This window comes from Sceloporus occidentalis, unplaced genomic scaffold (genome assembly GCF_023333645.1).
Source record: "Sceloporus occidentalis isolate IW3139 unplaced genomic scaffold, rSceOcc1.0.p SCAF_1, whole genome shotgun sequence".
In the NCBI taxonomy this organism is placed as follows: domain Eukaryota; kingdom Metazoa; phylum Chordata; class Lepidosauria; order Squamata; family Phrynosomatidae; genus Sceloporus; species Sceloporus occidentalis.
The window spans coordinates 137,266,688-137,399,763 of NW_028316981.1; the positions used below are offsets into that span (position 1 = coordinate 137,266,688).

Here is a 133,076-nt window from a genome sequence, read left to right on the forward strand (position 1 = left end):
ATGCAAACAATAACAATCCCAAACCAGCAGCCCTTGTGATGAGGTAGCTTAGTCACAGGCTGTAGGAAGGCTCCACTGCAGCCACATGTGGCTTGTCTCTTTGTGCACTAGTTTGATCTCTGTCAAGGGAAGCCACATGAGGCTTTGGGAATAATGCACTGAAATTTTAGGTAACTATTGCATCCCATCAAAATAGTGGTCTCTCTAGTTCTTGGGGATATGAAGAGGCCTTTTCCAACCCTACAGGCAGAAGCCAGGGATTCAGCCTGGGCCCTTTTGCCTACATTCTTTTCCTGAAAGTGGTCTGGCAAGCACAACATCAATTCTTTGCCATTGTTGTACATTGATTATGTGTAGCTAAGATGAAGTTGATGGCAGTTAGCATGGGGTGCAGTGGTAGTTTTGACAGGTGTTACTACAATGTCTTTAATTTCTACAAGTAATGAGGGTTGTGGATAAGCTACAGTATTCCTGACACAGCGCCACCATAGAATGAGTTTAACTTTGGGGCTGTACAGATGAGTCCATGCTGCTGCGAAGGCACCACTAGCACCCTGGAGTGGCGTGGTGACGTCTCTTGTGCACTGTCCCATTTGGATGCGGCACACAAGGTATGTCATTGGCGTGCACAGCGTCTGAATGCACACACGCCCAAAATGGTGCTGGGAGTGTGGAGCATGTGGATGCTCCACTCTCCTGAGCCCTAATTTCGACCCCAGGCCGCCGCAAAGTGGCAGTCTGTACTGGGCCTGCATGAGTTTATATTTAAATTTGAGTTTAAATTGTTATTTAGCAGGAAGAAGTATCTAAGTATACGCCTGGCTGTAATTATGTTATGCAAAATACCACCACAATAACTGAAGCAGAAACTGATGTAGCATCTAGCCTCCATAGTAGAATAAAAGCATGAAGCTACATTGGCAACGGCTTCAGCAGCAGAGAGAGCTTGGCTAGTTAAAAACCCTCTTGCACTTTTTACCATTACATCTAGGAAACAAGACTTTGTGTAACAGGATTGTCTCATCTGTCTAGTTACATGCCTTAGGTGCATCCCATGTGGAGTATGGTAACATGCTTTATGTGGGATGTCCTTTAAAAGATATTTGGAACTTTAGCTCTAACTGTAGATGGCTCCAGGGAAAATGACTCTCTTGTTACAACTTTCCAACTAAACATTAAGAACTGTTTGACGATGGAATATTGTCCTACAGGATGGTGGGCTTTCTCATATTTGGAAGCTGGATAGGCATCTCTCAGGAGTGCTTCAGTTGTGTATTCCTGCATGAAAGAGGTCTGGACTAGATAGCCCTTGTTCTTCCTCCCAACTCTATGATTCTATGAACTTTGTTGGCTGACTCTGGAAACAGTATTGGGTCAAGTTTCTTAAAACCTCATTGTCTTTGTATGAAAGACTGTTCTCCCATATCAGTCTGAATTTTAAGATCTTCAGGGATCTCACCACCCACGTGTTTGGCAGGGACATGAAAGATAACTCATCAGTGGCCATACCTAAGCTCTGGAATTATTTTAAACCAGAACTAGATTGGGGGTTCAGTTGCTTGGGTGCTGGTTCTGTCTTTAAAGCCAATCAGTTGTGCAAAGCAAAGGAAGTCCAGTTTTACTGACAAGTGGGATGTTGCAGGGTGACAGAACCAGTCCCCTCTCACTAGCAAGGAGAAGCAGGGAATCCCCAGGGAATCTGTTGCAACTTCACACTGCAGTACTACTTGCTGGCAGGAGAGGGTTGGCCACTGATCCCCATTGCTTGGGACAACTGACTGACTTTTAAGGTGGGTTTCAGGGATCAGCTGGGATGTTAAAGTGTAGTTATGATACTGGGGCTAACTGTTGGAAGCAGCATCTTGGCCTGTATTTTGTAATTGTTAGCAACCATGAGAACCTGTTGGAGTTAAAATGTACACTATATATTTAATTTTAAAAAACAGGGCATTGCAAATTTCTCACTTTCTCCCGAATTTTGTATGCTTTTGTTCCGTTTCAAACTATGGTATGTTGTTTTTAGAGCAAAGGCTAATTAAGGTCAATTACTAACAGGGTAAATGGATTAAAATGTTTTGTATAAACAAAATGTTGGATTGGCTTCTGCAACCAGGAAATATATTTTGCCTAAAACAATGTAAGGTTTGAGATACACTGGTCTTTCTACTCTAGAGGATCTGCAGCATTCAGTTGTTTAAAATGTCATCCACATACTTCTGCTTCTCCCACCACTTCCGGGAATACATTTGCAGCCCTTACAGAATCTATTAAAGCTTGCTATAAGCACATTTCTGTGACCACAGTATCTAGAGAACAGAAATTGCTTCCAGATTAAGGCTGTCTCCAAAAACCGAGACCTACAGCACCTGGTATTCATTGGTCATCTCCTATACAAGCACTAACAAGAGCTGACCAAGCTTGGCTTCCAAGACGAGACTGGTTCCTTTGAGATTTTTAAGCATAGTTAATCCATTATTTGTTGGGAATATCTGTCATTCTATAGTTGCACTAGCTGAAAATCCCCAATAAAGACTTTTCAAGGGAAAAGTGCTCTTTAAGTCTGTACAACTGATCATGGCCAGGACCAAGTGTTGGAGATCAATTAGTTTCTGTGGGGTTCCCTTTAAAAGTCCCAAAGGGGAATCCTGTCCCCAAAGCCTGTTCCAGAGATAGCCAAGCACAGGTAGTACATGCAGCTTTACTTGCACTCAGCCCAACCAATATGCTTCAAAAACTACCCTTAGGAAACTTCCTGACCACCACCTGCCAAATTTCCACCTTAATATGGCCTAATGTAAGATTGCAACAATGTGGACATTGGACTAAGAACCTAGTTTGTTCCATAGGGTTGTTTCTCTAAAACAAACTGGAAAGGACCATTCTGGTCTCATATCAGCCCTAGAACACGGAGCTACTCTTTGTAGAGATTCAGCTAGTCAACCCTCCACTCAATGATGTAGCAACCTGGCAAAAGTAGAGTTGGAGGCTGTCCTGCTGTAAATCACTGGAATTGAGAGGAAAAAGAGAGAAGGAAGGAATGTAACTGAACCACTTCTAGTGGAAGATTTTTTGGGAAGATGGCCAGAGACAAACTTTCCTATGTACTCAGTTCCTAGTTGTAAAACAGACTGAAATAGGCAAATTGGGAAGACTGAGGATCAGGGCAGGCAGAGTAATTTGTGCATAGCAGGAACCAGAGGAATTCATTACCCCTTCCTCAGTTTAACCTGTCGTAACAAATAATACCCTAGGGAAAAACAGGATCAGGCCTTTTTTTTAAGCTCCCAATCCTTCTTCTGAAGGGAAGAGCACTTTATGGGAGAGAAAGCTCCAAAGTCAGCAAGCCTCCAATACATGATAAGCTCCCGAGCCCCTGCCCACCTAGGTGAATAGTAATAAGACCACCCCTTCCCTCTCACCATCCATCTTCTAGTATAGGGCTGGGAATTATAAGGCCTGTCAGAATTTGTTGGGACTGCAATTTCCAGCACATCTGTCCTCATTGGCACTGATGGCTGGAGCTATTGGGAGTTGCAATATAAAAAATCTGGAGGGCCACACAACTCCCACCCTTTTTCTAGTAAGTGACATTAGAAATAACATCTTAGACCGTGCCCCTGAATCCTACAATGTGCCTCACTCTGCCAAGTGACTAAGAATAGCTACCACCAGACTCAGATGTGCACAAACAGCAACTTTTTGGGGTAGGAAGAGTAGCACAGATATGTAAGAAAATCTCCTCACACACCACTTGTTCCACAGATATTTTCCTTTGTGTATACTCTTTATATATTCAGTTCTTTGCAGTGTTGGTACAAATAACAGACCTCATGGTGCCGAAGACATTCATCAAGCATTGGGCATCCCAGTGGAAAATCCCATTGCAGAGAGAAAAAGGCAAGGGCGCATGGCTTCGTGGAACCACACAGCACCCCCACCACCCCCACCACCAGTCAGTAGGCAATAAAAGCCACAGGTGGGCCACACTGGTTAGGGGATGATCCCCTGCTCTGCTTTAGTCCTTTGGCGGTAAGACCAATGCATTTACTCCAGAACCACAGTCCCTCCTGCTGCCTCTAGAGCTGCTTTGATCTTTTCTGCTTCTTCTTTAGGGATATTCGCCTTGATCTCTTGAGGAAGAGATTCCACCAGTTTCTTTGCCTACAACAGAAGAACAGTAGCTCTATTTAATAACTGTAATGGGAAATGGTGAATTCAAGAGAAGCTTTCCTACTACACACCATCTCTTGAGCTGCAGATGATAATTCAGTTCTAAGAAGACTGGACAAAGACAAGCAAACTTGCAATTAAGCAGAGATTTTGGCAAGAGGCAATAAACTACTTTGTATCAGACTCAAAATGGTTACAAAAATCATCTTGGAAATATCAAGCTTCATTGTCACCCCACCTGCTACTATCTTCAAGGATGCCAAGTTCATTTACTAACTCCCATAGTACTGCTTCATTTTTGTCCCTCCACATGAATGTCCCTTTGAAGCTCCTCTGCTTGCTGCCTCCTAGTGGCAGGATCAAGTGCTGACACTAGGACTCACATAGTACATAGAAGAGCCTAAGACACCTTACTGAAATACTGTGCAGAGGATGTCTTTCACAGATTTATACTTTACCCCAAATTAAGATGGTTGAAACAGGCAGAGAAGTTTGGTAAAAGTGAAAATTTATTATTATTATTATTATTATTATTATTATTATCCAATGCTAGCATCTTGGGGTCACCAGAATGACTGGTCACACAGGCAAATTAACAGTTTTTATGTAAACTGACATTAAAAATAAATAATAATAATAATAATAATAATAATAATAATAATAATAATAATAGAGTACTTTTGGATTGGGGACCACCAATGAGGAATTAAACACGAATGTCCCCCAGGTAGTGAGCCACATACCCTCAGGATGTTCAGAAGACATTATTATTTATAAAGGGTCCCTGGATGTAGTACTGGCCTTAATTGTGGGGCCTGGAAATATCTGTGAATAATCAAATGCGCAAAAAGACACAAAGGTGAAGGGGCCAACTGTACTTACCTGGACAAGGTTTAAGCCCTGCATACAGTTCTTCACTTCCTTGATCAGTTTCACTTTTTCTGCAGCCTTAACCTCGGTCAACTTTACTGTGAAATTGAGTTTCTCCTGCTTCTTGGGGACATCTTCCTCTTCTACTACCTGGAAGAGAAGAAACAGCCCACTCACAATCTGTGGCTAAAATATTTCCCAATCACAAAGCCTCATAAAGACACAGAAGCCAAAGGTCAGCCCAAAGTTGTTAGACTTTGCTAGACTTGCACTAGTTAGTCCTTTCTTATTTCCTCTTACTTTCCTGTGTTGAAAAAAGCAACTGCATTTTGTTATTGGAAACTGGCAGAGCTAAACTTAAGCAACTGCCACAACAGGTTGATTGCTGCCTGCCTGCTTACTTGTGGGCTTTCAGAAGCTTCTAGTTGTCTACTAAATGAAACAAAATCTGGTTGTAGTGCTCACGTTCTTAATCAACATAATACTGCAAAGGGGAGTGTTAATCTGTTAAATGTAACCTCTTGCAAGACTAACTTCTTATAAAAAAAAGGAGAGAATCTGGTGGGACATTAGACAGCTTTGAAGTTACATAAGTGCTTACTTCTACTTTTGTTAATGTTTCCATGTGGTCTAGGCAGATCTTTGAAAGTTTTTAGTTGGGAAACTGATGTCAAGAAAATCTATACGGTACTATACAGAATGTCCCTTGTCTCAGATATGGTTCTTGGAGAAGCTCAATAAAAGGGATCGTTCACTGACAACTGTGGATTCGTTGTACTCTTCTCCAGCCTAGGCAATTCAAAGAAAATATGTTTTAAGGGATTGTTTCTTAATGTGAGCCAGGTGGCCAACAAGACTTCCAGGTCTGTTTGACATAGCTGATTTCAACTTAGACTTTTTAGTGTAGCATTAAGATTTGGGACGCTGGCTGCACTGAGAGTTATTACAAGTGTTTGAATAAGAGGGGGGGGGGGGGGGAAACGTTGAAATATTTAATCATCAAAGTAGAGACTTCCTTATCTGGTATGACATGGGTCTTTGTGACCTGTACAACACTGATGGGGCTATCCCACATTATTGCAGGCTTAACATCACATTCTGGATCTGACTTTGGTTATTAGCCTAGAAAAAAAAGCTGACCTGAAAACAGATGATGCAGTAGTACTCTCTTTGTCACAGAAAGGATATTAACAGGTAAAGTGCAAACATTTCAAAGGAAGATTTGTGGATTCATATTTCCAAAACTCTCCACAGAATGCGATTGCTGATTTCAAGGGCTATTCTATAAACAGGTTGGCGGAATTCTAATGAGAACATGACTTCTCTCACATCCTTGCAAATATTTTTTCCTTATTTATGGAAAAGCTAGAAGAGGAGAGTTGACTGACACCTGACTGAACTCAAGAAGATCTTATCTAATAGGATAGACCATGGCAATGAAGAAGCTTTCTTCTCTGTCATTTGCCACAGCTATACTGATGTAGCATCATCTAGTCTGGCACATGTGTTCTAGATGGCCAATCACTTTCTGCATACTTAGTCAAAATATTCAAAGACCTTGCTACTTACAACCCATTGTGCCATGTTTGCAAGGTACTCATCAGCCCAGAATGACCCAATTATTTTGTCAAACTTTTAATGGTTTGCTATAATAGTCACAATTGGCCTCATTGCTCTTTAGATACAAAAATTAATCTCCTGGATGTCATGCATTTGCTTCTAAGAATATTGTTGAACCATTCCGTGAAAAAACAAACAAGTAATAGTAACATGAAGATGGCAATCCCAAGCACTACAGCTAAAATCAATTTTTTCCTGTCAGCCAGGGAGTTTATTTGCCCCAACATCCCTATCTCTGCATGCTGGGCATCTGTTACACAACAATAACATACAGAGATATTTTCATTTATTATTTATTTAAGACACTGCAATATCTGCTTCCAACCTATAAGTGCTCCCAAAGTGATAAACAAATAACAACAATGAAAACAGTACACAGACAAAATGTTCTCAGAACAAATTGTTCTAAAACAGTCCTACAATACAACAGTTAAAACAGAGCAATTTAAAACATAAAAGGCTGTGCAGAACACCACTATTTTGGCTGTCCACCAGAAGCTCAAAAAAGATGGAGCCAGCCTAATTTCCTTTGGTAGGGAGTTCCACAATTGGGGTTTTGCTACAGAAAAAAACATGTTATATGTACATACCAATCTAACTTCACAAAGTGTTGGGACATGTAATAGGGCCTCCTTGGAGGATCTTAAATTACTGGCAGACTCATATAGGAGAAGGCAGTCTTTCAAATATCCTGGCCCCAAGCTGTTTAGGACTTTGTAGGTCAAAATCTTGAATTGAACTCAAAAGAAGCCAGTGCAGTTCTTGTAAGACCAGGGTTGTGTGACCTCTAAAATGCACACCCAACACCAGCATGGCTGCTGCATTTTGTGGTAGCTGTAGCTTCCAAACACTTCTGAGCAGCCCATTTAAAAGTACATTACAGTAATCTAATTGGGTGGTAATTTAGGCATGGATTATTGTAGCCAGATCTGCCTACCCCAAGAGAAGACACAACAGTTAAAGCTGGGCAAAAGCACTCCTGGCCAATGTAGCAACCTGGTGTTCCAAGAGTAGATCTGGATCCAAGAATATGCCCAAGCTACAAACCTGATCTTTCAGAGGGAGAGCAACCCCATTAAGAAATGTAATCAAACAACACAAAAAATTTGATGGTAAGGAGGTAATTTTCAGGAAAATACCTGCTTAAATCCACTACAGACAAAAAGGTTCCAGAAATACTGCTTAACTAAAAAATAGATCAAGGAAGCTACACCTAGTTCACGGACGTTACAGTTATATGAAGAGGGTTGAATATCTTATCCCACTGAGAGAGAAAAATTCCTAAGTAGATGTTTGTAGCCATTCAGATTAGTCATAAAAATTAGGAATCATCAGCTACTTAGTTACCATTTCTACAAGCTGTGCAGCAGTCTCCCTGTTCCTGGAAAGCCTCAACAAGTTATTATGATAAATGAAAGGCAACAATAGTTATATTTCAAGCACAGCCCTTCTTCCACAACTCTCCCAAAAATGTGCCCCATTGTTAGGCAGATACAGTTTGTCATTCACATGTTTACCCAGGAGAAATGGCTATTTAATTCAGGTGAACATTAAGCTATAAGGTGGGCTTCTTACCGGAGTTACTGGTTGTGCTGATGGCATCATCCCAGTCATTGGCATTAGTCCCATATCTTGGATTTTGAGGGTTTTCTAAAGATACAAGCAGCATTATTAGGTAATTACTAACTTACATCATAAAGAAGAGAATGCAAACCAAAGCAGCTCATTCCATTTCTAAAGAAAGGGCAAGAAACCACCAACACTATGAATTGCCCAAGAAACATTTCACCCTGGTTTTATCACCACCCAGTTCCCCCTGCAAAGATTAGCACCTTCAACAGCTCGTTGAGGTCAGAGATCTCCAACAGGGTCAGGCTAGCAATGTCCTGCACTAGCTGCTGAATCTTGGGCGAGTACTCTTTGGGGGCACTGTCCAGAGGAGGGGTTGCCAGGGCTTCACTTTGCTGTGAGCAGGTACCCTTCAGCATCCTGATAGGACAGACTCGTGGCTGATGTTGCCTGTAGAAAGTCAGAGAAGAGGTCATTACATTTATGGTGCCCCATGTAATGATGCATGTAAGCCTGCCATTTCAGGAGATCAAGGAGAAGAACTGCAGAGGAAATGTTGAGATAGCCCAAGTAAGGAAGAAGTTATATGGAATGGTTGCTGTCATTACTGCAAAGGAAGGGGGAAAATATAGTTTCCAAAGTAAACAACAGTACAACTTTAATTATTACTTTTTTGAGATTAAAAACTTGAAACCATTTTCAAAAGTCTGAGAAATTATCTTATTATGTAATCTTATGAAGTAATTAGCTCTCACAAAGATATGTGCTGAGTGCAAGTATTGTGTAATACAGGGATAGCCCAATTTCAAGCTTGCATAACCCCCCTTTTAAAAAAAAAACAGCCTCTGTTCTGCTAGTACATTTTAACATTACTAATTAAACGCACACAGAATCTCTTTGTAGTCAAGTATACCTAATCTATGCTAACTTATCCTAAACATTCACTCTTGCTAAATGCATTGGACCAGTTTAAGGGCAATCTGGATTATTATTACTATTATTTGCAAGAATTGCAATAATTCTCCAGAAATGAGGTAACGATTAGGACCTGAAGGTGAACCTATCACCTGGTTTTCTTGGTGAGATTTGTTCAGAGGAGGTTTGCCATTGCCTTCCCCTAAGGAGGCTGAGAGACTGTGACTTCCCCAAGGTCACCCACTGGGTTTCCATGGCTGAATGAAGAATCAAGCCCTGGTCTCCAGAGTCATAATCCAACACTCAAACCACTGCGGCACAGAGGATCTACATTTCTAGTGTAGAAGCCATTAAAAGAGCAGTGAACCAGGAAGTTTCTTGTTCAAATCTCATTTTAAACCATAAATCCTCCAGGATGCTTACAAATATCCACTGAACTCAAGGGTGCGAAGAACAGCAGCAGCAACCTTTCTGCTAGGAATGAAAGTGGGCAGACAAAAGCAACCCCACACTGTAAATTGACATAACCCAAAGGATAATGAGATGACCAGTTAGCATCCATACATGGATTCCTATTAAAGGCATGGGAGCCAGAACTTATGCTCCACTGACTCTAATAGAGCTCTCCAGGGGCTCCAGGCCAGCCCCCAGAAGCATCACCATGGCAATAATAATGGGGGCCTACCCCACAGGACTTATAAAGTCTACCCCTAAACAAATGCACAGGGCAGAACCCTTGGTTATGCTGGTCATGAAAATGGCAGCAAAATATCTGAAGGTAGGAAGTACTGGATGATATACACATGTCCCTCCATATCTCTCTAGGTCCTCCAGTGCAACTCTGTGGTCAACGTTTGACATGCACTGGCCATAGAACTGCATTGGAGGAGCTACAAAGGCCTAGTAGAGTATTCTCTCTAGGAATCTCTAGGTCTTTCCGTGCAACCTTTGGTTAAAGTTGACCACAGAGTTGCACTGGAGGACATAGATATTCCTAGAGAGAACATATTAATCAAATCCATGGATAATCAAATCCGTGAATAATCAAAGCTGCAAATATGGGGGGATGAGTATAGCAGTACCTTTGGAGAGCAATAGCCTGGTTTGTAAATGTTAATGATGATAAAGTTAATAAAGATACAATAATAAAAAATAAAGAAAACTGCATCAAATGGGAGCCATTAACCCTCACTCCCCCCCCCCCCATGGCTCCAGGGTACTTAAGGTGCACCTCCGCTGTAGAAACAATGTAGTTTGACACAACTTTAACTGCTATAGCTCCCTCCTATAGAATCCTGGGATGTGTAGTTCGCTGAGGCATTACACATGGGCAGAGAAGGCCCAGAGACCTTGCGAAACTACAGATCCCAATATTCTGTAGGAGGGAGCCCTGGTGGTTAAAGTGGTGTCAAACTGCATTATTTTGGGACGTACTAAAACAAAGGACAGTACTTGCCCATAATAAGGAATCATTGGGGAATACTTGCCTATAGAGAGTCACTGGGGAAAACTTGTCCATAGGAAAACATGGGGATTCCTTGCCCATAGAGCATCATGGGGATTCCCTGCCCATAGGGGAATACTTGGGAATACGATGGGCATTTAATCCCCACGAGTCACTATGGGTAAGCAATGCTCAATGTTTCCCTATCAGCAAGTATTCCCCAATGATTCCCTATGTGCAAGCATTCCCCAGTGTCTCCCTATGGGCAAGTGCTGCCCTTTAGTAGGCTCCCATTATTTCTAGTGCAGAGGCGCCCTGAGGGCCGTCGTGGCGACGACTCTGGAGACCAGGGAAGGGGTTCCATGGAAGCCCACTGGGTGACCTTGAGGGAGTCACACTCTCTCAGCCCCAGAGGAAGCCCATGGGAGGATCGCCCCGGGGTGGCCATCGATCGGAAAGGGCTTGAGGGGACGCAGAGCGGAGAGGAAGGAGGCGCCCCTCGGTCGGCACAAGTCCTGGGAAGGCTTTCTATTCCCCCCAGAGACCCCAGGGCCTGGGCCTGAGGGGAAGCCGGGTGACCGCTACCGCTCCCTTCTCCTCCTCCTCCTCCTCCGCTTGTCCCTGGCCCAGCCGCCCTCTCCGCCTCCCTCTCCTACCGCAGCAACAGGCGGAGTGCGGCGCCCAGCCGGGGAAGCGTGGCCATGGCGGCAGCTCCAGCGGGCGCCCTTTTTCTCCAGCGCGCCAGCCGCAGAGGGCGCACAGGGGACGCTCTAGCCGCGCCCTCTCGCTGGTGGACCGATGCTCCAATCACCGACCAGCTTGCTCTGCGACGCGCTGGCCGGCCGGGGTTGAGCCTCTATGGTTGGCGGAAGTGATGTTTCAGGACCTTCCGCAGCGCCGCGCTAGGGATGGAACCTCTATGGTGTTGGTGTTGTTCTAGGTGTGTGCCTTCAAGATTAGTGGGCCTCGAGGTTTTTGAGACTTCAACTCCCAGAATTCCTGAACAATGAGCATACTGACTGGGACTTCTGGGAATTGAAGTCCAAAACATCTGGAGGCCCAAAGGTTGAAAACCACTACCTTAGAGTCTCCATGAATTGGAAACGACTTGAAGCAGTGGTTCTCAACCTTTGGGCCTCCAGATGTTTTGGACTTCAATTCCCAGAAGTCCCAGTCAGTATGCTCATTGTTCAGGAATTCTGGGAGTTGAAGTCTAAAAATTTTTTAGAGGACCAAAGGTTGAAAACCACTGCCCTAAGGCCTCTTATTAGATCACTGCACTATACTCTTATAGTGCTGCTATTCCACTTTTACTGCTCTATCTGCCTTTTCTTGCATTCTGGGGTTTGTAGTTCAGTGAGGCCTAAGAGCTCTCTGGCTGAGGATTCTAAATGCCCCTCCCTAAACTGCAAATCCCAGAATGCAGCCAGAGCAGTTGAAGTGGAATAGCAGCACTATAAGACATAAATGCGCTCTTGGAATAGCAGCACTATAAGAGTGTATCCCTCTGTCATAGGGATTTCCTTGCCAAGTTTCTTCAGAAGGGTTTTTGCTATGGCCTTTCTCTGAGGCTGAGAGTGTGTGACTTGGACAAGGTAACTCAATGGGCAGATATGATCAAGACAGAATTCAAACTCTGGTCTCCAGAGTTATAGTCCAACGCCCAAATCACCACACCAGCTCCAAACATTATGGCAGTGAGGCCCAAATTTTAGTCCTCCAGATTTTTTAGGACTTCGGTTCCCAGAATTCCTGGCTGTTGACCAAGCTGGCTGGGGCTTCTGGGAGCTGAAGTCCAAAACATTTGGAGGACTATACTGTCGTTTGGGCATCGTTGCTCTATAAACAGTGGTCCCCAAACTCTACCCTTTAAGAGATTTTGGACTTCAGCTCCCAGAAGCCTCAGCAGTGTTGGAGCTGAAGTCCAAAATCCCTTAAAGAGCACAGTTTGGGGACCACTGCTCTATAGAGGTGAATTTAGGTGCAAACATGTATGCCTCTGTTAGTTGCCATTGCAGTGCATGGTAATGGTAGTTTTATTAGTAACAGAGAAGAATGCAACATTTGGATGTGGATTTTTCCACCCGTGTGGGAGTCCAGCAGAGGAGAAGCGATCTGGAAATGGGAGATCTGGGACTGAAAACCTCTCTAGTGGTGGTGGCTTCAGAAGCTAATTTAGGGACTAGTAGGGCGTTCACTAATAACGGAAAACATCACAGACTTGGAACAATTATTAAGGAAAGTCAAGGAAGAAAGTGCAAAGGCAGGCGTACTGCTGCAGATAAAGAAAACAAAAGCAATGACCACGGTCCCGGAGGATCTAAATTCAACCTAGACAATTAGGAAATAGAAATAGTTAAAGAGTTCCCCTGCCTTGGGTCAAACATTGATCAGAATGAGGAGTGCAGCCAAGAAATGTAGAAGAATGGGAATGGAAAGGGCAGCCCTTTATATCCTACAGTGTAAAGATATACAACTCAGCACTACAGTTAGAATCACATTCCGCTCTACCATGTACGAATGTAAGATCTAGACAGTGAAGAAAGCAGGTAAAGGAAAATCAATTCATTTGAGATGCGATTCTGGAGGAGAGTACTGAGAATACTGTGGACAGCCAAAAAGACAAATGGGTCCCTGAACAAATCAAGCCTGAACTCTCCCTGGAAGCCAGGATTATGAAACCAAGGCTGCTGTACTTTGGCTACATCATGAGAAGGCAAGACTCACTGGAAAACAAACAAACAGTAATGCTAGGAAAGGTAAAGGATAGTAGAAAGAGAGGAAGACTTAATGCCAATAGCTAGACCCAATTAGGGAGGTCATGGGCTTGAATCTACAGGATCTAAGCAGAACAGTGGAGGATAGGGGGTCTTGGAGATGTCTCATCCACAGGGTTACCACAAGTTGGGGCCAACTTGAGGACAGTTAATAACAACAGGAGGTGTTCACTGAACCAAGGATTTAAAAGCTGGGACCATGTTGATGATGCTGATGTTACAGGCGTACAATTCAGATAACCCCATGGTGATAGGAGGAGTATTTAAAATTGTGCGCAGCACAATGAATAAAAAAACCAGACTTGGTGGAAAATGCATCAATTCACAGGCTGTTTCCTGAGTTCAATAAGGGATGATTAAATCAAGGATACAGTCCATACATGCTTGGAAGCAAATCCCATTTAAACCAATAAATAATACATTTTTTAAAATATGTGGGCTGAACACCTGAGCCAAAGGTCTCTGGAAACTGGTGATATTTTCTAAATGAGTTTCAGCAGCAAATAATTAATGGTGACTGTTAGAACTAGTACTGTTTGATCTCCTTTAGCAGTTTTTTTGACAGTGTATAATAATTGGACTACAACTCTGGAGAACAGGCTTTGAATCCCTGCTTGTCCCTGGAAATCCACTGGAGGATCTTGGTCAAGTCACATGCTCTCAGCTTCACAGGAAGGCAATGGCAAACCTCCTCTGAACAAATCTTGCCAAGAAAACCCTGTGATAGGTTTGCATTGGGGGTCACCATAAATTGGAAATGACTTGAAGAGCTAATTACTCCAATCCCTACACAACAGCAATGGACCGAACTAGAAGATTGTTCATCAATAGTTTCTCTTCATTCTGGAGATAATTTACTAGGTTCTATTGGTGCTGTTCAGCATCTTTAAAAATGACCCAGATTATGGAACAGAGGGCATATTTATCAAACTTGCAGATTACACCAAATTAGGGGTAGCTAATACACAGAGGACAGGCTCAAGATTCAAGATTACTGCACACATATACTTTTCTTTATGTTGTTGCTGTGAGCCTTCAAGTTGTTTCTGACTTATGACAACCCTGTCACAGAGTTTTCTTGGCAAGATTTGTCCAGAAAAAGTTTGCCTTTGCTGGCCTCTGAGCCTGAGAGGGTTTGACATGTCCAAGGTCATCCAATGGATTTCCTTGGCCAAATGGAGATTTGAACCCTAATCTCCAGAGTCTTAGTCCAATGTTCAAACCACTACAGCATGGTCTCTCACATCTCTGTATACAAAACCAAAATAACTCTGCATATGTAAGAAGTTAGTTCTAGTTAACTGTAGAACCAACTAGAGAACAGATTTCTTCTTTGTAAAGATTTGCTTTTTTGTCCCTTATACCTGGAACTGCCTTCCACAACACTGCAATGATGCCATCTGATTTGTTCTTTCAAATTCTTATTTGAAACCACCTTTGCCATTAATTGTATTAGAAATAAACACATTCTTTATTTTTTTATTGTATTTATTTCTTTAGTCTCTTTATTTTCTGTGTAGAGATCTCTTGAAAGTACCAGTCTTGGGCAGTGGAGGTGGAAAATACCATCCTTTAGTTATGATAGGAGTATTTAATAGTTTTTACATGTCCCTGGTACTCATGCCACAATTAGGAGAAAGTCTTGCAGAAGCACTTTTAAAAGCTTATTTTGCAGTGTGTGGAAACATTTGGAGGGGCTGCTAATAAGAAATAAAAGAGTAGAGAGAGGCTTTCTCTTTATACACAAATTAAGCACATTGAGGACAAGAGATCCATAAGGTATCCAAGTAATGTTCTACAACCAGAGCACACAGCCATTGCATTGAAGCACTCACCTTATTCTCTAAACACTTCATCAAAAACATGGTGGTGAAGCATTGCTGCCCTGAGTGCCATCTCTGTGCCATTAATAAAAATTACTAACTTCCTCTCTGTCCTAGGACACAATATTTTTCAATTTAAATGAGGACATTAAAAATGCTGGCCAACTGAATTTTCATAATTAATTGACATTGCCCAATTTGCAAAGTGTCAGGAAAAAACCTTCTTCAGTATCTGTTATGATGCTTCAAAACAAAAAGTGATTTATCTTTTAAATTCACCAATTTACTTCTTTCTTAGTGGGAGATGTTTGCATCTAGAGATACACCCGGGACTGAAATAGTAAGAGTATTTCTATTTTGATACAGTCAAAGGTGGTAGAGATGGCTGTATTCTGCTTTCAAGTCAACATCAATTTATTACAACCCTGTGAAAGAGACATCTCCAATACTTGCTATTCTCAGCCTCTCTGCTCAGGTCTTGCAGGCTGAGGTTTATAACCTCCCTGATTGAATCTAGTTATCTGGCATGTGTTGTTGTTGTTGTTATATTTATTTATATCCCATGCTTCCCCCAAAACTGGGATGAAGGGCAGCTTACAATATTAAAAAACAGTACAATTAAAAGCATACAAAATGGTACATTACAAGTCTATTTAATTAAATGTGTTAAATTAAAACAAATTGCATGTTAAAATAATAAAATACAGTTAAAAAGGTGAAAATGTTTAAAACACTTTAAGACAATGCAACATCCCAGCCCATTATTTAAAAACTTTTTGTTTTAAATATCTCTCTGAAAAGAGGTCTTCCTCTCTTTCTACTGCCTTCTACCTTTCCTGGCATTATTGTATTTTCTAATGCCTTCTCATGATGTGGCCAAAGTATGACAGCTTTAATTTCGTCATCCTAACTTCCAGGGAATGTTCAGGCTTGATCTATTCTAGGACCCATTTGTTTTTCTTTTTGGCCATTCATGGTATCATCAGCACTTTTTTCCAGCACCTCATCTCAAATTAGTTTATTTTCTTTCTGTCTGCTTTTTTCACTTTCCAGCTTTCACATCCATAATGGAGAATAAAATGCTCTGGATGATTCTAACTTTAGTGTTCAGCCAAAGGTTTCCAAGGGGAAAATGTGACTGAATCAACTGAATACAGTTCTATCACATATTGAAGAGAAACAAATTAATGTGGCATAATTTCTATTAGATTGGCCTATTTTGTAACTTATCAGATCCATGAAGCTGGGACAACACATGCCTTTGCGTCACCAGACAAGTTCATCCTGGTATAATCTCCTTTCCTTTAATAAATCTAGCTTAGGGCATCTGAGTAGAGCAGGAGGCATCAGAAGGCAGGCAGTAGTCCTTGGAGAAGAGAACAAGGCAGCCCTTCACTGGCAGCAGCAAAGATGCTGGTCTCTCCCATGGCTGAGCGAAACAAGGAGAACATTCTGGAAGTGCTAGCTGACTATGTAGATGATACATGCTCTGCTTTTGGGCTGGAACTGGGCTCTGGGACAGGACAGCATGTGGTACACTTTGCCCAGGCCCTGCCCACTGTCATCTGGCAGCCATCAGAGATCAGTCCAGCTTCTCAACAAAGGTACATCAGGGTCTGTGATGTTGGCATAGCTTAGATACAGTAGGAATGCTGTGAAAATTGTGCAGTCTTCCAAATGTTATTGAGCTGCAGCTCCTAGCATTCATCACCATTGGTAATGCTGGCTATAACTGCTGTGTCATGCAGTTCAGCAATACTGAGAGTTGCACAATTCTTACACCAGGGATGATGGATTATGCTCTGCCTTCTTCCCTTTTGTCAGAAGACATAGGAGTGGTATGACAAAATATGCACTTAGAAGTGGCTGCATTGAATCTGTGGGTAGCAGAGCAGGAGAAACTGTTAATAAGTATATGGTATTGCTTTCCACGATGCTGCAGCCTTTTTTGAAAGCTCATGCCGAACGAGTCTCGAAGATAAATGACAATGCAGAAAGAACCACAACCCAGAAACATCACCCAAGGAGACTTTCTGCTGTGCTTTCTGCAACCGGACTTGTTTATCTCAGATTGGCCTTTTTAGGCATCAACGCGCTTCTAGAAAGCGCAGGATGAGTCCTTCCTGAATCTTCGTTTGCGAAGTAAAGCCAGACGGATTGCTTGTGCTTGGTAGCCAGGCAATATCATTCAAAAAATAGCTAGATCAATGATAGAGACTGTATGGTTCTCCAGACATCACTGAAATATTATGAAATATAGCCAATCATGTGCAAAGCTGGGTATTGCGGTCCAACTTTGGGGGACAAAACTGTCCCTTTCTTTGAGCTAGATCCTGGTTTACCCATTGTTCTCTGCTAGACCAACCTTCCATCTGTGTATATTCTTGGTGAGCAAAAGAATGAAATGATGTCTGACCTATGGTTGGCTAAAGATGGTGTATTACAAAATAATGTTGTAGTAAATTATGATTTGTCCAGTTATATGCAATGAGTCTCTGCTGGTTTTATCACTTGATTTGGCTAAGGCTGCTTAATGTGTTTGTGTGTGTAGATCTTATGTGCCAAAACACAATATGAGAAATAAGGAGTTTTGGAACTGTCATATGGACACTTAGAAACCGTGATTATATTGCATGAAAAAATGTGAAAAGAAGGGACCACTGCCAGCTTTGAGGGACAGGTCACAGGCTGTCTAAGGAGTTTTTTAAAGTGGCAAACAAATGTATGCTCCAGCTCTATTAACTTTTAGCACAATATTCATTACAATTTGCAAAAAAATCCAGAAGGAAAGGAAATAGAAATGCAGAGGGAATGAGTGAGATGGAAGAGAGGTCGATAGTTGCAGGGAAATAGCTATGCTACAATACAGCCTCAAGAAAAGGAAGCAGGGCTGGGGATTAACTATTTGTTGCAAATAAATTTAACAAGTGAAGTAGAAGTTGTTTTTTTTAATACAAGGCGATTCAAAAAGAATGGTGCAAAAATAAAGCTATTCTTATTCAGAATTGCACCATTATTTTTGAATTATCTTGTATAAGGGATAACGTATTGCTGTTTTCCAGTCAGAATGTACATAATAGGTGTCTGCCATCTCTCAGAAAATGTTAACACTCCCTTAAGTGAAAGTACTAAATGATATAAACAACTCAAAATTGGTTGGTTGGGTGTGACAGACTGAATTTCTTGTCACCAACAATGTCCCCTGTATTAGTCCCACTGGGTATTTATTGCTCGTTCCATGTCTGCTCCTTTAAGTTTAAGAATCAGAGTTGAAGATGTCTAGCTGTCCCATCACCGAAGCACAGCAAAGTTTACACCAGACTGATTCCTGCTTATCCTTAAAGTATGTGCTCATACAACTTCCACTGACAAATTGCCCTGTTGTCTGAACTCATCTTGTATCTGAGTTCTGAGTTAGGACTGTGAAATCTCATCTCCTCCCCATTTTTGTAAGTTATAGAAAGCTTACAATACCCATCTTTCTTCTCAGTATCTCAGCTTACATCCGTGCCACCAAGGTGAGCAATGTCCGAGAGCCCCTCTTCATAGATGTGTCACAGCCATGGGACCAGTGGGCTGGCCTGGGTCAAAGCTGTTGCGACTTCATTGTCATTATCAACGTGGTACACATGACTGATCAAGGCCTAGAGGTACTGTATATAATATAAGAACCAGGGAAAAGCTACACCAATGGTATTGGAGTTGACCCTTGCTTGGGGTTATTATTTGGGACTATTATTTAGTGGGTTATATAAAACAAGCTGGTTAGTTTCATCTGACTGCACATTTGCTGTTGTTGTTGTAGGGGATGTTTAAAGGCATAGGACAACTGCTGAAACCAGGAGGTATTTTCTTGGCCTATGGTGTAAGTATCAGAAGCCCATTCTAAGCATTCACAGTTAATGTCCAATATGAAAGTGATCCTTTCAAGAAAGCAAGGACTCAGGCATTTAAAGACCAAATGAACCTCATATTATCCAAATGTTACCTTCAAAAACAGTGTATGTCTTGTTCTGTAGGCAAGTGGAGAGCTGCCCACCTTCTAGCTCCTGCTATTTCAGCCCAAGCAGAGCCTCTCTTTCAGAACTACCACAGGGCAATTCAAAATCTCTTGCTCTAATAGCAAGGAAGTCATTTCACCTGAAGCTTATCTATTTTGATGTAGGTTTTAAAAAACTGATTATAACATTTGTACAGTACAGATGTGTCTATGAATGGGAGGTTTGTGGGAGGAGACACAGTTTGTATTTGTAACAAACTGTATCCATAAAGAACCGGTGGGGCTTATCAACTACCAGAATGATCCTATAGCTATCTAGATGACAGTAGATGAGAACTCCCATCAGCCCCAGCCAGCATGGCCAATGCTCAGGGATGATGGAAACTGTCACCCAACACATGGAGGGGCTATATTTTCTCCACTCATTAAAAAATATAAAGCCAGTGTTATCTATCCAGGCTCTACTTCATCCAACCATAGAGACTGGCTGGAAAATAGCTCTTTTTCCAGTGCTGTTCTAAGGCTTTTAGTCCCCACCTCCCCAAATCTATTATAGAGCACAACTCTGGGGTACTCCTGTCTCTTTGGTGACTAAGTAGTAATTCTCATGCTGTTTACACTCCACAGCCTTTTGCCATTAATGGAATCATCCTCCCAGAGTGCAATGTGAAACTAGATGAAATGCTCCAAGCCAAGTAAGTTAAAGTTAAGTCTTCAACAAGATTCTCTTTTGCATGCCCACCAATGCCTGAGGAGATGTTACATTATGGGACTAAGTAAAGCTATTACATGGAAAGTTTCATTCCATCTATTTCCATCACCATTATATTTAACACAGAACATGAGTTATGGATATAGTGCAACAGGAATCCCTATACTTCATCTTCCTTGCCCTGTAAGATTGTGTACTGCCTGTAGTTTACTGTTTTCCTTCCTTGGAATAGGTTCTAAGGCTGTTTCAAGGAAGCTGCATATTCCAACTCCTAATGCAATACTTTTATGTGGCAGGAATCCTGAATGGGGACTGCGAGATGTGGAGGAGCTCCGTCAATTGGCAAATGTCAATGCACTCTGGCTTGAGCGCATGGTAAGAGGCAGAGGCTACACCACCATAACGCTGGTAGTGATGAAACAGAACTGCTGCATAATTATGACTGTCCTTAGTCCTTTGTCTGCTATTTCCCTCCTCTGGCTTCCATTTTGCATGTGTCCATCCTACTATGTCCTGTTCAGTTCAGTGCCTTTTTTCTCCCCACAGCTGGAGATGCCCGAATACACCAAATGCCTGATCTTTCGGAGGAGGGAGTTTTGATCTCTGGCTACAGGCTGGATAGCTCAACTAGCACTGTAGTATTAAAGAATATTTAAACATTAAATTCTTAAATAACAATGGATGCAGCTGTAGTTTCTTTGAAAATTAGGTTTTAAGGCATGTCTTCTCTGTGCTCCAGGTAGCAGAGTGATTTCTGTATTTCTTCAAAGCCTACTCACATAACAGTGGCTACAACCAACACGAAGTACCGGAGAGTGCCTCCCCATGAACAGGCAAAAAGTTTAACACATGGAATAAAAGGAAACACAGACTGAAATAGTTTTAAATTACTTTAATTGTCACTGGTTCCATTCTGTCTACACCAGCCACTAAGTACGAGAGACGAGTCTTTATAAGCAGTGAAGATAAGTGGCATAGAAGAGGGGTGGAATGGGAAGATATGGGCCTGGGATATACTGTGTTGAAAGTAATGGATTCTCAAAAGGTATTGAGGGGGGCACGGGGGGACTTGATTTGGGGGTGGGCAAAATGAAGACCACTTGATTGGCAAGATACAACTGTAAGATGTGGGGGAGGACAGGAATGCAGGCCCAGGTCATGCTCTGGGTTAGACCCTGTTTGCTCTGGTAGTGGAGTATGCTTAAATGCTGCTTCCCACAAGGGAAAAGCTTCCTGCAATGGCACATGTTAACAGATCTGCTCTGCTCTCCATCTAATGTTGAGCTAAATGGGACAAGCCCTCTCCCCAGCCAAGGAATAATGTGGAGGAGAATTTGAACACAACAGTCCCAGGCTCCTACCCAGGGGTTCTCTTAGTAGCATTATAGATGGCAGGTGTGTGTTGTTGTTTCTGATAGCCAGTATGAGACAACCTGGGGCAGGGGCTCATTTCTCCTTTCCTCACTGTGGGGATGGTGCAAGGTGTAGCAAGTACAGCAGTGACGAATAGATGATAGTGTTAACAATGTCTTAGAAACCCATCCCTCCCTTGCATGATAAGACAAAGATTAATCAAAGGAAATTAGCTGAGCCTCTCCACTGCCCCCTTGCGCCTGCTGCACCTGGGCAGAAGCCTGCTGAGGGGGAGGCTGATGCTGTGGAGGCCCTCCAGGAGGTGCCATCTGCAAGGAGACAAACAGGGAGGTTAGGAAGTAGGTCACTTTGGCAAAATTCTCCCATTAGCAAGAGGCCAGTAGAGAGACCAACAGCCTATTAACATTGAGCTGAGGGTTGCCAGGGCATCAGCCCAGCCTGCTATTGAACCAGAACATAAAATTCATTCCCCTGAAGTTGGTCAAAGACTCACCTGCTGATACATTGGCTGTTGTCCTGACATGTAAGGCTGCTGGGGTGGCAAGCTACTCAAGCCTGGTTCCTGGCCAGGGAGTGTTGACATAAGGTTCTATGGGGGGAGGGGGGGAGGAGAATGTCAGTGTTTGCGAAATCTCACAAGTCCATGTCATCCCACACTGAACAAACCTATCACAGATTCTCCTGGCAGGATTTATCCATAGGGGATTTGCCATTGCCCTCCTGTTAGGGTGAGTTTGTGTGACCTGTCCAAGGTCATCCAGTCGGTTTCCACAGCTGACTTGAGATTTGAATACTGGTCTCCCCAAGTTTTAGTTCAATGCTTAAACCACTATAATACACTGGCTCTCTGGCACATATGCACATGCAACTCAGAGTTCCCTGCAAATCCTTTTTGCTGGCTAGCTACCTTTAAACATCCTTGAAGCACAGAAGAATGGTTCCTTACCTGCATGTTGTAGGGCTGGTAGCCCATAGAAACTGACTGATTGCCCATGTAGCCCATTGTGCCACCAGATTGTGGAGGAGCCTGCGTCATGGTAGGGATGGTCTGGTTTTGGGAAGGAGCCGCTGCATTCTGTGAAGCAAAGAGGGCAGGAATGGGCAAAGATGGAAAGGAGCACATGGCAGCAAACAGATTCTAACTTTTTGCATTTGAAGGGAAAGTATACACAACTTCAACACAATGGCAAAGGGTTATGCAAGGCCAGAAACCTTTGCTTCTCACAAGGTAGCAAAGTGCATTACACCCCAGGCTCTCATCCATGGAGCTCTAGGCAATGTACATAGTTTTTCCTATTTGATCCTCGCAGCCCTGTGAAGAAGGTTAGACTACGACTATGAGATTGACTCAAGTGAGCTTAATGATTGGATAGGAATTAGAAGCAAGGTTTACCCATTCCCAGTCCAACACTATTTAACTACATTGGCTAGTGCACACCCTTCTCTTCACAACAATCTAATCCCATGATTGTGAGGGAAAGGACTTGTGGGTATGAACTTGCCTGATAGCCCTGGGTGGGAGTAGGCTGGTAGGAGGAATAGGCAGGATTTGTAGTGGGCACTGCCTGCCCTTGTGGAGCTGTCTGTGCACTGTTAGTTCCAGCTGAGTACATGTAGGTGCTCACCATGTTGGGATCTGAAACACAGGGAAAGGAGCGTTCTAGGATCAGCTTATTAGTCCATATGCTAACTTAATATTTCAGAGTCTTTGTCTAAATACAGTAGCCACACATCCCAACTCCTCTGACTGTTTCCCTGTTGTCCTTACCTGTTCCTGCCACAGGCATGGCAGTGTAGGGCCCAGCGCTGCCCTGAGTGGGTTGGCTCATATAGACTGTATGCATAGGTGAGCCCTCCACTGAGCTTGCTGGGCTGAAGGTGCCTGGGAAGCTTGTGGGGCCTGATGGTTGGTAGATCACTCCACTGGCAGGAGGCATGGCCTGTAGCTAAGAAGACAAGAAGCAGGGTCAGGGAGCTGAGAGTCTGCCTTGACTACTGCCTGTGCCAAGTTAATAGAGCAGTGAAATAGGAGAGAAGTCCCTGGTCCCTCCATTTCTCCTACCTGAGCATAAGGCAGAGAGAAAGCAGGCATTTGCGCCCGCATCTGAATTGTTTGCTTCTGTTGCTCTAACCGCATCTGGCGCTCCTTTTCCTGTTCCTGAAGGCGCTGGATAGCTAACTGCCGCTGCATCTCCAGGTATTCCTACAAGTTAAAACACACACACACATGGAGGATTCGCCCATGGGGCCACTATACTTTAAGCTGTGCTGAACTCTGCCACTTGCCAACCATTTTCAAGAGGTAGTGAAGGGGATTCTTAGCTTATCCAGTCACACAAGCCAGTGGAAGACTTACCTGTTTCTTCTGCCGCATAATCTCCAGTTTCTGAGCCAGCTGGATCTGACGCTGTCGCTCTGCCTCCTCAGCAGCACGGCGCAGCTTCTCTCTGTGTTCTTCCCGCAGAGCATTCAGGGCTCCCCGGGCATCTCGGATCTGGGCAAGCTTATCTTGAAGTCCCTCATAATACACTGGGATGAGGTAAGAGAAAGGTACTATCAAGCTTTTCATCAATGGCCTGCTTCAGTCACATCTCTGAGATTGCCAGGATATGCAGCTCCCACCAGGATAAAAACAGGTGTGGAATTCTCAGCAACAGCCAAAGGCTGGAAGACGTTGGGGTGGCAAAGGGAATGTTTTGTACCAGCAGAAGTACTTAAGAATGTCACATAGCTGACTATGATTCAACAGGGAGAGAGGGGGATCCTAACATTGCCGCACACCCCTCCCCCCAGGTTTCAAACCATGTCAGGGTCCTGAGGTTCTGGGAACATACAGCGGCGCTCATCCAGCTGATTCAGAAGCTCCAAGAGTTGGGGATGCATGCTGTTGATGGACTGGAAGAGCGAGAGAACTGCTGAGTCATTGGTAATGCTCCGGCCCCGTAGGTGGTTGCTCTTCATGCGGTTGACGAAGGTGGTTACAGCATTCTGCAAAGCCTTCAGGAACTGCTCATGGCTCTCATCTGTCTCACCATTTTGGTACTGCTGCTGAGGAGGGATTGGAAAGCAAGTACTTGAAGGACCAATTCTTAGTTCAGCTAAACTCAGTTTTTAATTCTGGGACTGCTTCGTTATTATGGATTACCACTCTCAGCTCTTCTGCTTTATTTCTCAAAGAGATATACATCACTTTCAAATTTCCTCCTCCCCAAACATATGCAAGAAAATCCTGAGCTCGGCTTCTTTTTAACCTGGCTGCTCCCACGGAAGAAAAGAACAACAGTAGCTCACCAAGTGGCACTATTTCAATCCCGTCACTAAGTGAGACCTGTGGAAATTCATAAGTGTAAGGTCTTACCTCCACAACACTGAGTGGGGCAGGCTGGACCTCAGTAGACTGAGCTGCTGGCTCCCCCATGGACAGTGGGGCTGAAGGGGTAGGGCTCTTGCGCACCTCCTCTTGCTTCTTTTCCCAGTAGTTACGGTTCAGGTACCGAGCCAACTGTCAGAAGGTAGTGGGAAACAAAAAGCAACTCAAATGTCAGCAGCCAAGACCTCACAAAGACCTGTGACAATCTGGCCTGAGAAGGCTGAATGGGTGAAGGTGTTCTTACCTCAGGGTCAATGTCCTCAGCTAGAGGTGCAGACGAGTTCTGAAATGAAACACATACCAGACTCATCTCACGTTCAGCAAAGACTGGCTCCTCACCCACCCATCAATCATAAAGAGTATAAACTTGAAAATTCTGCCTGTTTTGAGTTTGTAGGCATAAGGACTAAGAGGCAAAAGGGGAGATGCTCAAGTAGGGATGCAAGTTCAAAAACCTATACTAATTCTATGGATCCAGGGAACTTTGATGAGCACTACAAACTTTTCATCAGTGATGTGAATCTAAATAGCAACTGGAAACTCTGATCTTGTGACTTCCACCAAGTTCTGGGTGTTTCCTGTGCTGAACACTTACCACAGGTGAGGAATAGAGGGTGGTAACTGGAGGGGCTGAAGAAGTAATTGGTGTTGGCTCCGCCTTGGGATATGTGGAAAATGTGCTTTTTTGTCTCTGCAGAGGAAAAGCAAGACAGGGTAATACAAAGATTTTTTTAATCTCCCAATTTGCACAATAGATGTTTGTAACATAAAAGAAACTGGTAGGAAATGGAGTATCAGTTATGCCCACTTAACAGTTAATACCTTCCAAGTTTAGACAAATCTCTATGATATAGGTATGTGTGTGATTAGCGATGTATCGGCATGGACTTTATAGCTCTCAACCAGATATAACTATATCTGAAAATTAGTAAGATGTCTTAGTTATACAAGTTAAATTTTATTTGTATGATATCTGGAATTGGTTTCTGGGTCAGTGACAAAAGGTTGGGTGACCATCAGGAATAGCTTTATCCAGTAATGAAGTCTTTTTTTTTTTTTTTTTTTTGCCTTAAAGCCATGGGAGACTGGACTTCAGTATGAGTTGTCTCACAGCAGGAAACTAATGCTATCACAGGGCATGGGGGAGTCTTTATTTACACAAAACACTGAGCTAGGAAAGCTCTTTGGATAGCACAAGGTGGCTAGCCATGGGAGGCCCACAGAGCTTATGTAATTGAAATCTCCCACCATGATAAAGCCACAAACCATCCTTTCCTTCTCCTCAGCCTCTGACTGGGACAATGCAATTGCCAGCTGCAACTCCTCCTCCTCCTGCAGGGCAGTTTCATCACGCTTTGGAGGCAACTATGGAAACAGCAAGGAATAGTCATGTAAGGAGGATGAAAAGTTGACTGCTATAGCAAGAGACCCATTTCTCCCCCTCTCAGGCAAGTGCTTACCTGGGACTGCTGGGAGAGGGGGCTGGTCAGGTACTCAGGAGGAAGCTCTGTGCTAGCAGTCCCTTTGCCTTCTGCTTTCCTGTGGGGACATTAAGGCCAGGGTCATAATTACTGCTGACTTACCTTCCTAATAAGGTGGAGCAGGGAAGGAGGGAAGGCTCAGCAGCTGCTGCTGCAAAACCATGGCAAAGTGATTTTTTATAAGCCAATTAAGCTCTTGCTCTGGAAACTGCACTCCACAGAACAGACAGATGGAGAAGCTATTTTAGGAATGACTCACACCAGATCTCACACCTGTAGAAAAGGCTGCCAAAACACCTTCCCCAGAGTTTTGGTACCAGTAACCCATCCTCTTTGATTAGCCACATTCCAATTCTTACTTGTTGAGATGTTCATAGCAAGGCTCACACACCCGCACTTCCTTCTCTATGCCAAACTTGGGGATGGTGGAATACTTAGAAGAGCACTTCCCACAGAAAATCTGCCCACACGCCCTACAGTGATGCTGTGAAAACAGAGGACAGGTCAAAGATGGCAGCTAGTCATGCCGAACAGACATCCACTAAGAGGAGAAAATACTCAAAATGAAGTTCCTGCATCCATATGCTCTCCACTTGATAGCTCTGTGTTATTACAACAGGAGAGCCCAGGACTGGAATAGGAAGGTGTAACACTCACCTTGCGAGTCACCACCCCAAACTGGACTCTGCACCGGTGGCACTCTTCTGCGTCCACCCAGTCAGGAGCCTGCCACATAGAAATAGAGTAGTTCTTAGGGAATAAAAAGGGTATGAGTAAGTTTTGGGATGATCCAAAAGGTGCAAAGAGTATTCCCAAGAGCACTGACATGTTGGTATGGATCAGATAGGAAAATGCAGGCACAAACATTCATGATAACAAATGGGTAGTGCAAATTTGCTTTGCTAATCAGGAATTTTTGACAGACATTGAATATACTAAGGAAGGACTAATGGATTCTTTTCTGAACTTATATGCCTTGTAACTAATGACTACCAGGACAGGAGTACAATTTAAAGATACAGGTGTCTTAGGCTGGATAGGTATGCAAACAGATCTTGAGGCACCTTTGACACTAACTGAGAGAAAGAAAGAAGTTGACAGCTTAAGTCTTCATAGACTAAGTCTACTTCATCAAATGCACATAAGACAAGAGGTGTGAAGTAATGGGAAGGGGGTTGGAGAGGGAAGGGAGTTATTAGAAAAGTTCTCGTATTCCTCATTTCTATGTCAAAAATTGTTGTTTGTAATAGAGAAGTGAGATATAAATAAAGTTTTATTATTATATTATTATTTATTATGTCCCTAAATGTACAGATAGAGTGTGGTATATGCTATTTTTGCTGTCTCTTGCCTACCTGGCTTTAGGTCATCAGAGACAGAATCAGCTATTATTCTGAACAGTAGAAGTAGTATCAAGGCAGATTACAATTACCATAGAAAAGTCAGAATCATTTCCCTGTTTAAGGTATGGCCCTTTCCTAACTGGGACACTTACCCTTTCTGCTGCAAACATGGCATCACTCTCTTTGAATTCTGGGAAAACATGACCTGCAGATAAGATTGATGTTGTTACTCTTCTGGACTCCAGTGCCTGTGTGAACTGTGTCAAACCTGTCAAGTGGTGTAAGCTCTATCTGAACACTGGTTCTTGGATACAATGCATTAAAGCTATTATTTGACCCCCTTTACAGCAAAAACCATATGCCAGATCATGGTACAGTATATGAGGCAATAATGTTTGATTCAGTCCACAGGACCCTCCAAAATACAGTCCAACTAGTCTCTTGGCCACAATGTAGCATGAACTGCCATAGTATCACAACTGACAGAAGCACATTCTCTTCAGCTTTGGCAGTCATTCAACTGTATCAGGTTGCAGTTCAAATTTTCAGCCCCTGGGACCACACAGGCTACCCAAGCATGCCAAAAAAGGAATAAAAAATAACCTAGAGAGGCTGGGGTTTTTTGGGTTTTTTTTTTTTTTGGTTTTTTTTTTGCAGGGAGATTTTTAAAATATGTTAAATGGTGCAAATTGCTCCTGAAACCTATTTTAAACATAACTTGCTGTTTCTGGGGACTTTTGAAAAAGCCATTTCATCCTATGTCTCCCCCTACATTAGAGCTTATTCCTATGGTGCTGATATAAACATCAGCCACCGCTCCTCCTTTAAACAAAAGGTGCGCAATATATGCCTGTTTAGATGACCCCCGATAGGTTTGCCTTAGGGTTACCATAAGTCAGAAATGACTTGAGGACACACAATAACAACAAAGATACTGTGGGGACTGCATTTCCCACCAGCCCTAGCCATCCTAGCCAAAGGTGAACCACAACTAGCCATAACTTCCCCACCTCTATCATAAAACAAACTGCATCAAAATAATCTCCCCACATATTCCTCCAACCACCATACCCATCATGCTTAAAACTATGGCGAATTGCAGACCGCCCCTTTGAGGCGGCCTGTAAGCACTCCTTTCCCCACTGGATCGGGGCCTCAGCTGCCAGAACGGCAGCCTCCGGGGGCCTGATCTGCCGCTTTCCAGGCTGTGGGGAAGGGTTGTCCTTGGGGCTTCAAGCCCCAAGGACACCCGACGGCGGCGGGGAGGAGGAGAAAGGGGCACTTGGCCCCTTTCTCCCTTGCGTCGCTGGCGCAGCCGTGTAAAGGCTGCGCCAGCGACACAAATCACAGAAGGAGCTCTGTTTCGGAGCTCCTTTTAGTGCTGCAGAAAGGGTGCTCTGTACAGACGGGCGTAAAGTACGTCCTGGGGACGTATTAGGGTTAGGTGCATGCATAAGGCACGCACTTTCCCTAATCCTAGTACGTCCCCAGGACGTACTTTACGCCCGTCTGTAACGGGCCTATGTTATGTTCTGATGTTCCAGTGCTCCTCAATATGATTTATAAGGGGCCTTTCCCCATTTTACAAGCTAAGCAGCAGGGCCAGTAAATCAGATTACACTATCTCTTCTGGAAAATGCAGCTATTAGAATTGTTACCAGCACCTGGACACCAATAACTTCATGCAGAGGTTCTCTGAGAGACAGAAGCCTCCTTGATTTTTCTTCCAAGTCCCTAGCCTAGACACCTACCCCATGGCCTCTTTCCTTACCTTCTACCTTCATGATCTGATACGTGTCCTGGACAACCTTGTACTTGGGCTCGTTGCGGAAGGCATGGGCCCATGCTTGGATTAGGTACAGGATCTTGTTGCGAACATTGGCTTCAACCTGCCTCTGTAGAGATAGATCTATCAGGATCAGACAGCGCTCCCAATGGGAGTAAAATCATAATCTTTTCAGAAACAGCATAAACAAATATAATTTGGTAAATTAATCTCAAATTAATTATCCAGATCATCGTATCCAGTTCCAGAAATCCAACCCCAGTTTGTCTCTTTTTCTTCTTAACTCAGTGTCTGTATATTAATACGGTACTGGGAGCTTTCTTCATAAATTTACTCCAGCTGGGAAAGTATGTCCATTTCTGACTTAATTAACAAAGTCTTATTATATTTTTATATGATATGAACGGAACTTAATAATTTAAAGAGCATAATATTTAGTTTGCATTTGCTCAATAATTGTAAGGCAAGTCTTCTGTAAGATCATGCTTTGTATTGTTCCTACTGTGATAAAACAATACAACAAGGGGGGAAAGCAGCAGCAAGGTTGATACACTATATTTTCACTCTTCTAATGACATTTTCACTTCTTAGCCATCTCAGTGCTTTGCCACATCAAAAGTTTCTCTGAGGTGCTCATAAACATTCTTTTTCCTAATGTATTCCTCTGAATTGCTCGACGTGAATATAAAAAGTCTACAGTGACTGCACAAATCTCTGAGAACAGATTCTGTATTTAAAAGCATATCAAAACTGCTTCATCTATTTTTAAGCACCTTTTGGTACCATAACAGAGCACACAGCGTTCAAATTACCTTCAGCAATTCCTTCAGCTCTTCCATGGTCTGTTTGTTAGCCACTTCATCATGGACTGTTTGTCCACAGTTCTTTACCACAGACTCCAAGACCTAAAAAAGAAATACACAAAAGCATGTACAATCTACTTCCAATTCTCAAGGACCTTCCATCCCATAAATTATGATAGTTTAAAATCTGGTCATTCTCTGGGGAAAATATGCTGGTGGCAAATCTTAGCGGCACAAGGGAAGACAACTGTGTCTTTATGACCAGGAAGATGTCAACGTGTTGAGGTATTTGCATTCACATCACATTACCTCCAGTGCATAGAGAGCCACATGTGGATTCTTATCATTCACTTTCTTCTTTATTGCACTCACAGCATATTTAGCCCTGGACAAAAAGGAAAAGCGAATACCAGCTGAGCTACTAACAGATCAGTAAAGGAAGCAACTGCTGTCATGTAAGATGCTAAAGTCAGTGGTTTAACTACTGTAATCTAAAATAACTGGCTAATTAACAAATCAAAATTATTTACTTCAAGTCAGGGCATATTCTGTATTTCTATGAGTTTTCTGTGAAAAATTGCAAAGTAGTGAAGAAATACGCTTCACTAAGCACCTTCATTTTCAGTAGTTGTAGAAAGCTCTTTGAAACATCTTAATTCCTTCTTAGCTTCACAATATTGTCTACAAATCCATTCTTGGTCAATGACAGAATCAGAACATCTGAGCTAAGACTTCTTCTCTTATGCTAGGACTGCAACTTGTTAATAACAGATCATTAATTTTTTATGACTGAAATCCATAGATGAATTTCTTCCCTAGTCCATCAACAGGGGACATAATTCTAGAATATCTGCCATCAACAGATTGGCCTGACAATGCTGTTTTTTTGAACAGGGAATTTTTTTAGTTTCTCAGGATATACCAGTATATTCTTCAGATACTAAGCTGCCTGATTTCTATAGCTGGTTCAGTATACAGATTGGTTATTTGACTCATCTGAAGATATTTCTGGATGAACAAGCTCCAGGCAGTATATGGCAGTGCACAGAATGTTGCCTTTGGATGCAGAAAAAGAGCCCTGGTGGCGCAGTGGTTAAATGCCTGTACTGCAGCCACTCACTCACAAATCATAAGGTTGTGAGTTCAATACCAGCTCACAAGGTCCCTAAAATGAGTACCCAGCTTGTTGGAGGCAATTAGCTTACACTTTCTAAACTGCTTAGGGAGTGCTTAAGTGCACAGATAAGTGGTATAGAAATATACTTGCTATTGCTAAAGATCCAGATTCAAATCCCTGCTCAGTCATAATGTTCAGTGGATAATCCTGAGAGAACCACATATGCCTATCTAATCACAAAGGAAATATTAATTGAGGAGAAATAGCGTGCCAACAAAGCGAAGAACACAAAGGTTGGCATAGGTAACAGGACTTACTGAGTGTCACCCTGGCGAATCATATCACAAATCTGTAGGATGGACTCCCAGTCTGTCTCCAAAAGAAGCTGACTGGTAGCTTTATCTGTAAAACATTGAAATAACCACTGATCTTTCAAGTCAACTGTTACAATGGTAAAAAATACACTACAGAAATAATACAGTTTGAGAGCAGCTTAACTGTCCTGGCTCAGTGCTAGGGAATCCTGGCAATTGTAGCTTATTGTGACACCAGCACTCTCTGACAGAGAAGGCTAAATGTGTCACAAAACTACAAGTCACAGAATTCCATAGCATTGAGCCAGGATAGCTAAAGTGGTCTCAAACTGGATTGTTTCTGCAGAGAGTCTTGGTCTAATGTGTATTTGCTTTGGTGGGGTGAGGGGATCAGCTACAGAAAAGGTCCTTTTTTTTACATTTCCTGGCCAAAAATTACAGAGAAGTTCAGTTAATTTTGTTGTGTGAGATACACTTCTACTGTTATTAACTGCAGAGTCTCCAAACGCTGGAAGAGCCTCTCTAAGATATGCAGATATGAAGATATGAAAGACCTTAACATTCCTGTTCCCCAACTCTGTTACTGTTATAATAAATCCTGTCTTCTTCTTCTTCTTTTTTGTTGTTGCTGCCACAACTGATTGGAACTGTTTCACTCCAGAATCTCACACTCAGATTTCTCCTTCGAGACTTGCTCTATATCATAATGACTTTGGTGTTATCTCTTTTGCTCCACATTTAAAACAAAGTCTCCTTTTGTATGTATTTTTCTGTTTGTTTGTATAACCTCAACCCTTACTTTCCCAAGCTTTCCTTTCATTAACATAATTTGTACTATAATGTTCTTGGAGCAAAACTTGCTTACATCAGAGTAACATCCCACATTCACAGAGAGCAGTGTATAAAGAAGAGAAAGAAGGCTCACAATTCATGGTCCCTCTTGTCTTTTGTGCCTAGCCACCCCCTACTTTCTGCTAATTTGTTGGCATTCCAGATCAGATGGCTGACTTCATCAGACATTTGCCCTCATGCCTCATCATGTTCTCCCTTGACTCAGTATGATGACAGCAGTACTTGCCCTGGCACTTCCTGGTAGTCACTCGCTTGCAGAGCCTGCTTTTAGTATAGCAATGAGGTCACCAGCACTATAAAATACGTTGGCTGAAGTATCTGTTCCTGTGATTTAAACTGGGTCAGGCTACACAATAAACAAATATCTCAGCCCTTGTTCAGTAAAAACGCCCTTCATCTGTCTCTCTCTCACACACACAAAAATAACTGACAAACTCCCCGAGATCTTATTTCTCTTTTTGGCAAATGTCCAGTCTAAAACCAAGGGAAGTGCTGCCTTTCTGGATGGACGCAAGGCTGGCAGAGGTCAGTGAGGTTCAAAGGCGTTAGACAACCCAGCTTACACACGGAAGAAGTAATGCACTTTGGCACCGCTTTAACTATCAGGGGTCCATCCGTCCTATGGATTTGTAAACCTGAGGGCAGGGAAATGTCTAATTAACCATGTGTAAACCGCTCTAAATAAAAAACAATAACACATTTGTAGTTTTCTGGGGCACCAGAGCCCCCTGAGGAGGCTACATCCTCACTGCCAAAAACAACCCACCAGCTCAGTGCTGTGGGCTTATGGGGCTTGTAGTCTTGTGAGACATTTAGCCTTCTCTGCTGAAGAGGTCTGGTGCCACAACAAACAATGATTTCCACAATTCCATGGCAGTTAAAGTGAAAAAGCACTCTGAATTATTCCTGCAGTGCGGATGCAGCCAAGAGAAGGCCAAATAGCTCCCAAACTACACATCCAGAGTTAAACAGCACTGAGTTGTGGAAGTTAAAGCGGGGTCAAACAGGCTGCTTTCTGAAGCGTGGATGCACCCAGAGGAGGCTATGGGCCTGAACAGACAGGCCAAAATCAGGCTGCTTGGGGTCACTTTGGAGGTGTGTTGTTTAAATGACACATGCATCTTAAGAGGCCAGAGGCTGTGCCAAAGCGGCACTTCAGTCCTCAGGACTAGAGAGTGCCCTTGGCGTGGCTTCTGGCCTCTTAAGATGCGTCTGTCATTTAAACAACACACCTCCAAAGTGACCCCAAGCAGCCTGATTTTGTCTGTCTGTTCGGGCCCTGTATAGCTCCCCAAAACGTCAAGCCCCAGATTTCCCGGGCGCTGAGCCTCGGCAGTTGAAGCGGTGTCAGCCAGGGTTAATCCTGCGGTGCGGAGGCTTCAGCCTGGCGACGTCTGGGTGGGCAGAAGGGGAGTGCTGTGAGCCCCGCCCCAAGGACGCCGATGTTACAAAGGACGGCGGGGACGGAGAGGAGAGGCAAGCAGCCGCCTCCCGAAGCCCCTGGGAAGGAGGGGCGCTCCCAGAGATCGCGGCCTCGGGGCAAGGAAGCCAAGGGCGGAGCCGGAGGGCGCTTCCCGGGGCCTCTCTCCCCGCCCGGTACCTAGAAGCCGCTCGAAGGTGCCGCCTCCTCGTCCCATGGCGCCTCTCGATCCCTCTCTCTTTCTCAAGCCCCTTCGCTGACTCTTCTTCGCCGCCCCGAAGCCGTTTCCGCAACCTAGGCCCCACTTCCGGCTTCCGGGGCGGGACATCCGGCGCCAGGCGCAGGCGATTGGCGGGCGTGCCGACGACGAGGCAGAACGTTCCGCCGCGCCTCCACCAATCACGGAACAGCGGGCGGGCGGGCGGGGACTGGGGAGAGTCGAGGAAGGCCCGCTCTCGGTCGGCATGGCAACGGCGGCGGGCCGAGGCGGCGGCGGCTCCTTGTACCTGCTTTTGGGGGCTTCTGGGGCCGGGAAGACGCTGCTGGTGAAGCGGCTGCAGAATATCCTGAATGTTCTCCAATGAGGGGAAGGGGAAGGGGAAGGGGAGGGGATGAAGCCTAGAGGCGGAAGAGACATCCACACTGGAGACATAACCCGGTTTGGCACCGCTGTAACTCTCTGTCGGGCTCAAGGCTGTGGAATTCTGGGAGTTGGAGTTTGTTGTGGGCCCAGAGCGGAGCAGAGCTCCGCTCTGGGCCCCACAACAAACTCCAACTCCCAGAATTCCATAGCAGTGAGTCAGACAACAAGTTAAAGCGGTACCAAACCGAGTTACGTCTCCAGTGTGGCTGCACCCATGGTTATGCTCACAATGGAGGGCATTTAGGAACTCCTCCTGGACAGAAGGTTGAAATGTAGGATGTGTCTGGGAAAAGGAGGACATGTCCTCCTGAGGTTTTTGGGCTTCACTTTCCATCTGGCTAGAGCTGATGGGAATTATAGGGAGAGGTATTGGAAGGCCCCAGTTGCCCTCCCCAGCTCTAGCCAGCCAGGCCCCTCGTGTGTTCAGTTGTACTGAATTGTATTGTGTGTTGTTGTTGTTGTTGTTCTGAATCCAATAGAGCCCCACCACTGCCTTCCTTAACGCTCTCCCTTGCACAGCTGACCTCCAAGAATGGCGCCAAGGAGCTTGGGGAGCCACCAGCCACGCTGCCCACGGTATTGTGTACCTTATTTATATCCTTACTTCTTTATTTGTAGAGGATGTATACTCTGCCCTTCGATCCAAAAGGTCCCCAGGTTTGCTTGTCTCTCGTTCAGTGACGCCGGGTTAGTTAATGTGGTTCAGTGGTACAAAAACACATGCAGGTCTCCAGTGAGGAAAAAGGAATCATCTCGGGCAAGAACTACTCATTCAGAGTAGAGCCTGGTGTCAATGATACTGAACTAGTGAACCATTGCCAATAACATCCAAACAATGATACTTTTACGGGGCCAACCAAAGAGCACATGCTGCAAGCTTTGGAAATTACACTGGTTTCTTCGTCAGGCAAGCAGGAGAAATAAATTGCAGATGTTAGCCATAGGCCTGCATTTTCTGTTTCTGGTCTTCTGGTAGGGAGGGCTATCTGGCACCTCCACCTTTGGCCATGCAGTCACTGGTAGGTTTTCAAATGGCTTCACAAAGGAAGGAGACATGCTGGATTCCAAGGAAACACCTTCTTTGAATTGCAAATGGACATTAAATTTCCTTGACTTTGAAAATCTCCCAGTGACTGCATGACCAAAGGAGGAGTGCCAGCCTGCAGATAGCACTCCCTACCATCTGAACTAAGGCCAGAAACAGAAAATGCAGGCCTATGACTAACATCTTCAATTCCTTTCTCCTGTTTGCCTGATGAAGAAGAAGCCAGTGTGACTTCACAACATGTAATTGTACATTTTGGCTAGCCCAATAAAGGTATCATTGTTTGGATGTTGTTGGATTTGCTATATGGCTACCCCTAGATGGTTGTTGTTGTTGTTATTATTATTATTATTATTTCAAGATGCTGCATTTTATCTGAACCATTGGTTTGGCTCAGTATAAGGCAGTTCCTTTTGTGCAGGACGCCATAGACCCATATTAGACATGACTTTACTGGGCCACCACTGACTGGTGGGTGCATCTGAATCTGTGATGGAGACAAATTGTGGTAAAGAGAAGGGTATTGCCATTGACAGTGGTTACCCTTTTTGGAGGAAGTTGATAGTCACTAATGAAATCACATTTCATTCATAATAATGATTTTTTGTGTTTGCAGCCTCTTTCACAGGTTGTTGCTTGAACAATAGATGTTAGTAGTGGGCCATTGGGGACAGGTTGTTCTGCCTATAGTAGAAAACAACAGAAATAATCCATCCTGAGACTGTTTTAACTGCCCTGGTTCAATGCCAGGGGGTTCTGGGAACTGTAGTTTTGTGAGACATTTAACCTATGTGTCAGAGAGCTCTGGTGCCACAATAAACTATAATTCCCAGGATTCCCTAGCACTGAGCCAGGGTAATTAAAGCGGTCTCAAACTGGATTATTTTTGCAGTGGGTTTTGGACCTTGGTAGCTCTCCGTAGAGGATCACTTCTGCTCCCTTGTCTCTGGGCCAAAACACTGCAGAAATAACCCAGTCTGAGACCTCTTTAACTGCCCTGCCTTGGTGCTAGGGAATCCTGGAAATGTAGTAGTTTTATTGACAGCCTCCTCTGTCAGAGAGCTCTGCTGCCACTACAATTCCCAGGATTCCAGCATATCTGTCTGCTGGAATTACTTTCCATTGCATTTTCTCATTCTATTTTATTTACTTGATTTATTGATTTATTTGATTCTTATTGGTGCAAAGGAACATTTCATTAGTGCATGTGCGTGGGTGTGGCCTGTCATGGCTGCGTGTTGCTGTTTCTGCTTATGTTCTCATTGAGTATTGCAAAGGAATATTATGCTACCTCCTCAAGCTGTCTTTTTTCAAGTATTTTTAAAATTAACCCTAGCGTTTTTAAAACTGGCTCAGAAAAATCTAGCATCCGGAGAAGCAGATGCTGTAACATTTAAAAATATACTTAACCTCCATGACATGTATAGCATAAGACTAGCTTCAGGATTGGAAGTTTTTACCATCAGGGAAAACTAAAATCCCTTGTGGCAGCTTGAAAATGCCAGATTTAGACTATTGGGACCTCCTTTAGCATTGAGGGCTGAGACACATAGAATATCCAGGAGCTATAAATAGAAGCTAAAGCATAGCTATCTGTCCATATACATACAAACAGATTTTACTTTCCAGTTCTCTGTTGGAAGTTACACTCCTTCTTTTAAACTATCACACTGCAATATTCTACATTAATCCAAGAAAAAAAACTGCATTAAATATGTGCTCTCAATTACAGTAGTAGTGCAAATCCCAGCTTCACCATAGGAATTGGAATTGTGTTAGCATCAAAGACTCTTTTGGCATCCTAATTTTAGATATAACATAACAATTAATAGCTACTGAATTCTGCTGGGATTTTCTCCCAAGAAAATATGCATAGGACTGTGCTTTCAGGATAAGTCAGCTTTATGGATACGTAGTGATATTGGCTGGATTTCTCTGAACTGTCTCAAGCTGGTCAGCTTTTTCTAAAGTATGAGTAGAAGATTGCCATTCATGCTTAGCTCCTGCACTATGTACAAGTCTCCTTCTCTGGAGGTCTTTAAAATAAGGTTGGATGGCCATCTCTTGGGGGTGCTTTGATTGTGAGTTCATGCATGGTAGCGAGTTGGATTGGATGGCCCTTGTGGTCTCTTCCAACTCTGTGATTCTTTGATTCTAAGTCATCACTGTAGCAGTCTAATTGATTGCTATCTTTTTTTCAGGTGGGCACAAATCTTACAGACCTCTCATTAGGAAAGAAAATCACTGTGCGGGAACTGGGGGGATGCATGGGTCCCATCTGGTCTAGTTACTACAGTGACTGCTGTTGTGTCCTGGTAAGAGCTCCATTTGTATGCGTATTTCACTCCTACCTCTGTGATTGGCCCCTTACTTTGTTTCAGATAAGGACACACAAACTTTATGCAAGCCTGTTATGTTCTGAGAATGTTCTGCACTGACATTGACTAGTTCTTATATTTGCCTTACAGTGCATCGCTTCTGTGCAATGGCCTGAATCTTCTTGGATTTAAAAATATTTTTACACCGTTGTAACTCTCGGTTATTCCAGAAATGACAGGATCTAGACATTTGTACAAGGAGGATACCACCCTGCCCCCATGCAAACCATTTTCCTATTTGTGGAGCACTGTTCCATCCCATCCAAACGAGAATGGCCACCAGAACATTCTTGGAATGTACTTTGCAAAATTTGGATAGTTGCCTCTCTCTGTTTTAACTAGTGGAGCATTATGCTTCACTAGTGTTCATCAGGATCTCAGTAGGTGCTTTCACATTTACAAAAGAAAGAAACAAAACAAAAATCCTCAGCTTTTAGGGAAACCTTCTCTGGTCCTAGAAAGAACTAGGTTGTCCACAGGCTGTGCTACATCAGTACAAAGTACACAGTACAGATTGTGCATTTCTGCCTTTCCTTGCTGTGCTCAGAACTGGGAAGCCACAAGTCCCTTACTGCTTGTTCCTTGTATCTGAGTCTCTAATAATAATGACGACGATGATGTTTATAACACCCTTTCCACCAAAGGGAGGAACATGAAACATATATAATCAAAAACAGACAATAAAATGCTAAAATATTAAAAGAATATACAGACATACTAAAAACAAACTCATCAGTCACTACTCATCTCAGCCATCTTAACAACTCAATCTGGCAAATCAAAGAGGAAGGCCTTCAACCCTTTATGAAAGTGGGTAAGGTCCTTCTCTAGCCAGAGGTGCAAAGGAAGACTTTTCCACAAATGTAGAGCCAGATCCTGAAAGACTCATAGTCTTGATAGAGCTGTACGCATTGGTAGCACAGCCAGTAATCCTTTGCCTATAGATCTTAAGTTCCTAGATGGTATATGCCATGCTAGCTGAGCTGCCAGATACTGGGGGAATTAAAGCACAGGGCCTTATATACCAGGAACAAAAGCTTGTAATGAGCCTTGGCCCGAACAAGTAGCCAGTGGAGGGCTATATCCACTGACTGATTGACTGTCTCTCTCTCTCTCTCTCTCTCTCTATATATATATATATATATTTATATATCTGTTCCTCTGCAGTATATGATTGACGCTGCCAGGCCTACCCAGATTTCTTCATCCTGTGTTCAGCTTCTGTCACTCCTTTCTGCTGAAGAGCTAGCATCTGTTCCTGTCCTCATCATTTTCAACAAGATGTAAGAAATGCTTAACTTGCATTTCCATGCAGGAGATGGGAGATTTGGGAGGAGGGGGAAGAACAGTATATTAGGTTTCAGTAATTACTGCTAGGAAAACCAACCCCAGAGTGATGGAAGAGATACTTCAATGTTCTGTTGGGGCTTCTTTTCAGAAACAGTTGAGCAGGCTGATGGGAGTGTATGACTATTCTCTTTCTCCTCTGACTCTAGTGATCTACCATGTTACATGTCCCTCGTGGAGATGAAGTCATTATTCCGAATCCAGGATATCATTAGCTTCGCCAAACAGCCCATCACTATTTTGGAGACTAGTGCACGTGATGGCACAGGCTTGTCTAATGTGTTGCAGTGGTTGAATTCCACTCTGCGTGATTAAAACTGACTCTCCCAGGAGTTGGAGCTAGTTCTCAACTCAAAGACCTCAGTTACACAAAAAGTAGAAAAAAGAGAGCTGGTCAATAGGGCTGCATCTGCAGAAGTGAATAGGAAGTACAAGCCAAAAAACAAACCAAAACTCAAAAAAACTCACTGTCCCCTGCAGGCAGTGGGAATAACATTGCTGCCACAGATTGATACAGTTTGAAACTTAGAATGAATATTTTTCTATTGAATCTATATATTTCATCTTTTGTGTGACACATTGCTACTAGGTATCTGGAACAGAATGTTTTTATAGAAGGGAAGACCAACTACCTCTGTATTCATTGTTTTATTTAAGGATTTCATCTCTCAGAATCTAAGTGCCCACCAGGTCAATACCCATCTCAGTTTTTTCTTAGATTATGTTTGCATGATGTTTAAGTCATGCAATAGTATAGTTTTCTGTGGTATCCAAAGTTCTTCCATTATTAGCACTTTGTGGTTTCTAAACAGTCTAAGTGCAATTATAACAGAATATGCAATTGTTCCTTAATTATTAGCAGAATAGTTGCAGCAGGCACATAGATTGTGTCACTTGATTAGGGGGGATTGCACATTTTTAGAATGTTGGGGCAGAACCACTCTGCTGACTTTCCTGAGTTGCAGCATAGAGTATTTAAGAAAGAACATAAGTATGTAATAACTGACAACAGACATACAAATATGTCTCAAAGGAGTGGTGGTCTGAAAGCAACTGAAACAAATCAGAACTAAGTAAGGTACACATGTATACTTCTCTGTGCTGGAATAGACAGGAAAATTTAAACCTTCCCTTCCTACCCAAGTTTAGGGTATGGGGCTCAGATCATTGTTGCCTTGCTGATATTATCATTAAAGAAACAGTGATCAGGAATCAGAATCACTAAGAGACGGCCAAAGGGCCCCCCTCTCCCCATTTGCCAGCTGTTATGATATAAATTGTTATATCCTTGCTGCTAATAGCTAACAATCACTTCAAGGAGGTATATCTTTCACCTCTCCTGTAATTCTGATACACATTGCTGTTTCCTGGCTGCTAATAGCAGCAGGAATGTCAATCGATATTCCTGAGCCTCACCAGTATTTGTTGCTTGTGCTATTACTCTCAATAAGTCTCTCAGGTCCTAGCTGGGGTATTCACTTCCCCAGTTCGTGCCTCTTTGCTTTCTTCAGAAAGAGATGATTTTGGCCAGAGAAGTCCACATTATTGTTATTCTGAATCACTTGTTACTCCCGTTCTCAAGGACAAAGATGGTGGACAAGGCCACTGGAACTGTTTTTAAGATGGGGAGGCTCAACATGGGTAGACAGTCTGTTATTAATTTTGCCTATTTGTAAGTATATTTTTTGCAAAGGTCAAAACACAGAATGCATTACATTACAATACCCACCACCAGGTGAAGCAGGAAAAATTCAACTACCATGAAAGCAACAGCAAAATAAAAGTGTTACAAAACTAGGTAAATAAAATTAAGCAAATAAAAATGAAGTGAATGCAAAGGTGCCTATAAGATCTACATCTGTCTCTCTGCTTTGCTACTTTAAAAGCAAAAATTCTGGAGATAAGATTGCACACATAATGTTCTTAAAGCAAAATGCAAAAATATATACGTGTACTAAGCCTGAGGTGCAGATAGTGTGTAGAACAGAAATAGAAAGAAAATTACTTCTTCCATGCATTATCATGTAACCATTTTGTATAATGTGTACTTAGATGTCACCCTGATGTGTTTCGCTGTAGCTCACTTGCAAGCAAGAATGCATAGGCTCAATTACATGCAACCTGTTATTCATGGGAGAGCTCAACTGCAATAGCTATCTCAAATTGTGTGTGTATGCTATTTATCATTGGGTATACTTGTGATTGGTAATTGATTGATTGATAATCCTGAGATTTATAGTTTGGTGGTATTCAACCTGGTCTGTCAGTGCTCCACTGCCTTACCAAACTACAAATCCCAGGATTCCACAGGATAGAGTCATGGCCATTAAAGTAGTGTCAAACTATTTATTTCTACAGTCTGGCTATCCCTGAGTTAGGAAGAGAATCTTGAAATGGTCCAGCTGAAAATTTTAATCATTGCTTGCAGGTTTAGTTGATTGTTCACTTTGCTGCTGTTGTGTGCCTTCAAGTCATTTCTAACTTATGGCAACCCTAAGGTGTCCCCATCACAGGGTTTTCTTGGCAAGATTTATTCAGAGCAGGTTTGCCTTTGCCTGAGGGTGAGAGAGTGTGACCTGCCCAAGGTCACCTAGTTTGGTTTTCATGGCTGAGCTTATTTAACCTAAAATATTTTTCTCAGAAATTACTTATCTAAAACTAAAATTTAATATGGCTTTAAGTTTAAACACACACAACAACAACAACAAAATTTGTTTTGGAAAAAATGTTTGAAGCCTTGTTGGTAACTCCATGTATAAGTGTCATGCCACATTAAGCAGGCATAGCTAGAGAGTTGTCTGGGTCAAGGGCTCTTTAGTTAAAACCAGAGGAAATAAACATCCACTTGATGGCAGCAGTGAGGAACAAGAAGGAAAGCCTCTGTTGATGGTGTCCATCCTATCACACCGGCTACACTGATAATTTCCTCTCAGCAGTTCCATTCCCCACACACATTAATCAGGCTTTTCAAGAAGAACAATAATATACATTATGCTCAGGGATATATTGGAGTTTTGACATTCATCTGAGTTTTAAATTAAATCTCTGCCTTTTAAACAGATATCTTGGATTTCTTTTACAAGTTCTTGTTCATTCTAAAAGAGGAGATAAACTTTTGATAGATAAACAGTAAACAATGGAATATGCCTAGTAAGGATGTAGCAGAAAAAGTCATTCTTAGTAATATTTACACAAATCATCTGAACACCTAAAAGTACTATAAAAATGTTAACATAATAATTAGAAGGTATGGAATAAGAGCTGCTAGTAACATTCTCTGCAACCCCACAGCAGTAAACCATTGGATAACACTTTCATATAGCTTAATGCAGCTCTTTAAAATGTAGCTTATTTTTAAAACTGGTTCTGTACATCATACTGGAAAAATGTTGCTGCTTGACCTGGAACCTTTATTCAAAAGGTCTCGTACATTGTCTCTAGCTTTAGGCATCTTCTCTTCATGAATATAAACTTGGCTATCCTCTGTACAAGCATCACTGTCTATGCAGACTTTAGCTGATAAGGACTTTTGCGACAACTCAGCATGTGTTGGTTCCCTACAAAAAAGTTCCATCCAGGACACAAAACAAGACCTTTTTTGACTTTTGTTTATTTCAGTATAATCTGGAATTACATTCAAAATGCCCACTCTAAGATAGAGGCAAAACATGTGCTCCTCTATTGTTCCTGGCCTATAAACTAGTGGCCGTGCTGGTGGACCTGATGAGAATATCAGAGTCACAAAATCCTCAACTCTGCTGTAAGATTATTAAACAGTATGGAAGCCATTTATTTCTAGTGAGTCTTTTGTCCCTTTGGTTTGTTCATAGTCCCACACAGAAGAGTTCACACTGGGAAGAATGTGAACTGACCAAGATTATTTTGGTCACTTACAATGAACAAAAATGGACCGAAAAGTGGTGCAGTAAATAAATAAGACAACTAGGATTTGGAAGGGCAGTGATGAAGGAATGAGACAAGATTAGGAACTGTAAAAACATACTGTATCTTTGAATACTAAAGTTAGGATTGTCCATAGCATCATAGTTCCAATTTCTATGTATGGTTGTGAAAGCTGGGCAATGAAAAGGCTGGTAAGAAGAAAATTAACAAATTTGAAATGTTTTGATGTTCTATGGATACCATGGCCTGCTAAAAAAAACAATATGGGTTCTAGAACAAATCAAGCCTAAGCTCTCCCAAGAACCCAAGATGATTAAACTGAGATTCTCATACTTTGGACATGTCATGAGAAGACATGACTCACTAGAAAAGAGAATAATCCTTGGCAAGGTAAAAGGCAGCAGGAAAAGAGGAAGACCGCATTCCAGATGAATAGATTGAATCAACAAATTCACAGCCATGAGTCTGCAAGACCCGAGTTGATAATGGGGTGACCTGGAGGTCTCCGATTCATAAGGTTGCCATAAGTCAACATGATGCCAATTTACAACAAATAAATGCCAGCTTACACATTATAAACTGATGTGTGTAATGGATGGATAGGCAATTGTCAAAGTTCTACACTGGGGCCACTTGCAGGAGCCCTGGTTGGCTGAGCCAGTGATGAGGAATGCTGGAAACTGCATTCAACAACATGTGGAGGGCTTCTTAATTCTTCTCTAGTCTACAAGGTTCCACCAAACAAATATTCTCAATAAACCAATCTATTTGTAAACATTTCAAGAAAGAGCAGAAGCACAGCCCCATTAGTACTCAAAAAATTAATTAATTTTTTAAAACTGAATAATTAATTCAACTCTATTACTTCTCAAAAAAGAGCAGTAGGACGACCCCATCCATTCTAATTTTACATGGTATGTTGAATGCCTTCAAGCCCCTTCTGACTTATGGGAAACCCAAGGAAAACCTATCATCAAGATTTGTTCACAGGTATGTTGCCATTACCTTTCTCTGAGGCTGAGAAAGTGTGGCTTGCCCAAGGTCACCAAGTGGGTTTCCATGGTTGAGTGGGCATTCAAACCCTGGTCTCTGAGTCCTCATCTAGTACTTAAATCAGTACACCACACTAGCTCTTTTATATGCTATGCCACCCTTAAATCTCCTACTGCCAGGCTCCTTTTTGTTGTTTGTTGTTAACTGCTATCAAGTTAGAGATGTAGTCATACTATCAGGTCTTCAGGGCTGTGGTTTCCTTCACTGAGTCTATCCATCCAGAATGTGATCTTCCTCTTTTCCTACTGTCTCTCACTTTAGCAAGCATTATAGTATTTTCTAATTAGGTATGTCCCATCATGATATGGTCAAAATAGGGTAGTCTCTGTTTATCTTCTATCTTCCTGTTCCTCCAGTTCTTACTACCACAGTATGAATAAAAAGTAACAATGGCCTGATACAGACAGGCCAAAATAAAGCTGCTTCGAGTCACTTTGGAGGTATGGTGTTTCAATGATGCATGCATCCTAAGTCTGAAAGCTGCACCAAAGCTGCACTCCGGTCCTTACCTCCAAAGTGACCTGAAGCAGCTTTATTTTGGCCTGTCTGTATAGGGCCATAGATACATTAACCTTCCTTATTCAAATCTCTTAGAGTGCAGTGTACATTGAAACTACAATCACACTGTGATAAATGGATACTGTTAAACACTTGCAGTCAGTTTTCAGTGAATAATAGAAGCTCTGTCTTCACTGAAACATGCAACAGTTCTCTGAAAGCTAAGAACAATAATGTATTGTTCCATAGTGCCAGGCCACATTTCACTAGATGACTTCATAAGGCCCTGTTACCAGTCTAAACAGGGGAGGGGAGGGGCAGGGAGACAGACAATTCTTTCTCTTACTACATTAAATAATAACTTGTTAACAGTTGCAGAGTGCTAAATGTGTCTTTGTTGTTATGTGCCTTTAAGTTGTTTCCAATTTATAGCAACCCCAAGGTGAACCTATGATGGGGTTTTCTTGGCAGGATTTTCAGAGAGGTTTGCCATTGCCATCCTCTGACACTGAGAAATTGTAACTTGACCAAGTTTATCCAGTGGGTTTACATGAGTGAGCTGGGATTTGAACCCAGGTCTCTAGAGTTGTAGTCCAGTGTTCAAACCACTACACTGCATTGTCTCTCTAAACATGTCTACTGAGATGTTATTTTCATTTAGTTCAACTGATCTTATTTCCAAGTAGGTATATACAAGATTACAGATAACAAGATAACTTGTTGCTTCTTTCTCAGAAGCATTTCAGTTCTGAACTCAAATTCCTCTTGGTGGGCAAGAGGACTGCAGGGTTGGGAATCATGTGGCCCTCCAGATGTTGTTGAGCTACAAATCCCAGGAATTCAAGTCAGCAGAGTCAACAATGAGACATGTTGGGAGTTACAGGTCAGCAACATCTGGAAGGTTAATTGGTTCCCATCTTTGCTACTAAGAACATATTGTCTAAAGACACACACCCTGAAGGTGATACTGTCATTGTTGCCTTTCCTCTTGTATGATAGACTATTACTCTGTTACTCTTTGAGTCCAAAATTGGTAATTTCCTTATGAAGACATTAGTTTAGTTAGACTAGCTGGAAAACCATACAAACTATCCATGCCTGATGTTGTTGTTATTGTTAATTTACCTGCCTCTTCCCATGGATTAAGGCAGGGAACAACAACAATTAACAACATCAAGTAAAACACATTAATTAAAACATGCAACAGTTTAAAAGGACAAATAAGACGTAGCACATTTTAAAACAGTCTACATTTAAAATTCAACATCTTAATTCACAATTTAAAATTATCTGGATAAGCCTGCCGAAAGAGACTGATCTTCAATGCTGTTTTCAATTTGGGCAGTATATTCAGCTGTCAAATCTCTTCTTACAGTCCACAGTCTAAGGGCAGCTGAAGAAAAAGTCCTCTGGCTGACAGTTGCCAACCCCTTGAGTAAATGTCCCCCTGAGGATCTGAGTGTATGGAGTGGATTATATGGGAGGAGCAGATCCTGTAGGTAACCTGGGCCCGAACTATGTAGGACTTTAAAGGTAATAACCAACACTTTGTACTTTGCCTAGAAACTAACTGGTAGCAGAGTGATTTTAACATCAGTGTAAGAGGGTCACTCCTGTATGTCCCAGTAATCAATGTGGCTCCTGCGTTTTGAACTGATATTTCTGAACTTGGTATAGAGATAACCCAATGTACAGCACATTGCAAAAGTTTCCTGTTGCCTCCATTTGCCAGTCCAGATCTTGAGACTGGGATAAAGGGGGGAAACTTTTCCAGGTTGATGCCTGGAGGCTGACATATACACCACTGTAGAGCTGGAAAACCTCTTCAGTACATATATTTGAAGTAAATGTATAAGAATCCAAGAGGTAGTTTTAAAAGTTTCTTATCAGCAGGCAGCTCACACCTGACCAGTCAGCTGCGAAGACTGCTTCAACATGGTTTTTTGTGGGTTTTTTGGGCTATGTGGCCATGTGGCCACATAGCCCGAAAAACCCACAGAAAAAACATGGATGCCGGCCATGAAAGCCTTCGACCTCACTGTTTCAACAATTTTCATGGAGCACATAGACTTCCAATACCTAGACTTAAACAACGCAGACACCATCACCCTTCCTTATTCATTGAATTTTGCATGCCCCTCACTGTAGTCCTTCCTTGTTTTTTCTATAACATCTTTTAGAAAACTGACTAATCTATTAGAGTAGAAACAGATGGGATAGTTTCACACTGGCTTCTAACTGGAAGCATGAGATATCCTCCTCTGCAAATGTCTTAGGCACAGAGTTTGTTTCAGTGCAGCTTTTCCTCTCTTCACACTTCTGGGGCAAAAAACAGGAATGCTCATTAGAATAAAGAGAGAAATCCAAGATTTTAGCATATCTGTTACTGAGCTGCAGAATATTCACCCACTAATAAAAGGTAGCAAGAAAGACAGGCTTTTCTATTCCATTCTACTGGTCTTATTTCATATTTTGAGGGGGGGGGGTATTAATGGTCAGACATTTAAAAATGCAAGACAGCAATATAGAAATCAGAGTAGCACAAAGCTTCTGCATGTGCACTGGACCTGCAAGAGGGATTTCTGGGGACTAACAGTTAAACAAATTAAGTACTTTTTCACAAGCACATAATTAAAGCTGCAGAATTCATTTACCACAAAGTGTAATTATTACTAGCTCAGATGGCTTTGGAAATTGATTAGAGGACATAATAGCCGATTGACACCTTCATGTTTTGAGGCAGAACATGTCTGACTACCAGATCTGGCAGCTAACCAGCTGACAATAGCTTTCATTATCATGTTCTATTTATGAGCTTGCCAAAGCCACCAGAGCTTCCTAGAGACCTTTAAAACCAAGTAGGAAGCATATATATTTGAAATAAATAAAAATCTAGCTGTCCATATGTGAGTTAGAATCCTGGACTAGAAAGACCTTTTTACACCAGGAAAAGTAGCTCTTATGTCAAAATCCAAGTTGATTCAGCCAATGCTGAGTCTGGATTATGTGGAAAGAGGTACACTGACTGCACTACCTTTCAACAAGCTCATTTTGCATGACGGACAGTGATCTATGTAAATGGCACAGCACTCTGAATTTTACCATGGAGTCATCTTAAATAACATTATCCTGGAGCATAATAAATTTGACTTGCAAATACTGTGATGTTGTGGTTTGAGCACTGGACTATGGCTCTGGAGACCAGGTTTGATTCTACACTCAGCCCTGGAAACCTACTGGGTGACCTTGGGTAAGTCACACACTCTCAACCCCAGAAAATCCCATGATAGGTTCACCTTAGAGTTGCCATAAGGGAGAACCAACTTGAAGGCACAAAACGACAGTGATGCTGAGGCAAGGCACTCATTGAGACAGGAATGTAGAAGTGTACTATGTTCTGACACTGGATAACATCAGGGCTTAACTGAGGTTTGCCAAGGTTCAAATCCAAACAGGTAAAATGCTAAGAAGAATTATCTCTGACCACACAGGGAACAAGTCCATCACCACAGAGTTACATGAGCCCATGCAAACCTAAGTACACAAAAGATGATAGGAGAGAGCAACATCCAGTAATCTTAAGCCACACATCTTGTATTTTAAAAACAAAATACTGGGTTTTATATGCTCCATGGAAATTGGTGTGATGGCTAGTGAGAGAGAAGGTACATATTTGAAATTCTGTAATTCATAACCCCAGCCCCACAGTAAAGAGTAGCTGGCCTTGACTCAACATGTAAGAAAACATAAGGTAGGAAGGGGTTAAGCCATTCTCTATATGTGAAATGGTGCTCAGTGTTGAAGAACAGTCCTGTTCACAGCTATGAGGTAAAATGCAGATACATCCATGTAACTGACTTGATTGTGGTGTTCTTCACAAGAACGTCACAAACCAAATCAACATGTATCACTGCTTAGTCATGATACATCACATTACCAGCAAAGGAGAAAATGAAATGGGAAAAATATATAGTTGAGAAGTTTCCGGAAGAGTGCTTTAATAGCGTCAAATCATGATTTCTTTGATGGGTGCTTGAGCAAGCCTTTTCCAATTTTCACATTGTATTCCCATGACTCCATAAGTCCACTATAGGAAGCCCACGGGCCATTTTGCCTCTTAAAAGTTCCACTGGTTTGGTTATTCTCTTTTTAAGAACCCACTCACCATAACTTTCAAGCAGTTTAGGATCTTTTACTCCAGCGCAAGGAAAATGTTCACTTGTTTGTCCATGGAAGCTGAAATTGCTCTTGAATGTTTAAAAGCAAATGCTCTTGCATTGAAAGCAGATGACAATCCTGTGTAATCTTCTAAATCAGCCTACTATGGAAGCTGATGTTTTCAGAAGCATGGGGCTGTTCCTCAGAGCAGGCCTAGCAAGTCCCACATATATTCTCCATCTCCAAAGAATCTTCTTGAGCAGAGAATAAGGATTCACCCTCCAAATATAAACTATTAGATTGAAAGAAAAATCTGAGTTGTCATTTTTATTACAGAACTATTACAGAAGTATTTTTCTTTGCTGTCTGGATAATGGTTCACATTCATTATTCTGTGCCAAGAACCTAGGTTTTCCCAACCCTCTCTATTGTTTCGTTCATATTCCTCATTCCATAATGGATGTGAATGAAACACCCTCCACCGTTATTCTTGTTTGTAAAATTTAGTCTCAAGAGTGTGCTAGAAAGAATTAGTGAATCCTGTGTTCTGTTATCCTGTTCTGGGAACACAAGAACTAAAATTTTATATTATGTAGGGTAAATAAGATGTAACAGTGGCATCATCCTGTTATTGTGAGGTTTGTGCTTTTGAGCCAAAGTCCTTTTAGGCAAGTTGGCAATGATACAGGGGTAGAGCAGAGATGCTGAACTCTTTTCCTTCCTGTTCTTCCCCAAATTACAGTACCTTTTTCACAGCCACTTCTTTTCTGGGGCTGCTTCCAGTCTCAGAACCTTGTCAAGAGGAAATAATACCGACGGGATACTTTGCCAGGAAAGGTTCAGCAACCCACCCACTTGTCTATAGTGCAGCTGTCACTCCTTCACCTTACTTCACAGAAATTTGTCAGCAGTCAGATTCTAACCTGCAAATCTGTTAACATCATGTTCAGTTTACTCTCTCTTCAGATATACAACTTGCATCAAGAATATTTTTAGCAGACAACTTTGACATAAAAAGTGGAATTCCTTTCCTTTCTATGTGTCTGTGCAGATGTGCTCATGCACTGGAAAAAATAGGGACACTTGCAACAACATGACTCACAGTGAAGTTTGCTTCTTATCTTAGAATTCTCAGAGTGAAGTGAAGGAGACTCCCTGTTACTTACTCAACCGCCTTGGGGAGCCTTTAGCTACTGTTAGTATTTTCTTCATTGGAAAGAAGGAGCAGGAGAAGAAAGAACTGGTGTCTGAAAGGCTCATCACTGTGTCATCACTGAAATGCTCCTCCTTGCCATGGAAGCAGTCAGGCTCTCAGGATTTAACAACACAGTTAGAGAGAGACACAGGAATCATGGACTCAGTGCTAAGGCTTTTGTTCAAGACTGGGGAACTGGAAGCCTTACAGGTGTTGTTAAACTCTAGTTCCCATCAGACCCACTCAGCATGGCTACCAGTGAAAACTGATGGTGAGGTAGAAACCTTGGTGGTGCCATGGTTAAATGCAGCCACTCACAGCCACAACATTGTGGGTTCAATCCCAGCCAGGGCTCCAGGGTCCATTCAGCCTTCAATCCTTTCATGGATCAGTAAAATGAATACCCAGCTTGTTGGGGACAATTAGCCTACATACTGTAAACCACTTAGGGAGTGTTAATTCACTGATAGGCAGTGAATTAACACATCCCAAGCCTCCTTTTGCCCATACAGTAAGGCATATGATAGAATGCCATGTATTCTCCACAGCCTCTCCTTCTCTGAGCTGCAATCTTTTCATGTAACTCTTCATTGTAGAGCTCCAAGGCCTTACCTTATCTTCTGCTGCAGGGCTCTCTCACTTCCCATATATAGTATGAAGTTTCTGAATGAGAAACATCTTGTCTTCTCCTTCCTGGAACAGAGATATTTAAGATGAGTAACAGGAAAGTGCTAGTGATGTTAGGGATAGACCATAAGGGTGAAATTCATATAATCTACATTCACTTGATTTTTAATCTGTTGTTGAAAGCATCAGTGCAAGAGGTATTTGTTTGTTTTTTACTGTTACTGAAATGCCTCACAACTACAGCTGGCAGAATCTGCGCCAAGAGGATTTAAACACTGCACAAATCCAACATGGAAAGTGCCTTGTACCTGTAGTGGAAGGTACCACCAAGTGCATCCCTGCTGCAGTATTTCTGCTATGTGCAGTTGTTGGACTGCAGCCATTTACTTTTGTTCCAATAAAACCCAAGGTTTGAGAGCTTGATGTTCTGTAGTTCTCAGTGACAGACTGGCCCTGTTTTGCATTTAGCACTCACGTTGGCAATCTGCTCCTTCAGGAGAGTGATGATTCTACGTTGACCCTTCACTACTTGAATGTTGAGGTAGATCACAGCTCTGCAGATCATAAGGGTGTAGAATATAAAGATTATGTTGAGGAGTTGAGCGACACATGCTCAAAAAAAAACAAAAACCCAATGTGCACATCAAAAAGGCTGAATGGATCACCAACAGAAATAATGTTTCAATCTGAATTCTCACACAGAGAACACAGGAAGGCAGTGTTCCCCAGATACTGAGTACACCTAAAATACTCATTTGGATTAGTATTTCAGATTCTCAGCCACTGTGAGCTACATGAAGGCTATTCACATAAGCTTGTATAACTGGACATAAAGCTACACTATGATGAGAAGAACCAAATATGGATTTTTAGAACAGCCTAGGTGGCACTGAGCAGACTTTGGGTTTGCAGGATCTACTTAGGTTTTCAAGAACTCCCAGGATCCACCAGCCCAAACCAAGTACAAAATAGTGGATGAGGAAGGTGGGAAAGGAATTGTACAACACCCTGAGCAAATATTTGGTTGGTTTACAGCACTAAGAATATGAGTTCACTCAGAGATCAATCATGCCTTGTTCCCCTCAAACCTTGAGCATTCCAATATAGGAGGGGTATGGCAAGGATTTTTTTTCTGAATTTTTGTTGTGTGAAAGTTGGAAACACTTGCTGTGCTATTGCAAACCATTCCTATCAGTAGATCAAGATCTACTCTGTTCTTGACCTTTGGCATTAACTGTACAGGCGAAAAGCTTAAAGTATGCACTTATCTTCTATTTACTGGCAATACTTCCTGTGTCAGTAAGAAAAACTTGTTTTTAGCAAATTCTTATCTAATTAAAATCTGCCACCAAAAACCAAACAATGACCTACAGATTGGAAATGATCAATATACATCCCTATCCCCTAAAAAGGAGACACAAAAGATTGCAGTAACTACAGGATTATTGCATTAATTTCCCACACAAGCAAAATCACACTCAAAATTATGTAGCAAAGGCTCCTTCCATATATGGGACAAGAAATGCCAGAAGTGCAAGAAAAGGATGAGGTTCTAGGGACCCACTGGTCTAGGGACCACTGGGTTCAGGAAAGGAAGAGGCTCTAGGGATCACATATGCTGGATAATGGCATACACCAGCGAATTCCAGAAGAAAATCAGCATATACTGTGGGTCTTTGTTATCCACTGGGGTTTGGTTCCAGGATCCCCCGTGGATAACAAAATTCGTGGATGCTCAAGTCCCATTAAATATAATGGCAGAGCAAAATGGTGTCCTTTATACAAAATGGGAAATTAAGGTTTACTATTAGGAATTTATACTTTTTTGGAATATTTTCAAGCCGTGGATGCTTGAATCCATGGATAAAAAATCTGTGGATAAGGAGGGCTGACTGTACTGTCTAGACTACAGCAAAGTCTTTGACTGCACAGATCATGAAAAACTATGGGTTGCTTTTAAAGAACTAGTAAATTTGATTGTACCATCGAATGAGGTGTGCCATCAGAAAGGCTACCATTAGAAAAATATTGAGAAACAGAATTGTCTCCAACTGGAACAGTAGCCAAAGGCAAGGCTGCATTCTATCACCCTATTTATACAGCTTGTATGCAAAAAATGTCATATGCATAGCAGGCTTAAATTCAGAGGAAGGAGGAGTGAAGATCAGAGGAAGCAATATCAACAGTCTAAAATATGTAGACGACACCATACTACTAGCAGAAAATAACTAAGACTTGGAACAATTACTAAAGGCAGACAAAGAATAAAGTGCAAAGCAGTGCTTACTGCTCAACATTAAGAAAAGAAAAATAATGACCACAGAGGACTGACATAAATACAGTATGGACAATGAGGAAATTGAAATAATTAAAGATTTCCTATAATTTGGATCAATCATTGATTAGAATTTAAATTGTAGTTATGAATTGAAAAGAACACTAGGACTGGGAAGGACAGCTATGGAAGAACTAGACACAATGCTGAAGTGTAAAGATATAACATTAAATACTAAAGTAAAGATTGTCTAAACCACTGTGTTTCACATCACCATGTACAAATGTGATAGCTAGACAGTGAAGAAAAATGAACGTTGGTACTTACGTTCATTTCCAGCAGACGAGGGTCCTAGCATCCTGTATTCTGGGTTAAGCTCCTCATATTTGCTCCTGTAGGCAGGGATGTTTATCACACTATACTCTTAAAGTGCTACTATTCCACTTTGACTCCTGTAGCTGCCTCCTGTTGCATTCTGGGATTGGCAGTTTTAAAAAGGGGTATTTAGAATTCTCAGGCAGAGAACTTCTCTGCCTGAGAATTCTAAATACCCCTCCTTAAAACTGCCAATACCAGAATGCAACAGGAGGCAGCTACAGGAGTCAAAGTGGAATAGTAGCACTTTAAGAGTATAGTGTGATAAACATCATGGACAACAAACAAAAGACCGGCCCCTGTATAGGGATGAGCTAACCCCCCTGGGCCTCAGTCAATAACAAGCCAAGCAACTAGTAAGGTAAATCAAGGAACTGAACTTTAGTAACATCAGCTAAGGGTTAACTAGAACACCTTAGAAAAAACTAGTCCAAGAACAAACAAGAACTCAGAAAAACCAATCTAGCAACAACAAGAAGAACAAGGCAGGTCCACCAACAGGTAGACAGGGTCAGAGGCCTCAGGCAGCACCCGGGTGGGCAGGATGCTAGGACCCTCTTCTTCTGGAAATGAACGGGTAAGTACCAACGTTCGTTTTCCCAGCAGACAGGGTCCTAACCTCCTGTATTCTGGGATTTACAAAAGCCCTCTCGAACTGGGAGGGAAGTGCTGCTAGGAGACTGTGGCCCCCGACACAATCTGTTGGAGGACCCTCCTTACAAATGACGCCTCTGCAGACTGAGACACGTCCGGTTTGTAATGTCTTATGAAGGTCGAAGGCAACTTCCATGTGGTCGCCCTGCAAATGTCTGACAGGGAGGCACTAGTGGCCAGGGCCGCAGAGGTCAATGCACTCCTGGTTGAGTGCGCCATCACCCCCTCGGGTGGAGTGAGATCAAGAGTTCGGTAGCTCTCTTGAATACTAGACCTGATCCACCTACTCAGAGTCGAGGCAGATACCTTGCACCCCAAAGAGCCCGGGAGAAAGGAAATGAACAACGCCTTGGATGGCCTGAAGGTTGAAGTCCTCTTGATGTAGATTTTGAGGGCTCTGCGCACATCCAATGTGTGCCAGGTCTTTTCCAAGTCCTTCTTAGGATCGGGGCAGAATGAAGGCAGGAGAATGTCTTGCGATACCTGAAAGGCTGAGTTGACCTTAGGCGTGAAGGTAGGGTCTGGATGAAGGCACATTGAGACTGGCCTAAAAATACACAAGTCTTTACATACTGACAGGGCCCCAGCTCTGACACCCGTCTGGCGGAGGTAATGGCCGTGAGGAAGATGACCTTGAGGGAGAGGTGTTTGCGGGAGGCCTCCCGAAGGGACTTGATTGGCCCAACCGTCAGCGCCTTTAAGACCGTGTTCACGTCCCAAGATGGAAATGTATGAAGGCTGAGGGGTCTCCCGGCTGAATGAACTGCTGATTAAGGAGTCATGAAATGGGAACAGAGGGCTTGGCAAGGATAGCCCTCTGGTATCTAATTTCGATGAGAGGATTTTCTCCACAAAAAGGATCTGTCAAAGGAAAACAAACCTAAATTTTAAATAGTATAGTGGGCCCTCGATATGTACTGGAGTTGGATTCAGGACTTTGCATGGATACCAAATCCATGGACGCTCAAGTCACATAAAATATAATGGCATAGTAAAATGGAATCTCCTATATAAAATAGTAAAATCACAGTTTGGTGTTGTTGTTTTTCTGTTTCTGTTTTTTGCTTTTTTGTTTTTTGGAATACACACACACACACACACACACACAAGCTGTGGGCATATAGGTGGCTGGTGTAAGTCTATGGTATATTAAATCTGAGCACATGTGCTAGCAGAAAACAAGGCATAGGCACTAGGAAGTCCATTTTCTCAGCCTCAGAAGGCAGTGGACAATGGCATTGTTTGGACCAGACCTTGAAAACCCAGTCAGGGATAAGACACTCACCCACACAGCAGCTAACCTTATAACAATAAAATCATAGAATCATGGAGCTGGATGAGACCACAAGGGCCATGAAGTCCAACCCCCTGCCATGCAGGAAATCACAATCAAAGCATGCCCAACAGTATGCAAAGGAATCTTGTAGCACCCTGAGACCACTAAAAGAGATTGGCAGCATGAATCTTCATGACCTTGAGCCCAACTCATCATATGCATGATAGAACTTGTTACAATAGGCCTATCCAGGGCAGGGAGCAGTTGACTGGCAAGCCCATCAGCAGGCATTCTTATTTAAAATGTTACTATCTAGACAAGGTAAGAGGTAATTGTGATCTTTGTGGTAGATTCCTCAGGGCTCTGTAGGATGTCTGAATGGGATTTGAAGCAACCCCTTAGCAGAAAAACCTGATTATATTGTTTTAAAACACTCATGGAGGAAGGGGGGTTCCCCCCCCCATGGAGAGGAGGCTGTTTGTCTGTTTGTTTTTGATAAGGATTTTTCTTAGCCCCCTGTATTGTGAGAACCATCTCATGGAAGAAACTGTATTTTTTTTTTTAGTTTCTTCCCTTTAGCAGACATCTCTCCTATGAAAAAAGGGAAGGAGAGGAGAGCTACCTCTCCTGAGGCTAGCTGACTGAGGTTCCCTGTGTTTTATAACAGGAACATAACCCTTTTGCCACTAAAGTAGAGCTTGGTTGGTCACCTTAAATCCAGTGATGGTGAACCTTTTAGAGGCCAAGTGCCCAAACTGCAACTCAAAACCCACTTATTTATTGCAAAGTGCCATGTCCCTCTGGCTTTCCAGTAACAAACTCTAGCAAACTCTGTACTGGGATGATGGTACATGTGCCCACAGAGAGGGCTCTGAGTGCCACCTCTGGCACGCGTGCCATAGGTTCGCCATCACTGCCTTAATCCAATATAACTATCACCTCATATAAGATGTTTTTACCAAAGATTCTCAATGCGTGTAAGCATTAGAGGTCTGCTGAGTGACCAGAGGCCTTCTCCTTGTTTGAGTCACCCTGTTTATTAGCATTTAAATGAATCTGTATTGTTAAAGCTTATGCTCTTAATGAGAAGTGCTATGGCTGATAACATTTTGCACAATGGAGGTAGAACCATCTTATGTCTTAGGCTGTTCCAGCTAAGGCAAAAAGGCTCTGGTCCTAATGGAGACAGGGATGGAGGCCCATGAGGAAGGAAGAAAAGTCATCATGTTGGCTTATGGCTAGCCCCTTCCCTTGTTGAATTAGTTTCCAGGCATCTTCTCTGGCCTGGAAAAAAGAGAGGGGGGTGAGCAGAAACAGCACAACTCAAACCTCATGGGCTAACAGTAATAAAATGAACACCAGAAAAAGTTAACCAGTATCTCTTGTAAATCTGAGCCCTCAGACCTGTTGCTGTGGGGGCTCTCCCCTCCTTTATTTGCCCCATCAAGGGAGGCTGCCTGGGCAGTAGCTTCTTCCAAGCACTGAGGAAACTGCTCTTAAGTTAGCAGTGACTGAAGACCATTTGTAACCATGGGTAGATAGCTGCATATGGCCTGTAGTGTAGCCCTGATACTCATAGGACACTTTGTTTTATTTATGTTTGAGACAGCCCCAACTTCAAGCTGGGGTTTACAAGCTTAGCCCTTATTATCTCAGGCAGGCTTTATAGTAACCTGGCTGCATGATAGAAGCTAGCTTGGTCCTCAACTCCCTTCCCTCTTGCATAGGTAGCTGGGAAGAGCAGAGAGGCTGCTGTGGGACATGGCTCTACATTTACCAGAGGTATGTCTGTGTCCAGAGAAAGGATAATCTCTGATGGAAAGGAGAGGCCAAGCGCTCAAGCTGTTCTCTCAAGAGTGCCATAATTTAGGGCAGCCAAACACAGTTGGGGTGAAGGGAACTCTCCACCCATGATATCCACAAGTGGTTTCCTCCTTTTTGTTGTTGTAATTTTTGGGGAGAGAACACAGGAGGATTTGTATCCATGTGCTCTCTCATAGAATCCTTGGGTTGGAAGAGACCCCAAGGGCCATCCAGTCCAACCCCATTCTGCCATGCAGGAACTCTCAATCAAAGCATACCCAATAGATGGCCCTCCAGCCTCTGTTTAAAAGTGGGTGGCAGAGGCCATGCTCTCTCTGGGGAGGACATGAAGCCACTTTGTGCTTTTTTGTGGGATGCTCTGTGGCAGCCAAAAAAGACCATTTTAGAGTTGGAAGCTTCAGCTCCTGCTGGGCCAAGTCCAGCTTCCTTTACAGCCATGCGGCTGTACAACATAGAGGAGGAGTCCTCTGCCTCCTTACACACCATCTCATTATAAGAATTCAAAAGGAATGTGCAGGAGCCCTGGCAACACCACCATGTGTTTCCCAGTCTGCAAAAGGATCCCCCCACACCTGTTGGGGTCCTGGGTGCCATTGGAGCCAGAGATGAGAAGGAAGGGGGAGACCAAGGGTTTATGCCCCCATCTGTCCTCCTGGCAGAGTCCCAAACCTTATGCCAGGCATAGTGCCTGCAATGGCCATGGCAGAGGCCTCATGGCAATGACTGCCCTGAGCGAGGGCATTAGATCTGGCAACGGTTCCTTGCTTGCTAGAGAGAGAGGGCCCCTGGTACTCACCTCTTCTCCTGTGTCTTCTGGCTGGCTTGCTCTCTGACCTTGGCCGTTTCAGGCTGGGCAGAGGTGATGCAGAGAAATCCTTTGCCATGGCTTTTGGCTGGCCTGTCCTCTGAACTCTGGCCCAAATGGGCTGAGCAGAGAAGCTGAGAAGGGAAGTTTCCATGACTTCTGGCCAGTTTCCTCACTGATCCCTGGCCTTAAACAGGCTGGGCAGAGGTGATGTGGAGAAACAGAGACATGGAGGGGAAACCCCTCACCATCTGTTCCCAAGCCTCCCATGTGCTGCAATGCTGTTTGCAGAAATCTCCTGTGCTCCCACCATGAAAGGGGGGCAGCTTTGGAGGAGAGGGAGAGTCATTGGCAAAGCCAAGACCTTTCTCCAATCCTGGGAGCACTTGCCATATTAAGTCTTTCTTCATGCTTCCAAGGCAGCAAGAGAAACAAAGAGAAGGACTGGAATGGCTGTAGTGAAGAAGCTGCAGAGCAACAGCAAACACATCCCAATGGGTCTCCCTCTAAAGCCAGCTCCCTCTGTTGAGCCGGCAGACTCTGAGCTAGGGAAGCCTAAGCTAAGGATGACCCTTAGCCAGTGCTCTTGGGGTCCTCTGCCATAGCCACCACCAAGGAAGGGGGGAAAGGCAGGAGAGAGGAGAAGAAGGGAAGGCCAAGAAAACTCTCAAACCACTTTCGGAGAAAGGAAAAACTTCGCTGGCTTGAAGAGACACATCCTGCTAGGAGCTTAGGCAGGAACAAGATTGAGGCCCAGGGGGGTTAGCTCCTCCTTATATAGGGGCCGGTCTTTTGTTTATTGTCCCTGCCTACAGGAGCAAATAGGAGGAGCTTAACCCAGAATACAGGATGCTGGGACCTTGTCTGCTGGGAAACTGATAGAAACAAAATCAACGCATTTGAGATGTGGTGCTAGAGAAGTATACTGTAGATGGCTAAAAAGACAAATAAAGTTCTAGAAAAAATTCAAACCTGAAATCTCTCCAGAAGCCCAGATGATTGAAGACCGTACGAAGGCTGTTTTAGTCCGGACTCCCCCTGCAGATACCAAAATTTGTGGGACCTCAAGTCCCATTGTTCCCAATGGTGGCACCTGCACGTAACCACACCACCATTAGGGACAGCCCCAATTGTCCCCAGTGGCGGCGCATGGATGCAGCTGAACCACTATTAGAGACAATGGGAAAGGGTTTACCTGAAGTCCTGTTGTTTCTAATGGCGGTGTGGTCGCGTGCATGCACCACTACTGGGGACAACAGGGGCTGTCTCTAATGGCAGTGGAACCATGTGCACACAACGCCATTGGGGACAATGGACAGCTTGCCATTTGCAGATGCTTAAATCCGCGAATGGCAAGTCTGTGGATACGGAAGTCCCACTGTAACTGCCAAACTACTCTCTACATTCTACACTGTGATAAGAACACTGTCTATGACTTTTTAGATGTAAACAAATAATGGAATTCTTTCAACTTACAGCAAAATGCCAGAGATTAAAAACAGGAAAAAGCTATTTTGAATCAGATGCTGATGAATCCAAGTAAACCAGGTGAGATTTGGGTTGGATTGCTCCAACTCCACTACCCATGTTTTCCCAGAATCATAGATGGTCTCAAATGTTTGAAAAGGTCCACACATCTCTGAAGGTTTCACTCTGGAAAGACAAAGACCAGATGAGATCAAAGGACTAGCCAAGAGAAGTGCTATTCTACTTGGCACAGTTAATAAACACATCATTATCCCTGCTATTTACCAAAATCATGGTACTATTGCTTATGCACAAAAAGCAGTAGCACCCACACATAAGAGAGAAGCGTCATCAGACCTGGATGGAATCCAAAGATTAATACAGAGAGGAAAATGAAGGGGACCCCTTCCAATAGCCATACGGGGTCTGAAAATACTCTGTAGTCAGAAAATGCAGATTGACTTTTGTTGGGAGAAAAACAGAAAACTAGGTGGTAGAATGAATGTAATGGAGTATCCTAGGGGAGGGCATGGTTGATTCACTGATACAGTGAACAGGATAACTCCATGCTATAGCATTTTGTTGAAGATTCTACTTGTATATTAACCAGTGTTGCCAAGTTCTTAAAGTAGTAAAAAAAAAAGAACAATGAAATCCATGGCATACAGGGTTGACAATCAGGAAATGGCTATTAACAAGTTTATGTTCTACCTAAATACCTAATGAAAACACAGATTTCAGTTAACCTAGCCATATATTTCACTGTAAAATCAATTCCACATTAATAAATTATGATTTTCTATTTTTATGAAGGGCCCACAGCCCAAAATAAAGGACTTTTGACATTTTGTTCAGTATATATAAAAAATAAAAGTTTTCCAACCATCAAATAGGTAAACTGATAGAGTAGTCTTAGGGTTGCCATAAGTCAGAAATGACTTGAAGGGAAGCAACAACAAGTGATGGTGGAATTAATTTAGCAATAGAGAAAGCATGCCATGCATGTCACTATGGGCCATTGGAAAAGAGGTAAAGACCTTTAAATACAGAAAGGTATGGGATGAGGGATTGAAAGTATTCCTTGTAAAGCAAGGAAGGCTTTATGACACATTCTTCAAGGGAACAAGAAATGCCGTGTTAAAAAGCATACTATGATAGTCTGGCATGCCACCTTGAATCTTGGGCTGGGAGAAAAGCGGGATGTCAAATGAATAAACATACAGGGATGCCAGCTCACCATAGCAGAGGTTTGATTCAGACATTATTGACCTAATAGCAGGCCACAACCTCAAACAGTTTCAAGTTCTGCTAAAGGAGAGACAATTCAGACTGGTAATGGTGCCTTTTTTGGCAGCTTTGCAGCAGAGGTGGGAAACCTCTGGCCCACCAGAGGTTTTGGCCTACAGAACCCATGGTCCTTTACTACTCAACATGCTTGTTTGGTTCTCCACCCCACTATACAGTAAAAAGGAAGGGAAAGGTCCAAAATAAAATAAATTTGTAGGATAGTTTTACAAAAGAGGGTTTCAGTGATCACAAAACCAGTAACACATTATGACTAGAAGGCAGATGCGGCAGGTGACATTTGCACTGAAAATCTACTCACGCCCATATGGTGTAGGAGAGGAATATGGAGGCACCCAGGAACGAAGGGAAGCACAACAAGGTGATAAAGATGGTGTTCATGTGAGATGCACGCCAGGGTTTACTAGGAGACTGACAATTTCTCATCAAGCTGGCCTAGGAGGGAAGAATATGGAACACTGGAATTAGATCACCTCTAAATGAAATTACCATTGGTCACACAGACACCATACTTGGCTGCTCTGCATACCTGTTAAAGAGTAACACACACCTAGACCACTGCATTAGTTAAAACAACCTTGTGGTGATTCTGGATGGGGAAATTCACCAGTACAGGTTAAGCGCCTCTTCTCTTTGTCATTGCATCTCTGCTCAGAAGTGCAGCTCATCGAGGTTGCTTTTCATTAAAACAACAACAACAACAACAACAAGGTTTTACTACAAAAGCTCTCCTCAGCATACACAAAGCTGCCAAGGACTTCTGATGGATTTTTACTTCCTTTAATTATCTTCTAGGAAGATCCTAAGGTATTCTTCTTCCTGTTCAACATATTTTTTTCCTACCCTGATTCCTTGGTCTCACAACATACTAGTCATTTCTATAATCCTTCCTTCTGCTCACATAGGCTGCTTGGCTGCAGTGGAAAAGGCATTACCTTCTTAATATAAAACAAGAGCAGCAACTTGATGATTTGAACAGCGGGGAGGAGTGGGGCAAAGAAGACCCCCAGCCTAGAAAAAGAAAAGAGAGATGGCTATTATTAGATAAATTAAGCTGTCCTTTCCTCAGCTTGAGAAAGACTGCCAGGTTCTAGTTTTTGAAGAACCTGAAATGCTTTGGAAAGGGGAGGGAGGGAGGGACGGATGGAGGAGGACAGAAGAAATGACAGGAACAGAGATGGGGTGAGGTGCAGGGTCCAGTGACAGAATAGCTGTGTTGACACTGAGTGCTTACGCTATCTACATGTATTTAGCACAACAATCTGATAGTCTAAAAGAAAAACAAAATAAAACACAAAACTGAGAATATACTCATTGACCACTCGAGCAGCTTAGAACATACACTTGTTAATTTTTTAGCTTCCACTGGACTCTTAACCAAATATTTTCAGGCATCTATCTATTGCACTGTAGAATAAAACTGATTTTAAAACCTGTCAGGAAAAAAAGTCTTGTTCAATTTTGAATTCCATATTTGACTCTATATTTGTATTGTACTTTGTGAATGCACAACTCTACTTATAGATTATCCTCACCAGTTGAAATTATCACAGATGAAGATATATGTGTAACCTATTGGTCTGGGCAATCTAGTGTAGCTGGGTGTTATAGGCAGTGCTATGGACTGTGTTCTAAGCTATGCACCAAAAGCTTTGGAGGAAAAAACCAGAACAGGCATAAATCATTCTGAAATTTTACACAGGTAGCTTCTCTCTTTTAACCAATACACAGCCAGCTGATATACCATCTGTTTCCCCTTCCTAGAAAGCTTGGAACTTTCTGCTATCATTTACGTTTCTGTAACCACAAGGAGTTAACTACTTATGACTCTCCTTGGAGATAGCTTGAAAATAGCAGATAAAGCAGAATGTTACATCTTGCCTCTTCAGTGGCATGAAAAGAGGACCTATTACAGCAACTGCACAAGTTTCTGCTCTGTTGTTGTTGTTGTTGTTGTGTGCCTTCAAGTCATTTCTTGTTTACGGCAACCCTAAGGCAAATCTATAATGGGGTATTCTTGACAAGAGTTGTTCAGAGGTTTGTCATTCCCATCCCGAGGCTGAGAGAGTGTGATTTGCCCAAGATCACCCAGAGGGTTTCATGCCAGAGTCACAGTCCAGCACTCAAATCAGTCCCAAGGTTCAATTCAAGGTCCTTTAAAGTCTTTCACAGACTGGGTAATTAATATATCAGAAAATGCCCTCTCTGTGCATAATTAGCAGATTTCTTTCAGTTAAAGTCTCAGGTAGGGGAAGTGCAGGGCACTATTGAAAGATCTACTTAAAGGCTGTAGGAAGAACTCAAGCAGTACCCTATGTTCTGTGGTAGTGAAGGGACTGTAAAGCAATCCAATTCCAAAGTGGCTAAATCAGAGCTGTTTAGTTCTAGATATTTGAGTAGTATTGCTCTCTGGAAGGCAGGGGTGGGGATGCTGTCAGACGTCAACTCCCATCAATCCTTGTCTGCCTAGAAAATGGATAGGCCTAGTGGGAGTTCTAGTTCAGCCACATCCAAGAGGTGATCAAAGCCACAGGTCTTTGTAGAAATATAAGAGTTGCAGTTCAGTGGTACTGCACATGCATTATATACAAAATGTCTCAAGCTCACTTATTCCAGTTGGAGCTGGGAGAGACCTCTGCCTGTCAATGTAGGAGACAACAGTGAGCTAGTTGGACCAGTAGCTTGACTCCAGATGAGGCAAAATCTTATGTTAATTTGTCTCAAAAGCCACCTTGAAATCTTTATATGATAGGAGATACACACATTTAGAATAAATACAATAATATATACTAAACATCCTTAGCCTTCTCTAAAAGCAGTTTAGTGTTTCTAACTACAAATTAACTACACAGATGGAAAAAGACAGGGGTTGAGACTTAGCAGAGGATGGGACTGAACATTTCTCACCAGGTCAGGGTTTGTCCATAAATCAATTCCAGTACATTTCTAGCAATGTCAAATTCAGGTTTTCGTTTACTCTGCAGCTTCTTCTCTAAAATCACTCTGAAGAGCAGAAAGACAGACAGACAGAGACTGACCTGTAAACAGGACTGTCAACAATCAAATTTTCACCGACCCACTGCAACTAATCAATTAAGAAGCTCTCCTTTTGACAGAGGTTCAATACATAGATGCTTTTCCACTGATGCCTTTTCATTCCCATTCCTTTTTATTCAGCATCTCTGAGAAAGTCATCCTATTGCCAGAGGGCTTGTCTACCAACATATCCAGTTTTAGGATTGCAGCACAGTGGTACAATCTCCATATCTGGTAGTCAACAGCTAACTGACCCATCATCATCCAAGAGTCCTAAATGGCCATATGCAAAAGATGATGTGCTTCATTAATTCTGCATTCAAAGATATACCTGTGTTAGAATCAGTATGTAGAGAGATCTTATAGCACCTTTGAGACTATCTGAAAGAAAGAAGTTGGCAGCAGCAGCTTTCACAGGCTACAGTCTCCTTTATATGCATCTGAGGAAGTATACTGAAGATTACGAAAGCTCATGCTACTAACCTCTTTATTTCAGTTTGTCTCAAAGTGCTACAAGATCTCTCTATACAGTATATTAATTCTGCATGTAATGTATATTATGTGGTTGTGGGAAAATCTTACCAATCTTACTAGTCCTCAGATTTTGGGCTACAAGTTCATTTTTTCTGCCCAAAGTGGCACTGTGTAGAGACTTCAATAACCTCGGATAAATGAAGTTAAATTTTGGAACGGTTTCCTGAACATTACCTCCACATCAGCTCTCCAAAGAAGGTGTCCAGAAGGGTGAAAATGAAATCCATCACCACCAAGCGGTACAGCTCCTGCCCTACAAATGTCTCCCAGCACTGTGAAAAGATAAAGCACCCCCTTCATCAGAACAGGCAGAAGAAAGAGCCTCTTCACTTTCCACACCCACAGAGCCCTTTCCTCACAACAGGCAAATGGGCACCAAATGTGGGCATGGAGTGGTGAGAATGTTGGACAAGGACTTGGGAGATCTGGGTTTAAGCCTCCCTTGAGTCATCAAACTCTCTGACAGGGACTTTGGGTAAGTCATACACCCTCAACCTGTCCCACTTCAGAAAGTTGTTATTGTGAGAGGAAAAAAAGGAAGTATTCCATTGCCTTGAGCTATATGCAATGTATTGAAAAACATTGCTGAAAGAATGTTATTAGTTATTTATTAAATAATAACAACATAGTGTTCAGACTTTTGGCTTACTTGGTATCAGTTCTTTGCAACAACCCACAGCTATATGAAGCTAGCAATACTCAAATGAGATATCTCACTGAGCTTTTTGTGATACAACTGCACATTCTTTATAACCTAAATAGTAGCCGTTAAATTGTGACAGCAGCATCCATGCTTTGAATTGAGCAAAGTTTGAAGGGTCAGCTTTCTCCCAATTGCCATGAAGGGAGACCATAGGCAAAAGCCTGTTCAATCTCTCCTGTTCAAGGGTGAGTGGCAATGAATCTAGCATCTAAAGTTATAATTATTCTTTGGCCTGGGTCCTCTTGGACTAAATGTAAGAAAAGTGTGCTGGAGAGCTGGGTAAGAGCAGAACTCTGGTAGAGTTTTCACTTCTGTTTCTACTGAAAATAAATGAGCTAAAGAGCCCTCTCCCAGTACTCTGGAGAAAGTGGACAAAGAGCTTATTATAATGCAGGTAGAAGTGTGCAGGGGGAAGCATGGGATCATAATAGGAAGCCCTTGGGAGCCACTTTGGACCTCCGAGACATTTAGCTGCATGTTTCCATTTTATAAATATATATAAAGGGATCTTAGGTGTATTGCTAGGGGTGTGTTTTGATGCTTCTCTCCTGTATGTTCAAGTAGCATCAGGGATGCAGCATCAAAACACAACAGGATGTATGTATAACCAGTAATGTAAAGTTATACCTGCTGACACAGAAAGGGCTGGGACCCTCCCTCAAGAGCAGGAGGGAGGGCATGTGCCGCCGCCGCCCCCCCCCCCCCGCCACCCAAATGTGTTGCTGAACTTCAAGATCGCAAGATTCTTCACTAATGGTTGAGCTTAGACTGATGGGAAGTGCTAACATCATCTCTCCATACATTCTCCCTCTGTTCTAGAGCTCTCCCCCAATTGGTTTCTCGTGGGAAGGATGCTGTTGCTTTTAAAATCACTAACATAAAAGCCTGTGTCGAGTCAATCCCAGCTCAGCAGAAAGAGCTTTATTGATCCGAGAGGTCTTTCCACTTGACAGAATGGCCCCATTCCCACTGGGCTATAAATCGAATCAAGAATTGGATTACAGGAACATCGTTCCCATTTGAACTCCCGTTCAATCCTTGTTTAAGGAAAATCATTCCCATTTCGATCCAACTTTGATCGATTTCTCCAGTGAAAACCTGAATCAGTGGTGGATAACCCGGGTTATCCTGACACCACTTTTCCAGAGGTTTTTTTTTTGTTTTTTTTTTGCAGCTGCCATGTCGGATCCGCGGAAAATTAATGGGAATGACAAGGGTGTCCGAATCGGGGGAGGAGTAATGTTTAAGAGGCTGTCCCGGGGGTGTCACCCACTTTGTTCTCTTTCCTGGCATTCCTGGCGCCATTTCCCCCTGTTCGCATAGCCTTTCCCCCAGAGGTGTGTAAAACTTTTTTTAAAAAAAGAAAGAAGAAAGTTAAACTGTTTTTTTTTTTTTTGGAGGAGGAGGAGAGTATATAACTATTATTATTATTATTATTATTATTATTATTACTAATCAGCTAAGCGCTTGATTGATAGCTTTAAAAAAATGGTTCCAGAAAGGCAATGGGAACATGGAACAAAAAGAAACCCGCGTCAAAATACAACAGAGAAATATCAATGGGAACGAGAACATGGGTCAAGAAAAACCAAGTCCGCTTACTACCTTTTGTAATGAGAACAATGAACCTGATTAGAATATGACTCAGAAACTTGATCCGATCCAGACTTGCAGCAATATACACCGCTTTATATGCCCAATGGGAATGGGGCCAATGAGAAGATTCCACCTCTTGCTTTTGAAGGGGAGGGTTGCATTTGACTGACTCAAGAATACTGACCAGCCCTAAATTATTATTATTATTATTATTATTATTATTATTATTATTATTATTAACCTTTATTTATAAAGCGCTGTAAATTTACACAGAATGAGAAACTAACTAACTGTAAATTAAAGAATGAGAAACTATCCTTTTGTTCCACAGATATATCACATTGTTTAGTTTAGCACTTCCTCTGCAATGGTTTGAATACAGATCTTCAGCAGAAGCAGGCTTTAATGACAAGAAATGCTGTTCACTGCAATGCCCTTTTCCCTTTCTAAAAGTTCCTTTTCTCTTATTACAGCTGGCAGCCATGAGCAATCTTGGGTGATGCTATTTGCATGCCCACAGTAGCCCATGCAGATCTGATTGGGCTGGGGGAGCTCTTTTGCTTTTTGTGCCTGGCCTATTGTTTAATTGGATAAAGTCAGGAAGACCTAGTTCTCATTGCTGGATCTGTACCAGCAGCACCAGGCTTAGTTGTTACAAATACCCACTGACCTGAATCTTTGAAGATGTCACTTTCCGACTCAGCCAGTGATAACACAGCAGGCCTAGAATAACCATCTTCAGAATTAAGTTCCTGTAAAAGAAAGAAAAGAGCCAGCATGATGTAGTGATTTGAGCTTTGGATTATGGAATCCTGGAAACCAGGATTCAAATCCCCCTTAACCATGGAAACCCACTGGGTGACCTTGGGCAAGTCACATTCTCTCAACTTCAAAGGATGACAATGGCAATGGCAACCCCCCCCTCTGAAGAAACATGCCATGAAACCCCTGTGATAGGTTTGCCTTAGGGTCGCCATAAGTTGGAAATGACTTGAAGGAATACAACAGAAGAAAGAAACAATTTTCAAGTCAAGGTGACTGGTGAACTCAATTTCATCATACAAAACCCCTTTCTCTTATTATTAGGAGCAGGACAAGCTCTCCCGTATCCCTTTTTGTCCCTGCAGAACTGTAAAAGAGAAAGGAAGGCTCTCTGTGTTATGAACTGGGAAACCTGTAGGGCTCAGTGCTGCAAACCATCTTATATATTTTACATAGTCATACTGCTGTACTTAAATACCCTAAAAGCACCAGATCCCACCTGATCTTGGAAGCTAAATAGGCTCAGCACTGATTAGTACTTGGATGGGAGATCACCAAGAAATACCAGGTGCTGTAGGCTATATTACAGAGAAAGGAACTGGCAAAACCACCTGGGAGTGCTCCTTGCCAAAGAAAATCCTATGAAATTCACAGGGTCGCCATAAGTCAACAGGTGACTTGAAGGCTCATCCACACACAATAGTTACATTTCTATCTTTTCTTTCGACAAATCAATCTTTTCCCTCATCATGTTATCCTCACAAGAACACAGAGAGATAGTGAGAGGCCCAAGATCAACCAGTGAAATTCATCACTCAGTGGGGACTCAAATTTGTATGTATCTCCCAAATCTGAGTATAACATTCTAACCCCACCAGTTCCACTCTACAAGTACTTTTCTGCCCTTTCTTGTGTCACACTGTATTCTGTATTGTCCAAACTGATGATTAGTGTGAGAGGGGAAAGTGAATGGTTCTCCTTCCCAACACAGGGTTGGAGAAGGTAGCTTTTTTGGTTTCTGAAAGCCAGAGAAGTAAAAATGTAACAATGGAACCAAAGCTATGAACTCTCTTAGACTGAGAGATGCAGTAAGCAGAGGATACCAGATGGATCAAATATGTGCCATTGAGAAATAAGAGTAATATTCCAGCTTGATTTCTCCAAAGTAATTATTTGTCAAGTCCAAAGTAGTAAAAGTCACCAGCTCAATAGATAGAAAGCAAGCAAGCCCTAAGATTGTCATTTTCTATGAACAGTCAACCCAATCAATATGCTGTTTAGCTACTGACTGAATCATCAGCTTCGCAATCACACACAGAAAACCAGTAAGAATTGGAATGTTGCTAATAACAATACACCTGAGTGTATGAAAGACATCAAGAGTCAGCTGGGCAATAAATCATTTATTGAATACAGAAGTTTATCAGTCCTTTTTGCTGTCTGTCCTAGGCAAGATGGGCATGAAGCACTGACCTTGTGAACCCACTTGTGATCCTTAATTGGCTTCCTCATTCCAAACCACAGAAATCCTCTGCAAACAGAAGCTTATCTACACAGTATTATTATTTCCTGCCTGTTTTCTGCAAGACCCAGAAATGGGATGGCTCCACCATACAGCAGCTGCCTTGATCCCTGATGATAACATCCAGGTCCCCAGCAGTAACTGTTCCTCAAATCCCTTTCTGGGTACAGCAGGAATGTCATAAACTGCCACAAACAAAAAGGTAAACACAAGCTGCGATGGACCTTTCTAACAGAAGAGGCACTGAGCTTATCTTGGAAAAGGGATTTGTCAGTAAAAGTAAAGAGGAAGGGAAAAGATCCACCAGCCTATTCAAACCAGAGAGCCAAGTCGAGTACTTGGGCTTCTGCTGCCAACACCCAGCACATAAAGCCTAGGAAGGGCAGAAGCAGCAACACAGTCCTCCCCCCACAGACCCCATTTCAACTCCCAGGCTTTGGGTTACCTGCAAATAGCAACATACACCTCTAGGACTGGAGACTCCTGCTTCTCCCATGCAGCCAGGAGGTTGTACATATAGGGGACCAACAAGTTAATCAAAGAAACCAGCAGTGGTAGGGCCAGGAGTAGGGCTTCTTTGCCAGCACGACTGCTTGTTGAAAGCTTCTCCTGGTGAATCTGAGGAGGAGAAAAAAGTGCTCTTTGGGCTGCTGTCCCCCACCACTATAAAGCAAGGAGCAGGGAATTCTTGCAGCTCCAAGTAACATTTGTTGACTTGCTCACATTTAACAGAAACTGAGGGTGCATCTACATTGTAGAAATAATGATACCACTTTAACTGCCGTGGTGCCATCCTACAGAATCCTGGGATTTGTAGTTTTGCAAAGCACCAACACTCTGGCAGAGATGGCTAAAGACCTTTTAGAACTGCAGATCCCAAGAGTCTATACAGCACTTAAAGTGGTGTCAAACTGCATTATTTCTGGTGTAGCTACACCCTGAGTTGTATGTAACAGAACACGATTTAAACATTGGGAGCCTTCCCTGTGACATCACAACAGCCATGGCAAGCAACTATAGGATGTGGTGAAGGGCACAGCAGTACTGTAGTGACTAAAGAGTTTAAGTTTTGGGGGGAAGTGGCCATTTGCCTCCCAGATATAGCACAAGAAGAACCCTTTTGCTGCTGCTGTTATTGTGGCTGACTGTAGACAAGACGCTCATATGTGCTTCATACTAAAACAATTTAAACATATTCAAAAGAATCCATGCCTGCCATTGGTGGAAACCAGAGTCTAGAAATCCTGGATCTCTGTTACAACATAGAAGAGGGTAGCCTATTGTTACATTAGACACCAAGGGAAACAGCAAGCCTTCTGTTTCAAGAAATCTAGGAGAACTGTACTTCTGTTTGTAAAAGGCAGACCTTCCAAAAATAACTCCTACAAAAATAGCTGACACTATCTATTCATATGACCAGACCCTTAGCCTTGGCCTAGTACTGTTATCAGCCATTTGAAGGACCTCTTTCCCAGCAGAGGACAAGAATTCCCTTTCCTGCATCCAGCAAGCTAGAGACTACAACTGCCACTAAGCGTAGATGAGGCCCATGAATGGGTATCTTCTAAAATCACTCACATGGTGGATGAATTCTGAGAAGTAGTAGACACCAATGACACAGCCCAGAATGGCACCCAGGGATAGAGTCCAGGCCATCAACAGGATTACCAGCCTTTGCAATCTCTTAAACAAGTTTAATGGGTGTGATCTGGCCCAGTGGTCAGCCAGACATTCCTGAAAAGACCAAAAGAAATGATACATGAGGGCTCAACAGGACTGCCTAGGAAGTCAATTAAAAGGAACACAAAGAAACTGAACTGCATCTTTGTGTGATGGTAGCGAAGACACACTGTCTGTGGGATTCTGGGAATTAGAATTCAAAAAAGTAACTTTTCCAAGTTCTGTGAAACTCGGGCCACTAAGATTTTGGAGGCAATTATACTGTAATGTGTTTCTGCTTAGAGGGAGATTATACACACACACACACACACACACACACACAGAGAGCTATTATTGTTTTCATCACTTAACAGAGGTCTACATGGTTTGGAGCATTATCAGCACCATAGCCTAGCATGCTTTTGAATGTGCTGACTGCCTTTTAACTTCTCCTTTCTATTTTCTGGAGCCCTCGAGCCAAAAATGCAGACATTTGATTTCTAGAGTCCCATTATTCTGGCTACTCAGGAAGATCGGTTTCCCACTTAGCTTAACTGTTGAATTTCTACAGCCTTGCCTTCAGCTGAGTGCAGATGTTCTCACTCTGAAGTCGGATGGAGCGCTTCTGGATCACCTTGTAGTCCCAAGCACAGAAGACTTTAACAGCCAACTCCCCTGATGTACTGCCCACACGGTAGCTCTCCCCAAAGGAGTGAGACATGCTACAATGAGAAGATATGATTGTCACCCAGACTGTTTGGTTAAGAATGCTATTAGCAGGGGGAAGAACTGAGGTATCAGGTGCACCACATCAACCCCAAGTGAACATGGGCTGGGGTCAAATCCTGAATCTATGTGGAAAGCTAACTTAGCCAAAGAATTTCCCCTCCTACCAGAACAAAACAACCTTGCAGTTTGTACCAGGAACAAGCAAGAACAATTTTATTAGTGTAGATCAAAGATTTATAACCTTGTATAGTGACAATACAGAAAACTATACTCCTATGTGTACAGTTGAAGGGTTCCCATGATTTCAATAAGCGAAACTGTTTGCTTACAGTTAGTATTTAACAATCAATAATAAGACATTCATTTCACCTTTGCCTGCTGCAGCAAGATCCAGCAACCACAGGCAGCTGCCTTCCCATGCAATCCCTGTGAGCTGGCTAATGCCACTGCTCCAGGCGCTGAGTCCACAGGGATGCTCACAGGGACTGCATGGGAAGGCAGCCATCCATGTAGTCACATTTTTCTCTGGGTTTTCTAGAAAACCTGGAGCAAAATGTATCATATATACTTGATCATAAGTCAACCTCATGTATAAGTCGAGGACAAGTTTTGGAGCCAAAATTATGGATTTTGATATGACCCGTGGATAAATCGAGCATAAAACTTAAGGGCATGTAACAAAGGATCTCAAGGATGAAGCAAAGTAAAATAGTGTCAGAGAACTTAAAAAATTCCAGCAGACATAACTCTTTGTGCTTCCTTTTAAGGCTGGATGGATGAGAGAATACAGGGGCTCAGTCCTTCCAGGACAGATTATACTCTTGCTTTTCACCAGGGGATGGTTCCTTCTTTTAAATAAGAATTAAGATACAGTACTTACATTGACTCATGGATAAGTCAACTCAGTTTTTTTTGGGTCAGTTTTTTGACCTTAAATTTCTAGACTTATACATGAGTGTATACAGTAAGTCTTTTCAATGCAAGACAACAGGTGGAAACCTCAAATTGGGTCTGAGCACTGTGTTAAACATCACCAGACCCAATTTGGGGTTTGGGAAATGTGCAGTGTATGTCCCTTTAAAGGAGAAAATTTCTTTAGTGGCTGAGACCTATGGAGTATCCGTTCTACTCCCTGTCAAATTAGAAGCCACCAAAGGAACTGAAAGTAGCATAGCTATAAAGGAGCTGTGAAGTGTGTCTGGCCTTTTAAATTATATTAAATTATATTTTTGTTAAGGTTACGGATGGGGTCAGGGTTCTGCTTTCAATACTCCCTCCCTCCCATTCCTTTTACCACCAGATAGTTAATATCCAGTAAAACAGACTGACAGTTTTGAGTAAGTACAATGGGACTTACATCCAGCTAGAAATGCACAGAACCAGAGGTGTAGTGGAAACAGAACTCGCAGGGTCACAGCCACTGTACTTTTTGATGAGCAGAGACAATGATATGAAGCCCTCCCTCAGCTTTGGGTCATCTTCTTCCTTTTGAGTTTAGATGCAATCCCACGGTAGTTGAAGGGGGAAAGGATATTCTCAGCAATGGTATATTGTTGTGAGTTGTCCCTGTTGCAATCCAAATGGTTGTGGAGCGGGGAGGAACTTGATCTTGAATGACACATTGGCTTTACAAAAGAATTGCTTCTGATTGAGATAACAACTGCAGAACTGGTCTGTTGATCTGTATCAATGCAGCCATCTGTATTTTGGACTTCTCTTTGTAGTGTACTATCCTGTACTATCTTTATAGCAACTATCATCATGAGGACCTTCCCCTCAGAATGTACCCCTGGACGATTGTAAAGGATTGTATCCCTAGGAATACTTTATATGGTTACATTTACAAATTTGATTAAATTCTCCAACAGAAGGGAAGAGTTAATAAGATCAGGGCAAACTATGAACATCTGAGCAGATCTCTAAACCTGTGGAACAGACATCGTATAATCAAAGAGTGAACTATTCTAACATGGCTTCTACCAAAAGCTATTACTATCTAGGCTTGTTTTACACTCTCATGTTTGAAATCTAAACAGTATGATTGAACTATCCTTGATTTTCATTGTTGTTACTGATAATATCTTAGGTGTTTGTTTTTTTTAATGTAATATTTAAATCAGAAAAGATTTTTTCAGTATTATTTCTGTGCATGGCTCCTCAGAAGCAAGACCCATTAAGATCAATGAACTTAATTCCTAGTTAATAGTAAATAAAATACAGCTAAGAAAAAAGAACTCTACCAAGGAAAACAGGAGTTGTTGTGAGAGGATTACTATTATTTCCAAGCAGATGTCCAAAATTAAAAATGGTAGATGCCATTATGTGCCTAGAGAGAGGGTGAAGAAAAATGCAAGTTCCCTGTGTAGGGTGAGCAGAGGGTGCATCTCACCTGTATACCAAAAGAATGCATGTCACAAAGAAGGAGACCCCAGTGACAAACAAGTAGGCCAGTGGCATGTTGTAGGGCATTCGGACGTGCCTGTGCTGCCCACAATGTGAGGCATTAGAAATGGAAGTGCAGGGGTCATTTAGTGTGAAATTACTATAGTAGCCATAATACAACAGAGTGTGAGTGAAGAAGCCCTGTGGAGAGAAGAGAAAAAATTATGCCTCACTTTGGGTACATCTACACTGTAGAAATAATGCAGTTTGGCGCAATTTGGGATCTGCAATTTTGTGAAGCACTAGCACTCTGACAGAGAAGGCAAAAGATCTTGTAAAACTACAAATCCCAGGATTCCATAGGTTGGAGCCACAGTACTTAAAAGTGATGTGAAAATACTATTTCTACAGTGTAGATGCACCTTTTGCCAAAAGACAGGGGCCTTGAGGTGGCTCTCACATGCAGTTTTGAGACTTGACTGCCTTAACACAAGATAATTGGCTCATGTCAATGGTCCATCATAAATGTTAACATCAGAAGTTCCATTATCTTCTGAAACCATCTTGGATATCATGTGTTTTGATGGCATCAGTCCACATACTAGCAGCTAATTGGTGAACATGGTCATGAAAATAACATGACATTTTGGGTTTACAATTTGCAGTTTCATTCTGGTGGGTTTTATGATTTGAAGCCTGACTCTCCTAAACAGTGGTGTGTGTGTGTGGTTCTGCATGTATGAGTGAGAAAGACGAGCAAGTATATATTTATGATTTATGAGGCAACATCTAGGGTTGTGAGAACTGTACTGGCTCCTCCAGAACCAACTGGTGGCTCCACAGCTAAATATCAGCAATGGTTGGCCAAAAAACAAAACAAAACACACACACACACACACACACACACACAAGCAGAAAAACTTTGCAATTTTCATTTAAAACAAGGAATGTGGAGAGTGCACAATTAGATTTTTAATTGAGTTGCACTTCCAGGAGGCTTTCAGGAGCACCATTTAGCTTGAAAATATGGAATGTGTTCCCCACTCTTTTTGGTTTAAAGGGAAATTGTGCCCTTTGTTTAACTATCATGGTATCAAATTCAGTATATTTGAAATTTTCAGACAATGGGCAGCCTGCAAAAATGTGGATGGAGGTGATCTACACATTCTTCATTCCATCTCACAATAGAGGAGTCTGGCTTTCATTTGAATTTTTTAAAAAAACCTCACAAACAATTCTGCTGTACAATTGTTTCTTGGCCCATGGTGGGAACAGGGAATAGGAGGAAATGCATCTCTATATCATTTAGCACATGCCACACCTGGAAGCATACCAGATTATTCTAGCCGTGATGGAAAACAGACACGATTTATTCAATTAATACTTACTGCTCCAGTGAAGGGCTCAAGCCCTGTAAAGGCTTCTCTGTTGGGTATGGCAGAAGGGTAAGCAGCCTGCATGGCAACTATGAAAACCAGCAGAATCAGAAACAAGAAGAAATTAAATGTAAGCAAAGTCTTGAGGAACTGGAAATAGGAGAGGATGCTAGATCCAAAGCGGCCACTGATCTGCTTGAGGGAATAATGCCATGGCTGGAGAGCATGAAGGAGGGACAGCAGGCTGTACCAGAGATTCCGGAAACCCTGCAAGGAAAACAGGACATGGACAGGGAAACTCTTCAGCTCTAAAGATGGTGAATTTAAACACTATGCACCTGAACCTGCATTAATGAGCTCTTTGAGAATTCTTCCTGTTACCCTTGGCAGGATACTTTTAAGTCCATATATTCCAGTAGCATCAAGCACACAGTCTGTGCTATCGCTTTGAGAAAGCTACCTCTTTGTAGTTCCTCTAATTTCTAGATTCTAAAACTATCTAACTCAAAGGAGTAAATTAGTCAATATTTTGCAAAGCATTTATACAGAAGAAATGCCACAGCAGCTGCTTTCTCAAGTTCAGCTTACTATAAGCAGAGATGTTAAATCCCTCCTGAGAGTGGCTTCTCAAAACATCAATAGAGCCTAAAACACACCCATGTTGAAGACAGAATTGCCATACTTTTCCCTCAGCTTGCACTTAAGAAATGGTTGCTGAGAAGCACTTGCCTCGGCAAGGTAAAGAGAAATATCAACAGATTCTACTTCAGATGAGGAACACTTTGGACCAAACCATCCTTTGAGTAAGTACGACAGATTACAGCCTGTCCTCCATATTCCCAGAAGTTAGGGGCACAAGACCCTTGTGAAAGTGGAAAAACTGTGAATTTGTAGGGGAAGGCAGGAGGGGTGTGTGCACATTCTTCTCTTTCTCACAAGCACACACCCTTCCCACCTTCACTCATGCTTTGGCCGGCTGAGGGAAGCTGGTCAAGGAAGGGGGAGAAGGCGGGAGATTATGTGGGTGCCTTCCCCAGCTGCTCCCTCCCTCTTGGGCTTTTTCTCCCAAGGGAAAAAGCCTGGGAGGTAGGAAGATGCTCATAATAGATAAGATGAAAAGATGGCCCTTCCCAGCCATGCCACAGACAAACTTGCAAATATTCAAATCCACCAATGTTAAAGTGGAGGGTCGACTATATATTTATTTGAATAGCAGGAGAGATGCTTCCTAGCAAGCCAAAATGTGACAGTCAAGGAAGGCCACTTTTCCTATTTTCCCAAATTATCAGCATCAGTTAAGCAAAAATTTGTTATGCTCATTTTTCTTATGAAGTGAGCCCACCTCCATACCATTCATTATCCCTCTGCTCCCCCTATACCATTTGTTATCATGGCAAGGGATGAACATTTTCTTTTGTACTTGGTGTAATAGCTTAGAAAGATTTTCTTATTAAAGCATTTTAATATCCTGCTGAAATCAAAAGCAACTCTGTGGCTGGCATCGGCCAAAACTTCCGGTAATAGTTTTTTCAGCTTTTAAAAACCCATGGAAATTTTCTTTCCAACATTAGTTTAAGGAAGACATAGGAACCCCCAAGCGGCCTTCAATTGCAGGTGGTTTCGGATTAGAGGGGGGAGGGGACTGCAAGAAACATTTACATCTTACACTTTGTTCCTTGCCCTATTCCATAAAATCTCTCAGCAGTTTACCTTAAAACCATTTTAAACCACAAAATAATTTAAGCATCCTAAAAACATACTGAACAATCGCACAATTTAAAAAGTTAAAATGGTTTAAATCCATGGATGAAACCATTAGGCCACAATGGTTTAAAAATAGTATTCAGTTGGTGCTGGAATGAAACCAATATCAATGCCAGGTGGGCCTTGAAAGGCAGTAGCATAACTAGCGGGGGTGCAGGCCGCACTGGGTGACACCCCAGAAGAGAAGAGTGACACCCAGTTGGGCCTCTCACCTCAATGCCCTCACCTCGGTGTGGTGCGTGGCAGTGAAGCAGTGTGCCCAGCCTCCACTCCCTGCTGCATACTGTTCTACATGTGGGTAGAATGGCACATGACAGAGAAGAGGGACACGCTCCCTTATTTCCATGCAGCACTCTACATGCTACTAGAACGGTGTGCAGCAGAGAAAGCGTGCCTAGCACTCCCTCCCTGCTGCATGCCATTCTACTCACGTGTAGAGCGGTGCAGGGGGGGGGGCTTTTGGCCCCACCCATGGAAGCCTCGCCTAGAAGCCCTGCACTGTTGATGCCACAAAAAGGCTCTTTTCCATATCTTCATGCAGTACATTTTTGTCTCTCTAGCACAATTTGTCTTTGCACAGTGGGACACAGACATGGGTCTCTCCAGCACAATCTGTCTTTGCGCAGGCATATATGGGTAGAGTTGCTAGACAAATGAGGGATGATCTTATTTGTGTGAAAGGCCACAACCAGTCAGTCCTGGCAAGAGGGTAAGGATAAAATCTGTCCCTCTATTCACAGCACTGCAATAGACATAAACAGAGAATACTCCTCTTTGTTCTGGGACAGAGGGTGCTTTGCTGTACTACAAAGGCAGAAGTGATGGATCATGGCTTACGATGATGATGTGATATTTAAACCGGCTGCACTGTGATAAAGGAGCAGTAGTTTTGGGTTTCCGCAAGGTTCCCGAGTAGCCACTTGAATCTTGCCTACAAAAGAGACAGACAGGAGGATTTTAAAAGCATTGCAGAAAAGTTTCTATCCTGGATAGAATTATGAACTCTCCATGCTGTTTCAGGCACAATCCCTCATCTGGTCCCTACATTGTCTCTTCCTTGTCCAGAAAGAGCTTGTGACCAGAAGAAATAGAGTCTAAGGGCCTGTACAGACAGGCCAAAATAAAGCTGCTTCAGGTTAGTTTGAAGGTATGCTGTTTCAATGATGCTTGCGTTCTAAGAGGCCAGAAGCCATGCCAAAGCCATCTCCAGTCCAGTTGGTGCAGCTTCTGGCCTCTTAGGACACATGTATCATTGAAACAGCATACCTTCAAAGTGACCTGAAGCAGCTTTATTTTGGACTGTGTATGGATCCTAAGTCTGCCTAAAGGCACTGACCTGAGTCTGCGCTTTTCAGACAAACTTAGAGGCATTGCTTGCAGCATGTTAATGCGTTGATTTGCTGGTAAGCTCCGGAGTTCTTTCACCAACAAGCAGCGTTTGCCTAGGAAGGGAAGCACACAGATGGTTAGAGGTCAGTGTTGGAAGAGACAGAAACAAATGATTTCCCCAATTACAAACATGTTGGCAGCAGGAAGAAAAACAACTCAAGGGGGTTTTGCACCTCTGGAACTGTGCTTCATTAAAGCAAAGATATATTAACAGCTATAGAGAAATAGTGGTTGGCAGCAAGGAGAGAGAATGTTTATGGTGAAGTGGGACAGAAAACTGAGGACCAGCATTTGAAATCTTGAAAAACCGTGACTGCTGACTACCAGGGATCTTCTGGGCATCATTTATCTGGAAAGGTATATAAACCCCTACCTCCTCTAATGAGGAAGTTCAATTATTACAATATACCAGTAATACCTGGAGAGGAGGACAGAGTGATCAAGAAATTTAATGGGTGGCTTTGTCTGGCCCTCCAGATGTTAAATTTTAACTCCTATCATCTTTCACCATGGCTTATACTGACTAGGGCTGATGAGAATCACAACCCAACAACATTTGAAGGACTACTTATTCCTAGCCCCTAATAATCATAGAGTTGGAAGAGACCGCAAGGGCCATCCAGTCCAACCCGCTGCCATGCAGGTAATCTAAATCAAAGGATACCTGACAGATGGCCATCCAACCTGTTTAAAGATCTCTAAGGAAGGAGACTCCACTACACTCCGACGGAGTTTGTTCCACTGTCAAACAGCCCTTACTGTCAGGAAGCTCCTTCTAATGTTGAGGTGGAATCTCTTCTCCTGGAGCTTGCATCCATTGTTCCGGGTCCTGTTCTCTGGAGCAGCAGAAAACAAACTTGCTCCCTCCTCAATATGACATCCCTTCAAATATTTAAACAGGGCTATCATATCACCCCTTAACCTTCTCTTCTCCAGGCTAAACATCCCCAGCTCCCTAAGTCGTTCCTCATAGGATATGGTTTCCAGACCCTTCACCATTTTGGTCGCCCTCCTTTGGACACGCTCGTTTCTCAATGTCCTTTTTGAATTGTGGTGCCCAGAACTGGACACAGTATTCCAAGTGGGGCCTGACCAAAGCAGAATACAGTGGCACTATTACTTCCCTTGATCTAGACACTATACTTTTATTGATGCAGCCTAAAATCACATTGGCCTTGTTAGCTGCCGCATCGCACTGTCAACTCATGTTCAATTTGTGATCTATTTGGACTCCCAGATCCCTTTCACATATAGTCTCTTTCAGCCAGGTGTCCCCCATCCTATATATGTTCATTTCATTTTTCCACCCTAAGTGCAGTACCTTACATTTCTCCATGTAGAAATTCATTTTGTTAGCTGTGGCCCAACTTTCTAATCTATTAAGGTCATGCTGAAGTTTGATCCTGTCCTCAGGGTAATGATCACCATCATTTCTGTATCATGCTAATCATTCATGTTAGTTATATACAGTATGTATTTAGTAGCACTGGATAGACATTGATTCCTTGGAACTTCCTCCTTTCCCAAGAGAAACATCATCCTAGCTCTTTCAGCAGACTTACTGTCCTCTTCCTCATGACCAGAGTCCAGCTCTATATCAAGCTGCCGAATACTTGGCCGTGCGGAGCGGGACACTTCCTGCAATGGTGCACGGCTGCTCCTACGGCGCAGTCTGGCAGTGCGATTATAATATTGGGACAGGATGACTCCTCTGCTGCGACCTACAAGCAGAATAGAGAGACACAAAAGAGATGGGAGGAAAGGATGAAGAAGACATGTTATCCAAACGACTGCTTCTTCTTTGCTCTGCTCCTGAATATCCAGGTCCCTGCATTTTGGCTTGGGCCCATAATGTCTGCTTCATGAAAGGAGTCTGAAAAGACCAGGACTGCCCAAGTGCTTCCAGGCTGGTTCAGTCCAACTCACCAATGGTTCGGCTGGGCATGCTGGCAAGGATCCGCAGTGTGGCTGAGGAGAAATCAGGATGCTCTGCTATTTCATCTGGTGATTCCCAAGCCTCAGTCTGCCGGGGAGGAGAAGCCACGTAGGCCACATTGTCTGGATGGGAGCAGGAGGAAAGAGGCCTAATTACTGCACAGTTTTGGCTGAAAGGTAACCAGCTTCCTCTGAGCTGCCGTGTCACAGCTAAGATCCTCTATATGTACCTTTTATCTCTGGTTCTTCTTCCTTCTCCACCTCCACCACCACGACCTGAACATCAAGCACTATTTCTTGAACCTTATTCCCTTGATCCTATCTCATAGTTTGTGTCCTCCATCCCAATTTGGGTTAATATAAGGGGTGGCTTAAGGTCCCTGGATTACTGCAGACTGTCCAACCCTTGCGCCTCTGGTAAAGGAGATGATGGTGATGCTGACTCCAAAGAGAGAATTTACAGCTAAATATGTTCTATCTCTATGTCAGAAATATTGTACAACGTTTTTTTGTCCAACAGATTGTGTAGGATCTAGGAAAAGAGGGATAGTAACCTTTTGCTGGTCCTTTTTTGGCAGGAGGAAAATTATGCCCATGCAACATATGGCACAAATTAACTCTGTTAAAATAACGTGCTTATCTGCAGATGTGTACAAATTGTTTACATACTATGTAATTAGGTTGCCAGCCTTGCAGCTGATCAGATTTTGCACTGTTACAAGAATCTGTTTTTGAAGAGACAAAAGGGGGATAGATAAACAGACACATAGTTCTTAGGGTTGTTGCTTGTTAGCACAGCTTTTGAGATTTGCACAGCTTCAGTACTGTTAACAAATTAGGTTTCAGGGAGTTCTTAAGAATTCATAATAATCCAATTAGTTTACACAGAACATTCTGCCATCTAATCTGATTCCTCTATGCCCATAAGACATTTCCCCAAGTGATTTCTGCCCAAAGTCCTCAGAAGACAAATTAACAGAAGAAAACAAATACTCAGAAGTAATCAAAGAAAGCAAAAACTAATTTTCCACACCTTTGAGAATCTCACAAGTACACTGCCAAATTTGTTTGCTAATTGGTGAACTTATCAATTTTCAATCTTCTTCTTTAAACTGCATTCTGCTGGGACTAATAACTATGCAGTATTTCATTCCTCTAGTGGCTGAAATTGCTTAACAGAAAAATGCTTTATACACTGATGTACAAGTTTAGAAATTTAGGTCAAAAAACTGATCCAAAAAACCTGAGTGGACTTATCCAGACAATGTAAGTACTGTACCTTAAAACTCTTATTTAAAAGAATGAACCATCCTCTGTTGAAAAGCAAGAGTATAATCTGTCCTGGAAGCACTGACCCCCTCTACTCTCTCATCTATCCAGCTTTAAGAGTAAGTCCAAATAGTTATGTCTGTTGGAATTTTGTAAATTCTTTGACATTGTTTTGCTTTCCTTCATCCTTTAGATCCTTTGCTATATGCCCCTAAGTTTTACCCTCGACTTATCCACAGGTCATAGCAAAATCCATAATTTTGGCCCCAAAACTTCCCTCAACTTATAAATGAGGTTGACTTATAGCTGAGTATATACAGTAAATTATGTTGCCATGGTTGCAATGCTATGCCCCCTAAAAGGGCATTTTGATAATTGGATATAATGGGACTACCTCTATAGGTCCAAGGAGAGAAAACCAAGGATACAGAAGATCCAATCTTGGTATGCTCCAAACACTGGTAGAATGGTCAAATGCAAGTTCATAACAGTAGAGAGGGCAAAAAGGAATGTTCCCGGGTGGAGCAGAGGGAGCTTTGGATTCATAGGAGCCAAAGTTCTTCAGTGCTTCAGATGTGCCCCTGGAATGCTACAAGAGTTATGGAGTTGATGTAGTTTCTTTGGGATGGGAACTTTCAGGGAGTCAACTTTTTTTGTTGTTGTTTTTAATCCCTTCTTGCTTCCATCTTCTGTTCTGCTAAAACAAGTGCAGCAGGCCATAGGAAAGTAAACTACACTGGTATGCCTGTAATGCTATACCACAGGTTGCAATGCCACTGGATATAAAGCCTGTGGGAAAAAGCAGTGAAAGTCAAACCCACTGATCTTTTCCAGATGCTGTAATTAACCCTGGGAGATGGGGTTGTGTGTGCATCCACAGTAACCTCACCCTAGCAAGTGCTGGCACTGCAAAGGATACAGTTACTAGTATTACTAACTTTTTTTGCTGCAAAAATTGGTGGTGGTGTTTTTTATTACAGCATATGCAAGCATATGGAGTGTTCTCTGGGAGCACCCTTGTGGTTATGTCTTGTGTACCATTGCTGGATGGTGCTTGTAATGTCACTATCAGGCACATTATAAGTCCCTCCTATGGCAAGTCAAATAATTTTGAAGCAAATTTTATGCAAATGAGACTTTTGTGGGGGGGGACCCCACAATCATTAAAAAAAATCTCCGTGTTTTAAGGTCTTCTTCATGTTTTGATTGTTTTATTATCTTGTTTATGAACAAACTCTGTTAAATGTCCACTGCAATGTTTAGAACAATCCAATGGTGTGGTGGGAAGCAAGAATCTGTGATAGGTATACTGTCATGTTTTGCCAATCCTGATTTTGTAAGTAAGAACTGGAGTTCCATTAGAAGAACTGCTTAGTCCTTCCCCTAATCTGTAATCATATTGGCCTCAGATGAAGTAACAGGGAAAGCTACTATAATTTCAATAAACATTTGTCTCACTCCACCAGCTATTTCTCTGTTTTAACTATATTCCTGCAATGTTCCTGGAGAAAAGATATCCATCCCTTAAATCTCAGCAGTGGCCTGTCTAACCTTTGCCTCTGGTAGCCAGATCCTGCATCTCCACCATCTCCTGTTCAGCCAGCCAACTCTGCTCCTGGATTAGCTGGTGGAAGGAATCATGTACAGCACCTTCATCATACGGACTTGTGTCCTGGCTGTAGGGAACAAAGAAAAAGGATACAAAAATTTTCAACTGGTAGGTTTCCAAAGAGGGTACCATCCTTGCTTGTATCTGATTCATGCTGGATAATACTAAAAGTCAGGTGCACAGATAGAAAGAGAGAGATTAAGCTTAAGAGGAGAAAGATTCTGCCAGATGTTTCCGCCCTTCCAGCCATTACAGTTTCCACTCTGAAAAATTATCTTTAGAATGCAGCAAGTAAATACAACACAGCTATGGGCTTGTGTGTAAGAATGCAGCACACAAATACAACACAACACACAGCAATGGGCTTGTCAACAAGAACAGGCCTGGGCCTTGAGAAGCAGTTGCTTTGCAGGAATTAAAGGCTACTCCAAATATTATAGTAAAATCAAGCACATAGTAGTGGCTTCTAATTCAGTATAAAATCAGTTTTGTAGTATTTTACTGTTTTAATGAGGTGTTTTAAAATATATTTTGGTTTTTGATAAATATTTCAATGTGTTATGGAAGCTGCCTTGGGTCCCAGCCTGGAAAAATGGTGACATATAAATAAAGCAAATAATAAATAAATAAATAATCCTGGTCGCTGCTGTTACTTTTTTATGTCCACATCCACAATATGGAGAAGCAATGCCTATTGCAGCTCCCAGCCACATGCTTCAGCACTGCATATTCAGTAGGGAGAAAGGTGCATAGCTGCCTGACATGTTTTGGGATAGGAAGGACCACACAGCTGGACTCACTTCTTGAGTAACATGTGAAGCAGCTCCTAGACAAAATAGAAGCAAGGACCTCACAGACTCCCACCCCACAAGCAAGACATAGGGCTTTCTTCCTTCAGCCCAATGAGATCACTAGCTGCCATAGGAGACAGAGTGAAGAAAAATTAGCCCATGATGAGCCTCGAGGTCTTACAGATACTTGCCTACATTATTTTACAGATGAAATTGGATCCTAAAAAGCCCTTTGCATTGACCCATGGAGATATTTGAATGCACACTCTTCATAAAAAAGGGCCTTGTTTTTAAAATGAAAAATGATGCTTTTTTCAGGACCATGGCATGCTGGAAGAAGAGAGGAGACCCTAAATATGCAGCTGAAACTAAACCAAAGGCAGTGGGAACTAAGCTAAAGGCAGTGTCACTGCCCCCTTATCATCTAACCAAGAGAATGGATCTTTACATGTAGCACAAGGGCTATCTGTGGTGGAGTTGCCAGTGTAGGATTATCCCAGGACCTCAGGCTTCTGGACCAAAACCTGAGACTTAGAGGTTTATCACACTATACTCTTAACGAGCCATGATTCCAGTATGACTCCTCTAGCTGCCTCCTGTTGCATTCTGGGATTGGCAGTTTTAAGGAGGGGTATTTAGAATTCTCAGGCAGAGAACTTCTGTGCCTGAGAATTCTAAATACCCCTCCTTAAAACTGCCAATCCCAGAATGCAGCAGGAGGCAGCTAGAGGAGTCATACTGGAATCATGGCTCGTTAAGAGTATAGTGTGATAAACATCTTAGTAACAGCCCCTGGTGGTGTCATTAGACATTATGCATTAAGGCGGGTTACAGACGGGCAAAAAGGGGTGTGTTCATGACGTCATGAAGGTGTAGCCTTTAGACGGGCCTTACCTGAATGCCGTCATGAACGCGCCGCCCGCACGCCCCAAGCGGGAAGAAGCGGCATTAAAAAGGTGCCGTTTTTCCCGCTTCTTTTTGATAAGCGGCGTATGTGCGCATCTCCGTATGTAAGCTGCTGCACCGATACGCCAGAATTGTTACGCCGCTAATTTAAGTTTCCCATTTGAAAGCTCCGTGTCTGCTGCGTCGCATAATGAGTCGGGGTCCCGGGACATGAACGGTTTGCAGTCAGGCTTTAATTGCACCGTCAGATGCCAGGCAGCTGTGGAAGCTGCGGCACAGCTGCACTCTATTTTAATGCTCGTAACCCTAACCCTAGAGCAACATGTACGCATGCGCTGCTAGAATTGTGGAAAGTTTGGAATTTAAAGTGAACCCCTACACACATTCCTGCGCCATTTTCACCTAACAATAAAAAAAACACTAAAACTTTAAATATTTACATATGTACAAGGGAGGTGATGGGGGATGGCAGGGGGACAGCAGTGGCAGCGGCGACAGCTGTGGCTGTGCATTGCAGATTCAGCAAGAGCACGGGGACCAAAGGAGAGGAGGCATCCATGATGCCAGTGAGACTGGCAACGTGCAAGCGGACAAAGATGCCATCACCAGCTGGCAGGAGGCCACCTTTTTTCTTGGGTAGGGAGGGGGGAAAAGTTTAAAGGGGCCTGGGCGCTTTAAATGTGCACATACACTTTCTGCCACCGGTGCTGACCGCCGCAGCTGCACAGCTGCGCATCCGCCAGCCGGCAAAAGAAAAAAAAACCCACGTTTTTGGACGCCCATGCGGAAGCTGCCTCTCTCTTTGCAGCGTCCTGCAAGGCAGCGGTATGGAAGCTGCGGGTAAGAAACGGCCCCAGGTGAGCCATCTTCACTACCCCCAGTGTGGAAGCCCCATCCACCTTAGCCACGCCCCTGGGGCGGGCGGTCTGGAGGCTCCGTATTCAGGGGAAGACACCTTCAAGACGTCTTCCCCTGCCTGTCTGTAGCCCGCCTAAGTTCCCATCACAATTACTCACAGCTTGCTATTCAAGCACACACAAAGACAGCACATTTTCCTGTTTGGGCATTAAAACAGAAATCTGATCTAAAGTGGCTGTTTGGAAATGAAGGGGGATTTTTGCTTCTCACTCAGTTAAGGAAAGGAGAACGAACATTTAATCTTGTCTGTTTGTTTCTAGACAGAATGTGGATGCAGAGCAGAACAGAGGGTGATCTCTTGTGCTACAACAACTGGGAGGAAAGGAGGAAACCAAATAAATAAATACCCAGATATCCTGGATTGTAAATTGTATCAGACTGGTGTTCTACTAGCTAAGATGGAGATTTGCACATAACACTTTCTTTTGGCCCACAGCTAAACCCAGAAAAACAGGAGAATCTGCACATGCATTTTCCACAAGGAGATGATCCTGAAAACTGGAGACTCAGGGCAACCCGAAGGTGAATGTTTTTCTCAAAGCATGGGGTATAGCCCCCAGCCACATGCTCTTGGTGGGGTGGACAATGTCTTTGAAGCTTGGTGAGCATAGACAACAGGCACACTGGAGACCTGTGTAGAGACCAATTTAGGCAACACAAATGCAAACAAATAACAGAGGAAGCATTATGCGAATTGCCTTAGTCTGATTAAGTAAATCTCTAATAAAACATTTATCTGTGTGTTGCCCTCCAGAGTCCACAGTTCCAGAAATCCTCCCAATTCAGAGCTTTACTATTTACAGGAACTGTGGAGCTCATTGCCTCATAGGTCAACAATCTTTCTTTCTCTCATCGAAAGATCAGAAAGCTAGTGAAAGAATAGGACAATTTGAATTGTTTGGTATCAGCATATTCCTGATGACTGAGACACCCTGAGCATAAAACTATACCTCTGGGAGTAATCTGTTATCAGCTTGTATGGTTAGCTTTGGATGTACCCTGCCTGATTCGTTGGAGACAAGGTATTAGAGCCAATTTCAGTCGGCCCTCCTTATCCATGGATTCCCCCCCCCCCCCATGGATTCAAGCATCCATGGCTTGCAAATATTCTAAAAAAGTATAAATTCCAAAAAACAAACCTTGATTTTGCCATTTGATATAAGGAACACCATTTTACTATGCCATTATATTTAATGGAACTTGAGCACCCACAGATTTAGTTATCCACGGAGGGTCCTGGAACCAAAGCCTAGCAGATAACAAGGTCCCACTGTATTATTATTGTCCTGATCTGGCCCAGTAAAGATTTTTGGCTAGAAATACTTTGGAGCCCCTTGTTTTAAAGGAAAAAGGTAGTACAATGTTAGATTCAGGCGTTCTAGTAACTGAGGTGCCTTGCATTACATATATATCAAATTTCAGGGTTCATCTAGCTCATGAGAAAGCAACCTTACAAATTCAATACTTTTATGGTGAATGAGACCTAAGTGCATTTAGACTTGTTTTTATATTAAAATATTCTCACACTCACCTCTTAGTCTCCTTGTTCTCAGGGGCATGAAAGGTGAAAGTCACTGTGTGGGACATCCTGAACTCTTCGCTCCACAGTTTTTGCCTATTGATTTGTTTGCCTCCTCATTTTTTTTTCTTTTTGAAGATGTCTCTCAACGCAGGTTAAAGAGCAAGCCCATCATCACCAGACAAAAGTGCTTCCGCTGAGGCTACCAGGGTTCTGCATCATCAGAAGTTTACTCAATCCTGAGGCCAGGACGCCTGCTCTAACCACTTTTCCACTCCCTCAGTCCACTAAGAAGGGTTGGGCTACCATCTGCAACATTCAAGCCTATACATGCTAGAAGAAAGGGAAAGCTATCATCAGTCACCTCTCAATACAACAGTTATAACAAGTCAGATGTCTATCATAACGGAGATCCAGCCAGCTGTGTATGTGTGTATGTGTGGGTGGGTGGGGGGTGGGGAGGATACTACGAAAAGGAAGGAAACAAGCGAGGTTGAGATCGCTATAGTGCACTGACCTTGTTCTGCATTTCAGAACTCAGACAATACAAACATAGCCGCTGGAAACAGGATGTTGTTTCTAACCCTCAGGGTTGAAGAGCTGAAGGGAGGAAAGAGGAGATTTCTGAATTTCCAGAAATGAATGGGCAGCCAATGGCTGGTAGGAAGACATGCACAAAGAGCAAGACCTGCTGCAGGTGCCTCTCATACCTCCACTCACATGGCTCCAGCTTGAAGACTAACCAAGTTAGGCAAAGTTTCTTGTGACCATCTCAGCCCCAGCTGTCACCACATGTTACCAGGGAGATAAGGGCTGTTGCACAGGGGCTGGCTGCTTAGCGCTGGAGTATAAAGACTGTCCAGTCCCTAAATTCTTGTGGGTGGTAGAGGCAACGGAACCCTTCACTACTCTGGGAAACAGATTCCTCATTAAACACTGCACTTGCCTCAGTGCGCTCTCAACTGCAAACAAACAAAGCAGCTGTTGTTTCCTGGTTAATAGGAAACTCGCCTCCACCCCAGTCATTCCTGCTGCAGGTTCCAGGAAAGGGCTGTAGCTATCGGCAGGGTCTGGAAGGCGGAAGATGGTTTGGATGCCTGAAGTATAGTACATACCAGATTATTTATTTTAAAAAAATCTATGTTGTCTGGAGCCAAGAAACCACTTAGTTCACGCTACAGTGCTCCATTCAGCAAGAGTTGCAACACATCTTTATTCTGCAGGACATCTTATCTGAGAGCTTTGCGCACGGAACACTCATTATTTCACAAGTCAGACTCAGAGGACAAAGAAAATAACTTTGTGGTGCCTATCTTTTTCTTTGCTTTGAAAATAGTAAGGCAGCCCAAGAGGAAGCAATCCAGAGGTCTCCAGATGTTATGGACAAGAGCTCTCACAGTGGCTGGGACTTTGAGTCCATAAGACCTTGAGGTCCAGACCACCTGTTCCTGGTAGCAATTAAAGCCAGTTATACAATATAAACAACATAAAATATTTTTACAATAAAGTTACAGCAACAATATAACAAAAACAGACAGGAAGTATAAGAATCATTAAACTATGCAGCAGATAGTTATCTAAACAGAAAGGTCGTAACTCATCACAAATGAAGTTTCAATATGCATATGGTCAGTCTATTCACTCCTCCAGAAGAAATGTTAAATTACGAAGAAACTTTTTTAAAAATTCCATCAGTTTGCAGAAATTAAGAGTAGACACCTATTCTAGAAGCAACTGTATTGAACCTTATTCTGTACAAGCCTAAGTTATAGTTTTGTTTCCCTTGTATGAAGTACAAGGAAAATATTATAGCTGGTTTTTTGTGGGTTTTTCGGGCTATGTGGCCATGTTCTAGAAAATTTTCTTCCTGATGTTTCGCCAGCATCTGTGGCTGGCATCCAAATAGCCCGAAAAACTCACAAAAAACCATGGATGCCGGCCATGAAAGCCTTCGACTTCATATTATAGCTGGCACAGCCTCAGTTAAGCATTAAGGAGTTAAATGTAGAACATCCACCTGCCCCTCCCCAAGCCCAGGAGCAGGAATTTCTGAGTGCTTTGCTCATCTACCCTGCAGGCAAGTTTAGGCAGAAAGATGGGCTGGGCTGGATTTATTCCTACACATTTTAGAAACAGCTTTGTATAGGAAGAAAACACACAAATCCCTCCAGATCCACTGTTGTGCAAATTGCAGAATGATTCAGAAACACTTATTGGGAAGGAGGATAAATCCTCCAAGTGTTCCAGTGTATGCAACTGTAGATAGACTTTACATATACATATGGCAAGGTTTTAGGCTTTCTTATGCAGAAAAATGCAGTTCACACATCACCTGTTTCACTGTGTATGTATTTTATAGTAAAACAGAAGGGTGTACAATTGTTGTATAATGACTGGCACACAATTATAAGCTATTCTGTTTAAAAAGGGCTTTCCATGTAGGAATTCATAACTATGGGAAGGATGCTTATCCTTCTAAGGGCCCTTTCACACTACACAAATATAGCACTATTATTCCACCTTAATTGCCATGTTCCATTGCCATGGAATCCTGGAGTTTGTAGTTTGGTGAGGCACTGGAGCACTCTGGCTGAGAAATTTAAATCTCTCCTCCTAAAAAGCAAATCCTAGGATTCTATAGAATGAAACCAGTTAAAGTTGAATCATAGGGCCCTAAAAGCTTGAAGGGCTAAACAAGGGAACAGAATGATTGCTTAGCTGCAACAGGTTATATGTAGGGAGAGAAACAGGACCAGACCCTAACACAGAAAACTAAGCATGGTTAATAGTAAAGGATTGTCGGAGTTGTAGTGTAAAACATCTCGAGTCGGTGTATGTATGTGTCAAAGCAACAGTGTGTGCGTCAGGACAACAAAAACAGCATCAGGGCCACATGTTGCCCACCCCTCAATCAGGCATGCAGACATGGCTCTCGGAGTGGGGACTGCAGTCAAGAAATAATAAGATGACTAAGAATGAGGGGGGCAGCAATGAAAAAACTAGAAAAGATCCTAAAATGTAAAGATATACAACTGAGCATGAAGTTAGAATTGTAAAAGCCATCATATTTCGTATTACCATGTATGGATGTGAGAACTGGACAGTTAAGAAAGTGGATAGGAAGAAATCAATTCATTCAAAATGTGCAGAAGAATGCCGAGGATACCATGGATAGTCAAAAAGTTCTAGAGCAGATCAATCCAAAAATCTCTCTGGAAACCAAGACGACTATATTAAGGCTGTCATACTTTGGCCTTATCACGAGAAAGCACGACCGGGGAAAAACAATAATGCTAGGAAAGATAGAGGGAACCAGAAAGAGAGGAAGACCACATGCTAGATGGATGGACTCATTAGGGATGTCACAGGTATGAATTTGCAGGAACTGAGCAGAGCAGTAGAGGACATAGAGTTTTGTAGATGTCTCATCCAGAGGGTCACCATGAGTCGAAATCAACTCAAGGGTGGATAACAACAACAAAAACATGGCTCTAACTAACCCCAGGTATCACAAACACCTCTCTGGTGCCTTTTAACTTCTACACACCAGATGTATTGAGTAGGGGTAGTTTGGTTTGAGCTGATTGCCAGTCAGGCAACATGGGCAGTTTAGTAGAAAGGCCTGACCTCCTGCAGTGAGTGGTGTGTGATCCCAGAAAACTGATCCCTGCCTCTTCCAAAGATAATACTTCCCCTGCCAGCTCAGCACAACACTTAAGGAGGAGTGTAGAAAGAAAGCTGGCAGGCTTTTGCCCTTAGTTTGTGATTGGTAGCTCCCCATTCCCCAAACAAGAAGCTACAGGGGTTAGGTCTAACCTACCTGTCTAGATCAATCCACTAAAGGCAAACTTCCGTGATACATCATCATACCCTTCCTCTCCCTCTCTGTGCAGCTGTGACCCTGGCCATTTTCTCAGAAGCATATTTGTTGACAGCATATTTATCACTTTTACTTTAAAGTACATTGGCTTTAGACATGGGCATTATTTTAAATGGTTCAAAAAGGGATCCAAAGTGTGTTAAATTTCAAGCACAGATACCTCTACTAATCAGAAACATTCCATGCAAGAGAAAACATGTGAGTCACTTCAAAAATCATAATTAAAATAAAAGATTTCCCAAGCTTTTTTTTTTTGTATCTGAGTCTTCTGTATAATCAGTAAAGCTATATTTTTCATCATAATGCACCCATGAGATATATTTAAAATACCAAAAACATCACCCCTTCCTTGGGATTTCTTACTCCAAGTAAAAAAATGAAATGGACCAGCATAGTATAGTGGTTCAAGTGTTGAACTACTAGGACTCCAGAGACCAGATTTCGATTCCCCGCTCAGCCATGGAAATCCACTGGATGACCTTGGATGAGTCACATATTCTCAGCCCCAAGAAACCCAGTGATACGTACAGGTTGGAATAAGTAAGAAATGACTTGAAGGCACACAACAAGAACAACAAATAAGTGCAGTGTCAGATTAAAAAAAACTTAAAGTTTCACATTTGCAATGACTCTTTTGCAAAAGCCACTCTTTGCCTAACAGTATGCAAAGAGATCTTGTAGCATGTTGAAACTGACTGAAAGAAGTTGGCAGCATGAACTTTTGAAAACTTAAGTCTACTTCCTGAGATGCACCTAAGGAAGTTGACCTAAATCTACAAAAGCTCATGCTCAGGGACGTAGCCAAGGGTTCTTGGGGTCCGGACCCCCCCCCTTCCATTAGAAAAATGAATGGTGCATGCTGCTGTGCCACCGCACCCAAGCCCCGTTATAATGGTGGCACTTAGTCTGGACCCCCCCTTCCTAAAATCCTAGCTATGTCCCTGTCATGCTGCCAACTTCCTTTTCTCAATTTAGTCTCAAAGGTGCTATAAGATCTCTCTACTTACTGACTTTACAGACTAACATGGCTGTATCTTTGAATTCTTTTCCCTACCATACACTGCTTCTGAGAGCCAGCGTGGCATAGTGGTTTGAGCACTGGACTGTGACTCTGGAGACCAGGTTTGGATCCTGGCTTGGTCATGGAAACCCACTGGGTGACCTTGGGTGAGTCACACTCTCTCAGCCTTAGAGGAGGGCAAGGGCAAACATCCTCTGAAGAAACTTGCCAAGAAAACCTCAGGATAGGGTTGCCTTATGGTCGCCATAAGTCAGAATTAAATTAAAGGCAGACAACAACAACAAAAATATTGCTTTGGTCCTTCCAGAAATATGTTCTATCTCACAGGAAGATGTGAGAAACATCTTTTTTTCTTTCTTTTTAAAAATACACTCCTAGCTGAATCCAAGTAGCAATTCCCTTGGGAAGTGGTAGTTTTATCTCCCTGGGCAAGCTAAACTCCTGGCCCTGCTGCAAAGGCATTCCTGCCTCTCCTTAAGCACATCACCAGAGGCATCCTTTGGTTACTTTTGACTCACTTTCGTGAGACTACCAAGGACACTGTATGGGAGTCAGCCATCCTGGTCAGATTATAGAGTCATACTGGAAGAGACACCAAGGGCCATCCAGTCCAACCCCCTGCCATGCAGGAAATCTAAATCAAAGCATCCCTGACAGATCCAGCCTTTGTTTAAATACCTCAAAAAAGGAGACTCTCTCCGAAGGAGTGTGTTTCACTGTCAAACAACTCTTACTGTCAGGAGATTCCTTCTAATATTGAGCTGGAATCTCTTTTCCTGTAGTTTGAATCCATTGTTCTGTGTTCTCTGCAGAAGAAAACAAGCTTGCTCCCTCCTCAGTATGACATCCCTTCAAATATTTAAACAGGGCTATCATATCACCTCTTAACCTTCTCTTCTCCAGGCTAAACATCCCCAGCTCCCTGAGTCGTTCCTCATAGGGCAAGGTTTCCAGACCTTTCACCATTTTAGTCGCCCTCCTCTGGACACGCTCCAGTTTCTCAATGTCCTTTTTGAATTGTGGTGCCCAGAACTGGACACAATATTCCAAGTGGGGCCTGACCAAAGCAGAATAGAGTGGCACTATTACTTCTCTTGATCTAGACACTATACTTCTATTGATGCCATCTAGAATCACATTGGCCTTTTTAGCTGCCGCATCACACTGTTGACTCATGTTCAGCTAGGACTCCTAGATCCCTTTCACACATAGTCTCGTTCAGCCATCCTATATCTGTGCATTTCATTTTTGATGCCTAAGTGCAGTACCTTCCCTTGCTCCCTGTTGAAATTCCCTATGTCAGTGGTGGCGAACCTATGGCATGCATGCCAGAGGTGGCACTCAGGGCCCTCTCTGTGGGCACATGTGCCATTGCCCCAGCACAGAGTGTGCCAGAGTTTCTTACTAGAAAGCCAGAGGCACTTTGCAATAAATAAGTGGGGTCTGGGTTGCAGTTTGGGCACTGGGTCTGTAAAAGGTTCACCATCACTGCCTTATGTTGTGGGGCTGTATGTCTGCAGCCTGGGCGTGAGGGCAGGCTCTTGGCACTAACTGCCAGGAAGCAGACCGACTCATCTCTCATCCTTTTCCCCACTCCCTCCAAACTTTTGCCTTCGGGACCCCGCGCAGAGCATCCCCCTCCAGATCCCCCCCATCCTCCCAGAGGCTGAGGAGGACGGGAAACCCTCGTGGAGGCTCACCAGATGGAGGAAAGAAACGGAGCTGGTTTCCCAAGCGAGGACTGGCTGGATCCGGAGCCTCTCTCCACCCAAGAGCCAGAAAACTTGGCCTCCCAGAGTCCGCCCCAGCAGCCAGACCCCACCCTGGGCCTCACCTGTACTACTAAAGGACCCTGGGAGCTGTAGTCCTCTGCTCTCTGGAGCAGCTACCTGGAGCAAGGTCCTTCGGATTGGCTTGCAAGGTGGTTCCTACACTCCAGGTGGCTCTTCGACGCCGTCTTCAGACGGACTGAGCTGCTCCCCTCCTGCTCTCTGGTTCTTGCCAAGTCCAGTGGTTCCCAAATTTTGCTCCTCTCCAGGTGCTTTGGACTTCAGTTCCCAGAAGCCCCAGCCAGCTTGGCCAATAGGAATTCTGGGAGCTAAAGTTCAAAACAACTGGAGAAGCAAAGTTTGGGCATCACTGCAGACCAAGCTGGGTGAACACAACTCTCAGGAAGCAGAGCTGGAACTGGGAGGAGTGACAAGAAGGTTTATCATACTGGCTCTGCTTTTGGCATTAAAGAGAGATTAAAGCGCATTTAAAGCACCCCACAAATAAAGTGAAAATGGCGAGTAATTGCACAAATGATTGTCACCTGCAATGGAGCAAATAAAGTGATATTGGAAATGCATTGTCGCTGAAACCCCGAAAGTAAAAAGATGTGCATTCATATTTCTTTGTGACCACTTTAATGGTGGGTTTTGTGTGGCTGCGTGTGAAATTGTTTCAGGTAGTTACGTGATTTTTCCAGGATATTCTCAGGAAAAACTCCTGATCTCCTTCATGGGATAAACTTATGGGATGATGATGATGATGATGATGATGATGATGATGATGATTTTCTTATATCCTGCCTTTCTCCCAATATAGGGACTCCGCCTCCTTTGCTAAGGTGCCTACAAATCAATCACTTGCACCACCGATGGGACAACATTATTCCATTCTTGACTAGGTGTGTGCACACTTTGGTTTCCATATTTTTTACACTGCATGGTCAATGAGCAGGGCTGGTTGGAGCAATGGGGCAAACATTTTGAAAATCCTAAAGCTTACCCAGGGAGTGAGCTCAGGGTGACCAGTGCTCATCGCCAAGGACAAGGCATCACAAAATGGAAGACATTCAAGAAAAATTAGAGATTTCTCTGAAGATGCCACCCGCTTCTGCTGTGAAACATCACAAATAAACTCTTCTAGAACGTGGCCACATTGCCTGAAAAACCCACAAAAAACTATGAATGCCAGCCATGAAAGCTTTCGACTTCACATTAAAAATAGGATTTCTCACTTTGCAGGATGGGAGACTGATACTAGCATCAGAGCTTGGGAAAGTGTTGGGGGTAGTGGTGGGGGACTACAACTCCTAACAATCTCTTAACCAACATTGCCATAGTGACTATGGGAATCTTTCAGTCATAATGCCCCCCGCCAGCTTTTAGAACTATGTTCAAATGGACTGATCTATCCCCATCCTACCCCCTAGTTTTTTTCAAGTGAAAGGCTAGAGTCAGACCAATCTGAGTGAACACAACTCCCAAGAAGAAGAACTTGAACTGGGAGAAGTGATTTGCAGATCATTCTTCTTTCCCCCTTCATTGCTAAGCTGCCTCTTGCACCATTATCTTTATGGGATAATATTATTCCATTCTTAACAGGGCGTGTGCACACTTTGGTTTACCTAATTTTTAGATTGCATTAACCACCATGGGATCCTGGAAACCATACACTCCAACTCTCCCAATTTGGCAAGGACAGTCCTGATTCATCCTTTGGTATCTCACTGTTTCAGCTTCTTTTAAAACGTCCCATTCCCACTCATTTTTTGTCCCGAGGAGATGCGGGTCAAATCTCTTCGAGTCATTTTAATCCTATTATTATTATTATTATTATTATTATTACTTTATTTTCTTATATCCTGCCTTTCTCCCAAAATAGGGACTCAAGGCTGTTATTCATACATGCCATTGTTTTGGGTTAAAATGGAGCCGCCTCCCTTTGAAGGAACAATACAGAGTGATCCTAACTGATTAAGAAGCTTATTCACACTCCCAATGATGCAGATCTTTCAGGAAAAATTGGGGGGGAGGTATCAAATATCCTGGGTTAAGTGGGGGGGTTGCCAACCCCTCCCACCCAATAGCGTATCAAGTGCATTCAAGACATGTATGCACAAGCAAGGATTCAACGCGGATTCATCTTGGATTATTTTCGTAGTGTGAATGGACCAGTTTTTACTTCCTCCACCACTACCATCCTTCCCCTTTATCATCTTAACAAATTGCTGCAAACTTCAAAATGCAAAAGTAGTTTATATATAGTAGAGGGGATAGGAGAGGAGGGGGCAGAATTTTGCCCTCCCCAGTCAGTTCAAGCAAAAGCAAGCTGTTGCAGCCTTGCTTACTACTTGTGCCCTTCCTCATTCATAACTTTTGCCATCTTGAACACAGTCTGATTTGATATGAAAAGAGTGCTCACACAAGATGACCATTCACAAGGGTCCTTGGGAAGAAATGCGTATTAAACCAATTTAAATCTGCAACCTTATGTATGTTAACTTGGGAGTAAGCCGAGCTGAACTCAGTGGGATTTAATCAGAAGTAAACATCTTTAGCAGTGCACTCCACATTTCTAGTGTAATTATGCAGTATATGAAAAAGACAACATTAAGAATTCCTTCCCAAGTTGCATGCTGGGTTGAGCTCCCACTTTCATACCTTGTGTAAATAAAATTTAGACTCCCAGGAACACTTAGGAAAAGTAAGAAGGGGATTGTACATATTTCATCTTTTTAAGAGGGGAAATTCCAACATACTGTTGGCCAGGTACTTAACAACAGCTGCTAAAAAGCAAACTCTTAGGATTTTTTTAGTAGCTCTACCATTTGAGGATGCAAAATATATAGCAGGATCGTGCAATTTTGAAACAACAAGCAAAGCTGAATAAAGTGTGGATGTGAATGCGTATATATCTTTCATCTGCAGGTATGCTGGCATTTCACATGGAGTAAAGAACATGGCAATAGGGTTCTTCCAGAACTTGGATATGTTATGTTTTTGGACTACAAGTGTCAGGAACCTCTAATAGTATGGCCACTGTCTGAGGGATTCTGGGACATGTAATTTCCAAGTTCTGGCTTTTTTCCATGCACAAGTACAACTAAGGGTGTATCCATATTGCAGAAATAAAGCAGTTTGACACCACTTTAACTGGCATGTCTCTATCCTATAGAACCCTGGGATTTGTAGTTTAGTGAGGTACCAGAGCTCTCTGACAGAACAGGTTGAATGCTTCACATGACTACTAATCCTAGGATTCCATAGGATGGAGCCATGACAATGGTGCCACACTGCTATATTTTGGCAGTGTGGAGACTGTAAGAGATGTAGAGAAATGTTGTCATAGATGGGACACCTGAGTAGAAGTAGACTGGGGACATAGACTGAAGTCTCCAAAATTCTTTTGGTACCAAATTCTCTTCCCCCCCCCCCCTCAGTTAGTGCTACAAGTCACACACTCTCAGCCTCAGAGGATGGCAATGACAAACCCCTTCTGAAGAAGCTTGCCAAGAAGACCCAGGAGAGGTTTGCTTTAGAGTTGCCCTAAGTCAGAAATGATCTGGAGGCAGTGGTACACAATGATAGCAACAAATAAATGTAAAGATAATTGCAACATACCTCCCACATACCCTGACTAACTGCAGTTCAGGAAATGGCCTCTTCCTGTCACATTGGTTTGTCTTTATCTCTTCATACAAGCAATGAACACCCACACTTGAGATGAATAACTTACATTTCAGTTTTTTCCCCCTTCTTCCCCCTGAGAGAAAGTAGAGTTTACCCTCACTATGTAGTGCTGCAGGATTACCTGACACTGGAACTAAAATTGCAAGGGGTGAGTTGTTGTTGTTTTTCTTTCAGAGTACAAGTTGAAAGCAATCCCTATTCCAGCAGACAAATTGGGATGAATTGTTTTCCCCGCTCTGTATGACAAAACAGTATGGCTCACATGCATGTGTGAAAATGATCAGACAGGGAACAGCCAGCTGGAGGGTGGGGGAAAGTGAAGCAACAAGTTGCAATAACACTATTTTTCTTTCTTCAGAACTGTGGGTATGGAGGGCTGACCTGAAGCACTCTGGGGACTGAGGCTCTCTGCAAAAAACAAGAACAAGTACAGAATTACTTCCATAGAATGCTACTTGGATTCAGGTGGTATGTAAAAGATTAATTTGTTAGCTAATTTAGGAAAGAGATGTTAAGAGATCATAAATATAATGTTGTTGTAACTGCTCTACCCCCTAATGCTAAGGTTTGCTCCAAATTGCTTTTTAAAATGAGTCCAGTCAGGATTTTATGGTCGTACTCAATTTTTCTTTGTTAAGGTTTCACTCTCAAAATGCAGGGTTAAATAGCAAATAATCACTGGGAGGTATAGACATATTGTACTCTGTGTGTTGTTTGCGACGTATGGTGACCCTAAGGTGAACCTGTCACAGGGTTTTCTTGAAAAGTTTCTTCATAGTGGGTTTGTCGTTGCCATTCTCTGAGGCTGAAAGAGTATGACTGAGAGAGTATGACGGGTTTTCATGGCTAAGTGGGAATTTGAATCCTGCTCTCCAGAGTCATCATCCATCATTCAAACCACTACACACTCCAGCCAAACACAATGGAAGATAAATGAGATACTGGGATGCAGTGGTAGAGTCTCAAAGGAAGTTGTGAGCCATTAGACAATGCATCAACTCAAAAGATGAAGGAGGCATCTTGGATCCAGGGTGGATAGGCAACATGGTGCTTGGATGTTAACTCCTGACTATTGGCATTACTCTTTGTGGATCTTGGGAGTTATAATTCAAAGCATCTGAAGACCACCAGCTGCACTACTCATTTCTATCACCAGGCCACGCTAGTCTGTTCCTTCTTGTTGTTTCAGGACCTGATGTGATGGATGACACACAGGATCTACGGTACAGATTTGTCCAGCATGATGATCTATCTTTCCACAGCCTGGAATACTCCCTGCTGGAGCTGGATATACAAGAGTCACAGCTCAGAGCCCTGCCCTGCTCCATGAAGGAGAAACAATCCCTCAGGTCAGAAGTGAGATCATGTTGGAGTACATAATTAGTGTTGCACAGTCTCACTATAATAGATGCAAAGGGATCTTGTAGCACCTTTGAGCAGTTAGGCCTGTTACAGACAGCCAAAATAAAGCTGCTTCAAGTCACAGTGGAGGTATGCTGTTTCAATGATGCATGCGTCCTAAGAGTCCAGAAGTCGCACCCAAAGCCACGCTCCATCCCTAAGGACTGGAGCGTATCTGTGGTGCGGCTTCTGGACTCTTAGGACGCATGCATCATTGAAACACCATACCTCCACTGTGACTCAAAGCAGCTTTATTTTGGCTGTCTGTAACAGGCCTTAGTTTCAAAGGTGCTACAAGATCTCTTTGCATACTGATTTTCAGACTAACATGGCTATGTCTTTGAATTCTACTGATGTAATGGAGTGATGCACTTAAGCCCACATTTGTTTAAAAAACAAAACAAGAGCAGAGTTGCACAGGGAACTTTCAGGTAAAGCTTTAATCATGCAGTTGCTTTAGCACACTCACATATTTTCCAAGTTATCTAGATTATGCCTCATTCCACTACTGCTACTGATGCTGGCATCTTTCTTTCTTACCACAGAAAATCCATTAAAGGAAGAATAAATGGAATAATGCCATAATATCTTTTGATTGATGATGCCTAAAACCTTCTGTCTGGAAAGCACTCCCATAGAATTTGGCAGGAAAAGTGCCTCAGTTTTTCTAGCATGATTGATCTTTTTCTCTCACTGCTGTAGACTGGAAGTTGTAGCCTATTTAGTAAGGGGCAATGTCCATATTTTATCATCTTGAGCTGTTTTGGTTTAGGTCTGCCATTCATCTTGTGGCACAGCAATAGCAAACCTTGAGGCACACAGACAAGTCCCAATTGCCAATGGTGAAGGACTGTGGGAGTTCAAAACTTCTGAAGGCCCAAAGGTTCCCCATGCCTGCTATTGCAAGTTCCTGTAAAGCTGAAATATGCAGACAAATAAGACAAAGAATGGAGGGAGCTATATATGGTTGTTGTTGTTGTTGTTGTTGTGTGCCTTGAGGATGTTTCTGACTTAGATCCTATAATGGGTCTAAGGTTTGTTCAGAGAGGAGGTAGTCTCTGAGGCTGAGAGAATGTGACTTGTCCAAGGTCATCGAACTGGCTTCCATGGCTGAACAGAGATTTGAACCCTGGACTTCAGAGTCGTAAGGGAGCCAGCATGGAGTAGTGGTTTAAGCAGTAGACTATTATTATTAAAGTATATTTATAAAGGGCTGAAGGTTTGACTCTTGAGACCAGGGTTTGAATCTCTGCTCAGCCATGGAAACCCACTGGGTGACCTTGGACAAGTCACACTCTCCAGGCCTCAGAGTAAATTAATGGCAACTCTCCTCTGAACAAATCTTGCCAAGAAAACCCTGTGATAGGTTCGCCTTAGGACTGCCATAAATCAGAAACAACTTGAAGGCACACAGCAACAATTCCAGAGCCACAGTTCAACTATTCCACACTTACTATCTATATGTGCTGGGGGTATAATATTTGCAAATTTTCTTGTTCTTGGTGAGAAAAAAATGTCTTGAGAGTTCACATGTCTTAACATGTCAACACACCCAGTTAGAAAAACCATTAACAACCACAATATATTTCTCCACTGTAAGAGGCAAAAAAGCCAGCTTTTTTTTTGGTTCCAAATTGCCATAATTTGGGTAAGGAGCCTCTGTCTGAAATTACTCCTTTGTTCCTTTTGCTAAACAAATCACACACATACAATATGTTCAGATGGAAAAGATTATCTATTGATGAAAAAAAGCAAATAACCCCTCTGGTGCCTATCTTTTAAAAACAAAGTACCAGCAAAAACATTTTCAGTGTGTTTTTAAAAATCCTTCATGCAATGGTTGTGGGGGGCGGGGGGGGGGAGTTTGAAAATATGAAGAAAAAATATACAAATTATCAGGATCTTGTTCAGAAGGGCGAAAACTTTTGAAATGTTTCAGATTAAAATGAATTAAGTGAACATTACATCCTTAATATGTTGATTAGAATAATAATCTGGTTTGTGTTGGGATAATATGTGTGGAGATTCTCAACAGGGGCTGAAATGTGGTCTTCTCCTAACCTTTATAGATTTTGAAAACTCTGTCATATCTCCTTGCAGAAAGCAATTGAGAGCATCCACAGGGAGAAATGTGTCCAGCTGGGTGACCTTGAGACAAAGACAATGCAGGGTCAAGAGGCAGCTTCAAGAGAGCATCTCTAATTTTGCTAGGATCTTCCAGCTCTGGAAGGTTTCTCTGGATGAGATTGGAGGTAAGGAGGAACTGGTATTCAGCTTTATAATCAAATCCACTTAATCCACTTGTCATTGGTACCCACCATGTACCCTCCAACTGCCCTGATTTAGCAGGGGCTATACCAATTAATCCCCTGGAATTCCACTTTTTCAACTGCTTTTGAAATGTCCCAGTTTCAATCTCCTTCCTACTTTCCCATTTCTCCTTGGCTCACTTTGGATGGTGCAAACTGAGTTCAAAGTGCAAAAGTAGTTGTATTCAATTAATTCAGCGAGAGGGAAACGAAAGGAGGAGGCGAAATCTTGCCCTTCCCAAGAGGCTCAGCAAAATCAAACTGCAGCAACCTCTCCCAGCTCATCTGTTCTTCCTCTTTAACACTTTTTTGATACCTTAACTACACTTTAACACTGTCTTCCAATTTTCATCTATGAAATGTTGGAAGATAAGATATTAGCTGGGTCCGAGACTAAGTCAACAGTTAAGGTTATGACTAAATGGAGTGTAATCAAGACATCAGTCTGAGTGCTCTACTCTCAGGAAAAGAAAAGAACTCTGTTTTAAGAAGGAAGCTGGTTTATAAAGGCTAGTTGTGTGATTATATATGTACAGCACATTCAGACCAAACAATAGCTGCCCTATCTAACCACTAGCCAGGCTGGTGTGGAGCAAGAGTGACCTCTAGAGGCTGGTTGGTTTCAAAGATTGTTGAGCGGGAAAATTGGGCCCTACTGTTGTGTAATCGTAGGGTCCCTACTTCAAATTAGCTTGATCCTATCTTTGTGTGACCCTGCATTCATCATTTGCGTAATGATGACAATAGGGTTGTGCATTTGTTATATATAAAGGGAAAGAAGGCAAGTGGTGTGTGAGGAGAAATTAGTCCTTCCTCCCTGCCAAGAAACTAGGTATATGTTCAATATTTTAAAATACACGAAAGCCTATATTTGCCCACCGCTCTTCTGAAACTGGAATTGAACTTGACTGGAACTGAAGCTGAACTAAATAAAATGGTAAGCAGGGACAATCCCCAAGCTGCCCACATTAAAACCAGGTGACAACTTCGTAGGTGAAGGAAGAGCAGACTGTAGATTTGGGACTAGATTTATTTTGTGTGTCACCTTCATCTTCCATGTCCCTTCTGCGGCTAGCTCCCCTGTGCTTATCTGCCTGAATTACTCGCTTTTGTCATCCACCATTACATACAGGAAACTTTGGCCCTGGAATCCAGTCCTATTTCACCTTCTTGAAGTTCCTGCTTCTTGTCAACTTCCTGGCTGTGCTACTGGCTGCAGGTTTCATATTGTTGCCTATTACCATTTCTTGGGATGTGACTCCCTTTCCTCACAGTCAGAGTGCAGGTAAGTCTGTGCTTATACCTTCAAAGGTTCTAGGCATCAGAAGAGCTTTCCCTAACCTGATGCCCTACAACTCTCAGCTAGCATAATGAGTGGTCAGGTAAGATGGGAGGTGCAGTCAAGTATGTGGCAAGAGGGAAATGGCTGGGCAAGCCTGCATTAGTTTGTTACCCAACTCTCCAGATGGATTAAATTCTGCACTCTGACATCAGAGTACTGGAAGATCTAACCATGTAAAGCTACTCTGTGCTTTCTCCTAGCATCTGAGTGCATGAACTACAGTAGTGGCATCGGTCATCGATCTGTCTGGCAACACTTCCAGGACATCTTCACTGGGGAAGTGAGTCTACATGAAAAATGACCTGGAGATTAGCTGTGCTGGGAGGTTGGGTGGACAAATTGCTGATTGATTATGTAACTAGAAATTAGGATTGGAGAAAGGGAGTGCATTTGGAAGTATAATAATGTGGACTGGAGCAGAGGAATGTATTTTGGAGCCAGGTAGAGGGAACTTAAGGTGAGTTGCAAGGAAGGCTGCTTCCTATATAAAGTTTGTCCTTATTTATGCCAGCCTTTAAAAACTCTTAGGAAGTGATTATGAGTCTACTTAAACATAAGAGAGGGGGTGGCTTGCTTCAACTTATGTCTCTCTTTTTTAGGGCCTTCTGGAACATTCCTACCTTTTCTATGGTGCTTATAATGTGAAACAGGATAGAAACAACCACTACAATGTGCACTTAGCCTACCTGCTTAGCATCCTGGGATACCTCTTTGCCTGTTTCATTTGGATCTTCCAGCAGTAAGTTTCTTTGGTAGGGAAGATAGGCTTTTAGTAGGCATGAAGGTATGAGTTTGAGAAAGGATCAAGAAACAGACAGCAAGGTTCACAACAAACGGTTCAGGAAAGAGGGGAATCAACATAAGTAATATCTTATGGTCTGGTTCAAATGCCAACTTCTTCCTGGTAGTGTCTCAGAAAGTCATCTATTCCATACATCTCACATGCAGTCATGATTACATATTGTTAACCCACCCCAGATCAACTAACATTCCCAGGAAAAGAAATAAAACTTTTATGTTGGGAATAGAACATGCACAGCTCAATAATACTCATACTTATGGTATATACACTCATGGAAACAAAATATGTAAGCAGAACTTGTCTTAACCCCTTATCTTTTCTATAATAAGGTTATTGCAATGTACTAGCATCCATGTGCTTAGCCTTCTCTGTGCTCAATATCTCACTTTCTTTCCCCACTGAGCTCTCTCTACTCACAGGAGGGATTCAAACTAATTTGCTTGGAAACATTTATTTCCCTAATCTTTTAAGTATCTTGTCTGATGGTCCTTCTTCTCTAGCTGAGGAAGGTAGGTGTTATAGTTTTTTGTGGGTTTTTCGGGCTATGTGGCCATGTTCCAGAAAAGTTTCTTCCTGACGTTTCACCAGCATCTGTGGCTGGCATCTTCGATGCCAGCCACAGATGCTGGTGAAACGTCAGGAAGAAACTTTTCTGGAACATGGCCACATAGCCCGAAAAACCCACAAAAAACTATAGATGCATCACATTTCTTTTATCTTGAAGATACTTGTTATCCATGTTGAGTCACATCCTTTGAACTGAACTCCATACTGTGACACATTCTTATCTTAAATACTGATTTCTATAATTCTTGTGGGAAAATGAATTATTTTGGCCTGTGAAAGTTCTTGTTTGCCTATGACACTCTCTATTACTGCCCCAACATTTAGGATCGTGGCCAACTTTATGCACTGGCAGATATTGAGGCGGGAATTCAAGCCATGTGTCAGTGCCAGAATCTTCAGTGAATGGGATTTCTGCATCCAAAGCCCAGAAGCAGCCACACTTAAGCAGAAGACTATTTACAATGGCCTTAAGGTTAATGAAATTAATATTTGGAATATAATGATGATTTGGTCCCACTCCCACAGCCAATGTTAGTCCCAACTAGAGTAGATTCACTGAACCAATGGGAATTTGTTGAGCCAAGTTCCATTGATGAATTTGGTTTCCTCTTGTTGGGATGAACTATGTAATCTAGGCCAAGGCCCCACTTCTTTATCCATGTCCTCCTCTTAACTATTCATCCACATATATTTATAACAGATTTATAAGAAGCCACTGCCTAAACCTGTGGGTAGAATGACAGTAAAGGTTGATGGGAGGATGCACACAGTCTTCTTTGTTCAGAAACTATAAGGCTCTTGTCTGTCAGATGCCCTTTTTTATACACCTCCTTTTTAGTTGCTCTCCAGTTGGGTAGCAAACACTGCCCAGCAGGAATTAACACCATGTTAACATACAAAAAAAGAACAGAGCTGGTAAAAGTTCCTTTTTTTAAGACTCCAAGTCCAGAAATCCCCCAGGCAGCGTAGTTACTGAGCTGGCATTGGTGAAAGAAAAGGAAATGAAATCTGTAGCAGGGTTGGGGAATCTTTGCACTCCAACAAGGGGCATTACACTGCAGCCTCCACAGACTCTCATCCTTCGCTGTTTTGGCTAGAGGTTCTGGGAGTTGAAGTGCAAAATATCTGGAAGTCTAAAGGCGCTTCATAGTGGCCTACAAGGACAATAGTCAGATCGAAACCTTTAAACTCCAGTTCTTACCTCGAGGGACATTTTCCTAAGCTACAAGGGACTGGTGGTTATTCTTCCACTCATTCTTTCCATCCTCAGCTTAATGTGTTCTCAATAAGAATGCTAGTTCAGGACTATCCCAGGCTTTGAGAAATCAGTGCCAAAACCTGACATCAGAGGATGTGGGCCCTGGTGATGTTATAAGGGGTAATTCCTAGTGATGTCACTAAGCATGATATATTAAGCATCAACCACATTTACACAGAGTAGGACACCTCAACAAATAACACAGTGTCAAACATATAAGGAAAACACACAAACACACTTTTCAAGTGCTGTCATTCTGAGTTTCCTCCTCCTCACCCTGAAAACTGGGAAAGAAGTTCTGGGCTCTGAGATCTAGGAATGCTAACCATAAAGTGTTTATGGATTTGTTGGGCAGTGTGGATTAGCCTACTTGATTCGGCCAGATGTCCTTTTCCCTTTTGCATGCTTTAACTTTGAAAGCAAACTGTTCTGTATACTCAGGTGCACAGCTAGTGATTGACTCTTGTTTTTCCTGGCAGATAGACCTAGCAGAGGAGATTCGACATTTGCAAAACCAGCAACGGACAAGGAAGGATCTAGTTCAGCTCTATTTGCTGCGCCTGGTGATAAATTGTGTGATCTTGCTGTTGATGGCTGCAGCTTTCTACTTCATCCACTTGGCCACAGAGATTTCACAGAAATACAGTCAGGTAGGCCAGTTGAGGACCAGGCTGGGACTGTAGGTGATTGTTCCCAAATCCATGACTCAAGTTTATGCTCAGTGTCCCTGATAACAGCTACTTGAACCTTGGCCAGGGATCTTAAGATCTGAAATGACAACTGGACACTGACATACAGCAAAAGGTACTGCCCTGAAATGGCAATAAGGAAGAAAACCAGGCTCCCAGTATTTTTACTAGGTATAGGACAATCCAGACACTTCATACATAGTGCCCATGCTATTGCAAAAGCTAATGCTGCACTTTACATTCCCTCTTGAACCGGAAAAGGGCCCCCCAGATTCCCAGAAATGGCCTGAAGTCCACCTCTGGTTTAGAAACTAGATATTTGATGTTAAATAGTATGAAGGGAATCTTGTAATTGTTAGTCTGTTTTGCAAAACCCCATTGGGCAGCACAAAACAAATTACTCTTAGCATACCAGATTTGGAGTCTAATGTAATATCCATTAATGCCCTAACATGGAAGGAATGTGAAGAGAATTGTAAGGGAGAAGACTGCATTGTATCTTATAATGGAAAATCCATGATAAAGGTAGCAGCTGCTGCTGATCTCGACATTGTTGATTGCAAAACTGAATGCACAAATCATTCAACTGTGGCACAGAAGGATGGGGATCTTTTGCTCCTTAATCAAGATTTCTGACTGCTGCATGCACACTCAATTAATAACTTCTTTTAAAAAGTGAATTTCCACTTCTGGGTTTCCCAGAAAAAGTATGTTCCAGGGAATGTGGTGGTGCCAAAGTCCACAGAAATAGCCTCAGGGAGCCACATATACCCCAGGGTTGTACTTGGCTCACCCCTGTTCTACATATATACTGATGAAAGCTGGTGATGATAGGTATAATACACATCACTTTATATAAAAACAACAAAGGAGTGTGTGGCATCTTTAAGATGAACACATTTATTACAGCATGATAGGATTATGCAGATTATGATCCACTTGCTGAGATGCAGAGATTACAGTCCAGATACACCACATTTCCGAGAAAGTGGATTGTATGTTAAATGTCACACTGTAATACATCCGTTACTCTTAAAAGCATGGCAAGATTTTTTATTTTAATGGAAAAGCAGAGAAGACTGCTACTTCTCTTAAACCTTACATTTAGTTACCTTGAGCCCCAAGCTGGATATAAATGTTGAAGGATTAATTTTCATTGATGAAGTTACTACTGCACAAAAGACCAATCACCGCAAAGTATCTCTGTGTTGGCTCTGGAATAGGATTCTCACTGGAGATGTACCTGAGGTTTGGGAAGTCTGACTGTGACAGATATATTTTGTGTTCGCAAATGAGTCTCTCCACACCAAATCTATCTTTGTACTTCCAGAATGATGCTGCCAAGCTTGGTGTACTGAGTCAGTACTTGCCACCTGTGACCATTTCCATAGCAAACATCTTCCTGCCCTTCCTTTTTCATATTCTGGTCCAGTTGGAGAACTATTCGCCCAACACTGAAGTCAACCTCACCCTAGTGAGGTAGGTGCTTCCATATTGATGATGGATATTGTGGGGGAGGCAAAATGAAGTCGGCACAATAGATTTTACTCTGAGTAGCTGTTTTAGATCCATGATTCCGTCTCTGTCCATAGGGAACCAATAGCTGCCCCGGTTGATCATCAGCCTCAGTACCCTTTTTTGACAGCATGATAGCCAAGTGTGATTAAGAACGAGTTGGTACTTTTGCAATCACACAAAGCTTCAGGCAAGCATTCTGGAACACTTTGAGCATAGAATGAATCATCCAGCTCTCTCAGGAAGCTCTTATTACTGGAAAACCCATACTTTTAACATGCAAGATCATTAGGTTTTCAGAAGTGCTGCCACACTATTTTTATTTTTGCACACATGAATAATGCACTTTCCTTTCAATATAGCCATCTCTTTCCCACCACAATTCCCCATCCCTCTGCCCTTATTAACCAATACTGTTGGTGGTGATGTAACCCAGCATATGGATGATGAATGAAACAACCATCAGATATATACAAATTAAGATGCAGAGTGCATCAACGGATTTAAAAATATACTGTAGAATATTTAAAAAGATACAAGCTCTCAATTGCTTGTATGTCAGAACCAAACAATAGCAATGGACAGACAATATATCCACGTATATTATCTGTAGATGGAGGACAGAGTGAGACTGGGTCCACTGGTCCCACTACCTAACTTTTGCAAACTAATCCTAACCACTGCACATAGTCAATGCACATTGAAGAACGTCCATAAATGATTTGTGTGATTTGTATGCCCTGCTAGACCTTAGGTGAACACAAACCCCTGTAAATCAAGTGACAGTTTACAATGGTTTGCATATAGCTACTCACCATGGTGCTTGTCTGTATTATTTTATCAAGTGATGAGAAGGAAATTATTCCATATTAGATACAAATGTGGAATTGCATAATGAGCCTTCACTTGGATCTACTTTTGGTCAGGTGGAGATCTTAGGGCAATGGTATCTATAGTAGGAGTGTGTAGGCAATGTTGTAGAGCCCAGGCGATGAATGTTTTTTCTCTTATGTTCCTGCCAGGTGTGTAATCCTGAAACTGTCCAGCCTGGGAATGTTCCTGTTCTTCTTGGGCCACAGGGTTCTATGTGTGGGAAGCAGCAGTGCTCTCCAATGCCAGCCATGTGGCTACAATAAACTATATCAGGTGACTGGAGATGCATGGGATAGTCAGACTGAACTAGTCCTGAATGTGAGCCATATTCTCAAGCAAGGAGTGGGTTTATCTGTGTATCAAAGTGTTGTTTTTGCTGTGTACTTTCATTTCTGATTTATGGTGATCCTAAGGTAAACATATCATGGCATTTTCTTGGCAGAATTTGTTGAGAGAGGGTTTTCCTTGTCTGCCTCTAAATCTGAGAGAGTGTGATTTGCCCAGGGCCATCCAGTGGGTTTCCACAACCAAGTGGGGATTCAAATTGTGGTCTCCCAGTGACCTAGTCCAGCTCTCAAACCACTAGCTCTCAGTCAAAGTGTTAGTAGATCTTGATGTTGAGACAAGCTTTATGGGACCTTTGAGCATCAGATTCAGTTAGATGATTTGGTTTTAGATTTCTTAATATAACTTCATTTTCTCAGATGTCTGAATATATCTTCTCTTAAAACATTTTCCTTGGTCCAAAACACACTGCCGAAATAATCCAGTTTGAGATCTCTTTAACTACCCTGGCTTGGAAATTCTGGGAACTGTAGTTTTGTGAAACATTTAGCCTTCTTTGTCAGAGAGTTCTGTTGTCACAAACTACAATTTCCAGTATCCCCTAGCTCTGAGCCAGGGCAGTTAAAGCGATCTCAAACTAGATTGTTTGTGCAGTTTTTGACCCTTTCCCCCTTTCCTCTTGTGTTTTTTTTTCCAACAGTAGCTTACCCAGTAGTAAACACACATGTTGCTTCTTTTTCTAAAGTTCAAGTAACATGGAAAACTGGGTTGGCTGATAGCAATTAATCCCCCCCTTACAAATCCCAGAATCCCATAACACTGAGCCATGGCAGCCAAAGCCAGGCCCAAATGGACCATTTTCTCAGTGTAGATGCAGCTTGAGAGAGCAAATCAAGCCCAAACTTTCCCTGGAAGCTGAAATGGTTCAACTGAGGTTCTTGTACTTTGGACATTGGAATAAATTATAAAGCAGTAGAAAAATGAAGGATACTGTATCACAGGTGGATAAGTTCAGTCAAGAAGCCACCATGGTTGAGGCTCAATAGCAATTAATTTATCTCTGATTTTTAGTTCTTAATTATTGCAGACTCTCAGCATTCTTGTGCTGATATTCTCCATGTTTTGAATAAGAAGAAAACTAATGTTGTATTCACAGCATCATTCTTGATAAAATTATCCTGTATGCCTTTACTGTGAATTCAAATCACACTTTGTTATTATGCCTACAATACTGGACTGCCGTATAACGTGCCTAGAATAAAATATCCTTTCTGCTTTTTTATATTCATGAGCCACTTTCTTTGTCCTACTTGATCACACAGTGTTGGGAGACCCACATTGGACAGGAAATGTACAAGATGACTATCTTCAGCTTCTTAACTACCTTGGCATCCACTTTTCTTATCAGCTTGCCCCGGAGGTAAGGCAAAAGACCACAACCAATGCCAGTCTAATCTGGTAACCTTGTTTCTTTGATTGTTCAGCTATCCCAGGTACAGATTAGAAAAGTTGATTTTGGTTTTGGACCGCAACTCCCAGAATCTCCCAGCCTGTGTGGTCATTGGGAGACTCTGCAAGTTATGGTTAAAAAACAAACAAAAAACGAACAAACATCTTAACCAGCCTCTTAAAGGGAGTTTGTTTCTTCTTTAATCCATGGATAGGCCATTAATTCATTTGGATGTATTGGTCCTGTCAGTGTGATACTAGGAAGTAGAACATCAGGCTAGCAGAGGAGCATAAGAACATAAGACCTGTTGGATTAGACTTAAGACCTATCTTGTACACCATTCTGTTCCTGCAGTGGTCAGCCAGGTGCCCACCAGAGGAACAAAGCCCAGAAGCAGAACCGAAAGGTGTTCTCCAAAGTCATAATGCTTTTCTTCCTGGAAGAAAGACTTAGCCATCAAGATGAATAGCCATGTATAGCCTTAACCCCTGTGAATTACCTATCAGTCCTTTGATTGTGGTCATCACCACATCTTGTAGAAGTAAATCCCACAGTTTAACAATGAAGCATTTCTGTCTATCCTTTATTGTCATGATTCAGTTATATACAGGACAACCTCTTCCTGTATAATATGCCCCATATACTCAGGTCCTCTGGGAAATATTTACTTCAGCCAGGCGGAACTAGACTGGCAATTGTCACCCAGAGGACCTTTTCATCAGCCACCCCTAGATGGTGGAATGACCTGCCAGGAAAGATTTGACAGCGAATTATGTTGCCTGAATTTAAGAGAGTATTAAGCACCTATCTCTTTCGGCAGGCCTTCCCAATTGTCTTTAAACTATTAATTTTCAATCAGGATATTTTAATTATGCTGGATGATTTTAGTGTGTCCTATTTGTTATGTTTTAATTGTTATTTAACAGTGTTTTTACAGGTTTAAATTATTGTATGTATTTTAATCTATGTTGTATCCCACCTTGAGCCTTGGGGAGAGGAGAATAAGAAATAATAATAATAATAATAATAATAATAATAGTTTTTACTTTTTCCACAAGAATGTGGAATTGTTGTTGTTAATGTTATTGTTTTGATAACTCCACATTTTTGTAAAAAAAGTAAAAACTTCATTTTATTTATTTTGTTCATACTACCCATGGTATTAAACATGTCTGCAGTGGCGTCACTAGGAGGGTGCAGGGGGTTCAGATTGCACCAGGTGACACCCTAAAGGGGGGGATGACACCACTGCTCCTCAAACATCTACCTTTTGGCAGAAACAGGCTGTGGCATTCATCTGCTTCCCTTTAAAATGCTATAAGAGATGGTACAAGTGGGGTGAAACTCAGTGGGAGGGGAAATGAGAGGCCTCAGATTTTAAAAAATATATCAAGATAGAAGATAGTATTTCGCTTCAATAATCAAAGGTGGTGGCAGTCATATGAATGTAGTAGTGAGTATAGATTGATATAGATAGGGAGGAGATGTGAAAGAGCTGAGATGAATGTTAGATCGGATATATTACGAAAAGATAAATTAATATATATATGTAAGATTATATCTAGATCCATTTCAAACCGGCTTCCGGGCGGGCTATGGGGTTGAGACTGCCATGGTCGCCTTAGTCGATGATCTCCGTCTGGGCATGGACAGGGGTAGCGTGTCCCTGTTAGTGCTCTTGGACATCTCCGCGGCCTTCGATACCATCGACCATGGTATCCTTCTGGCTCGCCTGGGAGAGTTGGGTATCGGGGGCACTGCTCTGCAGTGGTTCCGTTCCTACCTCTCGGGTAGATTCCAGATGGTGGAGCTGGGGGACTGTCGCTCCGATAAGAGGGCCCTTACATCTGGGGTCCCTCAGGGAGCGATCTTGTCCCCTATGCTATTTAACATTTACATGAAGCCGCTGGGAGAGATCATCCGGAGACACGGGGCGCGGTGTTATCAGTACGCTGATGACACCCAAATAGTCTTCTCTGTGTCTCCGACTGATGCGGTGACTAGGGATGGCATCTCTCCGCTCAATGCCTGTCTGGAGTCGGTAATGGACTGGATGAGGGAAAACAGACTCAGCCTGAATCCAGAGAAAACGGAAGTACTTGTGATAGGTTCTCCTGGTCCTGGGAAGGAGGTTTGTCCACCAGTCCTGAACGGGGTCACGCTCCCCGTAAAGGACTCAGTTCGCAGTTTGGGGGTGCTCCTTGACTCGTCGCTTCACCTGACTTCTCAGGTGGATGCGACAGTTAGGAGCACCTGTTATCAGCTTCGGCTGATACGCCAGCTGCGTCCCTACCTCAACCGGGGGGACCTTGAAACAGTGGTGCATGCACTGGTAACCTCTCGACTTGATTTCTGTAACGCGCTCTACATGGGGCAACCCTTGTACCAAGCTCGGAAGCTGCAGTTGGTTCAAAATATGGCTGCTAGGCTGGTCACTGGTAGCTCCAGGGCCAGCCACATAACACCGATATTGAAAGACCTGCATTGGCTGCCAATCTGCTTCCGGGCCCAATACAAGGTGTTGGTCGTCACCTATAAAGCCCTAAATGGCTTGGGCCCAGAGTACTTGGAGGACCGCGTCTCCCCATACAATCCGCCCCGCACACTCAGGTCAGGGGGGAAAAATCTTTTGAGCGTTCCCAAGACAAAATATGTACAAACGGCGCAAAGGGCATTTTCTGTGGCAGCCCCGCAATCTTGGAATGCCCTCCCTGAAGAGCTCCGCTCAGCCCCCTCCCTGGAGTCATTCAAGAAGAACCTGAAGACTCATTTATTCTGTCAAGCTTTCTCCCACATGTCCTGACTGTTTCCCCTATGTACTGTGTGTAGTATTGTTTTATTGTATTGCATTGGATTTTTTAACTCTCTAGTAATTTTGATTGATTCTATATGGATTTTAATAGTTATGCTGGTTTTAATCGGGGTGTTTTACTGGGATGTTTGTTTCTTATAATCTGTATTGTTTTATATTTGTATTGCCTGTAAACCGCCGTGATCATAGGAACGGCGGTATAGAAATAAAATTTCAATCAATCAATATAAGATCATAAGATAAGGCAAAGAAGCATTCAAGACAAAGAAATAATCAAGATAAATAAAGAAGGGAAAGAAGAGAGTACAAATGATATAAGATTAATCAGAGTCTAATTGTTTTACACAAAAAATATCGTCATTATTATGGATATTATTACTTGCTCAATTATTGATTTACCTATATGAATTTGAATATATGTGTGTTATGTTATACAGTTGAATAATAAACTTTCAAAAAAAATTTAAATCCTATTTTAACCAAATCTTCACTATGTATATGTAAATACATTTAGGTTGTGCATATGATATTTTAATTTGAAGGTATAATTTTAATTTTGCTAGTTGATTGTGTCACAACTTTTACCATCACATTCAGTGGTATATGGGAATTACGAATTATGAGTAACATTAGTTCAAAAAAGCATTCCTAAGGATTCTGTATGGTGTGAAATGGGAGGAGGTTAATAGGAGGGTGATACCATGAGTTTCTGTGCCGTGTGACACCAACCCTAGTGACACCACTGCATGTCTCCTTTCTCCCCTAAAAAGCTCTAAATAGATTTGTAACTTTCATTATATGGAAGATTGTCCCACTGTCTGATTAAAAGAAAGCTGTTGGTTGCTTTTTTCTGCACTTTTCCCGGTACTATAATGTCCTCCTTGAAGTGGTATGCCCAGATCTGTATACTCTGTATTCTAAGTGTGGTCCCATCATTGATTTCTATACAGGCATTTAAATAGAAGCAACACAGACTGCTACTAATTTTTTGTTCTCTTTTTTGTGATCTCCAACATGGAATTAACTTAAGAACTGCTGTCAGTCTTGTTTCATTGCTGCTCAGTGCAGGGTATTTTGCATTGTCTGTGGAAATGAAACAGATTTCAGTTCTTTGTTGTGGGTCAGCTGCAACGATATAGGACCATGACACTGGCGTGATACCCTGTTGTGGTTGCTGGAAGAAAGTATCATGTGTATCTGAGTACCTGCTCTCTCTCTCTCTCTCTCTCAGCTTGCTGGCTAAGCATTCAACCAGTGCACTGGCTCAGTGGCTTGGCAAAGAGGAGTTCCTGGTGCCACACAATGTTCTGGATATTGTTGCAGCTCAAACTGTCATATGGATTGGGATCTTCTTTTGCCCACTCCTGCCTTTACTTGGCTGTGTCTCGATCTTCCTTACATTCTTTGTAAAAAAGGTAAAGGCTGTGAGTTTCTGAGATGGGGAGAGAGAATGGGAATGTGTATGCAAAAGGATGGTTCCCTCAAACAAGGGAGTTACCAAGAATGTGGGCTCAGCCTGCATTAGAGCACCTAGACCTCTTGGTCCATCATGCACCACCACACATAAAAGTGCCTGATCCTAGCCTAGGCTGGGACTGTGGAGGAGTCAAGGACTTGCCATTTCTGTCACTGGCTTTATTCTGATGCTGCATAACATATAAGCCCTGGTGGTGCAGTAGTTAAATGCAGGTACTGCAGCCACAAGATTGTGAGTTTGATCCCAGGGGCTCTAAGGTTGACTCAGGGCCTGTACAGACAGGCCAAAAGAAAGCTGCTTTGGGTCACTTTGGAGGTATGCTGTTTAAATGATGCATGCGCCCTAAGAGGCCAGAAGCCATGCCAAAGCCACAATCCAGTCCTAAGGACTGGAATGAAGCTTTGGTGCAGTTTCTGGCCTCTTAAGATATGTGTGTCATTTAAACAGCATACTTCCAAAGTGACCCAAAGCAGTTTTATTTTGGCTTGTATTTACAGGCTCTCAGCTTTCCATTGTTTCATAGGTAAGTAAAATGAGTACCCAGCTGGTTGGGGAAAATTAGCTTACAGATTGTAAACTGCTTAGAGAGTGCTGAGTTCACTGATAAGCGGTATAGAAATGTACATGCTGTTGCTATTGCTATATAACAAAAGCCCCATGTGAGGGCACAGGGAGCACACTCTTAAGGTGTCTTCTTTTTCTCTCCCATAGTACACCTTATTCCAGAACTGCCAGCCTTCAACCAAGCTATTTCGAGCCTCCCATTCAAAATTCCTCTTTCATATCATGCTACTGTTAGGCCTGTTCCTGGCCTGTTCTCCTCTGAGCTATGTAATCACCAGGTAAGTTGAGATGTTGAGGAGTGAGCCACTTAGGTACTGAGTGTGGTGAAAGCTATCTTTAACAGTCATTTTGTTTTCCTTCCAGGGTTTCTCCGTCCCATGCCTGTGGGCTCTTTAGGAACTATTCCTCCTCCTGGCAAGCTGTGCCTGTGGCTGTGTCCCATTTACCCCCCTCAGCACAGCTGGTCTTGAACTTTGCTGCTTCCAATGTCTTTTGCTTCTCACTTTTGATGCTGCTCAGGTGGGTCCTTTGAGGGATCATAGATGGAATACCAGGGAATAATGATCACACATAGAAATTTCTTGCAAGGGATGAGCTTGAAAAGTTACTTTCTTGGACTAAAACATCCAGCAGTTTACTCTGTTGGAGAGAGTGTAAGTGAGGTGGCGAATCCACTCAGGTCTTTAGCACACAAGGGAGCTATCCCACGTGCTAGACCAATTTTGTGGATAGTATTAAGAACATTGGATAACTCTTTTAAAGTCTAGTTTAAAAACAATTGGAGATTGACCACCCAGTTGACCTGGGAGTCACCTTTGAATCACCAGTGACTGCTGACTCCCAAAATCCTTCAGTGGCCAGGCTGGCAGGGAATTCTGAGGACTGTAGTCATGTCTCCCCATCCGAGCTTTGTAATGAAGGCAGTTTTAATACAACAGGGGGTTAGTTGTTTCATCTTGTATTGTAGACCACATGGTTTTAGGAGCATTTCCGCTTCTAGCCAATTAACCAATTATATACACTGAGTTATTGAAACAAATACATTATTCACTTAAGACACAAGGCAATGTACTCTGTTGACTGTTGGGGAGAAAATGACAGTACTTGTCTTCTTGCCAACTGGAACACAATTCCTCCATTACTTGTTACATCCTCATTCAAACTATTCACTTTGACCAATCATGGCCACCGAGCAAGAAACCCCTCCTTTTTCAAAGTCTACTCCTTACTTCTTCTTAACTCTTCTCAGCAAGGAAGGAAAAGCTTATTGATGTTCATGGCTTAACCCTATACATTAGGTTTGGCAACTTTGATGGATCTCGTAACTTCCGTTGGCCATACAGGCTGCTAAACCTCTCTCTCTCTCTCTGCCCCCCCCCCAATCTTCTAGATATGAAAGATTGTTTCTTAATGTTGAACAGTGCTGCAAGAGACGCTTTGGCCTTTTCAAAAAGGAAAAACACAGCTCCTGGAAGCTTCCAAGAGTAGCAATTTTCTGTCCTCCCTCCCTCTCTCTTTCTCGTTTTTACACTTGCAGCATCCTACACTGCTCTGTGTGGAAATTCATTTTGTTAGTGTTGGCCCAGCTTTCTATGACAGGATCTTGCCAGCAGCTCATAAAAATATACATAGTTTTTAAGCTTTGTGTTTAGTAAATGATATGGGAACAAGTGGAGTGAAACAATGCTATTTTAGACAAGGCTACTCCCTGTAAAATATAAAAAAGCATATCATGCTCAGCAAAGTGAAAAGCAGTAGAAAAAGAGGAGGACACACTATAATTGAGTTGACTGAGGTCCGGTACAGATGGGCAGGAAGGGACAGTGAGACGCTGCCCCCTTTTGTTGCTGCAGCAACCGCATGGGCACAGCAACGATCCGCTCTAAAAAGGAGCTGCGAAACACAGCTCTTTTCTGCGCCACTGCCAAGGTTCCATTAGCACCCTGGAGCAGTGCAGTGATGTCTCTTGTGTGCCGCCCCATTTGGACACAGCACACAAGGCATGTCATCAGTGTGCGTGCTGTCTGAATGCACACACACCCAAAATGGTGCCAGGAGAGCGCGGAGCATGGGGACACTCCACTCTCCCGAGCCCTAATTTTGGCCCCAGGCTGCCACAAAGCGGTGGTCTGTACTGGGCCTTAGTCAAGAAAGCCACAGCCCTGAGTTTTCAAGACCTACGCTGGAGAGTTGAAGACTGGGGCTCTTGGGGATTTATTATTCATAAGCTTGCCACAAGTTGAAGCTGACTTGATGGCAGTTAACAACAGTGAGACATTGCCTGAGATTTCCAGGGCGGATAAACCCTTAATTATAATCTTTATCTGCTATTATCCATCATCTGCATCCATTAACCATTATTATATTTGATAACATCTTCTGTAGTATCTGTAACTTGTTCTATTTTCATTTTTCTTTCAATTAGTTTGGTTAAGTTTGAGTGCATCAAGGCCCAGTTTAAAACAGTTTGTAAACTTGTTCTCCTGTTCCAGTACTGCTCTCAGCCACCTGCTCTGGGTTTCAGATGCCTCCTTGGATTAATCCCTGGAAAGAGGAAGTGGAGACACATATCATTTGCATATTCATTATGGCACGTCAGCCCAAATCTCCAGATGAATTCTCCTAGCAGTTTTCTGTAGATATTGAAAAGCCTGGAGAACAAGACATAACCTTGAGATACCCCATGTCAGTTGCCAAAACCCTTACAATCTTTGTCTGTCTTCCCCTGAATAGCATCAATTCACGTCTCAAACCTCATCCCAGCCCAGAGTCATGGTTCAGGAGGATAACATAGTTTGGAGTATAGGAAGCTGCTGGCAGGTCTTGGAGCATTAACAGGAACACAATGGCTACCCCTCCCACTCCTTTTTCCCCAGCATAAGTTGTCTACTAGATGCCTTTTTCACAATTTGACATAGAACACACATACCACAGTTTTGTATTGACTCTTACAGTCAACACTATGGAGATTATCACATGGAAGAGGCAAGCATCCTTCTCCTGTCATTAAACTGTGTAATTCATGCAGTCAGGGAAAGATTATCACACCCCTGCATGTTTATCCTGGTCTTCTCCAATCCGTAAACAGTAATGGATACATCATTTGATATTAACACGAGTTTCCATTAATACAAAATGATGGGTTCATTACTGTTTACGGACGGAAGAAGAACTGGATAAGCATGGAGTGTGTATGATAATCTTCCCACCCACCTCCCAATCACTCGATTAACACAGTTTAACAATGGGAGAAGTACGCTTGCCTCTCGTGTGATAATCTCCCATGTCTCATTGTTGTGGAAGCAGGTCACTGGAATTCAAGACTGATGGTCTCTCTTTTTTCTCTCCATAGCTTAATTCTAACAGTGTACATTTCACAGGCACAGGCCAATAGAAAAGTCATTGAAAGACTCAAGAAGCAACATGTGCTGGTAAGTTGTCTTCTAGCTTTGAAGAAGAATGGGAGATGTTGTGTGGACAGCTCACAGGCTGAGAGTGGAGGGAACCTCCTTCTGCCATTGCAGGGTTTAGCACCCTCTGTTCTCAGTATATGAACCACCACTGTTGCCACATGACCATGCAGTAATATTTGTCTTGACATCTCTGGAAACCTGTGACTGGGTGATGATCTCTTCTGTAGTCCATGTATTTCAGGGGTGGAAGAATGTCACATTGGTTCCCCAGGAAATCCTGAAGGGCCATCACCTCTTCTACATCCTGACAATGTTTTTTTTTTATTTTGTTGCCCCTAAATGTCCCCTATGTGATATGGGGCAATTTCGCTAACTAGGAGAGGCTGAAAAGGGCAACTACTTCCTGTTTCTTCCCCCACTGAATTAATTGTGTGTAAATTATTTTTGCACTTTGAACTTAGTCTGCACCATTGGAAGTAGCCCAAAGACAAAGTGGGGGGGGGGGGAATGGGAGGAAGAGAAGGAAACTGGGACATATTAAAAGCAGCTGAAAAAGTGGGATGACAGAGGATTAATCAGAACTGTTGCTAAACAGTTTGAGGATATGTTATCTGCTGGGCGGGGGGGCGGGGGGGAATTGTCTCCTGAGCCTAAAACAGCTTGGGGGAAAACATGGTTAAATTGCAACCCTATGACCTGGGGATGTTTAAGAATGTTTTGGAGCTATTCCAACTCCCCCCCCCCAAAAAAAAATAAAAATAAAAAAAGATTGTCCAAAGATTCTGGGGGGAAAGAGCTCTGGGAGCCATATGCAGACTGTAGGGCACACATCCCTCTCCTTGATATAATCCAAAGGTGCACAAACTTTTTGTTTTTGTGAGCCATATCCCACATCAGTTGGGAGGTGCATATGTGTGTGAAAACATATTTCAGCACACAGGAATGAGGAGGTTTAAACTTCCCTTCCCTACTCACTGAGATCCTAGTGAGTAGTGAGATGTATAGTATGTGCAAATTAAAGCATCTCCCACCCTTGAATGATCACCATTGCAGTTTTCCTGCTGCTAGCAGCAGTGGAGAAAGAGCAATCTCAGATCACTAGGGATTGGGAGATATTTTTGCTTCCCTCCTCCCTGTAAACTTGTTACTTGTGGCAGAGAAACACGGGTCTTAAAAACCACAGAACAGTGTCAGCCCCTCCCACCTCATACCAGCTGATCAACTGGGCTGAAGATAAAAGGGTTCCTGTGATTTTGGGATCACACAGGGACCAGCTGAGAGCTACTTGTTGTCCTGTGAGCACACGTTATGCACCTTGACATGGTGTAACCTAATTCTTCTTTGCCCCTCCATCTAGTGCGTCCAGGAAAAATGGTGCCTGGTGAGGAAACTGGCTCAGCTGATGTTGAAATCACAATGAGTCCGGAACAGTTGACCCACCAGGGAAAGTAAAGGAAATGGCAGAAATTCTGCTAGGAGAAGGAACATGTATTTTGCTTCTAAGAAAAGCAGAACCCACAGAGTGGTCAAAGTTTACCTGAACTAAATGAGCCATACTGCAAAATAAGGTCTCAGTGATCTGAACAGAGCTTCTATACCTATGTCTCTTAAATAAATATAGTACAGTACCTGTTTCTTCACTTTATTGGTTTTAGGCTGCACTTCTTGAATCAGATATTGAACATTCCAGTCTTCTGAAGCCTGCTGCTGCTATGTACAGAAAATTATTATTTTGAGAATGAGCAATTGCTGAGAAATGTATTTCAGTACCATCTTTACTCCAAGAGAGATCTATCAAACAACATCTGAACCAGATATAAGCAATTTACCAAAGTGGCCCCCAGTTACTGCTAAAAGAGTACATCTTCTGATTTCCAAATTAAAAACAGGCAAAGCTCCTGGCTGTGATAACATCCCTCCTGAACTATTAAAAGCAAATACAGATTGGTGGGCTCCTGTTCTCGCAAGTTTGTTTACATGGATTGATTGAACGAGACACATCCCTGAGGATTGGGATTTAGCTATTATTATTCCAATCTATAAAAAAGGTGAGAGAACTGACCCGGCAAATTACTGACCTATCAGCTTGCTAAGTGTTATCAGCAAATTATATGCTTTGTACTTGCATGAAAAGCTCCAGGACTGGATAGAGCAAGAAAACATTCTTGCTGACGAGCAAGCTGGATTTAGAACAGGTTGAATTACAGTTGGCCATGGACTTATTCTTCAACATCTCTCAGAAAAGTATGCACCAACTAATGAAGGTCTTCATACCGCATTCATAGACTTCAAGCAAGCTTTTGATTCAATCTCAAAGGAAAACTGGAAAAAATTGGAATCTCATAACATAAATAAGAGATCGGTGGTGCTTATGAAGAAGCTTTATGGAAATACCTATGTGACAGTCCGATGTAGCCCTGCCAGACATTTAACAAAAAAAATACCCACCTATGTTGCAGTAAGACAGGGCTGCATACTAGCCCCCATCTTATTCAACTTCTATATTATCTCTTTAGTTTATCATTTGGAATGGATAAAATCTCACCCCCCTCATTTAACAGATAGGCCGATAGCTGTGCTATTATATGCCGATGATCTGGTGCTTCTATCACAAACAAGAATAGGTCTGAAACACCTCTTAAGCACTCTTGCTACCTACTGTAAAGATGAGCTGTTGACCATAAACTACAACAAAACAAAGGTTATGGTATTTAATAAGAAAAAGACCAAACATAAATGGCAGATCAACGGCCATCAAATAGATTAGGTTACCTCATACAAATACTTAGGGATAACCTTTCAGTCAACAGGATCATGGAATCTGCAAATGAAGCCATCACAAGTGCCCAAAGAAGTACCAAAGCACTTCTTTCCTTTTTCTATTCAAAAAGTGGCCAATACATCCCCGCAGCCATCCAAGTATTCATCAGCAAAATAATTTCTCAGATGCTGTATGGCTGTCAGGTGTACACGCTTAATGATTACAACTCATGTGAAGTAGCACAAACCAAATTTTTAAGAGAATTACAAGAATTCCAACATGCATCCCAAATGTAATATTCAATTTGGAGACAGGACAAATTTCTATGGAGGCCCGAATATTGATGCCTACTGTGAATTTCTGGCTAAAGTTGACTTTTCTTCCTGTGGGACTTACGCCTTTAATTTTGGCAGATACTTTCCAATCTAAATGGAAAAACTCTCTGACTACAAAACTACAAAATCTGGGACTCACGACTAACACCCTTCAGTCCATGGGATATTCTAAAACTAAAACAGCCATTATGCAGCACATAAAGGACACAGAATTCCATAACCATCTAACTCAGTCTGCAAACTGTTTTACTTATTGGGATTGTGTAGGACTGCTTACTGTGCCAAACTACATCACGAACCTATCGATCCCCAGATATAGAATAGTTTTCGCACTAGCTAGATTAAATGTTCTACCACCAGCATTACTGGAGGGTAAATATAGTAAGACTCCTGTTCATGAGCAAACATGCCCCTGTAACTCAGGTGATATAGAAAATGTTGGACATGTATTGTTTCACTGCCCTTTTTATGGCGATGCTTGCAGAGATTTGATCACTCCTATACTTTTTAACGTACCTGGGAGATCTGAAGCTTTTTATTTAAATTACCTATTATCAGACTGGAACTCGCATATAACTTATAAAGTGGTACAATTTTCTGCACTAGCAATCACTTGTAGGAAAAGAACAACTGATCAAAGTTAAATGCATAACATTGTGTCTTGTCTGGTACTGCATTCTGGTAAAAATCTGATATCGCTAATCTACTTTTATTATTTCTATCTTAAGGTTGGAAGCCCATAAAGGTCTATTTTTAATTTAACTGAAGCTATCATAATGTAACGGAAATGAATTATTTTCATTTCTAGTTGGCAGATTTTTATCCCAAGCAATCTTTTTATGTGTATTATTTTATTTTTCTATGTTATATTTTATATTGATGCTGGTCTTTGACTGAAATAAAGAATTTCAGAGCAAGGTGTATGGCATACAGTATATGACATAAAGTGGCAATAAAGATATACATGCTTTAAGCTGAAGCATTGTCACTAGTCTCCCATGGAAATGGTTTGCTTACTCATTTGATCACAAATTTCTTGGTCATTGAAAATAAACCAAGTGTCAAGAAATATCAAAGTGCATATGAGTGGGTTTGTGTTATATATAGTACTTACGTATCATATTAATTATATTATGTGGCAAGCTCACATCAGACTCTGTGCTTATTGAATAGTAGGGGTAGGGGTGTGTGATGTGTGTGTGTGTGTGTGTGGTGAATAAAAATGTACATGTTTGAAAATGGGGAGAAAGTATTTTTCATGCACTGGATACCCCTCAATCTGAGATGTTCCTTTGTGTAAATCCCCCAACTGCATTTTTCCTAGGTACCATCCTCATCTTTCTCCATTTACATTTTTTTAAAAGCAGATTTATACCCCCCTTTGTTCCCTGTTTTGGTGTTGTCTATCATTGTTCTAAATCCAGAAATCTAATGCCACAGTGGCATATACACTTATCTCCCTGTGGTGCCCCTTTCATTACAGGTGATATCATAGTAGTGCCTTGAAACCCATTTTGGGAGAACAGTGGGATGTACATCCAATAAATAAATAAAATTAATAATCAATATCCCACATCTTTTAGACATCAATCAAAATTTCAAATCTCAGTGTAGATCCTTAGATTACTTTCTTCTCCCCTTGCTGTCAGTAAGGCCAGATGTTGCACTTGTGGCAAGAAAGACAGTGAATATTGTCTGGGACAAATGGTAGAAAGCTACCTACATGTCACAACCTATCTCTTTATCTAGTTTCTGTAGTGGTATAATCCACGCATTTGCAGTGAGTTAAATTTAGTTGTAACAACTGGGACCTGTTGCAACATCAGGTTGCTATTTAGTCCCACAAGATGATTAACACACTTTTAGGCCTCCAGCCATCTTGAAGTTGGAGCCTTGTTGTGTTCAGAACTTGAGTATGTCGGTGTATATTGTTGGAAGGGGATAAACTTTATAGCATAAATAGTAGCCCAAAAATATTTCCACTCCCTCCCAGGATATGTACAGAACTCAGTGCTTCTAAATATCACGCTCTGGGGATCAGTGCCAGGAGATTATCAGACCGGGGCTAAGTGTCCTTATCCCACCATTAACCTATGGTATTTGTGCAATCAGGGGGAAGATTTCCACATCCCTATGTGATGATCCCGTTCTTCTCCCGTCCATAAAGAGTAATGGACCTGTCATTTGGTATTAATGGAAACTTGGGGAGCTTGTATAAAAAGTCTTTAAGCATACCTGGAGTTGAAAGAAAATATTCTGGGATAAAGAAAATGTATATACTGTAGATTGCCAAAATAAAATCAGAAAGAACAGGAACAAAATCTGGGAATGTGAGTTGTTGTTTTTTTTAATAGTCTGGCCATACCTTAGATACCCTAAGAAGCACTGACATAAGCTATACTGTATTATGAGGGAACATAATAGAGCTTATGTCTCCCAGCCTTTCACTCTTTACACATAAACATTCTATGGGTGTATCTGCACTGTAGAAATAATGAAGTTTCGCACTATTTTAATTTTCTTGGCTCCATCCTGTGGAATCCTGGGGTCTATAGTTTTACAAGGTATTTAGTCTTCTCTGTCAAAGTGTGCTGGTGTCTTACAAAACTATAAAAACCCAAGATTTCTGTAGGATTGAGCCATGGCAGTTAAAGTGGTCTCAAACTGCATTATTTTTACAGTGCAGATCAGTAATACCCAAAGCGGAGGTTATGTTTCCCTGGAATGATGGAAAGATCCAGGGTGTAGGTGAAAGAAGGGAGGGCAGCAGGGTGGCCTTCAGTCAAAATACTGGTGCGCAAGAAAGACAATGGGCACCAGCAGCCTTTAGGACCATGGTGGAGATGCAGAGTTAGAGCACATGGCAATGGGGGAGAAGTGGCTGCTAAATGGATCTTTCTTATATAGGACCTTGAATAAGCTTTGTGAGTTTTGCTGAAACTTGGCTGGTAGATTGGGGCTGTGCTCCTGCTCCTGCTTTCTTTCATCAGAAACAATGGTGTTTATCACACTATACTCTTATAGTGCTACTATTCCACTTTAACTTCTCTGCCTGAGAATTCTAAATACCACTCCTTAAAACTGCAAATCCCAGAATGCAACAGGAGGCAGCTAGAGCAGTTAAAGTGGAATAGTAGCACTATAAGAGTATAGTGTGATAAACACCAATGTGTGTGTTTGGGCAGGGGCGGGGGTGATGAAGCTATGTGAAGAAGGCACATCTCAGGGGAAGGAAGAGTATCTGGGGTTGAGTCCTTGAAAGAGTCCTTTGCCTCTCTCTCCACTCTCTCAGGTTGAGAGTTTTCCTTGCCAGGGAGAAAAGTGGGAAGCTGGCTGCACCCCTCTCCACCACAGCAAAGATGGGTACTCCTTGCTGGAAGAAGCTTCTCCCTTTGTAGCCAATCACCTTGGGAGCAGTAATTGAGCAGCCAGTCAAGCAGCAACCAAGAAGCTTCATGACCACATAGCCCTTTGCTGCAAGGTCAGCATGAGTGAGAGGTTTTGATAGCTGCTCAGCCAGCTACTTGGTTGCTGTTCCCAGAGTAATTGGATGCAAAGGTAGCAGCGACCGAGAAGCCCTCGGCCCATGTTGGCCTTTGTTGCAAGGCTGGCATGGGCAAGAGGCTTCTGGCTCACTGCTCAGCCAACTGCTTGGGTGCTGCTCCCTTTGTACTCATCACTGTGGAAGCAGCAAACAAGCAGCACACCAACAGGTCGCTTTCCTTTTGTTGTAAGGCTGCACAAGTGAGAGGGAGGAACAGGCCTGGGCTGCTGCCACTGCTATATTGACCCATGAGAGGCTCAGAAGGAGGAGAAGATGGTAAGCCAGGTATGGTTGAGGTAGATGCCACTGGCCAACTGTCTGCTGCACAAGCAGTAGACCTAATATCAAGAAATAGATGTTGGGAGACACTAGGATTGTTGCCTAAGAGGAAAGGGGTAGTAGCCAAAAAGGTTTGAGGACCACTTGTCACCCTCTGTGGATGTGTCTGGGGAGGACACTCCAAAAACATTAAGTTTACTCAGGGGAATTATATTTAGCTCAAATACAGAAATATCTAATAGCTGGGGTAATCAGCCATGGGATCTCTCCCAACTCTTCCGGTGGGCTTACCCACCTGATCTGGAATAGAAGATACTGCTCCCCACTGACTATGATTATTGTTTATCCTACTGATATGGTTGTTTTATGATAGACCTATCTTTTAATGGAAATTATTGTTATATTGTATTTTTACGTATTTTGTTAGGTTGTAATCCCACCTCGATCCTGTCGGGAGGCAGGAAATATAAATATATTATTATTATTATTATTATTATTATTATTATTATTATTACGGGGTCCCAAAGTACACAGAACTCCAGAGGCAGATTCCTAATAATAATGAGTTTTATTTAAAAGGGGGGGGGGAGGAAACACACTCATACAAGCAAATAACCATACACACACACACATAAAGTCTAGAGCAGGCCAGCACAGTATAAGGCCCAGAGGGTGCATGTGACCCGCCAAAGGATTTTGGATGGCCCATGAGGATGTGGAACAACTTTAAGGCACCCCTGCTGCTCACCTTCCTCCTGAGGAGAAGGCATGCAGAGGAGGAAGGGGAGGAAGACAGGTGAACACTTGCTCAGCTTTTTCCTGAGAAGGCTGGATGGAGGAGGAGCAGCAAGAGGATAGGCAAATGCTTGTCTCTCATGGCTCTTTAGCTGCCTAGTTTTCTGCCAAGGAGAAGGCCAGGTGGCGAGGAAGGAGGGTAAATGCTTGCCCTGCAAGGCTCCTCCAGCACCTGCCTTGTCCTGAGGAGAAGGCCAGGTGGCGGTGGCAGAGGAAGATGGCAGAATACCCATCCTGCAAGGTCTGTCCATTGATTCTGTGGCTTGAAAAAGTTTAGTCTATTTTAATTTTGGCTCCCACCTACTGCCAAGTTGTGCACATCTGATCTAGAGAAATCAAAGTTGGGAGGTTGGAATAGATGTAAAGCTTCACTAACAGTGATAATTACCTACAGTATGTGGATCTTGATTCCAATTGCAGATAAATAACTCAATCACTCCTGAATGGCGAATGATAGAGGTTCTGCCTGTTGCTGGACTAATCTAGGGAATTACTGAAAAGGTCCCAATATTTATACCAAAATTATGCCTTGGGGCAGATTCCAAGGGGCTGAAAAGACCAAATGGCTTTGAGGTTCTTTGAAGTACCTTGCAAGTGAGTTTAGGTTTTCCAAAGTGAGGTGTGAATGAATGGCAATAGACACATATTTCTGAGGCAGAGAGGATTAGCACTCAAGATCGCCAGTACTTTGTGTCCCATTGGCCTATAGATCTGGGTCTCCACACCTCCTCTAAGATGTCCAAAATTGATCAATCAAACAGGAGGGGGCCCATACAACCTCTGCCTTGCTAGCCTACATGTGGGGGCTATTCATTTATCATGGCATTCACATTCAGGGTTGTGGAAGGGTCATGCAGCCTATGTTTTATTACATTACTGATATCAAAAGAGGAAGGGTATCTAGAGACACTCATGGGCCTAATACACTGGTATAGATGCCCCCAATGTCTCAACTTCTCACAAACACAGATTTAATTGATAACTCACAGAAGCTGCAAACAGGCATTCTCTAAATGCAAGAAACATAACATACAAAGGGGAACAGGTCCTTACAGAGTAGTTCCACTCCCAGTGTAACACATGCCATACCACTCCAGCCTTCTCAGGTACAGCTTTACATATTAAGATTTCTCCATGATTCAGCATCCCCAGTAGTTCAGAGGCCTGAACTGGGTGGGTGTTACTCTTCTGGTTAATTTACAAACTGATATTTCCTTCTACCTAGGGAGTCTTCTACCTAGGTAGAAACTGTTTCTTATCGGCTTTCACTTTCAAACTGACAAGGACTTAGCCACACAAGTTCAGTACTAGAGGGAATAATTGTGGCAGAGATGTGCAAGTTTAAATTAATTAAAATGTTTATCTTTTACATATTTGCTTTATAAAGGAGCAGGGAAAGTGCATATGGGCCCCAGGTCCGTCCTCTCAATGGTTGCCCAAGTGAAAACTGGGGAATGGTTTTGTACCTTCATAGTTATGTAAAAGGGGCTCATCGGTAAGGGGTGGAAGGTGACCTCTAACTCCAAAATCTTTCCACCCCTGCAATACTACAACATGGGGCGGGGGGGGGACGGGAAATTCTAAAATACTATTTAAAAACAATTATGGATTGCTACAATAAGAACAAATGTAATGTGTAACTAATAATCACTACCACCAACAAACCAAATATAGGTGGGACCTGGAAGAAAATGTTACAGTGTGAATGCTCCTATTTTGAGTGTAGACAGCCATTTGTGTCCTCTTACAGGATACTCCATTCCATACATTTTTCTCTGGGGAGGGGTAGGCCCTTAACAGGATCTGCTGAAGGAAATGACCCCTAGACACACCGAAGTTATCACTCATGTCCAAACATTTATAAAACACAGTAGTGAAGTTCATTAAGAAGGGAGCAAGCTTGTTTTCTGCTGCTCCAGAGAACAGGACTCGGAACAATGGATGCAAACTACAGGAAAGAGATCCCACCTCAACATTAGGAGGAACTTCCTGACAGTAAGGGCTGTTCGACAGTGGAACACACTCCCTCGGAGTGTGGTGGAGCCTCCTTCTTTGGAGGTCTTTAAGCAGAGGCTGGATGGGATGTTTTGATTGAGATTTTCTGCATGGCAGGGGTTTTGACTGGATGGCCCTTGTGGTCTCTTCAACTCTATGATTCTATGATCATTCAAATACCCGAGAATACGATCCACATAGATAATTTGGCAGACAAGCAAGCGGTTTTCATCTATAACCAAGCCATCTTTTCTATCCTGAATACTTCAAATACCATTTAATCAAATATCAAAGGTAAAACATCCTAGGAATGGACTCTACTTCCAGCATCCCAATTCCATCCAGGTGAATAAAAATACAGCACAACTCCACTCCCCAGACACACATACAGTGGAGAAACAATTATTTCATGTGTGTGACAGAAGAGTGATAACAACAGCAATATCCTTCTCAGATGGGGAAGATTAGTCTGAGCAGCATTTTTCAGGATCCCCAAGAACCTGGTTCTGTCTTTCATTGGGAAAAGTTATCCTGGAGTTTGGTGTTACAGTATGCTGATGACACTCAACTTTGACTTTCCATTCTGTCTGATTCCCAGGAATCTGTCTCAGTGCAGAACCAATGCCTATCTGCAATGGATTGTATGAGGGCAAACAAATTGAAACTTAATTTAGATAAGACAGGTGGCATATAAATGGAATAAATAAATATTTAGTCCATTCCTTTGCTAGCACAGGAATCCATAGGGAAAGTATCCCTGACAGACATGCTTATTTACATGTTATTTCATGTCATTATGTCTAATAGTTACATTTAGTATTTACATTTAGAATTTTCAGGCAAGCTTGTTATAAGAATTTGTGCTACCTGCTGGTTAATTTACAGGAAGAATTTAAAATTTTGGTTATAATTTTTAAAACCTTAATCGTTAAGGAGCCAGCATATCTAAGGACCTTTTCCTCTTACTTGTTTTTGTCTGTCTACCATGCTTTATTAAAACAGACATCATGGAATGAATTAATAAATAAATGGGCCAAAATTGTGCTGCAAAGGTATCACTTCCATCAGCTGGGTTAGTATTTTCACTTCCTCTTCTTTCATTTAAGTGAAGAAGAAAATGTGACTAGTGTTCTCTGTTGCTTTTGGACAAGGCTGGGCAAAAATGTGTCCAGAAAATTGATTTTCTGGCTGTTTCCCATTGGTTGCACCAATGGTCTGTGCCCCTCCCATGTACATGCCAACTTATTTATTTCTGCCTAGGAACAAATGTAGCACAGTCCCTCTTATTAAGAAATAATCAAGACTATCCTCCAGAAAACTGGGCATTTGCTCCTGAACCTATACTTAATTAGCAGTAAACATGTTTCAGATGTTTAATTTTTTCTGCCTATCTTATCTAAAAAGTAAATCTGTATCATGCACAGCTGTGTTTTCATATGCATCTATTCCATCTTCACTTTCCACGGTGTAATCATAAAGCATACATGGGTCCTGATCACTCTTTCCATTCTGCACACTCCTCTGTGAAATGCTGAACCATTTTGTTAGCGAGCTTAACAGCCCATGAAGGAGAAACTAGTGCCTCATTTCTGAAGAAGAACAAAGACTTGCTGAAAGCAATATAAGATTGTGGTAATTTCCGTTTCTAATTTCTAGTTCCTTATTCAACAGAGAGCTGCAGGAGTGGAGTGGATAATAGAATTGATGTTTGTATGCCCCTGCACCAAGTCTCTCCACCAAATAAAGATTTAGTGTAACTGATATATCATCATCATCATCATCATCATCATCATCATCATCATCATCATCATCATCATCATCTCCATGAGTAGAAGACACTTCAAGATGACGAACATTCTCTCTGGTCAAAAGTGCTGGGCTTTGTGCAAGGTGTTTTATAGCAGCAGATGCTGAAAAAGTGGGGTTGTGGTAGTTAAGGGAAAGACAAAAAGAAGCAAGGGATTTTTGAAATGTTTAGAAGAGAGCCGTAGAGTGATGGAACAGAAGTAGGGACAGTTTTCCAGGAAAAATAGAAAGGGAGTGAAAAAATAAATTAGATGAAATAAGCTGAGGTAGCTCAGAGAAAGACAGAAGGAGGCAGGGGATCTGAAGAATGTTGAGAAGCCAGCAGTAGATTGAGGGAACAAAATTGAGGATGGTGTTTTAGGAAAAAAAGAAAGGATATGAAATAAGCCAGTGCAGTCTGTAGCACTGCTTTTGTGGGCCACTACAGAAGCAGACCCATGGTTGGCTGAAGTAAAACTTACATATCAATGTGTATTTAAAATGACACAATAATATTCAGTTCATCTTAAAGGTACTGCAAGATCTCTTTGTATACTGATTATCCAGACTAACATGACTATGTCTTTGAATTCTACAGAATAATGTATTTTTACTTACAAATGTACTGCACTCTTCCCAATACATTTACCTGTAATAGGCTTCCTTGTGTAGAAAAGATAACATACTGTATATGGCCAGGGCATCCATGCTGTTGAGCCAGAAACACCACCACTACCACCCAGTCCCACAGGCCAGCCTGATACCTATTACTATCAGAAATCATTTTCATGGTACAAATTGCAATGCATGTTTAATCTCTGAGATTTTTTAAGACACAATGAAGGGCTTTACTATTGTGAACCAGTGTGGTCTACCACTGTGAATCACCATGGTGTTTCCCCCCCCCTGGACTCCAGGATTTGAATCCTCATTTGTCCATAGAAATCTCCTGGGTGACCCTGGGCAAGTCACACTCTAAGCCTCAGAGGAAGGTGATGTCACACGCACACCCCAACAAAATCTGCTGGGGAAACCATAAACCCATAAACCATAAATTGGAAACAACTTGCAGGCACACAAAAACAATGGGACTGTTTTCCTGTTTGTTCATGCTCTCTCTTTGTGATTCATTCATCTATTTCACTTCATCCCACAGATTAGGGCCTCATTGGTTGATCAGTGCACCCTTCTGCAGGCCACCTTCAGCATATTTGCAAACCACCAGTTGTCTACAGACCACTGATCCAGAATGAGATGGAGAAAGAACTCAATCAGAGGGTGGAGAAAATTAGCTTTAAGGACTAACAGTCTGAAAAGGTTTCAGCTAGCATAAAGATGTCTGAAGGTTGTTAGCTAGGTACAAAATGTTGAAACACCAGCAGCAATACATTTTTGCTCTTTCAACCAAGAGTTAGCAATGTTTGGAACAGATTCATGATGTTACTGGCTCTCAGTACAGTTTAGAAACTGTGCCCATCTGGCATGTGCAAAAGGAAAGTACTATAGCTAAATAATTGATCCGTAACAATGTATTTGATAGTTTCAGTTCTGTAAAAATACAATTAGTTCTTAACTGCCACTGAGTTGACTTTGACTTATGGTGACCCCATGAATGAGAGACATCAACACCAGATCTTATAGACCAGGGCTGTGCCGTGCTTGAGTCTTTCTATGTGGAATGCGGTCTTCCTCTTTTCCTACGTTCTTCTACTTACCAAGCATTGGAATTTATCACACTGGGGCTAATTTTGGCATTAAAGAGAGATTAAAGCACATTTAAAGCATCCCACAAATAAAGCAAAAATGGCAAGTAATTGTGCAAATGATTATCACACACAATTGTGCAAATAAAGTGATATTGGAAATGCATTGTTGCTAAAATCCTAAAAGTAAAAAAAAATGCATGTTAATGTTTCTTTGTGACCACTTTAATGGTGGGTTTTGTGCAATGTCATGTGAAATTGTTTTGTGTAATTGTGCGATTTTTCCAGGATATTTACTTGATAAACTCCCAATCTCCTTCATGTGAGAAACTCTATTTTTGCCTTTTTTAGTGAGTCATGTTTCATGATATGGCCAAAGTACAACAGTCTCAGTTTAGTTAATCCTGGCTTTTAAGAAGACTTCAGGCTTCGTTTGCTCTAGGACCCATTTATTGCTTTGGTTCCATTGTATCCACAGAACTCTCCTCCAGAACTACATTTCAAATGAGTTTTCCTATCCAATTTCTTCATTGTCCAGCTTTCACAACCATACACAGAAATGGGAAATATAATGACATGGACAATCTTAACCTCAGTATTCAATAATACACCTTTACACTTCAGAATCTTGACTAGTTCTTTTATAGCTGCCCTTCCAAGTCCTAGTCTTCTGATTTCTTAACTGCACTCTCACTTCTGATTAGTCACTGAGCCAAGTTATAGAAAATCTTGAACTATTTAATTGTCTTCATTGTCTACTTTAAAGTTATATAAATAATATGTGGTCATTATTTTTGTTTTCTTAATGTTCAGTTCTAAATCTGCCTTTGCACTTTCCACATTTCTTTGTATTTTGTCCTAACAGTAGCCACTTATTCTGTTGTGACACACCCATTTCTTTAAGAGTGATCCATAGTTTTCCATTTCTATACAATCAAAGACTTTGCTATAATCTATAAAGCACAGGCTGATTTTCTTCCAAAATCCATTAATGTGCTCCATTATCCAACACATGTTTGCAATATGATCTCTAGTATAGCCAAGGTCTAAAACATTGGATCCATTAAACCACTCTGTTCTAGCAGAAATGGACTTAAACAAATCTAAAAGAACTTGATCTCATATTAATTGGCTTTAAACAATCCCTGCTGTGCAAAAAGACATCAGGGGCTATACACAGATGCACAGATTAGTGAAGGCAGTATATCCCTTCTTGGATGTTTTCCACCAGAAGTTATTTTAAGCATGCTTTATAAAATCTATGAGCCAGAATGGCGTAGTGGTTTGAGTGTTGGACTATGAAGTTTAGCACACAAAGGAGATTGGGAGTTTGTCCCATAAATATCCTGCAAAAATGGCGTAATAATGCAAAACAATTTCACATGATGTCACACAAAACCCACCATTAATGTGGTCACAAAGAAGCATTAACACATTTTTTTACTTTTGGGATTTCAGCAACAATGTGTTTCTGATGTCACTTGATTTGCGCAATTGCATGTGACAATCATTTGTGCAACTATTCACCATTTTCACTTTATTTATGGGATGCTTTAAATGCACTTTAATCTCTCTTTACTGCCAAAATTAGCCCCAGTGTGTTTTTTTGTGGGTTTTGCGGGCTATGTGGCCATGTTCTAGAAGAGTTTCTTCCTGACGTTTCGCCAGCATCTGTGGCTGGCATCTTCAGAGAATGCTTGCCTGGAAAAAGTGGGTCTATATATACTGTGTGAGCCTGGGAATGCAGGAGTGATTTGCATGTGTATTGTTCTGTG

At 42.4% G+C, this 133,076-nt stretch overlaps 6 protein-coding genes across 15 annotated transcripts; 3 read left to right on the forward strand and 3 right to left on the reverse strand.

The window, feature by feature from the left end:
- Positions 1 to 3,765: 3,765 nt before the first annotated feature.
- MRPL12 (mitochondrial ribosomal protein L12) lies at positions 3,766 to 11,353 on the reverse strand. The gene is made up of 5 exons (XM_089538442.1): positions 11,245 to 11,353; positions 8,493 to 8,679; positions 8,236 to 8,310; positions 5,053 to 5,190; positions 3,766 to 4,161 (listed from the first exon to the last, which is right to left on the reverse strand). Exons 1-5 carry the CDS (start codon positions 11,289 to 11,291, stop codon positions 4,045 to 4,047), a joined length of 564 nt encoding a protein of 187 aa, XP_089394568.1. The 5' UTR covers positions 11,292 to 11,353; the 3' UTR covers positions 3,766 to 4,044.
- A 5,193-nt stretch (positions 11,354 to 16,546) lies between these two features.
- On the forward strand, positions 16,547 to 20,526 carry LOC149322277 (methyltransferase-like 26 B). 2 transcript variants are annotated; one of them, XM_089507929.1, is made up of 6 exons: positions 16,547 to 16,792; positions 18,679 to 18,838; positions 18,994 to 19,053; positions 19,816 to 19,883; positions 20,197 to 20,275; positions 20,447 to 20,526. In XM_089507929.1, exons 1-6 carry the CDS (start codon positions 16,599 to 16,601, stop codon positions 20,498 to 20,500), a joined length of 615 nt encoding a protein of 204 aa, XP_089364055.1. In that variant the 5' UTR covers positions 16,547 to 16,598; the 3' UTR covers positions 20,501 to 20,526. The 2 variants fall into 2 exon arrangements, with proteins under 2 accessions (XP_089364055.1, XP_089364063.1); XM_089507937.1 differs by having other exon boundaries at positions 18,679 to 18,706.
- Positions 20,527 to 20,777: 251 nt separating this feature from the next.
- On the reverse strand, positions 20,778 to 34,080 carry HGS (hepatocyte growth factor-regulated tyrosine kinase substrate). Of its 7 annotated transcripts, none has more exons than XM_089538493.1 (21): positions 33,941 to 34,080; positions 31,492 to 31,576; positions 30,367 to 30,442; positions 30,067 to 30,159; positions 29,240 to 29,363; positions 27,621 to 27,673; positions 26,783 to 26,851; positions 26,485 to 26,609; positions 26,105 to 26,183; positions 25,911 to 26,009; positions 25,240 to 25,335; positions 24,889 to 24,927; positions 24,633 to 24,776; positions 24,109 to 24,319; positions 23,631 to 23,803; positions 23,337 to 23,477; positions 23,043 to 23,220; positions 22,777 to 22,910; positions 22,221 to 22,349; positions 21,768 to 21,863; positions 20,778 to 21,582 (listed from the first exon to the last, which is right to left on the reverse strand). In XM_089538493.1, exons 1-21 carry the CDS (start codon positions 33,975 to 33,977, stop codon positions 21,469 to 21,471), a joined length of 2,295 nt encoding a protein of 764 aa, XP_089394619.1. In that variant the 5' UTR covers positions 33,978 to 34,080; the 3' UTR covers positions 20,778 to 21,468. The 7 variants fall into 7 exon arrangements, with proteins under 7 accessions (XP_089394619.1, XP_089394610.1, XP_089394600.1 ...); XM_089538484.1 differs by having other exon boundaries at positions 24,109 to 24,322; XM_089538474.1 differs by having other exon boundaries at positions 24,109 to 24,322; positions 25,920 to 26,009; positions 26,783 to 26,875.
- A 118-nt stretch (positions 34,081 to 34,198) lies between these two features.
- On the forward strand, positions 34,199 to 43,119 carry ARL16 (ARF like GTPase 16). The gene is made up of 5 exons (XM_089538555.1): positions 34,199 to 34,321; positions 34,921 to 34,979; positions 37,650 to 37,763; positions 38,994 to 39,109; positions 39,323 to 43,119. The coding sequence occupies exons 1-5, from the start codon at positions 34,225 to 34,227 to the stop codon at positions 39,486 to 39,488; spliced, it is 552 nt and encodes a 183-aa protein (XP_089394681.1). The 5' UTR covers positions 34,199 to 34,224; the 3' UTR covers positions 39,489 to 43,119.
- A 5,081-nt stretch (positions 43,120 to 48,200) lies between these two features.
- TMC6 (transmembrane channel like 6) lies at positions 48,201 to 93,838 on the reverse strand. 3 transcript variants are annotated; one of them, XM_089538535.1, is made up of 22 exons: positions 93,723 to 93,838; positions 87,505 to 87,587; positions 87,000 to 87,320; positions 82,796 to 82,920; positions 79,967 to 80,098; positions 79,603 to 79,761; positions 77,988 to 78,093; positions 77,489 to 77,582; positions 74,900 to 75,154; positions 73,519 to 73,712; positions 70,978 to 71,122; positions 70,320 to 70,475; positions 69,187 to 69,359; positions 67,128 to 67,209; positions 64,333 to 64,430; positions 63,496 to 63,591; positions 61,524 to 61,599; positions 60,890 to 61,023; positions 59,293 to 59,469; positions 51,083 to 51,161; positions 50,593 to 50,673; positions 48,201 to 49,077 (listed from the first exon to the last, which is right to left on the reverse strand). In XM_089538535.1, exons 3-21 carry the CDS (start codon positions 87,053 to 87,055, stop codon positions 50,617 to 50,619), a joined length of 2,394 nt encoding a protein of 797 aa, XP_089394661.1. In that variant the 5' UTR covers positions 87,056 to 87,320; positions 87,505 to 87,587; positions 93,723 to 93,838; the 3' UTR covers positions 48,201 to 49,077; positions 50,593 to 50,616. The 3 variants fall into 3 exon arrangements, with proteins under 3 accessions (XP_089394661.1, XP_089394650.1, XP_089394670.1); XM_089538524.1 differs by lacking the exon at positions 93,723 to 93,838 and adding an exon at positions 87,698 to 88,013; XM_089538544.1 differs by lacking the exons at positions 87,505 to 87,587; positions 93,723 to 93,838 and adding an exon at positions 87,698 to 88,013.
- Positions 93,839 to 97,789: 3,951 nt separating this feature from the next.
- TMC8 (transmembrane channel like 8) lies at positions 97,790 to 119,774 on the forward strand. The gene is made up of 16 exons (XM_089507946.1): positions 97,790 to 97,815; positions 98,537 to 98,696; positions 100,849 to 101,000; positions 102,190 to 102,342; positions 102,600 to 102,679; positions 102,999 to 103,138; positions 104,093 to 104,240; positions 105,506 to 105,676; positions 107,046 to 107,194; positions 108,253 to 108,376; positions 109,711 to 109,808; positions 113,882 to 114,065; positions 114,839 to 114,969; positions 115,055 to 115,210; positions 118,044 to 118,122; positions 119,462 to 119,774. Exons 2-16 carry the CDS (start codon positions 98,548 to 98,550, stop codon positions 119,522 to 119,524), a joined length of 1,977 nt encoding a protein of 658 aa, XP_089364072.1. The 5' UTR covers positions 97,790 to 97,815; positions 98,537 to 98,547; the 3' UTR covers positions 119,525 to 119,774.
- The last annotated feature ends 13,302 nt before the right edge of the window (positions 119,775 to 133,076 follow it).

Bases quoted from the DNA above. Each gene is read 5' to 3' on its own strand.
- TMC6 (XM_089538535.1), bottom strand. From the start codon at position 87,055: ATGTCCCACACAGTGACTTTCACCTTTCATGCCCCTGAGAACAAGGAG. The intron at 70,476-70,977 runs GCAAGGCTGTAG...TGGTCTTTTCAG, and splicing joins ACATCTGCACTCAGCTGAAG to GAATGTCTGGCTGACCACTG. The intron at 64,431-67,127 runs GTCAGTGGGTAT...ATCTTTTCACAG, and splicing joins TGACATCTTCAAAGATTCAG to TGCTGGGAGACATTTGTAGG.
- MRPL12 (XM_089538442.1), bottom strand. From the start codon at position 11,291: ATGGCCACGCTTCCCCGGCTGGGCGCCGCACTCCGCCTGTTGCTGCG. The intron at 5,191-8,235 runs GTAAGAAGCCCA...CTTCTCTTCCAG, and splicing joins CAGCACAACCAGTAACTCCG to GTAGTAGAAGAGGAAGATGT. The intron at 4,162-5,052 runs GTAAGTACAGTT...CTTCTGTTGTAG, and splicing joins AGGGCTTAAACCTTGTCCAG to GCAAAGAAACTGGTGGAATC.
- ARL16 (XM_089538555.1), top strand. From the start codon at position 34,225: ATGGCAACGGCGGCGGGCCGAGGCGGCGGCGGCTCCTTGTACCTGCTT. The intron at 34,980-37,649 runs GTATTGTGTACC...TCTTTTTTTCAG, and splicing joins CACCAGCCACGCTGCCCACG to GTGGGCACAAATCTTACAGA. The intron at 37,764-38,993 runs GTAAGAGCTCCA...GTTCCTCTGCAG, and splicing joins GTGACTGCTGTTGTGTCCTG to TATATGATTGACGCTGCCAG.
- LOC149322277 (XM_089507929.1), top strand. From the start codon at position 16,599: ATGCTGGTCTCTCCCATGGCTGAGCGAAACAAGGAGAACATTCTGGAA. The intron at 18,839-18,993 runs GTACTGTATATA...TTGTTGTTGTAG, and splicing joins TGACTGATCAAGGCCTAGAG to GGGATGTTTAAAGGCATAGG. The intron at 19,884-20,196 runs GTAAGTTAAAGT...TTTATGTGGCAG, and splicing joins GATGAAATGCTCCAAGCCAA to GAATCCTGAATGGGGACTGC.
- HGS (XM_089538455.1), bottom strand. From the start codon at position 33,977: ATGGGACGAGGAGGCGGCACCTTCGAGCGGCTTCTAG. The intron at 26,876-27,620 runs GTAAGTGTCCCA...TTATTCCCTAAG, and splicing joins CCATGTTTGCAGCAGAAAGG to AACTACTCTATTTCTATGTG. The intron at 22,911-23,042 runs GTAAGGACAACA...CCTGTGTTTCAG, and splicing joins CATGCCTGTGGCAGGAACAG to ATCCCAACATGGTGAGCACC.
- TMC8 (XM_089507946.1), top strand. From the start codon at position 98,548: ATGGATGACACACAGGATCTACGGTACAGATTTGTCCAGCATGATGAT. The intron at 104,241-105,505 runs GTTAATGAAATT...TTTTCCTGGCAG, and splicing joins CTATTTACAATGGCCTTAAG to ATAGACCTAGCAGAGGAGAT. The intron at 118,123-119,461 runs GTAAGTTGTCTT...CCCTCCATCTAG, and splicing joins TCAAGAAGCAACATGTGCTG to TGCGTCCAGGAAAAATGGTG.